Here is a 142,986-nt window from a genome sequence, read left to right as displayed (position 1 = left end):
AAACCCAGAGGGACAAAGGGTTCCCGCCTTATGCAAAAGATATATAAAGGGGTGGAAGAGAACAGAGAGGGAGAGAAGCCATCATGAAGAATCCCCTAGCTATCATCTGAGCTGGAACAAGAGCTGTACCAGGGGAAAGAATTGTGCCCAGGCCTGGAAGGTGTCCAGTCTGAGAAAAAGCTTACTGAAGCATCTCTGAGGGTGAGATTATCTGTATTCAGTTTGATTAGCATAGTCTGTGCTAATCCTAAACCCTAATGCTAATCTTTTAAGGAAGATACAAGGGGACCTTAACTCTACATTTCCTGGTTTTCCAATATTGGAGTTTTGGAAATTAAACTCTCACATTCTGGAATGGTACAAGGAGCACAAGGCACTGCAAATTTACATTAACAAAGATTTTTTCATGGCAATGAGTGTTAAAAGTTAACAAATCTAATATTAAGCGCCACCCCATATTGCATTACAGTAGTCCTCAGAGGCCTTAGAGATCAGGGCCACTACTCCAAAGAGGTTACAGTCTTAGGCCCCAATCCTGCAAACACTTAAGCACATATGTAATTTTACCATTTAACTAGTGAGTCTATGACACTACACAGGAAGAAAGTTATGTACTTTCTTAAGTGTTTGCTGGATCAGGGTCCAATTAATGTGTTAGTTAATGCTATGGTTGAATTCAGTGGGACTCCCTGAAGACTCAAGGGTCAACCTAGACTCACCCAACCACAGTATGAGGGCCAATGCTAGTAAAGTGCTTTGAATATGCTGAACATTCAAATAATAATTATTAAGCAAATCTCCCTACTATTTTGATAATAGTAGAATAATTTTAAAGGGTACAGTTACTTGTCATTGTTTAGGTTGTTGCTTTACTTTTTGCATTTCTCCTGAGACAAGGAAATATCAATGAAGGCTGTTTCTCTTTTGTTTATAGTTGATTTCCTTTTCCCATTGCTGCAATATACGAGTTGTCCTTATACATATATTGCAGTGGATTGCTTATTTGTCTCCATGGGAATTATTTCTTTAATTCATAGAAACATTTATACCAGTGATATTCAGACTATGGCTCAGGAGCCACAAATGGCTCTTTAATGTGTCTCCTGGCGCTCTTTACAGAACATGATATTAAAACACTATGTGATTTAATTATTAACCAATCAGGATGCTTTTATTATGTTATTAACCAATTATGTTATCAACTTGCACTAAGTTATTAACTCATCTACTGTGAGAATAATTTTATATATAAAGATTTCCCTTGTATTTAAATATGAATAATACTACAGTAAATGAAACAATAAAGTCACACTACTGTGGCTCTTTTGGGTAATGCTGATGGCTAATTTGGCTCCTGAACTACTGAGGTTTGAGTATCAGTGATTTATACTATTCTTGGGTTTTGCAGGAACTTAATTTTCATAGAGTCTAAACTCTGGGCCAAATTTGAGTTGACAGCATCCTATAAATACACACCCCTTCTCTTTTCTGAAGTGAGACTGACAGCCCACCCACTTCAACTTTGCTTAACACACCCCAAACTCCTGAGGAGACAGACAGGCAAAGCCACCGCCATTCACAGCTGGGGCTGAGCCCAGTACACAAACACGCACCTGGGGCCCCCAGCCCCACACGACTCCAAACCAGGTGCCCAGATGTACCTCTCCGTTTCCACGCTAGACGTTCAGAGCGACGCAAACAGGCTTTACGGGGAAACCGCAGCCCCCAGCGCGGGCAGGCGGCTCTGGGGCCCCACGCGTGCGGCTGGTGCCGCTGCTGCGGAGCGCTCGCCAGTTACCGCAGCCGCTCGGGCGAGTGAGCGCTGCAGGCAACGGGCCGAGCGCTGGAGCTTCGGTCCCGGCTCCGGCGGCTTGTACGTGCTTCGCTCGTGTAACGGGCGGCCTGGGGGGGAGGCATTGCCGGGGGGCGGGGCCGGTATTACTGGCGCCCCGCCCCCTTTCTGCCCTTGGCCCCGTTGTTTCGCTCGCGGGAAGGGCTGGCGACTGGTCGCGCCTAGGAGCCGGGCCACGGGGCGGTGACCCCACTGCCGCCCCCGCCTCAGAGCCCCGGGGGTGGGCGCGCGCCGGGCTCTTCCTCACCTGCCTCCGCCGCGGTGTCGGTACCAACCCACATCCCTTGCCGCCGACCATAGAGACGAAGGCAGAGCGGCCGCCTCCCACCACAGAGACCCCGGCGGAGGAATAGAGCGACCCCTCCCCCCAACCGCCCCGGGTGAGGCCCCGCGGCCCTGCGCTCCCTTCCCCCACCCTTGCCTCGTGGGGCTGGAACCCCTGTTCCGCGCGCGCCCGCCTCTCCCTCAGGCCCTTCCCCCGCCCGGCCCCTCAGAGGCACCCGCCCCGCACCGGTCTGCGGGGCTGGGTGAACTCCCGCCAGTGGCCCCCGGAAGGTGTCAAGGCCCCTGTCCCGCCCACCCCGCACCATCCGCACCGGCCCCGTGGCAGGGTTGCTCCTGGCTGCTGGGGTACCTGCGATGCGGGGCTGAGCTCCCCAGGGGCCACCATTAGGGAGATTGTAATGGAGCTGGCTGGGAGGCCTCGTCTTCCTTGTCCTCGTCTTGGTGCCCCCTAAAGCATGTCATTATGAAATAAACTGCCTCCAAGTTACCACCATTGCATCACTGCTGCCAATTCAACCAAAAAATAGTTTATTAAAATGATCATCATTTTCTGATCATAGCTAATTAAGGCTCCAATCTTGCGAAGATGTATACATGTGTTTAACTTTACTCATGTGAGTAGTCCCATTGGGTGGCCCATGGTAGCACTGGGGTTTACATTTCCACACCACCTCAGAGGAATCCATTATGTTCTGCAATTTATATAATTCTTTTGCCCCTTACTGAATTAGCTATACTTGACAACTATTCTGATTCATTGTACTGTGATTCACGTCTCAATATTGTTATCTTGGCTGGTTATCCTCATTTTATTTGCTTTAGAAACATTTAATAACTCAGAGGTATAAATTGAAGCAATACAGGTGTGGTCAGTGTCTGAATGCATAAGGCTTCTGTTTTTCTTGACTGCAGTCCCAGATATTATGCATGTTTCTATGTTTCCAGCACATGTGGAGAATATTTACCATATTAGCTATGCCTCTGGCAGAGTTCTGAGTGCTGCGGACCTCAACAGTGATTTTGCACTGAGTGTACAGTACATTTTGTTTACTAATTAAAAGTTATAAAATATCTTTTAGAACACTGCCCTCAAAATGAGAGCCTTTAAGGTGTTTAAAATTTTTAAGTGAAATGAAATTAGTGTTATTTGGCAGATGTTTTGAAAAAGTAAAAAATCATAGAACTAAGACACTTGCTTCCCAAACATCAGTGTTTGCTAAAGAGAGATGACTGTTTGCTGCTTTAGTTTTAATCAAAATCAAGGAAAGATCTTTTGTTTCTGGAACCATAGGGTAGTAAAGAATAAACAAACAAGTTCTGTGTGTGTACGAATGGATTAACTGACAGATTTAAAAACAAACAAACAAACCAGTATTTCCAACTTCTGGTACGGATAACACTTTTTAACATTTTAAGGTTGAAGAATTTTCAAAATCAAATTCAGGTTTACCACTGTTAATTATGACGCCTACTTTTTGCATCTTTCCCAGCCTGGTCAGTCAAACTAGTTCTTTCTGGTTCTCTTGCACAGTACTGCCATGTTTGGGTTCCCAAAACTGCAGAGGAATAATTCACATTCCAAAAAGCTGGTTTCATTTATATTTTTAAACTTGTAAATGCACTTGCATATGCTTCCACTTTTGTAAACCCTTCCACTTACCCATTCTCCCTCCCCCCCAAGACCATATATTTGGGAGCCTGTGCTACTTGCCAATATCCCTTTAAACAAGTTCATTTTCTCTGATCCAAATTCTGAACTTCTTATTTGGACAAAATTCTCATTGAATTCTGTAGGAACTGAGTAAACACACAAAGACCCACAAGGATTGGTTCAGGCAAGATGAAAACATAGTACAGTATGACCTACATAAGAATGGCCATACTGGGTCAGACCAAAGGTCCATCCAGCCCAGTATCCTATCTACCAACAGTGACCAATGCCAGGTGTCCCAGAGGGAGTGAACCTAACAGGTAATGATCAAGTGATCTCTCTCCTGCCATCTATCTCCACCCTCTGACAAACAGAGGCTAGGGACACCATTCCTTACCTATCCTGGCGAAGAGCCATTCATGGACTTAACCTACATGAATTTATCTAGTTCTCTTTTAAACCCTGTTATAGTCCTAGCCTTCACAACCTCCTCAGGCAAGGAGTTCCACAGGTTGACTGTGCACTGTGTGAAGAAGAACTTCCTTTTATTTGTTTTAAACCTGCTGCCCATTAATTTCATTTGGTGGCCCCTAGTTCTTATATTATGGGAACAAGTAAATAACCTAGTCTCCTTCTGAGCATGGGACCTAGATCAGCTGATCCATACTAGACAAAATCCAATTGCATCTTTTCTCACCTTAAAAATCAGTCTGTCCAGGATTAGACTTTCTCCATCCATACTAAGCCCCCCTGTGATAGTGTATGACAAGAATTAGAAGTTTGGATCTGAACAAGAACCTTGGATTCCAAACTTTGAGGAAATTTAGATCCTGGTCTCAACCTGCATATTGCAGTCTAGGCCCATCTCCATGGGTGAATTGTTACATGTGAATGCAAGCTAGCACCTATGTCTTTTTCCAACCATTCCAGTGAGTCAAGTTTTTCAAACAGTAAAATCATAATTAACAGTAGCTAGTGTTTGGACAAGATCAAGGAACACATGCTCCAACAATAAGAACCACTGATTTCAGCCATCACACCATTGTCTATAAACTTAGTAATAACCATTTCAAGGGAATGCAACTTTAAAAAAAACTTCCATTCTGCAGAGGGACATATAGTACATAGCACATGGAGTTATGTCATTGCATTGGGTTGGTGAACTCAGTTATTTTCCATAGTAGGAAGCAATTAGATTGGACAAAAAAAATATGATCACCTTCAACTTCCTTTGTGCATCATAAAAATCTTCCCTCGGGGGCATAAATTCACAATGGCACATTTCTTATTCAAGGAAAAGACACTGATGAAGCAACTTTGGTTCTTATATACCACTTTCTGACCTTACAGAAACATTGGAATTTTTGATCAGCGGTTTCGACCTGTATGGCAACAGCATGAATATCCTGGCCTACGCAGATGATCTGGTCCTGATCGCAGACAGCCCTGAGAGTCTTCAACAAATGCTCGACATCACCATCCAGGATGCCAACTGGATGGGACTCCACTTCAATGCTAGGAAGTGTGCATCCCTGCATATTGATGGTAGTAGAAGGGACTCAGTCCAGGCGACGCCTTTTCAGATCCAGGGTGAACCCAGGATCTTCCTCGAGGATGGGCAAGCATACCAACATCTCGGCACATCCACAGGTTTCCACATCCAGCAGACACCTGAGGATACCATCGCGGAGATCCTATGAGATGTGGCCAGGATCGACTCCTCCCTACTGGCACCATGGCAGAAGATCAACACCTTGAGCACCTTCCTGATCCCCCATATCTCATTCGTCTTGCGGGGATCTGCTGTGGCGAAGGTACCTCTGAATGAGGCAGACAACACCATCAGACAGCTAGTGAAGAAGTGGATGTTTCTTTCCCAGAGAGCCAGCAATGAACTGGTGTACATCTTGCACAGGCAGGGCAGCGTCAATGTCCCTCGTATGGGTGATCTGTGCGACGTTGCAGTGATCACTTATGCATTCCGCCTTCTGACATGCCCCGCCACCATGGTGAGGAACATCGCAGAAAGTGCTATATGGGATGCCATCAAGAAGCGAATCGCAAGGACCCCCTCCAATCAAAATGTTGCCACCTACCTGAGCAGCTTGCTGGAAGGTGAATTTGGAAGAGATGGGGGAGACTTTGCTTCACTCTGGACTCATGCCCACAACGCTACGTGACGACTGGAGAAATGTATCAGCTGCCGCTGGACGTGGTGCGAGGAACATCAGGAGCTGGAAGTCCTGGTGCTACAGGTGAAGAATGCAGAGCACGCAATCCTCACTCCGAAAGCTAGAACCATGCTGGAGAGGACCCTGACGCATGCCATCCACTGCTAATTTGTGGAAAACCTGAAACGGAAGCCAGATCAGGGCAAGGCATTCAAGGTGACATGCAAGTAGGACGCCAGCAACCACTTCCTCCCTGGGGGAAGCTTCACCCGATTTGCTGACTGAAGGTTCATCCACAGGGCCCAACTCAACTGCGTTCCGCTGAACGGAGCCATCTGCCATGGGAATTGGGACAAGCGATGCGGGAAGTGCAGCTATGCCAATGAGACTCTACCCCACATCCTGTGTTGCTGCAAGCCCCATTCCAGAGCCTGGCAGCTCCAACATAACACCATCCAAGATTGCCTAGTCAGAGCCATCCTGCCGCCCATGGGAAGGTGGCCGTGAACTCCGCCATCCCCGGAACCGACAGCCAACTGCGACTGAACATCGTCACCACTAACGAGGACCAGAAGAAGATCATCACAGTGCCCTTCGAGAACAGGACCCAGCCTTCCGTGATGCCCAAGCTCGAAAGGTAGAGAAATATACTTCTCTGGCCGAAACCTTTTACCTGGTTCAGACACGTGTTGATTGTCAGAGCCCTGGGCACATGGGACCCCAGTAACGAGTGAGTGTTGAGAGAATGCCGAGTCAGTCAGCGCTACGCTCGGCTGATGCAGCAACTCATGGTGTCGGATGCCATCAGGTGGTAGAGGGACATCTACATAGAATACATTACCCGACATCGGCAATATCAGGAGGGATGAGCTGGAGTGCAGATGAGAAGCACAGTGGGGGAAAGTAACTGAAATACTTTCCTCATGGATTGTATTTTCTAAATGGACAGCCTACCCTATCTTCTCAATTACTGAGGGACAATCCTCACTCACTGCTATATTTGCTTTCCACAACCAACTCTCTATAACTTTTCATGAGTGATGTACCCGAATACTTGTGTGCTAATACCTAAATTGTATTCTTAAATTTATTCACCTACATTTGGGTTATTGCTGATTATGTACTATATGTATCTTATGACTTTAAAAACAAACCTTGTATTTGTGGGTAATCTATACACTATACCCAGATGTACATACACTCTTTTCTTAACCTGTGCACTATATAATTTTTTAACATTAGCTTTAATAACATTTTTAAATCAGAGTGTGTGTCATATTAGTACAAAGGTTCTCAACCGGGGTATGTGTACCCCTGGGGGTACACAGAAGTCATCCAGGGAGTACATCAACTCATCTAGATATTTGCCTAGTTTTACAACAGGCTACATAAAAAGCACTAGCAAAGTCAGTACAAACTAAAATTTCATACAGACCATGACTTGTTTATACTGCTCTATATATTGTACACTGAAATGTAAGAACAATATTTATATTCAAATTAATTTTATAATTATATGGTGTAGTGGGGTGGCTCCCCCACTCCAGCGGAAAAGGGGTTAAAGTCAGCCCTAGGAGAAGGTTGTGGCTGAGAGCTGCTAAGCTGGGCTGATTTGGGGAAGCGGCTGCAGCTGGGCCACGCCCCAATCAGGCCACAACTGGCCTGTATAAAAGGCTGTGAGCCAGAGGCCCAAGAAGTTTCTCTCCGGGCTGGGAGAGAGCAAGGACTGGCTGCCTGCAGAAAGGGTACTGGAAGTGAAGCAGGGCTGGTGAGAGTCCAAGGCCCATAGAGGTACTGGGAGGCAGAGGAAGGCAGTAGGTCCGAACCCCCTTGCCTCTGATGAGTGGCTTTTACGCTGTAGTCTGCCCCAGGGAGTGGGGGCTTGGTGATGACTGGCAATAGCCCAGACTGAGGCAAGGTGGGGATAGAGGGTTGGGGTTTCCCCTGGGTGGGGAGACACTGAGACTGCAGGGGTATAGCCAGGGGGCAGCATCCCAAAGATAAGGGGCACCAGGGTCTGGGAGGGACACGGGGCCAGCGACAAGCGGGACATTGGCCTGCAGAGGGCGTCAGGGCTGGGAAAGAGCTAATTCCCTGAGACGACCAGTAGGAGGTGCCACAGGGTGAGTCCTGCACCGTTACATATGGTAAAAATGAGAAAATAAGCCATTTTTCAGTAATGGCGTGCTGTGACACATCTGTAATTTTGTCTGAGTTTGTAAGCAAGTAGTTTTTAAGTGAGGTGAAATTTGGGGGTACACAAGACAAACCAGACTCCTGAAAGGGTACAGTAGTCTGGAGAGGTTGAGAGCCACTGCATTAGTAAACTTTTATATTAGGGTTGCCTCTTTGCTAAGAGGTAGGAGGATTAGGGGCCTTGCCAGTTAGTTTCACATTGGAGGATAAATCAGTGATGCAGTCAGGTATTTTCTGACTGTGTTTTTGCTTATGTACAACATGTATGTGAGTCCAGTTTCCTTGAACAGTGTTGGTCACAAATTCCCCACAAGAAACTTTTTTTCTTGCACAAACTTCAGCTAAGTTCCTCTTGAGCCTCGGTCTTGGACTCTTCTGGAATCTCACAGTTTAAACACCGATGATGTTCCCTGTTCCTCAATCCCTGGGTTTTTCACCTGGTAAACCCCTTAGCCCCTTGCTGCTCACGTAGGACCATAGGGTCTGGAAAGTTAATCCTGGTGTTTGAGTACCCAGACAAAGTGTGCTTTACATGCAAAATCCCCTTAACCATTGTCTGGGTGTAGTGAGTTTCATCCTGAGTATTTATACATCAGTGACTCATAACATGCTCATATACACTCATGCACACACATAACATTAACACTTTTCACCATAACATTATCATTGGGCTACATCCTCAGTTTTTCACTCTGCTCTTATTCAAGCAAACTGCAATTTAAATCAATGGACCAAATCCTAGAGTAAGCCCTGAAGCCTACAAGAGAAGGGAGGTAATTGAGTGAGTTCTCTGATGGCATCCGCTGAAGAGCAAGGGGCGTTGACTGAATGAAGCAGTACCTCATTTAAATATCAACTATGTTCTCTGCTGTCATCTACTGGACAGCAAGGGGAATTGACTGAGAGGAGCAGCATCTCATTTACATATTAACTGCATATATTTATTAACTGCAGGTAGTTTGGAGACACTGGGGTATAACTTGACTAAGTTTTGTACTTGGAACCCTATTTTTTTAAGATTACACTGTTGGGAACCCACTGGGCAAAGCCTGGACAATGACTGGGTATGGGGTCATTCTGATGACAACTCATGTTTGTCAAGATGGGATAAGAGGCCCTGAACAACCCCAAAGAACAACCCCAAAGAACAAGGAATGAGAGAGTGAAAATTTCTGCTTTGTTGTGCAGAATACTTCTCTGGATGGCAGGGATTCTGATGGGTTCTTAAGATTATTGATCGCCCTTGTATTTAAGAGAGCTGAACTAAGAGTTGTAATTGCTTTATGTGAGCAAAGCCAGTGCTTAATTTGTGCCAGAGCTGAGCCCTGGCACCTATGGGCTTGGCAGTTCATAGCCCCAGCACCCCTGGGCTTGCCACGTCAGCTATGAAAGTGGGGGGAAATTGCTTGAGCCCTGGCAATTACAAATTAAGCATTGGGAAGAGCTCACCAGAGATTTCAATCATCTGGCCAGTGGAAGTTCTGGTTATCTAAGCAGCAGGCAGAGCGAAGCAGCAGTTGTATGGATTCACTACAAACTATAGCTTCCAACTGGATAGCAGTAGAGTAAGTATTGCATGACCTACAGTTGTGATAGAGGAATTCATAGCAACACTCTACGTCAGCCTAGTGACTCTGAGGCCACCATGTCCTAGCTGATCAACATAGCAAGACAGTTGGTAGAGCCCCCAGAGAGCTCCCTTTGAAACAGGGACCCTGATATTTCTGGACTCTTGGAATGGCAAACATCCGAAGAAGTGGGTTGTAGCCCACGAAAGCTTATGCTCTAATAAATTTGTTAGTCTCTAAGGTGCCACAAGTACTCCTGTTATTTTTGCGGATACAGACTAACACGGCTGCTACTCTGAAAACTGTGAGTGAGGAAGTTGGAGACCCAGAGAGTGGCAGGCAGAGCAAACTGCATCAGCCATTCAGGATCCAATTGTTTGGGACTGTGACTTATGCACCCTGAAGTAAATGATGGTGGAAAAGATGTTAAATTATAAATATTTGTCCCAGTTCAACCTGGCCTTTCCCTTTTCTTCCCCCCACCCCACCCTGTCTCCAATAAACTTTGTTTGTTTAAACCTCTGTGCTTGCAAGTGTGTACTGATTGGCCTAGCAAAGGTGCTCAGAGTAGTTATAGATTCTCAGATTTCTGGATGGGGACCTGAGCCAAAAACTTAAGAAACTAGAGAATCCCCTAAAATAAGCGCCTGGCCCTTGTAGCTGCCGACAGATCGTGCATCCTAAGGGATATGAAGCAAACAATCATAAGTGGTGGGATAGCAGTTCAGGAGTGAGAGGGTGAAGGGATATTTGATGAAGCGAAGGAGAGATTGATCGAACTGATGGATTTTAAGGAGATTTGAAGCAAGAGGTAGTTGGTAGAAAGGAACAAGGGAACTGCTTCAGGCTTTTAAGGGGCAGAATGGAACAAAGGCACAAAGCATGGCAGAAGGAAAAAGCAGATGAAAGCACTGGGAAGCAGGTAGGGGAGTGAAATGGGAATTAGGAGGAAATGAGAGGAGAGATGGACGTAGGCCCCGTCTACACTGGCAAGTTTTTGCGCAGTAAAGCAGCTTTGAGCGCTGTAACTCCCGAGGTGTACACACTGCCAAGCCACTTAGTGCGCAGAAACTGCGCAGATGCAGCACTCTAAAAAAACCACCCGGATGAGAGGCGTAGAGCTTTCTGCACCGGGGCTACAGCGCTGTGGTGCCAGTGTAGACACCATGGTGATTACAGCGCTGTGACTGGCCTCCGGGAGGTGTCCCACAATGCCTGTTCTCACCTCTCTGGCCATCGGTTTGAACTCTACTGCCCTGCCCTCAGGTGACCAACCATCAGCCCCACCCCATGCATTCCTTTGCAGATTTGAAAGTCCCCTTCCTGTTTGCTAGGTGATGCGTGCAGTGGTCTCAGTGCATCTTTCCAGGTGGCCATGCCTGCTCCATGCACCAGGTGTTCCCCTGCTTGGAGCAATGCCGAGCTGCTGGACCTCATCTGTATTTGGGGAGAGGAGGCAGTGCAGTCACAGCTGCGCTCCAGCTGTAGGAATTATGATACCTATGGACGGATTTCTAGATGCATGATAGAAAAGGGCCATGACCGGGACACATTTCAGTGCAGGGTCAAATTGAAGGAGCTACAAAACGCCTACTAAAAGGCGCGGGAGGCAAACTGCCGCTCCGCTGCTGCGCCCATGAGCTGCCAATTCTACAAAGAGCTGGACGCGATACTTGGTGGTGACCCCACCTCCACTGCGGAGTCCCCTGTGGATACTTCGTTGGCTTCGTTGCCAGTTGAGAGTGGCCTGAGCCAGGAGGAGGCAATCTTGGACGAAGAGGGGGAGGGGGACCCAGAGGCAGAGGATGACTCGGAGGCCAGAGATGCATGCAGTCAGGAGCTCTTTTCTACCCTGGAGGAGCCTAGGCAGTCTCAGCAGACGGATATTGGCGAAGCGCAAACAGGAGAGGAGGCCCCTGGTAAGTGGATCTGATTTTGGGAATTGCTGAAGTGAGTTGTTGCAGGCAGGAAGGTTGCAGAAAGCAGGCTTGTCTCCCACCTCATGCCTAGTTTGAGCGGCGGAACAGGCAGTTGATACACTCCCACACGTCACGTGAATCTCCCTCAGAGATCTCCAGGAAACTCTCATGGAGATACTGGGCAATCCACTCCTGCAGATTCCTCAGCAGAGCTGCTTTGTTTCTTGCCCCATTAACGGTAACTTTCCCACGCCACTGTGCCGTCAGGGGGGAAACCATCACTGCACACAGGTTAGCCACATAGGGGCCACGGCGAAAGCTGCAGGCTTGGAGAAGACCCTCCCTTGATTCCCTGCTCACCCTCAGCAGCGAGATATCTTCCAAAATGGTCACCTCCTGTGGAAAGTGTGGGGACAGGAATAATTATCAGCTCCCCCTCCCCCGTGCTGGCTCTCCCCAAGTGCCCAGGGGCCATGTGCCCAGTGTACAGCAGGGTCTGGGATGAGTGGTTTACCCTGCCCCTGTGGTTACTCACCATTTTGGGGGTCTTGTGGCTTATGTGTGCTTGCCTGGGATCAGCCAGTTAGTGTCAGGTATGTGGGTACTGGCAGTCTTTTAAAGCACTGAAACAGAGTTGTCTATGTTGCAAACAATATTGCTTCTGTAAAATGTTGCATTTAAACTTCACAGAGATGACCTTGGGAGGCCAGCCTCCCTTATTGGCAGCAGAACGGTTGCGAAGAATTAGAAAGCGTCCAAGAAGAACTAAGGACTTTATGCATGAGGTTATGATGCACTCCGCCACCAAGAAAAAGGAATTGAAGGAGTGGCGGGACAGCGAGACGGCACACCAGTAAGAAGCCACGGAGTGGCTCTTAACAGTTATGGAGCGCCAAGTGGACACACTCCAGGCGATACTAGCTCTTCAAACCAAGCAGCTCCACGCCCGCCCTCCCCTGCAGCCGCTGTTGCAAAACTCTTTCCGATGCGCCCCTCACATACACAGTGCCAACATACTCTTATCAACCTCCGGGCTCCACTCTCTACCTGCAGCATCCCACTCCTCCCTCCTCACAGTCCAGCAGTGTGGACTCCCAGTACCCACTCCACTCAACACCCATCCCTCTGAATTTGGCCCTGCTGAAGTACAGCACCCGCTGCATCGTACTCCAAAGGAGAAGGTTGGGTCTGATCCCTGGACATACACAAATCTATTGCTGTCCTGGGACCACTCCTCCTCTTGAGACCTTCCATTGCCCCCATTCCTTCCAGTTCCCCCTCCCTGATGATGAATTTTTTTCGTTTGACTCTCTCCTCTGGTTGTTGTTTTTCAATAAAATAATTGTTTGTTTGGAAGCAATCTTTATTCTATTAAGTGAAAGCAAAAAAGCACTGCAAAGCAACATACAGTTATGTTAAGACCCCTTCTTGCATCATGTGCACCAATTACCTCCTAGCATTACAAGCACTGCAATCCCGAGCATAGCAACAAATATTAGTGGCTTTCAGCTTCAAATTGCTGCCTCAAAGCATCCCTGATCCTTATGGCCCCATGCTTTGCCCCTCTAATAGCCCTGGTCTCCGGCTGTTCAAACAGCCTCCAGATGCTGAGCCTCTGTGGTCCAGCCCTGAGTGAAGCTTTCACCCTTCCCTTCACAAATATTATGGAGCATACAGCACGCAGCAATAAGCATAGGAATATTGTCATTGGCCATGTCCAGCTTCCCATACAGGCATCGCCAGCGGGCTTTTAAACGGCCAAATGCACACTCCAGAGTCATTCTGCACTTGCTCAGCCTGTTGTTGAACCGCTCCTTGCTGCTGTCAAGTTGCCCTGTGTATGGCTTCATGAGCCACAACATTTAGGGGTATGCGGGGTCTCCCAGGATCAAAATGGGCATTTCGACTACCGCTACGGTGGTCTTCTGGTCCAGGAAGAAAGTCCCTCCTTCCAGCTTCCTGAACAGGCCAGTGTTCTGAAAGATTTGTGCATCATGCACCTTTCCGGATAAGCCTGCGTTAATGTCTGGGAAACGCCAATGGTGATCCACAAGTGCCTGGAGAACCATTGAGAAATACCCCTTGCGATTAATGTACTCAGTGGTTAGGTGCTCTGGTGCTAGAATTGGAATATGCGTGCCATCTATCACTCCTCCACAGTTAGAGAAGCCCATTTGTGCAAATCCATCCACAATCTCACGCACGTTGCCCAGAGTCACGGTCTTTTGGAGCAGGATGCGATTAATGGCCCTGCACACTTGCATCAACATGAGTCCAATGGTCAACTTTCCCACTCCAAACTGGTTAGCGACCGATTGGTAGCAGTCTAAAGTAGCCAGCTTCCACAGTGCAATCTCCACGCGCTTCTCCAGTGACAGGGCAGCTCTCATTCTTGTGTCCTTGCGCCGCAGGTCTGGTGCGAGCTCATCACACAGTCCCATGAATGTGGCTTTCCTCATGCGAAACTTCTGCAGCCACTGCTCGTCATCCCTGACGTGCATCACGATGTGATCCCACCACTCAGTGCTTGTTTTCTGAGCCCAAAAGCGGCGTTCCATAGTGGTCAGCACCTCCGTGAATGCCACAAGTATTCTCGTGTCATAGCTACTACATGTGGCAAGATCAATGTCACACTCCCCTTGCTTTTGTACTTTAAGGAATAACTCCACTGCCACTTGTGACGTGTTGGTCAGTGTGAACAGTATTCTTGTCAACAGCTTGTGATCCATTCCCGCAGCCAGAAAGAGGCAGGGCAGGGTGCACAGTACACAAACTGTTGAAAGATGGCGCCAAATGCGGACAGAAGCACAGGGATTGCTGAGATGCGAAGCAATGCATCACGGGGCATTGGGACAGGACCCAGGATGCCCCGCAACCCCTTCCGCCTTCCCACAAGTCTTAGCGGCAAAAGAGAAAGAGGTGCTCTGTGGGATAGCTGCCCAGAGTGCACTGCTTTGAATAGTGCTGCAAGTGTGAACATGCTATTGCACAGGTGGCTGTCAGTGAGAACACACAACAGCAGTTTTCCTTCGGCACTTCTGAGTGGCGCTGTAACTGCCGGTGCTGTAACTTTGCAAATGTAGACGTGCCCTTAGACAAATTATATTGAATCCTGTCTGTAAGGCTGAGGAGTCTCAATTTTCTATTGTGGGTTGTTGGCCACTAGTGAGCAGGGTGGAATGGCCACTCTGCATCTACATTTTAGGAGTATCCCTGTAAGTTCCCCTTAGATGAACGTGTGCTCAGTAATGAAGGGCCCTTTGGAAAGTGCTCCTCAATGCTCTGCTGTGTCTGCCAAGCTGTTCATAGATGTGTGTGGGCCATCCTTGAAGTGCTCCTCCAGCCTTGGAGCCCCCTACTGGAATCTGAGCTACACAGCTTTGCACCAGGCACTGGACCCCTGCCCAGTGAGATCAGTTGAAATGCAGTAATCTCATTGGTCAGGAGCACTTCAGAGCAGGTGAGCCCATTAAGGGGGTGTCAATGCTAATGACCTCATCTCTCCAGTATGTTCTGTCAGAACCAGTCCCTGCCACCTCAGTGTCAGTTTCCCCAGCTCTGCCAGGGCTTTCCCAGCCAGGCTCTGTTGGTGTCAGAGCTGGGCCCAAGTGAAAGGATTCAGATCCTGATCTGGATTTCAACCTCTTCTCCCAAAGATTTGGGGGTGCTGGGGTCTAGGGGTTTGGTTCAGACCCATCCCAAGTTGATACAGTGGTAACAACAGAGCAGAGTCATGGGGATCGTCAGCAAAGCAGCTGATCTCCCAATAGGGAAGTGCAATGGATCTCTGGACTGTACTTAGCAGGGGTTAGTGGGGACAATTCCCTAGTTGGCCTGCGTTCACTCCCTCTGCCTGTGAGTATGAGGGAAAGAAAGAGGTTCCCAGGTCTCCCTGAGCACTCACTGAATAATGTGCCCATTATAAACACCAGAGATGGGGCTGAGGTGCTAAGTTCAGAACCAGATTTCACACGCCCCAGTGTCTTGGAGTGTTTATATCCTGGGTTTTGGTTTGATCTTCACTAGGGATGGGGGGCAGCTAGCTTTGAAATTCTGATCTCCTGGTTCAGATTCCAAACCTCCCCAAAGTTTGCAGTTGATAGGATTCAAAAAATTGGTTCAAGTCCCTCTCTACCTGCACACTTCAATACAGGCTGAAATTAGGCAGCCTGAGAGAAAATGTGGGTAATGACTAAGGGCTTCATCCAAAACCCAGTTAAGTCAATGGGAATCTTTCCATTAACTTCAATGGCCTCTGAAGCAGGCCCTAAAAGTACTAAATCTATTTAATGGGTTGGAGGGGGGAGACCCAAGGGATGAGGAAACATGATGAGCATCAATAAATCTATTATAGAACAGCGTAATGAGAGAATAAGAATTATTCACAGCCTTAGAAGGGGATAGAATAAGGAGCAATGGCCCAAAGCCAGGGAGGGAAACATTGAACCGAGACATTAAGGGAAATGTACTAGCATTAAATGCAATTGATTACTGTATTAAGCTAGCAAGGGGAGGTACCATCAGTGCAGAGATTAAAGAACAGGTGAGATAAGGTTTTAGCACAAATGACAAGCGGGAGGCACTAGAGGATGTGAGCTAGTCCCCATACAAAGTTATTAAACATTTTCTCTCCTTTCCCTATTATTTCTATTTTTATCTTCTTTTCACAAAGTCTGTTTCCTATCTGTCTCCTTTCTTGTCTTGTCTTTTCATTTGTCTCTTGATGCATTGCTCTTCTGGTCCTGATCCATTTGCCCTTTTTTAATAATTGCAAAGCATCTTCGTTAAATACTTGAATATTTTATTGTAAATAATAAAATGATCTGAGGGTTTGTTTGGTTTTTGCCCCATTAGTGTTTTGAGTCTAGGAAATTCAATCCTTTGAAGACTCTAGGTGGGACACAGATGAACAGGGACTCAAGTCGGATGGGAGTTTGGTAAGGGAATAGACAGATGCCAATGAAGTACTGGGGAGAAATATCAGTCGCAATGCAGCAATGCATACTCATTGGCTAGCTGCAGTCCTAGTTTTACGAGTTGGTAACAGTGGTAACACTGGGGTGTCACACTGGGAATGACACCACATTTCCATAATTTACTCTCTCTCATGCCCCTGTCATTGTGAGGTCAGGCTGGGATAGGAGAAGGCTCAGCAAATGTCAATATTTTTGCTATAATAAAGAAACTTTTTCCATAGGTCTCACGGTACATAAGAATCTTGAACCTATACATACAGAGAAAGAGAGAGAGTGCTACAGCAGGAGAATGGAGCCCACCAATAAAATTCATGGGACTCTCAGGGCAGCTCCAAAAGTCTGCCCTGCAGCCACAGCTGGCAGAGACGCTGACAGTGTGTGTGTGTGTTGTTTATCATGTCTTCTTTAATCTGTAAACCCGTTGGGGCAAGGGCGAGACTTGTCTGTGGGTTGTAAAGATATGTACAGCGCAACAGATGGAAATATAACCATAACCCTGTCCCATATCCCTCGCTTCCGCGCCATGGAAAGGAGATAAACACCTCCCAGCATTCCTCACTTCCAAACCTCTTTTTTGCTTCCACCTTATTTACATTTGTAACTATTTTGCTAAGATAATAAGGAGAATGTACTAAGTACAAAGTAATGCACATTGCAAAACATAATCCCAACTACACATATAAAATGATGGGGTCTAAATTAGCTGTTACCACTCAAGAAAGAGATCTTGGAGTCATTATGGATAGTTCTCTGAAAACATCCACTTAATGTGCAGCGGCAGTCAAAAAAGCGAACAGAATATTGGGCATCATTAAAAAAGGGATAGATAATAAGACAGAAAATATCATATTGCCTCTATATAAATTCATGGTACACTCACATCTTGAATACTGCATGCAGATGTGGTTGCCCGATTTCAAAAAAGAAATATTGGAATTGGAAAAGGTTCAGAAAAGGGCAACAAAAATGATTAGGGGTATGGAACGGCTTCTGTATGAGGAGAGATTAATAAAACTGGGACTTTTCAGCTTGGAAAAGAGATGACTAAGGAGGGATATGATAGAGGTCTATAAAATCATGACTGGTGTGGAGAAAGTAAATAAGGAAGTGTTATTTACTCCTTCTCATAACACAAGAACTAGGGGTCACCAAATGAAATTAATAGGCAGCAGGTTTAAAACAAACAAAAGGAAGTAATTCTTCACACAACGCAAAGTCATCCTGTGGAACTCCTTGCCAGAGGATATTGTGAAGGCCAAGATTATAACAGGGTTCAAAAAAGAACTAGATAAATTAATGGAGGATAGGTCCATCAATGACTCTTAGCCAGGATGGGCAGGGATGGTGTCCCTAGCCTCTGTTTGCCAGAAGCTGAGAATGAGCAAGAGGGAAAGGATCACTTGATGATTACCTGTTTTGTTCATTCCCCCTGGGGAACCTGGCATTGGCCATCGGAAGACAGGATACTGGGCTAGATGGACCTTTGATCTGACCCAGTATGGCCGTTCTTATGTTAATCAAGTGTCAGGCTTCAGCTGTTCTCTAGCAGAGATCAGGAAGGAATCCCACTAATTCACAATTGGCTAGAATTGACCAGATGAAATCAGGGAGGTGGTATGTACGCCCTTCAGAGCATCAAATCTTGGCCAGAGCTGAAGGCAGGACATCAGCCTAGGTACAGCAATGGTCTGAGGAAGGAAGAGTAAATCCTATGAGCTTAGATGCTTAGCTGCATGCTCAGAGTTAAACTGACCACCAAATTTGGGGTCAGGGAGGAATTTTTCTCCAAGTCAGGTTGGTGCAGACTTTGGAGGGATTTTGCCTTCATCTGCAGCATTGAGCAGGTTCATCTTCTAGGATCACACAACAGCTTCCTCTCATTGCAGAGGCCTCGAGCACTGGCAGCACCTCGACCCTGCTTGCTTTCTGACTGTGGCTAAGAACAGTTTAGTCGCCTGAAGACTCCAAATTTTGCAGAATAATTGGCCCCATTTTGGATTTTATACTGAGGATTTGGTGCAATAAAATTTGTTGGGAAATATTCTAGTGTGAGGTGTTTTTATATATAGTTATCATTACTGGGCAACACAGAGTCACTGCTTCAGAGACTAAAGCCACAGAGTCTGCAGCCAGAGATGAGATGGTATTCGCCAGCCAATGGCTGCTCCCAGAAGAGGCTGGTGAAACTAAGGGCACAAAGGGGGAAATGTTTTAATAAATGGGTGGAGCTGAGGCAGGCCTAGTGCTTGAATACTGGTGGCTGGGCCCCCTTACTACTTTTAGGGGCTACCTCACTTTTGTCTTATGACCCCTGCCTTCTCGCTACCATTTCAAATCAAAGCAAGTCACCTGATATTCATGGCCCCCCTAGGGATGCCAACTTTCTAATAGTACAAAACCAAACACCCTTGCCCAACCCCCTGCCATGCCCCTTCTCTGAGGCCCCGCCCCCACTCATTCCAGCCCCCCTCCCTCTGTCGCTCACTCTCCCTGATCCTCACTCACTTTCACTGGGCTGTGGTAGGGGTACAGGAAGGGGTGAGGGCTCCAGCTGGGGGTGTGGTCTCTGGGGTGGGTCCAGAAATGAGGGGCTCAGGGTGCGGGAGGGGGCTCTGGTCTTGGGCAGGGGTTTAGGGTGCAGGAGGGGATGAGGGCTCTGGCTGGGGGTGCAGCTCTGGGGTGGGGCTGGAGATGAGGGATTTGGGGTGTAGGCGGGGGCTCCGGGCTGGGGCCAAGAGATTTGGAGTGCGGGTGGGGGCTCAGGGCTGGGATAGGGGGTTGGGGTGTGGGAGGGAGTGTCGGATGTTGGCTCTGGGAGGGAGTTTGGGTGTGGGAGAGGGTTCCAACCTGGGGCGGGGGTTCGGGGTGCAGGGTCTGGGAAGGAGCTAGGGTGCGGGAGGGGGTTCCAACCTGGAGCAGGGGGTTCGGGGTGCGGTTCCGGCCAGGCGGTGCTTACCTCAGGTGGCTCCCGGTTGGCGGTGCAGCGGAGCTAAGGCAGGCTCCCTGCCTGCCCAGGCTCTGTGCTGCTGCTGGAAGTGGCCGGCATGTCTGGCCCCTAGGCAGAGGCGCAGCCAGGCGGCTCTGCGCAGTGCACACTGCCTGTACCTGCAGGGTCCGCCCCCGCAGTTCCCATTGGCAGCAGTTCCCAGCCAATGGGAGCTGCGGAGCCGGCGCTGGGGGCAGCATATGGAGCTTCCCTGATCGCACCTGCACCTAGGGGCCGCAGGGACATGCCAGTAGCTTCTAGGGAGCTGTGCAGAGCCAGGGCAGGTATGGAGCCTGCCTTAGCCCCACTGCGCCACCAACCGGACTTTTAATGGCCCAGTCAGCAGTGCTGATCTGGGCTGCCAGGGTCCCTTTTTGACCAGGCATTTTGGTCAAAAAACAGATGCCTGGCAACCCTGGGTCCCCCTATTTTTTCCCCATGATTTGAGCATGGTAGAGGCCAACACCATGGGGAAATGAGGGACACACAACCTTTTGAGCTCTCCTGAGAGGTGTCATGAAGGATTTGGTGTGAATCCCTCCAAGAGGCTACCAAACTGGCAGAGAGGAACCAGTCCACAAGACCTTGAGGTGCTGGCAGAGAAGGAGGAAGGAGACCACAGGGTCAGGCACAGGGACAGACCTGGGCAAAGTGGGGGCCAGTGAGACCACAGTCCAGCTCAGCTCCAGGCCAGGTCTATAAGGGTAAAGCAAGGATAGAGGGGGAGAGGTGCAGAGTGGGTCAGGCATGGGTCACTCACCAGGAACTGTCCAGGTTATGACAGGGGCCACTGTGGCAAATTCATAAAGTAAAGCCCTTAACAAACCCATCTGCCAAACAGAACTATTTCCAAGTGATGCACATGAAAGGGAATCTGGTGCCAGGACTCTGGGACATGGTTGTTGAGAGATCCATGGAGCATGCAAATTGGATCCATCCAGCTGGAATAAATGCTGCCCTTCCACTGTGGGAATTTATGGATCCTGCAAGGACAGGCTCCCTGAGTTCAAGTATTAGGGTATGTCTACATTGCAATTAAACACCTGTGACTGGCCTGTTCCAGCTGATTTGGGCTTGAGGGGGCTTGGACTCCAGGGCTGTTTAACTGAAGTGTAGACGTTCAGTCTCAGGCTGGAGCCTGGGCTCTAGGATCCTCACTCCTCGCAGGGTGACAAGAATAAAGTTCCCTAAAAAAGTTCAGGGCACCATGCTCCTCAGGAACTAGAAACTGTGTGAGCCCCATGTCACTTAGCAGGTGAGAGTGGTTGGCTATGGGGAGTCTTATACCACAGACAAAAGAACAGCTCCTAAACATGGAAGAAATATCATTGTCAAATGTGCTAATCCTTAAACTCTGCCAGCTTCTTTATTAATTATTGATTACCAGCTCCCAGTCCAGCAATGAGTCCGATTTCTGCTGAGTCCGTGGTGCTGAGGATGAAGGAGGGACATTATGAGGCTTATTTGATGGTGATAGGTGTTGTGACAATGGATGTATAATCAGGACATAGGAGGCTATGTGGTGATGCTGCCTTGTTTCATCTACTGGTGCTGGGACACAGCAAGAGGAAGAGAACGGGGGAGAAGGGATGAATTCTACTGTAAAGTAACCCTGTCTTTAAAAGGTGTGGTTTGAATTATGTTTCAGTGGGACAAGGTGGGTGGGAGGGTCAAATTAAAAAATAACAAGTGAGAGGTTGTATGCAAACTTAATGGGGAAAAAATTACCAGCAAGCAGACACTAGGCCAGCTAAATGTCAGCCCAAAGAGTGAAAGGTTTTGGTGCATGTGAAAACCAGGGGTTAGAATGCAAACTATAGGATAGTTAACCTCAACGTTTCTTTCTTAGTGTCAGGGTATTGCTCCTGTTCTGCTTCATCTGGAACCACACACCTTTATGTTACCATGAAGGTAGTTATAGCCTGTGATTATGTCCCTAAATCTTCTCTTTTCTAGATTACATCAGTTTAGTTCCCCCTATCTCATTCATATGTCTTATGACAAAACCTTTTGATATGGCAAAGATGCTTGCTCCTTTATTTTGCTATGAGAGCTGATCACCCAGAGGGATTCTTTTTTGCAACGGCATCCCTCTGATTTGGGACAGCATGTACTAACTGGCCCACAAAGTCAACCTATGCTTCCCAAGGCATTTTATTAATTCAGTAGATTATGATAGTCAACAGTTAATTATTTGCTGCCACCCTGTGGCTAAACTGGTTATTACCTCTTCATTGAGAAGTTTCTCAGCGTATGGCTACACTGCAGCAAAACACCCACAGCTGACCCTCCCATCTAGGGGTCCCAGAACCCAGACTCCAGCCTGAGCCTGATTGTCTACACTACAGTTTTACAGTCCCACAGCCTGACCCACAGGAGTCTGAGTCAGCTGACATGGGGGTGCTGTGAGTATTTTATTGCAGTGTAGACTTACCTTGAATGAGCATGATTCTCCATTGTTTTGCCCATTGTGCTGTCATTTACCCCTGGGCAAAGTGGGTATAAATTGCTTCCCTATCATAATTTGCCACTTCTTCTCCATCAGTGGGATCTTCATTGCCTCCTGCAGAGAGCAGACAGATTGCAGCTGAATTTTCTGTTGTCATTTTTGAGTTATAGAGCAAACTTTTTTTTTTACTTTTTAAATAAGCAACTCCCTATTTTTTTGGCATTTCATAATGCAAAACAACTTGGTTCCAAGTTTTATTATACATTATTTTACAGCAGCAAAAGTGTGCTAGGTGCTTTAAAGAATATGTAGAGATATCTGCCTTTAAGACCACACAATCAAGTCAGTGTGGAGGAGATGAATGGGATTAAGTAAAAAGGCTAATAAATGAGCAGCCACATTCAACACATGTCTTGAGAGTTCCATGGTTTCTTTCATTTTACATTTTATTTTATTATTTGTGTTAGTACTTCCTAGGTGCAAGGGAGGAAGACCCGGACAGAAAAGCCTCTTGAAAGATGGGTATATTCAGGAATGAAAAGGGGAAAAGCCTAGAGGGCATAACCGAAGAAGGGATTTAAGGTATGGGCAAGGGAATGGGAAAGAGAGTGGGAAAAGGACATGTGGGGAGGGGGAGGAGGTGGTAAGCCATGCAGTTTGGCTGAAGCAAAGGAGGAAAGGAGGGAGTTAAATGTGTAGACAGCAGAAAGGTTGGTGGGAGTGGCACCACTGGAGTTGCTTCCACTCACATGAGAGCTGAAATTGACTCTCAGTGAAAAATTTTGTGGTTTATTTGTAACTGTTGTGAGGCAAGCACAAGCCTGATCCCGCTTCCTCTTTTGCCATTCATGCCTCAGAAGGTGATAACTCTCCCAGCAAGCATGTACATAACCCTCTGTCCTTCCCATTCTCTGTCCAGCATGTGCAAACCTGCCAGGGCCAAAATGCACAGAGGGATTCAGGGCTGGTCTGCACTACAAAGCTAGGTTGGTTTAATTATATCGCTCAGGGCTGTGAAAACTTTCACACCCTGTGCGATGTAATTAAGATGACCTAGGCCCTGGTATAGATACTGCTAGGTTGATGGAAGCATTCTTTCTTTGACCCCTCTCTCAGAGAGGTGGATTTACTACAGTGATGGAAGAACCCCTTCATTGCTGTAGTGAATATCTACTCTGTACTACATAAAAACATAAGAACATAAAAATGGCCATACTGGGTCAGACCAAAGGTCCATCCAGCCCAGTATCCTGTCTGCCGACAGTGGCCAATGCCAGGTGCCCCAGAGGGAGTGAACCTAACAGGTAATGATCAAGTGATCTCTCTCCTGCCATCCATCTCCACCCTCTGACAAACAGAGGCTAGGGACACCATTCCTTACCCATCCTGGCTAATAGCCATTAATGGACTTAACCTCCATGAATTTATCTGGTTCTCTTTTAAACTCTGTTATAGTCCTAGCCTTCACAACCTTCTCAGGCAAGGTGTTCCACAGGTTGACCGTGTGCTGTGTGAAGAACTTCCTTTTATTTGTTTTAAACCTGCTGTCCATTAATTTCATTTGGTGGCCCCTAGTTTTTATATTATGGGAACAAGTAAATAGCTTTTCCTTATTCACTTTCTCCACACCACTATACCTCTATCATATCCCCCCTTAGTCTCCTCTTTTCCAAGCTGAAAAGTCCTAGCCTCTTTAATCTCTCCTTATATGGGACCTGTTCCAAACCCCTAATAATTTTAGTTGCTCTTCTCTGAACCTTTTCTAATGCCAGTATATCTTTTTTGAGATGAGGAGACCACATCTGTACGCAGTATTCAAGATGTGGGCGTACCATGGATTTATATAAGGGCAATAATATATTCTCCGTCTTATTCTCTTTCCCTTTTTTAATGATTCCTAACATCCTGTTTGCTTTTTTGACTGCCGCTGCACACTGCGTGGACGTCTTCAGAGAACTATCCACGATGACTCCAAGATCTCTTTCCTGATTTGTAGCTAAATTAGCCCCCATCATACTGTATGTATAGTTGGGGTTATTTTTTCCAATGTGCATTACTTTAAATTTATCCACATTAAATTTCAGTTGCTATTTTGTTGCCCAATCACTTAGTTTTGTGAGATCTTTTTGAAGTTCGTCACAGTCTGCTTTGGTCTTAACTATCTTGAGCAGTTTAGTATCGTCTGCAAACTTTGCCACCTCACTGTTTACCCCTTTCTCCAGATAATTTATGAATAAGTTGAATAGGATTGGTCCTAGGACTGACCCTTGGGGAACACCACTAGTTACCCCTCTCCATTCTGAAAATTTACCATTTATTCCTACCCTTTGTTCCCTGTCTTTTAACCAGTTCTCAATCCATGAAAGGATCTTCCCTCTTATCCCATGACAACTTAATTTATGTAAGAGCCTTTGGTGAGGGACCTTGTCAAAGGCTTTCTGGAAATCTAAGTACATTATGTCCACTGGATCCCCCTTGTCCACATGTTTGTTGACCCCTTCAAAGAACTCTAATAGATTAGTAAGACATGATTCCCTTTACAGAAACCATGTTGACTTTTGCCCAACAATTGATGTTCTTTGATGTGTCTGACAATTTTATTCTTTACTATTGTTTCAACTAATTTGCCTGGTACTGATGTTAGACTTACCGGTCTGTAATTGCCGGGATCATCTCTAGAGCCCTTTTTAAATATTGACGTTACATTAGCTATCTTCCAGTCATTGGGTTCAGAAGCTGATTTAAAGGACAGGTTATAAACCATAGTTAATAGTTCCACAATTTCACATTTGAGTTCTTTCAGAACTCTTGGGTGAATGCCATCTGGTCCCGGTGACTTGTTACTGTTAAGTTTATCAATTAATTCCAAAACCTCCTCTAATGACACTTCAATCTGTGACAATTCCTCAGATTTGTGCCCTACAAAGGACGGCTCAGGTTTGGGAATCTCCCTAACATCCTCAGCCGTGAAGACTGAAGCAAAGAATTCGTTTAGTTTCTCTGCAATGACTTTATCATCTTTAAGTGCTCCTTTTTCATCTTGATTGTCCAGGGGCCCCACTGGTTGTTTAACAGGCTTCCTGCTTCTGATGTACTTAAAAAACATTTTGTTATTACCTTTTGAGTTTTTGGCTAGCTGTTCTTCAAACTCCTTTTTGGCTTTTCTTATTACATTTTTACACTTAATTTGGCAGTGTTTATGCTCCTTTCTATTTACCTCACTGGGATTTGACTTCCACTTTTTAAAAGATGCCTTTTTATCTCTCACTGCTTCTTTTACATGGTTGTTAAGCCACGGTGGCTCTTTTTTAGTTCTTTTACTGTGTTTTTTAATTTGGGGTATAAATTGGGCCTTTATTATGGTGTCTTTGAAAAGTGTCCATGCAGCTTGCAGGGATTTCACTCTAGTCACTGTACCTTTTAATTTCTGTCTAACTAGCTTCCTCATTTTTGCATAGTTCCCCTTTCTGAAATTAAATGCCACAGTTTTGGGCTGCTGAGGTGTTCTTCCCATCACAGAAATATTAAATGTTACTATATTATAGTCACTATTTCCAAGCGGTCCTGTTATAGTTACCTCTTGGAGCAGATCCTGCGCTCCACTCAAGACTAAATCGAGAATTGCCTCTCCCCTTGTGGGTTCCTGCACCTGCTACTCCAAGAAGCAGTCATTTAATGTATCGAGACATTTTGTCTCTGCATTTCGTCCTGAGATGACATGTACCCAGTCAATAACTTTAGGAGCAGTAGCCGGTACACATACATCGAAGTGCAGATGGAGGAGGTGCCTTTGGGAGGCTCTTCACAAGGAGGAGGGCTGGGAAACTGCCTCTTCCCAAGTGACAACTGAGCTCCTGCTGTAGCTTTCCAGGTCCCCCTAGTGTTGGGGAAGGCAGGGGAGGGACTAAAGTAGTGCAGCTGTAGCATTTCTTATATAGATGTACTCTCAGTGCCAGAGCTGGGATTAGCACTCCAGACTCCCTTTCTCTTAGTTGCCTACCTAGGCCATTAAACCACATTACTGCTTATGTTATTGTGCTGCTCCAATTTATGCCCAGAGGGCACTCTGACAACTCAGCAGAGGAGTTTGCTCAACTGCAAGCAGACCCCGGTGGGCCCGTCTGCATTACACCCTGGTTCCCTGGCCTGCCGGGGATATTAGTTGGTGGCTCCTTCGTGGAGCCATGAGCACGGGCATGTACCTGGTGCAGTTCATTCCCCTCCCTGACACCTGCCCCTTCTGTGGCGTGAGGGAGACTCGGGTGTACATTTACATCGAGAGTGGCAGGTTGCAGCCCCTTTTCCGGTTCCTCCAGAATCTTCTCCTTAGGTTCTGGCTGCACTTTTCCCGACACCTCCTCATTTCCGCACACCCCATCCGTGACCCCAGGTGAGACCTCCTTATCAACATCCATCTAGCGCTGGCCAAGATGGCCGTCCACCATACCAGGAGGAGGATGCTGGATGGGGAGGTGCTCTGCGACTGTGGGGCCTATTTCTGCTCCTCCCTTAGTTTATGTCTCCAGGTAGAGTTCTTCTGGGCCGCGTCCACTGGCTCCCTGGACACCTTCGAGGAGCAGTGGGCGCTGTCCCGGATTCTCTGCTCAGTGTCCCCCTCTGGTTCCCTGTTTTTGACCCTGTGACCCTCACGCCTGTCCCTGTTTTCTCATTTGTTGTCCGAAGCACTGCGTCCAGTGCTCCTCCTCTAAGTCTGTGGGAGGGGCCTAAGTGCAAGCAGCCAGGTGAGAGTGAGTCCACACTAGCCAGCAGCAGCTTGGACAGCACTATCCCAGCCTCCGGACATGAAATTATCTGGCCTCCTCCTAAAAATTGAGGGACCCGTGGCATGGTTTTAATGTTGCCAACTCTCACAACGGTATTGCAATTGTCAGGATAATTGGTGTATTTTTTAAAGCTCCAACTTCTGGAGTCACAGAATCACACAAGAATCGCAGCTTTCATTTAAAAACAAGTTTCTAACCTTCATGGTTGCAGAGAGAAGCTTGAAAAACGTGAACTGAACACACCCTGAAGGCTCCAAAACCAGCAGGCAAAGAAAAAGAACTCAGCATGGATTATTGTTTTTAAATCTCATATTTTATAAGCCAATCTCAGAAGGCATTACGGTGCCTGGTGCTTGATCTGAGTGCTTGGCCTTGGCAATCCTGGCAGGTTTTCGTAGATCCTGAAAGCCAGACCTGGGTGGGTGGCTGGCTGGCTGGCTGTAGAGGGCCAGGGCAGCGATTGACGAACACAAAGTTTGTTTGTCTAAAAAATCAGTGTCCAGCTTTCAGTTCCTAGAGATCAGCTGCCTTTGGGAGGCTCTTCACAAGGAGGGGAGCTGGGAAACTGCCTCTCCCCAAGTGAGAGCTGAGCTCCTGCTGTAGCTTTCCAGATCCCCCTAGTGTGGGGGGTGCAGAGCAGGCACCAAAGGCGAGTCCTGCGTGCCTAAGGGAGGGTATCATAAGGGGGAGGGGAGGGCGCCGCCCCACAGCAAGCTTTGCCACTACCAACATGGCTCCTCTCCCTGGCCGCCACCCCCCTTTCCCTTCCTGGGCTGGCTGCTGCTGCCGCTGCTGTCGCCCTGTGATGAGAGCATCAGCCCTCACTGCCACGTCTCTCCTGGGGAGCAGCAGCCGCCGCCGCAGCTGAGGGGGGAAAGGGAGCAGGCGAGCGCGGGGAAAGGTGGCGAGAGGAGGAGTGTGGGGGGGCTGGGCTAGGTTCTCCCGCCCCCTCCCCATTGCCTCCCGGGGAGCTGCTGAACCCCAAGCCCCTGCAGCTTGGCCCTGCTGGGCAGGTGGCTGCACCCGCCCGTTTGGCCCTGGTGGGTGGTGGCAGGGTGGGTAGGTGCTAGGCGAGTCTCCCCGCGGGGTGGGGAGCCGGAGCCAGGCTGCCCGCCCGTGCCACCCGGGTAACACGGTGCCTGCTGCTGCCAGGGCTGGGGAGGGACCCCGGGCTCTACAGCAGCAGCTGCTGGTGTTGGGGGAGGGGGCTGGAGTGTGGCTCTTTGTTGCTGCTGTGTGAAGGGGACCCTCCTCCTGGCTGATGTCTGAGCTGCACCACTACCTCCTCCATCCGCACTTCGATGTGTGAGTACCGGCTACTGCTCCTTCTCCAGCCCCTGGGGCCCTCCCCCCAATACACTGTGAGCCCCATTTCTCTCACCCCCAGCCTCAGGCCCTGGCTCCCTTTTCCCGCCCCCTTTTCCGCCATGGCTCTGTCAAGGCAACTTTTGTTCCTTTAATCACGAATTGCTGGGAGTTTGAAATGCATTAAACTGAGAGTTGGGGGAGGGGAGGATTGGTTTTAGTGCATCTCTAGGGCTTCTGCGTGGGGCTTTCCTCCCCGTTAATGGGGTGCTTGTGGCTCTGGGAGAGTTTCTACAAACCCAAACTGGGAATGTGTGAAGATCCTGCACGCTTATCCCAGGGAGTTACTCTTTAGATGCCTCTGGGCTGCAGGGTGTGTGGGAAGAATTACTGCCCCAGAGGAAAGGCTGCTACTTCTGAGGGGGACCAGTAAGTCCAATGTTGCCCCTCTTTCTGGCCCAAGTACTCATTGTCTAAAAGAAACCTTGAAACACACAGTTGCAGCAGGGCTGATGAGATTTTTTTAAACTTTATTTCCAGCAGCTCTTCTGGAGATAGGCTTAAATTGCAAAATTGAGCTCCAGCTCTGGATTTTAGACACCCCAATGATAGGGGGGTGCTTGGAAAATAGATGAGATGTGCTGTTTGCACAGTTAGTGTTTGGATTTTAAACACCAAATGACAATGTTCATTTGGGCTCATGTTTGGGGTTGGTGTTTTTTAGAACACTGCCCAGCATTTTAAATGATCAAGGAAAATATGATAGATTGAGTAGGACATGGGATATATAGAACTGGTCAGAGCCACATATCATAAATGTTGAAACATAATTAATCTAAGCTCATAAAACTTGTGATAAGACCCCATTCTCCTGAAGGTGGGAAGTGTGCAATGCACTTCCCTCTACTCCTCTAAGAAAGCCATGTATTGATTATCCTCCATTATGTGGAGTGGCAGTTAAGATGACGACTCTGCTTATTATATGAGGCTGCATGCTAACTATTCTGGGGTCGCTTTAACAATGAATATTCAACCGAAACAAGGATAGCTTTGTTTTCAGTGTATGATAGCTCTTGTGCATGATTTTTGGATGTGAACAGCAGGCCCCTCATATCGCTCCCATTTGTGATGACTATACATGAATGAATGAGATGTCTGTACTCCAAAGTGGTGGATTGTGAAGTTCTGAGGCTAGGTCTACACTACAGCGGGGGTCCGACCTAAGATACGCAACTTCAGCTACGTGAATACCGTAGCTGAAGTTGCGTATTTTAGGTCGGCTTACCTAGCGGTGAGGACGCGGGAAAGTCGACCGCTGCCGCGCTGCCGCCGACTCCGCTGCCGCCTCCTGCCGAGGTGGATTTCCGGAGTCGACGGCAGAGCGATCAGGGATCGATTTTACCGCGTCTTCACTAGACGCGGTAAGCCGATCCCCGATAAACCGATTGCTACCCGCCGGATCGGCGGGTAGTGAAGACAAAGCCTAAGAGAGAAGACCTCATCTTAGTTGCCAACCCAGAGGACTGTGTACCTACTGCCATCAGGAATTTTTGGATAGGGAAATGGATGTACAGAGACGGGAAAGGGCGGGTCCAAGATCACACGGAGTGTCAGTGGCGGAACAGGAAATAGAAGCCAAGCCTCTTGATTCCCATTCTGGTCCCCCTAAAATTCTTGATGTTTATGTCCATTCGAGTTTCTTTGTTGGTGCCTCTTACTCCCCACTCTAGGAAGTTTCTTTAAGTGTTACTCTAAAACAGACCTTCACACAAAGCACCATACTATCTGGCCCTATCAATACCCAACGGGTAAAATCCTGACCCTACTGACGTCAATGGGGTTTTGCCATTGACTTTTTTGAACCCAGGATTTTACCCAGTACCTGTAGGCCCTGATCATATTGGGATTCTCTAAGATGTGGACATTTCTGCTCTGTGTCTTGTTCTCAAGCAGCTGTCAATTTTCATTTTGCAGCCCAAACCAGCATATAGGATGGAAGTGCTGCCCACTGACGAGAGCTGGGGACTAGGAGTCAGCACTGCTGGTTTTTATTCTTTGCTTTGACACTGACTCAGTCTGTACGCTTATGAAAACCAACTGGGTAGACCTTTTTAGTAGTGGCTAGCAACATTGGGTGCCTAATTTGAGGCACTTTGGGAGGGATCCACAAAGTACTTACGTGCCTAAGTCTACAAAACTGCTGATAAACTCTTAGGTGCCTAAACTTGCTCGGTGCCTAAGTTTTCTGGGAAAAAGTTCCCTAGGAGCCTATGTTTCTGTCTCTGGGCATGTGCATTGGTGCCTCTCTCTAGGTGTCCAGGCACCTATCTCCTGCCTAAACATAGACCTGTTTCATAGACCAGGAGAATACAACGACAGAGTCCTGTAGCACCTTATAGACTAACAGACGTATTGGAGCATAAGCTTTCATGGGTGAAAGCATGCCTCTGACGAAGTGGGTATTTACCCACGAAAGCTTATGCTCCAATACATCTGTTAATCTATAAGGTGCTACAGGACTCTTTGTCACTTTTTACAGATCCAGACTAACACGACTACCCCTCTCATACAGGAGAATACAGGCATTCAGCTGCCTAAGTTGCCTGTGGGGCCCAATCTAGCAGGCATGCTCAGAGGCCACCTGATGGATTGGGGCCTATTTAAAAACAGTCTGGAGAAGGAGGTGGTGGCACTGCCGTCCTCCTCCTAACTTTTAGCCCAGTGCTTAGAGCAGTGGTCCCCAACCTTTCAGTGTGGCGGGCAACGTCAAGAAGTGTCGCCGCCGAAATTCCGCTGCTTCTCGGTGGCATTTCGGTAGTGACGCCTCTTGATGACGCTGCTTCTCGGCGGCATTTCGGTGGCGACGCTTCTTGGCATTGCCGCTTCTCAGCGGCTGCTTGTCCGGTGGCTGCGCCCCTTGGCGGCGGGACGCTCCCTTGTCAGCAGGCGGGTGCACATAGATGCCCCAGCAGGCACCATGGCGCCCGCGGGCACCGCGTTGGGGACCACTGGCTTAGAGCACTTGCCTAGGATGTGGGAGACTCAGGTTCAATTCCCACCTCTCTGCTAGAGGGGGCGACAGGATTTGAACAGGGGTCTCATCATCTCAGGAGAGGTGCTCTGGGATATTCTGGTGTGGGGCTCCCTCAGTCTCTCCTTTTGAAGCTGTTCCACTGCAGATAAATAATGAAAGAGTGATTGGAGACACGGGGTCTTCCATCTCCCACATGGGTGCTCTAACCACTGGACTGCAGAGCCATTCTCTCACTGTCTGGGCCAATGACTGACTCTCCCAGCCAGAGGGAGAGGGGAGAATGACTCTGCAGTCCAGTGGTTAGGGCATCCATCTGGGAGGTGCCTATCTCAGAGAGGGGCAGGCTTACCACACCCCCCTATAATCAGCATCTCCAATTAGGTAGTTTAGGCAGCTCAGCACCTAGTGTCCTGGTTTTTGTGGATCCCATTGTGTGGTGCGTGTCTCTCCACATTCACTGTGTAGTGAGCCTGGGTGCTTAGCTTGGCTTTGTGGATCTGAGTGTTGTTCCTGTGATTTTCTTGGTGCTTAAAAGTTAGGCACCATGACACTCAGTGTTGCAATGCCTAAGTCCCTTCATGGATGCTAGCCGTGGGGCCTAATTTTTTCAGAAAGGCTGAGCCACCATAGTTCTCACTGACTTCAGCAGGCGTTGCCCCAGTGCTTTTGAAAACAAGGTCCAAATTGTCTTAAGTTGAGCACCCAAAATTGATAATTTTTCAAATTTGGGCCTTACCTTCTCTGTGTCTCAGTTTTCCCATCTGTAAAAAGGGGATAATATTTACCTTCCTACTTGAGCAGGGGTTTTGTGAGAGTAAATTAGTTCTTGTGAAGCATCTTGAGTTCTTTAGATGAATAGCATTTGCAAGCTATCACTTTTCTACTGATACTGATAGGATCTTGCTGTAGCTAAGGTTGCAAAGTAGTTTCAGTGTAGATAGGACCAGGGTTGGGCATTTGACCGGTCCAAAAATAATTTGCCAATTGACTGGTCAAATATTGTCAAATAATGTCAGATATAGACATATTTTATAGCACTAATTTATTAAAATAGTAACAACAGTACCAAAAACAAGTAAGACTTTATGGTCTCAAATAGGCTTAGCCTTAGATAGATACTTATGTGTAATTGCAAAAACCAAGTTACTTAACTGAGTTGTTTTAACTCAGAAAAATGCAAAACACAATGAAATGAAGTTATAAAAAATGAAGGAATAATTATTATTACCTTTTTTAGCAATGTTTGGTTAGCATTTAAATGTGAACGTTACTCAAGATTGAACAGTTACAAAAGAAAAAATTGTAATTAAATAAAACAAACACAGAACAACTATAAAAGAAAAAGTCATTTTTAAATCCACTTTTTCTAGGTAGGCAATAGGCATTCAAGTAGCTTAATGGCTGTGCTTCTTTCTCTTTGTGCTGGGGGAAAAGGTTTAATGACCATGAACCCTCTTCTCTCTTCCCCAGTCCCTTCTGAGTTAATTTCTGTATGATTGTCTAGTCAGTTTAGATTGTAATCTCTTGGGGCAGGGACTCTGTTTTATTTCATGTGCGTTGTAAATTGCCATGTACATTGATGGTCTGTTTACACATAAGGATAGAGATACATACAATATTGGTTCTAGAAGATTCTAGCCAATCAAGAGGCTCAATTTTTAATTAGTTTGCCCTTTTCCCCCAACAGGTGGGATTAGCATGTAGTAAAGTAAGTGATCAAGACTTTTAAGTAGGCTTGCTAACAGATGGCAATCAAAAAGATACGTTGGGCCTACATCAGGACATTCTTGCTGGAATATTTGATGGTGGTCAAATAATAAGTCAATTGACTGGTCAGTTGATCAGCTTTCTAGCCTGAACCGGGCGTTAGGAGGGAAATGTTTGCACTGGAGTAATGACATTGGTATACTGGTATAAATTAGTCTAATGCATTGTTTTCTTACTCCTGTGTTTTTTGTGGGAATTTTTTACCTTTTGGGCTGAAATTCTTGGAAGATTTTTTGTTTGTTTTTTAATAAAGTTTGAGTAAAATCCCATCCAGTGTTTTGGATTTAGGAGAAGGTAAAAACAAACCATTTTTGTGTGGGTGTGTAAAACTCAAAACAGCTGAACTTTGAATCTTCAAACTTGCCCTAAACACTGGACTCCAGAGTCATTCCCATGCATGCTCTCTCTGGCCCAATGACTGTTCCACTGTGGATAAATACTTAAATAGTCATTGGACTAGACAGAGAGAAAATGGGAATGAGTCTTTAGACCAGTGGTTAGGGCACCACGGTGGGAGACTCTGGCTCCAGTGTCCCTGCTCCACTTATTCTTTCATTATTTTTCCAGAGTACAGCAGCTTCAACTGGAGAGATTGAGGGAGCCTCAGATCAGACTATCTCGGATCCCAGTGGTTAGAGCACTCTCTTAGGATTTGAAGATGAGTTTCCCCATCTCTTCTCCCCTGCTGACAGAGAGGGGAGAATTGTACCTGGGTCTACCATATCCCTAGGCAAGTGCTGTAGTGATGGACTAAAAGTTATAAGGTGGTTTGCTGCTGCCGCCGCCTCCTCCCGGATTGCGCCCCCATCTAACTTAGTTGGCCAAATGCTTGTCTTCCCCTGATTTGTGAATTGCTCTGGGGCTCAGGTGGGAGACAGGTGTCCGGACACCTTGAAGGAGGCAGCAGTGTGCATGCCCAGAGGCAGGCAGTAACGTAGATACTGAGGGAAATGTTGCGCTGAAAAACTTAGATGCTGAGTGAGTTTATGCAGTGTTCAGCAGTTTTGTGGATCACAGTATAGCCAAAATTAGGATGTGGGCACCCAACCCCCAGACATAAGCACCTAAGTACCTTGTGGTCCCACGTTCTATGCCCAGAAATCAGGACAATCTGAAAACTAAGATCGCTCTGGCAGTATTAAATCAGCCAGCATTACTGTTGTGTATTTATGGCCTAAACTGAGTTTAGGCATCTAAATGCACACTAAGGGACCGAAATAAATGTAGCCTGGTATTCAAAGGAGCAGATACTATGAGAAGCTGGGGGAGCTCAGCTCTTCTGGAAATCAAGCCACTTTTACTCAAGTCCCTAAATGCAGATTAAGGTGCAAGAACCCAAATTTTAAAATTTTGGCAATTCCCAGCCCACTCCCTCTTTCCCTTGTTAAATGTGAACCTTAATGTTATGGAATTAGTGCAGACTATTAATATATGGGAGGGCTGAGTTAAGGTTGCAGGAACTATTTGAATGCTTGGAATCTGACTTTTTATTCCCTGATCTTGCAACCTTAATTCTGCAGTAATGGTTTTTTTTTTCCATTGTACTTGAATATATTTCTTTTCACAGGCCTAAGTCCTGCTGCCCTGTTCTGTTCTGTGACAAAGAGGCTGCAAAGCCAACTTAGCTGTCTCCAGAGAAATACCTCTGGACAGTAGCTCTGGGTCCCCCTTCCTGCACAGCCCCACGCATAGGGTGGGAGGGAGGAAGGGGCGGCTTGAAGGATAGCTGGAATGCTGTGTACTCTGGGCTGCAGAGCAACCCATTGAGAGCTGCCTTATGTTATAGCAGATTCAGCACCACTTATATTTTTGTAAAGTGTCTAGCACATTTGGGGCCCTACTGTAATATCTATAAAGATTAAATAATATGCCCCATCACCCCCAGTCAAGTAGAGGTTAATATTTTTTTTAAAGGGGATACCATTATATTTTTTAAAAAGTGATTAGAAAACTCTGTTCCTAGTACTCTAAACTTCTTTTACTTTTAGTAAGCTGAGTGTTGTTGTTTACATAGCACTATAAACTGTTTAGTGCTTAACAGAGACAGACAAGACAGGGATCAAATTCTGCTCTCAGTTACAGCAGAAGTTTGAGCCCCTCAAACCCAACCCATCTCCACAACTTTTGGGAGCTCCCTCATGGGCCATGTGTGTGGTGAGCCTGTGTCCCCACACGTCTCTGTATCTCTCCCTACTTTCTTCTAGCTCTTCACGAAGCACAGGTACCGTGGCCTTCTGGGCGTAGGGCTTCCAGAGCATGATTGGGGAACTGGTACAATTTCATGCTGACCTCCATGGTTCTGACTTGCTCAGAGAGCTCCCACAGGCGAAGGGGGGGGGGGTGATGATGCCACGTTGAGCAGCCTTCCCCCCGATTAGTCTCCTTGGAGAACTTACTCAACCCCCAGCACTGGCTTTTCTGAACAATATTCCCCACCACCAGATCTGTTGCTCTATGCTCCCCTCTTGGGGTGGGGGAGCATATTCCTTCCCCCTCCTCCCCCAACCATTTTACAGTGTGAAACTTTTTAACAGGTGCATTTTTTTAAATAGGTGAATCTTCAATCATTTGACTTGGCTAAATCATTCATTAGACATCACAATGCCGCGTGAAAGGTTTCCTGACATCTTTAGTGGGGCATGTGCATTCTACTAAGTCATTTCCAGCCCTGCTTGACTTTTTGGACTGAACATTTTGCAAGCGGAAGCAGAGACTTCTGGTGAGAAGTAGACAGTATGCATTATGCAACCTGGCTTGTAAAAGCCAGGCAGGCTGGCTGACTGGTACAGTACATGCTACTGCTGCATAACCCGTGTACCTGTGGGGGGCAGGTTCAGAATTGTTGATTTAAAACAAAAGTGTCAATGGATCTCATGGTCTGGGAATGTCTTTAAAGGAGCATGCAGGTAAACTCAGTAGGCCAAATCAGTCCCTGGGTATAACTAACCACTTCAGTGGAGTTACACTGAGAATGAGTCAGCTTGGCCTGTTGTATTTTTCTTGGATGAGATTCCCCCCTTCCCCCTCCCATATGCTTTTGTAGGGTCCTGAATGCTTGCTTCCACCAAAGTCAATGAGAGTTGAAGGCACTTGCACCTGGCCGGAGGCATTCATAACCTCCCAGGACAAGATGATTAGTTATCGTGTCTTTCGTAGTTAAATATTTGCTATCTAGATCCCACAGAAAATATATATATAATACATATACATACACACACCTCTACCTCGATATAACGCTGTCCTCGGGAGCCAAAAAATCTTACCGTGTTATAGGTGAAACCACGTTATATTGAACTTGCTTTGATCCGCCGGAGTGTGCAGCCCCGCCCCCCCGGAGCACTGCTTTACCGCGTTATATCCGAATTCGTGTTATATCGGGTCGTGTTATATCAAGGTAGCGGTGTATAAGCAATGTATATCTGAGCAATGGCATGTGTGACTGTGTATATACAGGCTCCCATACACAAATTAAATGTTCAGAACAGCTTTTAAAAATACCTGTCACAATTTCACTGTCTCCATAAGTGTAAATGGACAGTCGCTAGAAGTTGCCATTGCATTGATACTCTCCAGCATGAATTCTAGCCTAATGACATGGAATAGGACTCGGGCAATTCATCTCTCATTTCATTGCACAAGAAAGCAGGGACATTCAAAGTTGCTGCAAGGTAAATTCTGATTTTTTAGATATATTACAGGTAAATTTAACATCAAACACAGATGCACACACTAGAATTTGAAACAGCTTTGAAAATCTCCATCTTTCTGATTGGTAAAAATCCTAGTGATTTCTGCTTTGTAATATGTGTTGTACTGATTGAATTACCTTTTATATTAAAAATTGTAGTTGGTAAACAGGCACGGACAGGAGAAATGCTGCTTTTGTTTAAGAAAATCTTGTAAAAACAATTAGCAGTTACAGTAAAAGCTTTTTTACCCAGTATGTTGGGGAATGGGGAGTACCAGTAAGTGAAGAATGTCAGTTAACTAACAGGGAAGGAGTTTGGATGCGGGAGGGGGCTCGGGGCCGGGGATTGGGGACGGGTTTCAGGGTGCTGATCTGGGGGGGCTCTGGTTCACCTCGGGCGGCTCCCCACAAGCGGCAATCTGTCCCTGCTGTTCCTTGGTGGAGGCATGGCAGGTGGCTCTGTGCGCTGCCCCCACCCCGCCCTGAGCGCTGGCTCTGCAGCTCCCATTGGCTGGGAACTGCGGCCAATGGAAGCTGCAGGGGCTGCCTGTGGGTGGAGGCAGCGCGCAGAGCCGCCTGCTGCACCTCCGCCTAGGAGCAGCCGGGACAGGTTGTCGCTTGCGGGAAGCCGCCCAAGGTGAGCGCCCCCCAGATCTGGCACCCCAAAACCCATCCCACGCCTCAACTCCCTTCCCCAAGCCCCCTCCCGCACCCAAATTCCCTCCCAGAGCCCGCGCCACAGCCCCACACCCCCTTCCGCATGCCAAACCCCTCGTGGCCATTCCTCTGCCTAGGAGCAGCAGGGACATGTCGCTGCTTCCAGGGAGCCAGGTAGGGAGCCTGCTGGCCCCCACCAACCGGACTATAAACCAGACTTTCTGTGAAGATTAGAAATGCTGGTTTATGGAGCTTTCCGGTTGGTACAGGGCCAGATAACACAGCTTTTACTGTATATAGTGCTGTACAAACATTAACTACCCCCCTGCAAGGCAAAGAATAATCCCTGTTTTACAGATGAGGAAATTCAGGCCCAGAGAGGTGAAGTGATTTGGTCAAGGTGTCACAGCAAGTCAGTGGAAGAGCTAGAACATCGGAAGTTCCTGGCTCCCAGTCCTGTATGTGGGCCACTAGGCCATGTGTCTTTTGTGTGAGAGGCTGGGTGAGAATATATGGGGCTTCTCAGAGTTTGTAGTAAACCCTGATTTTTTCAGTAGTTAACTTGACCATAAAAAAATTGCCACTGGCTGAAATTAGCACACAGGATCCTAGGTCAGAATCTTTTTTTGTCATACAAGTGGCTTTAAAAATAACATTTTTTCCCCTCCACTCACATAACTCACAATATTTAAATCCTCAGTGCTCCTAGCTGAAATTTCCCTCTGCATTGTCATGCAGTGGGCTGTCAACTAGAGGGCTGCATGTCTGCTCTTCAATGGTGGCTGCGTTTCAGTGGTACTGTATGTATGTACAGTTGCTTGTCTTCATTCCACAGAATTTAGCAATTCAAGAATTGTGTGTTTATATACACATACAGTGGCAATAAATTGTCTCATGTGCACTCTGCCTGCTAATCCATCTTCCCTGGGATTTATTCTAACAGTCCAACTTCTGAGCTGCTTCAGAAATGCCATTTATAAAACTGTTTTGTTTTTTTTAACTTCCTCCAAAATTATTCTACCTTGAGGCCTAGGGTGGGTGATATTCAACCCTGGACCAGTGGCACATTTGAGGTCTAAGATCTCATAACTCATCAGGTATAGAAGCAGTTGTTTTATACCAGTGAGATGAACAGGGAGTTACTCATTCCTATTAGTGTATAAGGCTTTTGTTTCTAGCCCTGGTAGGATGTGAGATATCAGACCTTATAACTGTGTCATTATTATGTATAGAAATGCTATTTTGGGTATCAAGCTTAAACTGTTTCCAGCTCTCGGATGACAAAGCCAAGTGGCTTTTGGGTAACGTTCTTAGTTTGGTAATTCTTGCCAGCTTCTTTATTTTAAATCTCACATGCTGGATGAGACTTGAGCACTGCTGTCCCCTTCCCTTTATGATTGAGAAACATAGGAATAGTAAGACCAAAATAGACCAATGATCCAACTAGTCAGAACTCTTGTTCTAGAACAGACCAGCTCTGCAGTTCTTTCTCCTTGTCTTACCAGAACAAACCAATGCTGTCTGTAGTCCAGTATCCTGCCTTTGACAGATACTACTGTCATATTACAAAGGAGGCTGAAGAACCCACTGTGCCGCTGGGTAATTGTGTAACCCTATACTCTTGGTGAGAAATTTCTTCCTGACAGTTGGCTGTTGATCAGTTTACGCCCTGAGGCATGAAGACTGATGGCTCCTGTAATTTTTTCCATCCTTGCTAGCATAACTACAAATGTCCTCATTCATACAATTATTTAATCCTTCATTACAATTTTACTAAGCTGTTTGCTTCAACAGCATCCTGCAGCAGTGAGTGCCACGGGATAATTATATGGTGCTGAAGTATTTTCTCTTACTGCTTTTAAAGTTTTGCTTTGTTTTTCTGTTAAGGGAAGGGTTCAGTAAGAGTGGCTGACTGCCTCCTCCCACGCACATTTTCCCCTGTACCTTAAAGATGGCCAGGTCCCATCCCCACCTCTGAAAGTCTCTTCTTCACACCCCTCCATTAAGGCGGTCTGAGGGAATGGCTGAGGGGTATAAAAATGAGGTGTGTATAGATGTGTCCCAAACTTGCAGTGAGTATGCCCCAAAAATGTAGCTAAATTGAGCCCCATGCACTTTGCTGTGGGTGTTTTTTTCAGGTGAGACTTTCACACCCAAGCTCCTGTCTCCTGCATGGACATTGAGTGCCATGGAAGTTTTAAAGAGCAGGTGTTTGTCCCATTGTCTTTGACCAATACTTTCCACACCAGTGCCCTTCTTGCCGGCCGTTTTCCTCCTCAGAGATGGATGCATTTCAGTGGTACTGTGTGTATATATATACAGCAAATGAGGCTTTGTCTGTCTTTCATTATTAATTTCTGCACTTTTCCCAGTTTTGGGTCTCACACTGATGGCTCCTTTCCATTTGCCAATATTGTGCTTTATGGTGGAACCCTGCATTAGTCGGCTTGTTACTTCTGAATTTAAATTCTGAAGGAGAAAGGAATTCTCAGTCACTGATTAAAAATGAATCCAATAGTACTGATGATGAGTCCCCTGGCCCTGGATCTTGGAACAGATTTGAAGCCTTAACTCTGAATTTGCTGGATCAGTGGCTCTAGAGTCAGATCTTGACTATGCTTTATAATTTTTCTCTCTCTCTGGTGGTTTAATACTCTCTTTATCTGTTGCTTCCGAGTGTTCCATGCAGCGCGGGAACATGGAAAATGTGCTGACTTCAGAGGTCTGCTAACCGGTTATGTCTCCCTGAATGGGGGAGGGGTACAGGGTTCTGCTTCCAGGTGGCAGGTGTGTTCATTTATTACCAGTGGGTGTTGAAAAGTTGTGTTTATTGGTGGGGGCTGTGCAAGCCAAATATTTAGTTTGCAGTCTGACAACCTGTCAGTTATTTCTGCATGAAAATGGGTTTGGAAAAATGTAAGTACAACCTCCGTTTTAGCTCGTGTGATGCTAGTACGATGCTGTAGTACAAGTACCATCTCAGTTTTAGCTACAGCAATGTGACAAAGCAAGCAGTGTTATTAATGGTTAGAGCACGGGACTGGGAGTCAGGACTCTTACCTTCTGTTCCTAGCTCTACGTTATGCTGGGCATGTCACCTGCCTTCTCTCTGTCTAAACTTCTCCATCTGTAAAATGGGGACAAAGATTCTCTGGTTTCAGAGGGTGTGCAGAGGGTTTAAAACAAGTCACAAATTGGCCCTAATGTCAGGGCATGCTGCAGAAGTTTGTTGAAGAGAGAAAAGCATTTTTTTTTTCTTTCAAGGTGTATGTAATGTAACTTCATTGATCCTTTAGGCATGGGATTAAGCTTGTTAGATGAATGGAAGTCTGGGATTAGATTGATCGGGGAAAGGAGTTGATTAGGGCAGCTATAGCCAAGGTTCTTAGCATTATTTGTTTGATTTTGGGGGGGAAAAAATTAAATAGGGGAGGAAAAAGAAGAGAGAGAAAGGAATGGAAGGATTGTATATTTTTACAGTAAAAGTCATACCTCGACTTTTATTTGTTATACTCCCAAAAGCCAGAGGATTTTGTCCTGCTCTCCTCTAGCCTTCCTCTGGGTAGGAAGCTACCTTTGTGGCTCTGTCTGGAATGCCTGGTTTGCATAGGGCAAACAAACCATTGGTTTGAATACACTGAGCTTCTCTCATCTGTACAGCTGCTCGTGTCCACTTGCAGCAGCTGTCCCAAGTGTTCTGCAGGTGGTGGCTGTACCATTCAGTTGCAGCACCTGGGATGAAGTCTGTCATTCAGACTTGGCTGAACTGATGTAGTCTTAAAAGGTCTCTTGCCACGAGAATTGCAACGGCACTTGTTCAGCCTGTCCTCTGAACCCCAACCCTGTGAATGCAGTGCCCCATGTTTGGAAATTACACAGAAGCCCCTGCTCCCAGAAGCAGGGCAAGACAATATGGGGTAGGTACTGGGAGGGTCCTAGAGTGCACTGGTCCTGGTGTGGTTATAAGATGTGCTATGCCATAGGAATAAATGAGGGGACCTGCCACATCATGTAGTTACCCCAAGCGAGGGAACTGTCACAGGGACATCAGAAGTCCCCCTGGTCTTTCTCCTCTTCCTTCCTCAGTTGTCTCCAGTCTTCTCTCTGCTCATTCCTTTTCCTTGCTGCTTACCTCCCTTCCCCCACCTTCCAGCACTAATGGATTTGGACACTGGCAGCGGTTCTAGTTCTGGTGACTAGCATCCGGGTACTGGAAATGCTGATAGCGTTCTGTCAGCTGTTGCTGATAGCTCCTTTTATGGTTACTGCTGGTAACACTCTTCTTAGTGATTCCACTGGGACAGCTTCTTGTGCTTTCCTGTGGGAGGCAGGGCGAAGGGGCATCAGGTCGGCAATGCACAGTTTCATAGGCATGGCAGCACCCTGGTCGTTGTCTCTGCTTAGCCAGAAAGCAGGGGCATGCAAGTGGAGAATCACACTCACCTGTGAGTTGTGTATGTACTGTAATGTACACATGCGCACAAGGAGATGGGATGAAGACAGGAATGTCTATTTAGGGGCTTAGAGGAAGGATACATTTTCTGTGCATGTGATCATGGTGCAGGAGGATAACAGGTGGCCTGTGCAGGACAATATGGTGTCAAATCCAGGTACCTAACAGTCTCAACAGAGAGGGCTGATATCTGCCATTTTTGTTCACTTCTTATGACTGAGACTATATACATGAAGCATCCCTGACATGCAGCCACCTGTGGGGTAGAAGGTGGCCAGTCAGAGCACAGCAACAACAGAAATCAGGGGATCTTCACATCTTTTCAGAACTTCAAGTTCCGGTCTCCCTTCTCACCAGCTAGCATAAACTGCACGATATTCAATGTATCTACCTTGGAAGGACAAAGAGTTGGTTTGACTCCTACTAGGGTTTAAACCTGTGGCTGTAGGGAGTGCATGGATTTCAGGAATGAGGTCTAGACAATCCCAAAGCCATTCTTTTTAGTAATTGTTTTTGAAGCAACATTACAAGATAATTAAAAATTCTCAATATTCTTATTTGAGAGAGTACATAAGCATATTAGACAACTTTTTTATTTAGTTGTGCTTTTTAAAATGCAGTTCTACTCTGAAAAGTGACTGTGAAAATGGCATCTTGGGATGTTATATTTGTCTCTTGATGACTCCAGATCAAATTACTCTGTTTACAAGTAAAAGGTATTTTTTTTTCCAGCTGCCAGCCCTGCAAACTCAAACTAGGATCTGAGAGCTAAGCTGGGTGCTTTTCAGCTTGCACATCATCACCAGCAACAAAGCCTGTGAATAACAAATACTGCCTTCAGTGCAACCCCATTTTGCCTTGGGTTTCAGAGCTACAATTGATAGAAGGTTTTGGCTGTGCATTTGGAACAATTCTGAGAAACAATTCTGCTGGTGGTGCACAAGCCAGAATAGACTCCAGCTCACTCTCCAGTAGTTGTGCTGGCACTGCAGAGGTAACGAGTAAAGAGAAGAACATACTTATTTTTGTCTCAAATGAGCAGCTTGATACACGTAGGGGTCAGGTGTGTTGGAATAAGAGATTATGGGCACTGTTACGCAGTCGCTTTTCAGAGTTGAACCATACCTTAAATGAAATAATTAAAAATCTTAAATATTATGTTTTTCTTAAAGGAACACTGGCTTTAAGGCCCAAAATGTAGTTTTCAGTCCAAATTCATTCCTGATGTAGCTGCATTGACTTCCCCAGAGTTAAATCAGGGGTGAATCTGGCCCATTTGTGTTTATTAAACAAGTGAGTGGTGTGCAAGTTTTGCTCTTATTTACACCAGGGTACTTTGAGACTGACTCCACTGAAGTCAATAGAGTTATATCCACATAAATCTTGAATAACAGAGATCAGAGTTTAGCCCTGTATGTGTGTATAGGGATAAGAAAGGCAGATTTTAAAAAACCTATTGTGAGTAGAATATGTTTTTAATTTAATTGAAAAGGGTTTTTATATACACTCTTATTTAACAATGGAAACCCTCCAGCATCTGTGCTAAGGCCTAAAACCAGAAGGTGAAAGTGGCCACTCTGCTTTCAGTGTGCAAGCTGATAAGTAAACAAACTCCATAAATTGCTAGACACAAATTAGATTTGTTAAATTCTTTGCATGAATTATTGAATGTGCAATGGATAACACAGGGAAAGAATTTTTGTAAGTGCCCCTTTAATGCCTATAGTTAAATTACTGGCCCCTGGATATTATGCCCCATAAAGCATTCCTTTAGGGACAATTAGATTAATAGTTTTCCCAGTTTATAAAATAATCTCGTTTTGCTTAAAATGCCTTTTAAAGTTATTCCTTTAATGTTTTAGAGTCTTCCATCCTTCCCTCTCTCATAGTTTATAAGAAGTCTCAGGAAGCTTCAAGTGAGTTCTACAGTATATATTGCCCCTTCTGTAGGATATATGCTGGTTTGTTATTGTACAGATGCTCATGACTGAAAGTGGCCAGTGGGAAGTCCCCTACATGGCCAATACGTCAATTGCACAGAACTCCTTTAATTAGTGATTTGCCTTACCTAACCTGTCATAAGCAGGGGGGAGGGATAGCTCTGTGGTTTGAGCATTGGCCTGCTAAACCCAGGGTTGTGAGTTCAATCCTTGAGGGGCCGTTTAGGGATCTGGGGCAAAAATCTGTCTGGGGATTGGTCCTGCTTTGAGCAGGGGGGTTGGACTAGATGACCTCCTGAGGTCCCTTCCAACCCTGATATTCTATGATTCTAAGCACAAATGCTCCACTGAGAGCTTAGTCCATGGCAAGTTTGAGGTCTAATAATCATTAGTGACTTAAGAAAAGACAACATCATTTTCTTTTTAAGGTGACTTCAAAGGACTTTTTTTACAGTTCAACTTGTACCCTCTTTTCCTTCATTACAATAGATTTTTTTAAAAAGCCTGTGGTTTCTTTTCTGCTTGTATTTTACCTTAAAATTTCTTCCACTCTAGACAAAACTTGAAACTCTACTTTACAAACATAAACAGGTTAAAATAGGGGGGAGGTCTTTAGTCCATTCTCTCCCCCCCTCCCCATTTTTGCAGGCCACCTTTACAGAGGCACATGCAAAATAGTCATCTCAAAAACAGCTCAACCGATCTTGTTGAAACTTTATGAAAATTGGCCTTCAGCTGGAGAGTATGCATAAGACATTTTAGTACAAAATGGAAGTTCTTTGAGGACATGTTTAGGGTGGAATGGCTCTTCAGTAAGCTATGTCCATGATGGCAGTGATATGACTTGCTCAACATACTTCTTGGCATCTCTGCCAGCTATGACTACTTAGGATTTTAAAGGAGGTGATAATTGGCTTATAATTAGAGATAGGAGCCATCTGCAAATTTTAAAGCCAGATCCAAATTTTCCTAGAAGTTTGGGGTGTTCGGATGCAGGGCTTTGATTCAGGCTCAGTTCTTGCTCTAACTTATTGGAAGGTACACTTTTTTGGAAACTTACAAACAGGTCAGTGTGCTTTTAGTCTGGGTTTCACCTTCGAGATCATGATCCTGGAAAGTTGGCCAACGTGCAGTGACTTGCAGGACTGAGGCTCCAATTTACAGCTGTCACTCACATTTTGTCTATCTGTTAACCATCAAATCCCACTAAAATCCTGTAAGGATAAGTCATAGATATATTTTTAAAACAATAATCATGGAATTGGTGACTGCTGCGCCAGAAGATCCAGCTTTGTACTATAAATCTGAGCTGCACAGTCTCTATGGATTGATTTAAAAAAAAAAAAAAAAGTAAACACATGCTAGTTTTCAGTTTAAAGAAATTAATAAGTTCACATGCATTAAAAAGCTTGCTTTTATAAAGGGTGGAGAGTGATTGTAAGACATTCACATCTCTCTGGGGTTAATACCATTGAACTTTTGTTTCCTACCTTACAATACACTTGAGATATATACACACACACATATATCTTCTACCTTAGGATCCTGTCTGTTCTGGAAATCAAACCATTTTAGTTAGAACCATGTTTAAACATGACTCTTGCTAGCAATGCAGTAATATGGTTTTCTTTGCCAGTGTAGAGTGAGATGCTGTTTTGCTAACACTAGCTGTAGACTAGTCAATAGCTGACACTGTTTGAAGTCCAGTGTACACAGAGCCTCATTATCCAACAACTTCAAAAACTGTTTTCCAACTGTAAATTGTTTTAGAAAATTATGGAGAGCAGCACATCTTTCACAGTTTCTTACATTGAAGCAAAGAGAGGTTCATTTCATTCTTGCTGTTACACTAGAGCACATACTTCTTCTTTGCTTAGTGACTAGAGATCATCTGTCCAGCTTCTCAGCCAACAGAAGGTTATACTGTTCATTGGCAGTTCATTTACACAATCACTTCTTAAAGGCATAGTTCTAATATGTCTTAATGTTTACCTGTAAGCACTGTTCCATCCTATTTATTCAGGCAGACAAGGGACCTAAGATTGTTTTAAAGGGTCATTGGCCCCAGAGTATTGGTAGGAGTCCCAGGTGTCACGCCAGAAGTTTCTGTACAGATAAATGTGGATGGGTTGACCTGGTCTCAACTGTGAGGTGGATCACTGGACGTTTACAGCTTAATTAATACCACTGTTCCCCCTCCCCCCCCCTTTCTCCCCTGCAGAGCTGGGAAGGCTTTGGGGTTGTTGTCTGGGTCTCAGGGCAGAGCCTGCTGGAGGCACTGGAAGTGGATCGGTTCCTGGTCATGCCCGGTGGAAGGAGGGGACCCAGTCGGCAGCAGCTAAGCCGTTCAGCTTTGCCTTCTCTCCAGACTTTGGTTGGCGGGAGCTGTGGCAACGGCACTGGTCTGAGAAACAGGTGAGGACAAAACAGTATGGCCAGCAAGACACACTATGATACAGTGAGGAAGTGTTTTCTAGTGGTTAGAGCAAAAGCCTGGAAACCAGGAAGCCTGTGTTCTGTTCTAAGCTCTGTGAAGCAGTCTTACCTAATGGCTGAAGCAGCAGATTGGCAGACCAGAACCTTGAGTTCTTTTCAGTGGCACTGGGAGGGAGTAGCTCTAGTGGTTAGAGCACAAGCTGGGACCCAGGACTCCTGCATTCTATTCTTGGCTCTCCGAAGGAGTGTGGTCTGGTGGTTAGAAGGGAATTCCTAGATTGTCTCCCTGCTGTGCCACTGACTGACCCATTTCCTCTTTGTTTTACATTTTAATATCTGTCCCAATGGGAGAATTGTGGCCCTTTCACAAGCATAGCATTCCTCCTGTGTCACTGGAAAGGACAGAGTGATAGAGACTAGGAAGGCACAATTCTCATCTGTTTCCCCAGCAGCAAGATTGGGGGCCGTGAATCCTAGAACTGTGCAATCCTAGCCCGTTCCGCTCTGTTCTCTGCAGTGCTACTGGGGAATCACTGTAATGTGTCCGAGCATAGGCGTGATTCCCCCTCTGCTGCGGGTTGGGAGGAAAGCTAGAACAGAAATGTGTGTAAGGGGAGATGCGCTGCCACTAGGGTATGAGGTTGGGAAGTAACTTCTCTTCTTTATGCCTTAGTCCTCCTCTGTGAAATGGTTATAATAATTCTGACCTCCTGGAGAAATTGAGAGGCATCTATGGAAGAGGCCAGGGAAGGGTGTCGACTGTGTTAAGATGAGTAGGGAGCATCTACTTGCCCTGTGCTAGATGTGTGAATGATGCAAACTCTGGTCAGCAGGGTTCTGCTTTCCTTAATCCCATGCCCCCACAGCATTCAGTAATGACCCTGAAACCTTAGGGAGGCAGCTTGAGGCAGCACAGGATGCTGACCGTACAATTAATGGTGTCTGTCTGTTTCAGGAATGGTAGTGCGATCAGCCTCTCAGCTCCTCCCATAACGGCCCTGATCACCCCAGAGCCTGTGCGTCACTGCCGGATCCCTGACCTGCCACTGGACGGGAGCCTTCTCTTTGAATTCCTCTTCTTCATCTACCTGCTAGTGGCCCTCTTTATTCAGTACATCAATATCTACAAGACTGTCTGGTGGTATCCCTACAATCACCCTGCCTCCTGCACCTCTCTGGTGAGTTCCCCATTGTGACGTTCCCTGGTGTTCTCTGGACTGGTGATCTGCTAGGTCACTCCAATCCTTGACTCTGGGAGCCAGCCTTACCCTGCTCTGCTGTGAGAACCCCCACTGCCTGGTTGTTCACGCACAGCCTCTAGCACAGGGGTAGGCAACCTATGGCATGCGTGCCGAAGGCGGCACGCGAGCTGATTTTCAGTGGCACTCACACTGCCTGGGTCCTGGCCACCAGTCCGGGGGGCTCTGCATTTTAATTTAATTTTAAATGAAGCTTCTTAAACATTTTAAAAACCTTATTTACTTTACATACAACAATAGTTTAGTTATGTATTATAGACTTATAGAAAGAGACCTTCTAAAAACGTTAAAATGTATGACTGGCACGCAAAACCTTAAATTAGAGTGAATAAATGAAGACTCGGCACACCACTTCTGAAAGGTTGCCAACCCCTACCTAGCATGTAAGCTGCTCCCAGCTACATGAGTGAGCACTTTTGGCCAGCCGCTGCTTGGATTGTGCAACCGAATGACACTAGCCAATATCTCCGGTCCCAGACACAACCCTAGGAACCTCCGTATTGCATTGTCCAGTTATGCCTGCTGGACGCTGCAAGCTTATATGAGTTCATCAATTTAACAAAGCAATTCATATGTAGCAGGCTTGTTATCCCAAGGGGAGTCTCTGGCATGCTTCAAACCAAAAGCACTGCTTCAGGTAGAATAAACAAACAAACTTATTAACTACAAAAGATAGATTTTAAGTGATTATAAGTCAAAGCACAAGAAGTTAGATTTGGTCATATGAAATAAAAGCAAAACACCTTCTAAGCTGATTTTAACACTTTCAGTGCCCTTACAAATTTAGATGCTTTTCACCACAGGCTGGCTGGTTGCCCTTCAGCCAGGCTCTCCCCTTTGATCAGCACTTCAGTCGCTTGGTGGTGGTGTCTGCAGATGGGGGTGGAAGAGAGAGAGCATGGCAAACGTCTCTCCCTTTTATCGTGTTGTTTCTTCCCTCTTGGCTTTGTGCCCCCTCCCCCCCCCGAGTCAGGTGAGCATTACCTCATCGCAGTTCCAAACTGACCAAGGGAAGGGGAGTGACTCCACTCAAGAGTCCAACAGATCTTTTGTTGCTGCCTAGGCCAGTGTCCTTTGTTTCTGTCAGGCTGGGCTGGGTTTGTCCCATACATGGCCTGATGAGGTGTGAACTGCCCCTTTGCTCCTGGAGAGTTTTTGCCTGGGCTTGTTTTAAGTCATGAGGACACATTTTCAGCCTTATAACTATATACATGAAATTACAACCTATGACATTACTACAACAACAATGCTCAGTGCATCATGAGCCTTCTGAAGACACCCGACATAACAAACTTTGCATTGGATACCACACAATTATATTATAAGGATGAACATGGGGGTGCAGGGTGTTCCCCCGAGGTACAGAGTGTCACACCTATCCGCAGAGAGCCTGTGTCTCCCCATTACACAGCTTCTTGTGGCTTCTTCAATCCAGAGATCGCCGAGCATTTGACATAAGTGAGCGAAATAAGCCCCACAATCCGCCAATCCGGTAGGGTTATAGAGGTGAAGGGACTTAGTCCTTTGATTGACCTGCAAGGTCCCTTAGCGGAAATTGTAGATGAAAATGTTGATCTGATATTTACCAGTTCTAGTTTGCACCTTGGTTTTGGAATGGAGCAAAGGGTCTGTTAGACTCCTAGCTCGTAGGGTGGCTACTCCTGTAGTCAAAACCAACTGAGACCAACAGAAACCACTTGAAGAAGATAGCTGGAATTTCCATGAGAGTCACAGAGCAAATCAGCAGCAGAGTTAGGAATAGATACAGGAGACGGATACACTGATATACAACAGCTGTGGATCTCCACTGACTTCAGCTCTCCCAAGTTTAATGTAGGCCTTAAGCACCAACATTGCCCTATTGAGTCAGACTGGGTTGGCCCAGCAAGGTGAGCATCCTGCCTTTGGGTAGTAGCTTATACCTGAGGCTTCCAAGGAGGACAAACCTCCTCAGAATGCACCTAGTCAGTTAAGCAATACTCCACACGGGGTGGGTGGTAATCCTTCTTTGAAGCATGAGATTTTGATTTGACTTCTCAGTATTCTCAGTATAAACATTATTGGCAATGAAATTATTTCGCTGTTTGTTTGAAATTCAGCTACAGTACAGGCCTGATCACTCTTCTCTGTGAAAAAAGAATGTTTTGTCTTAGACCTTCTCTGTGAAATCTACCTTAGTTATGTCATCTCTGCCCCTATCAGAAGCCAAACGTTCTCATTCACTCAAGGAACTTCCAGGTACCAGACACCAAGTTCAGTGGCACCCAGGCTTAGCCCATTGAACAACTGTATTGGCAGTTTCCAAGCAGCCCAAAAGCTGTATCTAATTTGATACTACTGCAGCTGCTGTTAACTTTAATACAGAGCTGTGGCCTGTGGAGATGACAGTTCTCAAATCAAGCTGGAGTATTGCCTGCTGGAACTTTGTAGTCTCCACAGCCCATATTGCTGCCTAAAGAACAAGGCAGGCTGCCTTGCAGAATTCTGGGAACGGCATTTTGGAAACCCTGTTTCTGGTTGGTAATCTTACCTTTCCAAGAGAATTTGTGCGCAGTTCTCCTCAAGATGCTACTGACTATAGATCTATCTTTGGCTCAGGGTTTCCTTTCTAAGCTATAGTTGTTAAGGGAGGCAGGACCTGTGTATAGTGAATGTCTTGCTTCCTCACTCCCCAGGGGACTTCAGTGTAATGAATTTGTTAGCTTCTCTTCCCCCACAACTGGCAGACTTGGTGCTTGCTCATCAGAGCTCTTAGTTCTCCCCCTCCAGCCAGCCGAGCAGCCCTACCCCCGCCAGGTAGGTTTCACTGGTGCCTTCTCCTGGTGTAAACCTTTTCCTTTTCCTCCTTTAGAATTTTCACCTCATTGATTACCACCTGGCGGTGTTCATCACGGTGATGCTGGCACGGAGGCTGGTGTGGGCCCTCATCTCCGAGGTAACAGTCTGCAGTTGCTTCCTCTACCACATCTAGATACTGGTCGTAGAGAGGTCTTTAGTGAGCTGAGTGAATTCATGTGTGGGGAGGAACACTACGGGTGTGAAGGGCTGAGCACGCTGCTTCGATGGTGCCCATGGAACTCCCCCTTTACTTCTGGGCTGTGCTCTGCTCCCTGGCTCCCACCTGCCCTGTAGCATTCAGGAGCATCCTGGCCTTTTTGTTCTCTCTTTGAGAACTGGGAGGAGGTGAAATGGTCTCACTTCCTCTGTGGGAGTCATCTGGCTGCAGGCATTTGGGAGGAGCAGCGAAGGGGATTGCAATAGTTGAGTCAGGAGGCAGTGAAGGAGAGAATAGGTTGTTCAACCAAGGCTAAATTCTGATGATGTTCTAGAGGGGAAAATAGGAGATTTCCAAACAAGGGAAATGTCAGAGATTCGAGGGAGTTCAAGGTCATGGCTAACTCTGAGTCGGGTATAAAATAAAGGCTGAGAAGTTAGTGAAATAGGAAGCGTGCGTAGCTGGTAGACCTGCTCTTCTTCAGCTCTGGTTGCTTTTCATAGGCCTCCCAGGAGCACAACATTCTTTGATTTCACTGAGAATTGTGTCTGTGTATTTGAGGGCAGAAGTGGTCCAAGTTTGGGCTAGGAAAGATCACTTGGGCCGCCAACAGTTTTGCAAGTGAAAAGACAAGTGCTGGAAGCTCTAGCCACTGGGATAGTTAAAGCTGGGACAGACAGAGCACTGGAGAACGTATACTAGGGAGCAATCCTGCCCTGCTCAGCAGGTGACTGGATTAAGTGGGACCTCAAAAGCTCTTCTCCGTCTCTGAGTTCTATCATTTCCACTTAGAATATCGTCCTCAGTAATACCTCCCCTAGACCGTTCTTGGATTTCTATGATGATGGGGCCTTGAAACCCCTTGCTGAGGCATCTCTTATATTGCCTGCTCAATTGCTGACTCCTAAGAAATTTTTCTTAATATAATCTGCCCTGACTTCTTTGGAGACCACAAATAATTCCCTTATTGCAACCTTATCTTCTCCTTGCAAGACTGCAGCCTGTAAATTTGCTGGAGTTGGGGGAGAGAATGTTCAAAACTCAACATGTGTCTCATCATCATGGAGCAATAAAGGGCTAACAAAATACTTGTTTCCTACTTTGCGGTTCAACTTTAAAAGGCCCTATTCTAGGAATAACGTAGCACAGGGGTCGTAAACCTTCAGCACGTAGCCCATCAAGGTAATCCGCTGGCGGGCCACGAGACATTTTGTTTACGTTGACCGTCAGCAGGCACGGCCCCCTGCAGCGCCCAGTGGCCGTGGTTCGCCGTTCCTGGCCAATGGGAGCTGTGGGAAACTGCGGGCTGCAGGAACGTGCTGGCCTGTCACTTAAAGTGGGTTCAGGCTGAGCTCTAAATAGTCACTAATATTTTGGATTGTCCCAAAGAATGAGATATAAGAGCTACCTCCCAACACCCCATACCATCAGTGATGTGAGGAGATCTCTGTTCCTGAGGAAGAGGGCAGCAGTCACTCCACCTCCTGCTGGAATCCTGCTGACCCTCTTTCTTCCCCTCAAGTGCCTGCCACATAGTCATACCATGGCACTAGGTAATTCTTTTTTCTGGGTTTTGAATATGCAGGCCTCTCAGGTGGGCGCAACGTCAGTGATTCACTACCTGGCACTGATTATGGCGCGCCTGGTGCTGCTCACGCTGTGCGGTTGGGTGCTCTGCTGGACTCTGGTCAATCTCTTCCGCAGCCATTCTGTGCTCAACCTCCTCTTCTTGGGCTACCCGTGAGTATTGCCCTTATCTTGGGGAAAGGATGGGGCCATGAGCCCTGGTGGAGGTGGGCGATGCGTGGCCGCAGCCATGTTAGGAATGTTGCATGGAGAAGAGCTGCTGACCTGTGACCCACGTTGGAGGGGTGTGTGGATAGAGGAGCTCCTGGCTTCTGAGCCCCAATTGAGTAGGAGTGGGGGAGGGAGGGGTCTGAAGGAGAGGGGAGCCATTAGCCCTGGAGCCATAGAGAGAAGTGGTGGATGTACTGTTAGTAGTAAGTGGGTTTATTGAACCTCTGAAGCCTGTGGGTGGGCTCACAGGTCTCCTAGCCAAGAATTTTAGAGAGAACTCTGTGCCACGCAGAGGCTCCGTACCTTACAAGTTGAAGGGAGGAGACCATTGGGCTCTGAGTACCAGACAGCACTGGCTTCCATGGGGTTTCTCCCTGGAGCATGCTTGTGTCTGCTCAGTGATGGCATTTGGTCTCACGTGTGGACAGCAGCCGTCTCACCCTCCTTTCCCACAGGTTCGGTGTCTACGTTCCCCTGTGCTGCTTCCACCAAGACAGCAGAGCGCAGCCCCTCCCAACGGACTGCAGCTACCTGGTGCAGGATCAGATGGTGGATGACGGGACCTCAGGCGTTGGCAGCCTGGTCAAACCCAAAGACTTCCTCTCACTCCTGCGGGAGTCCCTGAAAGAACAGTTCAATAACCCTACGGCCATCCCAACCCACAGTTGCCCCCTCTCCCCGGACCTCATCCGCAATGAGGTGGAGTGCCTGAAAGCGGACTTCAACCGCAGGATCAAGGAGGTTCTCTTCAACTCCCTCTTCAGTGCCTACTACGTGGCCTTCCTGCCGCTGTGCTTCGTGAAGGTAGCTGTTGTCCAGCTCCGGCGCTCTCTCCCCTATTTCCCCCCGTCGCTGCTGCCACCTCAGTTTTGCACGAAATCGTTGACGTGCCAGATTACTGGTTAATCCCCTTTTCTCTGTCTCCCCTTTGGCAGCCTGGATGGTGGAGTGTGGCTGCATCTGGAATGCACTAGTACCGCTCCTGGTTGGCGGATAGGTATTGCCATACATGTGATGCACCCGTGGTCCCCTCCCCGTTTACTAACCCCCATTCTTCCCCAGACCGACAGATAACTGTGGTCATGCCACAAGTGGGCACCAGCTGCCATGTTCACCTCCCAAGTTTTGCCAAAGGTTGGGGTGTGCGTGTTCGGATCTGGGGTTTGGTTCGGCCTGTCGTAGAACAGGGCCAGCAGGGAAGTCTGGACCTGAGCCAAAGACCTGAGGTGTTGGTGCCGGGGCTGTGTTTTGGTTCTCTAAATTGTGCCAGGTTCAGTGTCTATTAACTAAGAAATCAGAGACTTCCACAGCCAACCCAGTTTCTGTTGTCCATTGTTGTGTGACAGGAGCTTGTTAAGATTGTCTGATCATTAATCTGCTGCAATGAAGGGAAAGGGCTTCACAGTCCATGGCGCGACCCTGGTCCATGTACACTCCATGGCTCAGCTACCCTTCTGGTATCAGCTGCTGGGAGAGGAGATGCACAGGTACATCACAGGCTGCATCATCCCCTGCCCATTCTCCTCTAGGCCCAGGAGAAGGAACTCTGAGGTGTCTCCTAGGTGGTAACCCTCCGAACTCACTGGCCTGGCAGTGCATGCCTGTGAAGTCTGGAGCTGGTCTGCTGGTTGCACACAGCACCCCCCTGTGCTCTCTGCTGGGACATGCCAGTGGTGCTAACTTCCCATCCGGTCTCTTGCAGAGCACCCAATACTACGACATGCGCTGGTCCTGCGAGCACCTCATCATGGTGTGGATCAACGCCTTCGTTATGCTCACCACGCAGCTGCTGCCCCCCAAGTACTGCGACCTGCTGCACAGATCGGCCGCCCACCTGGGCAAGTGGCAGAAGCTAGAACACGGCTCATACAGCAATGCCCCACAGCACATGTAAGTGCAGGCTGGGAGGGGTCAGTGCGCTCTCCCCATTAAACAAGGGCATTCTAAGATGTGGCTGTTCTTTGCCTGCTGGGTTTACAGTGAGGAAGCTTCTCCGTTCCTCCTAGTATTAGATGGAAAGGTCATGGCTGTTCTGCTCTGTCCGTGCTGCCAGGGCCAGCACTGCCCACCCCTGAGCACTGTCAGCTTCCTCATGGCAGTGTCCTAGCAGCGCTGGCTCTTGTTCCCTTGGGAGACTCTCTCACGCGCTTGCCACCACCTGGAGCAGTTAGTTCACACCGGGTGGTGGGATGTTTTCCGAACAGCCCCACTGACACTAATACAGAGTGCTCTTGGTTCTTGTGGTGGGAGCCATTTGGGCCTTGTGGTAATGGGTAAGGTTAAGATTTTGTCACGTTTTAGAAAAAGTCACAGACAGGTTGTGGGCAGTACATCCATGGAAGCCCATGACCTGTCTGACTTTTAGTAAAAATAATGTGGGGGGAGGGCTGACAGGGGATGACTGAATTCTGGGGAGGAGGATGAGAGCCCAAGACCTGCTGTGGGGAGGTCCAGCACCCGCTCGCTCGGGGATCCAGGGTCCCCTCGCTGCCTGTGACGGCTTGGAGCTGTGGGACCGGTGACTGGGAGCTGGTGGGGGTCCCCTAAAGGCTGGGAGCTCCGGCCCTGCTGCCCCGGGGCTGAGGTGGAAAATGTCATGGAGGTCTCTGGAAGTCACAGAATCCATGACCTCCGTGACATCTTATCCTTATTAATGGGGCTCTGCTTGGTCTTATTCCTGACTTCATATTAGACTCCCTCTGTGATCTTGTCACCACTCCATGTCTCTGTTTCCCTGATAGGAATAATGATACATCCCTGCTTTTGGCAGGTGCACTGAAATTCTCTCATGAGACATGAGCTCTTGAGCTGATCTAGGCAACACACACTCACCTCTCCTCCTCCTCCCCCCCCCCCCCCACCCGCTGCCTCCTTTAGGCTAATGGCAGGTCTCTTTCTTTTTCTCCTCAGCTGGTCAGAAAGTACGATCTGGCCACAGGGCGTGCTGGTGCGACACAGTCGATGCCTGTACAAGGCAGTAGGGCCTTACAATGTAGCAGTGCCTTCAGACGTCTCCCACGCCCGCTTTTATGCAAGTATCTCTTCTCCTGATGTGTTATTCTGGGAGTGGGAGGCGGGGTTGAGCACCGCTGCAGCAGCGCAGGTTGAGATGAGTCTGAATTGAAAGTCAGGCAGAAGGAATAAACTGGATTCTTTAATCCAGCAAAGCCAGGGCCTGGTCCCACCCTTTTCTTAATTTCCTGCTCTTTCCCTCGGGGCCCTCTAAAGTTTTCTAGTGTGCACTGCAAACTGGCACTAGATACAGAGCTCCACTTCTGCCATAAACACATACTTTATAGATTTGTTGCACTCTTGGTGCTAAACCTCTTACTGAAACAACTGCAGGTTAGTGACTAGCAAAGAATAAGATTTAAGGTGGTTGGACTGCTTTTAGTTTGAGTCCCCAGAAGGCCTGGCTTTCTTTCCTAATTATAGGTCCCCTTTATTTTCTTTTCTCTCGGTTCAAGTAGTTTTGTTTTAAACATATGTGCCCCCTGTAGTTTTGCAAACGTTTAATTCTAGATGTGGCCTGGTGCCAGCTGCTGCTGCCCTGACAGCCGAAAATGGCAAAAGAATTGAAATTCAAAGTTGCTCTGGTACTTTGAGGGCCTGGCAGTTCAGCAGAGTGGGAGGGAGAGATGGAGCCAGTATTGTCTGTTGCAGTGTGCACCTAGGTTAACATGCACCTGTTTGGGGCCCGTGTTTAACACACGGGTGAATCTCAGTTCAGCTCCTAGGGGTGAAGTGGCTGTGTCCCAAATGGGCACTCTTGTTGGCAGTCACAGCAAAAAGGCCAACGATTGAATGAGCCACAGAGAGCGAACTCTCCTGTCAGTCAGGGTTGGAAGGGGAAGGGATTTCAGCCCTGGGTAATCTCCTTCTGCTGGTTCTGGGCAGAGGGGCTTTCTACTCACAGCGCTCAGCTAACTTGAAAGCACTTTCAAGTCCACAGCAGCAGCATATGCCATTAGCCATTCTCCAGCACAGTAACGCATTACAAAGCAGGGAATCCACATTGCGAGAGCATTTTTCTTGGCTAGCAGCTGATCTGGACATTACAGAGTATTTACCCCAATGCCCCAGGCCCTACAACCGCTACAAAAATACTCTGTCAGCTTCTTTACCAGAGCAAACCACAAATATGCAGATTTTTCCCCCCCCTGCAGTTCCTCTTTCACCGTCCATTACGGCTGCTCAACCTGCTTATCCTCATCGAAGGCAGCGTCGTCTGCTACCAGCTGTACTCCCTGCTGCGCTCGGAGAAGTGGAACCACACCCTCTCCATGGCCCTCATCCTCTTCTGCAACTACTACGTCTTATTTAAGCTCCTTCGGGACCGGATAGTATTGGGCAGGGCCTACTCTTACCCCCTCAACAGCTACGGACTCAAGGCACATTAACCTGCCAAACGCACCAAGGGGTGGGGGGGGGGAGGGAGGGAACCTCAGAAAAACTATTTTCGTACAGTTCTATTTTTTTCTTGCGCTGTTTATAAATATTTAAGATATTTTATATTTTGTATACTATTGTTTTGTGGGGTGGGAAGGGGGCAAGTGGCAATTAAATGTCGCTTTATAAACAAGGTGTTATTTTATATATATATATCTATAAAATCAGTGTGTATATACCGTATATCTATATCCATACATACAGTTATGTGAAGCAACAGGCTTGTGCGTGTGGTCACTGTGTCTGCTTTGCTCACACAATCGCACTGCCACTGTCTCTTAAGCCCTCTCTTGGGGAGCAGGGGGAGAGGGCAGGAGGAGTCTGTTACCAGGTAGAGAACTTGTCTCCTACCGTGGGAGTGTGAACAAACCCAATGGTGGAGACTAATCAACAAAGGGAACTAAAACTAGGGGATTTCCAGAGGATTTCCTCTGACTGCTTAGTACCAAGAGCCTTGTGCCCAGACACATGCTGCTCTGGGACATGCATGTCCCTCTGGTGACAGAGAGGAAAAGCATTTTGCTGCTCTAGCAGGTCAGTGCCAGGGCTAAATCCACAAAGGAACTTAGATTCAGCATTGCACTACCTAACAGGTGCTCGGGTGCCTGCCTAGTAGACTCCACAGCCCTGCGTTAGGTACCCAAGAATGGGATTCATGAGAGGCAGCAAGCTGAAACGGGAGCCTTCACAAAGGGACATGAGCATCTAGTTCTAGTTTGGAGGGAAGCACCTCCCTCTCATCATGACCCTTCTCCTTTAGTTAGGTGTCTGGCTCATCACAAAAAACAGTGATAGTGGTACCGTATTAGCCCTGGGGTAAGAGCACTCAGCTGGGATGCGGGAGACCCAGGTTCAGGATCTCCCTGTGCCTGATGGGGAGCAGGGATTTGAACTCGCATCTCTCATAAGTGCTCTGACCCCTGAGTTCTGGGATATTATGCTGTAGATCTCTTGTCACGCTCCCTACCACTTTGTACAAATAATGGAATGGTCACTAAGGCCAGAGAATGAGTGACTCTAGTGCTTAGCAAGTAGGCTTGGCAGCATTGGATTTTTCTTTTTACAATTTCACTGGATAATAACAATATTTGTTTTTAAGCATTTTTATCTATTTACATTTTCAGAGTTGTGCAAAATTAGGGGGGTGTCAGACAATTATTTAATAAGAGTTGCTGTTGATTCAGAAAGTTGAAGCTTTAGCTGTTCACACAAATTGTCAACACCACCTATCAAAATAGAGTAAATAGCCTTCAATCAAACTCCTAAAGTCAAGAGATTTTTCTTACTTTGCCTATCTATAAATTAGTTATTACTGGAAGTATTTTTTCCATCAGTCTGTGTGTGTGTGTTGGTGAAATCGACATTTACCAATAAAAGTCTAATCCTCCCAAGCCTATCAGTACGTTAGAGCACTCCTCTAGGACACGGGAGGCCCAAGTTCAAGACCCTGTTCCTGACCACCTACCATTTCAGGCCCCGCAATCAAGCCAAGTGGGGTAATGCCTGGTTTGAGGATCTTCCTGGGGCTCTGGGGCCTGGCTTGAGGAAGCTGTGCACATGCTCAGCCACAGATTTTTAGATGCCAGGGGAATCTGGCCACCTACAAGATTAGGAGGTAGCTGAGTGAGGGTTTTGAGGATCTACATTTTGGATTTTATGTACCTAAAGTGGCAGTTAAGCATCTAAATCAGTTTGTGGATCTAGCCCTCACTCAGAAATGCTGTTAACTAACATAGGGCTCGCTGGGAGACACCCTGCCCATTGATTTTCTTCCAGAGGCTAAGGGGATGTGAGCCCTTCCACCTGGAGGGGTTTGATTCTTCTCTTCAGAGCAGAAGAGGAGTTCCCCTGGTTTAGAGAATGGGCCAAACTCAAACCAGGTCTTGAACTCCAATGGTACTGGAGTGGACTTGAAGCAGTTTAGGTTCCCCCCCACCCCACCGACAGCTTATAACACCCCAGTGATGGGAACCTTCTAAAGGCATATCAGGACATACTTTACATAAATTTGAATCAGAGCAAATCTGTTTCCAGCACCCCCTGGCCCTCTTCACAGCAACCTTTTGAGGTCACCACTGCAAATAGAGACCCTCAGTCACCTACAAAGAGCAGACTTAGCAGAGAAAGAGAGAACTTGTTTATTTGAGTGAAAATACATCATCCATAACCATCCCAATGCAGGACATTCTGGTAAAGTCTCCCAGTGCCTTTAGGCAATACACATACACTTGTAGCCCCTCCACAGAAGTGTGCCAAACTAGAATTAAGGTTACAGTTGGAAAAGTATTTGTTTATCAGTGATATGGCAGTTGCTCTTCTCAGGAAGATACCAGAGCCTAGTTCTCATTACTGTAACAACCTAGCTAAGCAAAGAGGAACTGAAAAACATTCAGAGAGACCCAACAGTTTCACTATCTCTAACTGCCAACGATGCTAGCAATTAGCAGTGGCTGCTGATGTTTCCCAGCAGGAACTGAAGGTAGATGAGACAGTAGGGTCCAGTGTGGTGCTTTTCCATTTGAATGTCATGAAACCATCCTCAGGGTAAGGTCAGGTCCATTTAGAAAATGAAAATGGATTGAGAGGGGTTTAAAAAAAAAAAAAAAAAACTTCCCTTTTTTCCTGCAGTGAAAGCTCCACCTTTCCTAATCAGGGAAATGGGGGCATGGGTCTTGTCCTACACTGGCCCAGCAGCAGCTTCTGCAACAACTCTATATTTAAAACCTTCTGGAAGTGAGGGTGTAGCAGGAAGAATATAGTGAATGAATCGAGAAGTTTCCCTGTTAAGTGCATCTGTGTTAGGTGTGTTACTGAAGAGGATACGTAAGGAGCCTCATCTCTTTAGTCTCTCACCTGGAAGCCCTACCACCTACTCAGGTTTAGTGCTAGGCCTTTTCTTGCTCTGATAAAGTGACTAAGCTGAATGCACTAGTGCAGGAAAGAGCAGGCAGAAGCCTCAAGCAATCCCAGGGGGTAGAGGTAGGTGCCTATGAGAGCTTAAAGGTAGGAGGTTTTCCTCGAGGCTGTGATCTTTAGCTGGGCCTGGCCTTAGGGCCTAGCTCCTTCATGGAAACAAGAACAGTGACTGGCTGTGGTAAACAGGGTTCACTTTGTGTGCTTTTTGGACATATGAGAGGGTGGATTAGTAAAAATCCCTCCTAGACAGGGACAGCTGCCCTCTCCTTGGTCCACAGTTTAGTTCCCCTTTCAGTGCTTAGACAGCTCCTCTAGCAAATGTGTTAGCAGGAGGTGCTGGCTGTTAGGTCATAAGGGCTGGGTCGTTATATCCCTTCTCTTATCTACTGCTGTGCTGCAGTTAAACATGCTCGTTGGTCTTCTGCAGTTCTGTGCATCCCACCCTCAGGCTCTACGAAGGGCTCAGTTCATAACATTTCCCAGGGAAAACCCACACTAACAATAAATGCCAAGTTATGCTGCCAGCAGAGACAGGGAAGCAGGAGAAATCTAAAAGCAGCTTTAAAAGACTTCATTTTCCTATGTTCCTGCAGAGTTTAGTTTCTCTATTATCACATACACTCCAAGAGAAACTGGTCCTGTGACGACATTTTATATGCACCACCTACTTGGCTCCAGGAGCAGTCAGGTCATTTAAATTATCCTGAGTGGAAAAAACTCTCCTGCTGCAGCAGGGATACTGCCGCCCCTGCCCAAACAAAACAGAAAACACAACACCCAGGAAAGTGCAGTGTTTCATTCCCCTTTTCTATAGTGTAACTAGGGCAAAAGGATTTACTCAAGGCTGCATTGGCCAGGGATGTTCTCCCACCTCCCATGGAAGGCTGGGGGAACTGTACACCCATAGCTGATTTTTACTAGTGCAGCCCACGTATAGGAGGTCGTCCTGAGAGCATTCCTGTTTGGTCCTATCCATGTAACACCTCGAACCGAACCTAACTACAAAAATAAATGTGTTTCTGCACCCATCCATTAGCCCCACATCCATACGTAGACTGGTATCCTCTTACAGCCCCTGCACCTGAGGGCAGCATTGACCCTGGATGGGAACAAATATCATCCTAGAACAAACTCTACTATTCCACTATGTAAACAGCCCGGCTGCTGCCACCACCCCTCGCTGAGATCAATGTTAAAAGCAGTAACTCCGTTCCCCAGTAACGCTCAGTCGGATCAGACCAGAAAAATCACAGCATCTCCTTTCTGGGACTCCCGTCATGCGAGGATGTCGTAATAAATGGCTGGCTTCCTGGTCGTGTCACGGAATTCCTCCAGCTTCAGGCCAACCCGGAAAAGAACCGCCTCATCCCACCACTTTGCCATGACCTGCAAGTGGAAAAGACAGTCACCGTCACCCGCAGGGCTTTAGGGCACCTCTTGGTAAGAAAGCTCCGAGGGACGGCTTCGCCAGCAGGAATAGCAGAGACACAATGAATGATCTTGTAACCCTCTCAGCAATGGGGTCAGGATCCTGCTGAAGCCACCCTCTGGAATCTAGCTAGCACCCAGCTGGATGGCACCTGGGAATCACAGGGCCCAACACTGAAAGGCTACCCCCACCAGGGACACGTGGGGAGCAAAACAGGGGCATTGAAATCCAGCAAGGTGGGAGAGCTTTCTGGAGGGACAGGCTGGAACAGACAGGGACCGCTGCCCTCTCCTGGGGGATGACTGGCTTCCTACGAAACTGGGTGGTTCCTGGAGCAAAGTAGGCTTGTGGCTGCCGGGCTGGCCCTCCATGCTGCAGAGGTCTACTGGAGGTAAAAATTACAGGGCCCCATCCAGCTCCCTCCCAAAGACTGTCCCTTCCCTAGCCCCAGTTTCTGTGCACCATGTAGTCTTCCTAGCTGCCCCCATGCTTTTGGCCTCCCTCGGGATGCAGGAATTCCCACACCCCCACGTGTGTGAGGCTCTGAAGCCCCTGAGGACCTTTTACATGGATGGCTCAGGAGGTGGGGAAAGAGGAGCTGTAGTCACAGACATCCAGCCAGCCAAAGCAACGGGCTACCATTGACTGCGATGAGGCTGAAGCCTCCAGCAGTTTTAGTTATAAGCTGGGGACGCATTGGTTGGAAGTAACGGAAGAGGAGAAGGACCTCAGAGTCCTCATAGACTCATAGACTTTAAGGTCAGAAGGAACCATTATGATCATCTAGTCTGACCTCCCGCATGATGCAGGCCACAAAAGCTGACCCACCCACTCCTGGAATAATTCTCTCCCTTGACTCAGCTGCTGAAGTCCCCAAATCATGATTTAAAGACTTCAAGTCCTGGTTGATCGCAGGATGACTATGAGTCGGCAATGTGACGTGGCCGTGAAAAAAGCTAATGCGGTCTTGGGCTGCATTAGGCGAGGTATTTCTAGTAGGGATAAGGAGGTGCTGGTTCCGTTATACAAGGCACTGGTGAGACCTCATTTGGAGTACTGTGTGCAGTTCTGGTCTCCCATGTTTAAAATGGATGAACTCAAACTGGAACGGGTACAGAGAAGGGCCACTAGGATGATCCGAGGAATGGAAAACCTGTCATATGAAAGGAGACTCGAGGAGCTCGGTTTGTTTACCCTAATCAAAAGGAGGCTGAGGGGGGATATGATTGCTCTCTTTAAATATATCAGAGGGATAAATACCAGGGAGGGAGAGGAATTATTTCAGCTCAGTACTAATGTGGACACGAGAACAAATGGATATAAACTGGCTGTCGGGAAGTTTAGGCTTGAAATTAGACGAAGGTTTCTAACCATCAGAGGGGTGAAGTTCTGGAACAGCCTTCCGAGGGAAACAGTGGGGGCGAAAGACCTCTCTGGCTTTAAGATTAGGCTTGATAAGTTTATGGAGGGGATGGTTTGATGGGATAACGTGATTTTAGTCAATAGGTCAATAACGTGCCATTGCTGGTAATTAGTAACAATGGTCAATGATGGGATATTAAAAGTTACTACAGAGAACATTTTCCGGAGGGTCTGGCTGGAGAATCTTGCCCACATGCTCGGGGTTCAGCTGATCGCCATATTTGGGGTCAGGAAGGAATTTTCCTCCAGGGTAGATTGGCAGAGGCCCTGGAGGTTTTTCGCCTTCCTCCGCAGCATGGGGCAGGGGTCGCTTGCTGGAGGATTCTCTGCGACTTGAAGTCTTTAAATCATAATTTGGGGACTTCAACAGCTGAGTCAAGGGAGAGAATTATTCCAGGAGTGGGTGGGTCAGCTTTTGTGGCCTGCATCATGCAGGAGGTCAGACTAGATGATCATAATGGTCCCTTCTGACCTTAAAGTCTATGAGTTTCTTGTTTTGAGCAGCATGAGTTGGAAAGATGCCAGATGATCTGTCTACAGACCCCCATGCTAATGCCAAGGGACACTGTTCCCACTGCTTTCAGGAGCGTTCCAGTGCATGACAGTCAGCTCTCTGGGGCAGGGACCATCTTTCTGTTCGGTGTTTGTACAGCGCCCCGCACAATGGGGTCCTGGTTCCTGATAGGGGCGCCGAGGTGCTACTCCAGTACAAATAATAGCACAGCATAACTCCAGTTATCCAAATTCCCTTGATCCCAAAATCCCTACTTACCTGAGTGTGCAGGGTGTCTTCCAGCTAGCCCTATGTTAGTTAACAGCATTTCTGCTTCTCCCAACACCTGGTTACCTGCAAGTTTTGGACGTCCCCCAGGCCATTGAGAGGAACAGGCGTGTGCTGTAAATAATATGCAGAGCTGCTCCCGGCTCTGCTGAGGCAAATCCCTACCGTGTGGAATGGGGAGGCATACCCTGTACAGCTTCATGCCGAGACTAAAGGTTTCTGTTTGCACACAACCATCTCTGCTCCCTCCTGTCCCCGTCTTTTCCCCCTCTCTCCACCCAAGACGACAGAAATAGAATCCACAGCAGGTCTCTTGGGAGCATGGCCACAAATCCATCTATCAAAGGTACTTATGCGGCCCCCATCACTGTAGTACTTGAGCACCTCACATTCTGTAATGTATTTATCCTCCTGACACCCCTGGGAGCTAGGGTGGCGCTATTAACACCATCACCACAGATGGGGACATGAGGTATCGAGAGGTTAAGGGACCTTGCCAAGGTCACACGGGAAGTCTGTGGCACAGCGGGGAATTAAACCCTGGTCTCCCAAGCCCTAGGCTAGAGCCCTAATCAGTGGACCATCCTTCCTTGTCAAGTTTTAGAAGGGCACCCCTATATATCCCCCAGACACCTGTCGCTCCTTTCAGTGGGGAAGGTGCTAGAACAGTCGTCCCCAAACTCTTGGGTGAGAGGAACGTTTGGGGGCCACGTGGTGGGGCCCAGGCCAGCCTCCAAGGTGGTGGTGAAGGAGCGCCACCCAGCCGCAGCTCTGGCCCCAGCCGCAGCTCTGGCCTTATTCTCTCTCTGTCCCCAGGCCAGCTCCACCTCTAGTCCCAGTTCCTCCCCCATCCCTGCCTTCAGCCCAAGCTCCTCTGCTGAGCGGACTGTGCAGTAATGGAGGGGAGCGTGGACAGATCCATTACTGGTAAGAGGGGGTCACGACAGGATAAGTTGGGGCACCCCACTGCGCTAGAGCCAAGTAAAGGGAGCAACGAAGGTGGGAACAAGAGAGCAAAGGGAGAGGAAGCAACAGGAATGGAAGAGGGACAGACCCCAAGAGAACAATTGAGGAGGACATGGGGGTAGTGAAGGGGATCCAGTGTTTTCCGCTGGCCCCTGGACTCACATTCTCCTGATGACCCAGAAAACATAGTTCTGTATTAGCTCTGTGGACAAGGAAGAGCAGAAGCTTACACTTTTTAGCACCAAATTCCACCCACTTCATAAGCTGGCTATGGAGACCCAGCACTAGACACCCTTCTACCCGCAGAGCAGTGTGGTCTGGGCAGTTCTCCTACTAGCATTAGCAAGGGGGTAAGTGTTTACCTGAAAGCTGATGGGAAGCCCAGTGGCAGTGTACCCGACTGGCACCACCAGACCCGGGATGCCTGTGAAGTTTCCAAGCTGCATGTATCTGCAAGAGAGTGGGGAAAAGTCACCTGCACTCTCACTGTTGGACTGTAGTGAAGTCATTTCTACGTAGAGAGGCAGAAACTGGACCAGCTGTGATCTCTCTTGCTCGACAGCCAGTGATCAGGTGGCAGAGGCTGGGACAGAACAGCTGTGAGCATCCCCAGGGTTCTCCATACAGCCTGACCATAAACACATTTTACTGCCGCACAGTTCTCACCTCATGCTCTGAAGTGTTGTTAGAACGTCGTTGTTCCCCGTCAAGAGGTCAGAGTCCTGGATTCTTGGGGCAGTGCAAGCGGTGGCTGCAGGAGAGAAACAGGCAAACAATCACCATCTCCTGCAGGGGCAATTCAGCCCCCTTATGCCTCCTTTAAGGCACCCGTTTGCTCTAACTCCTCCCTGGAGTCAAGCCAAGTTCTTTTTGGTTTGTGCATCATCATCAGGAAGAACAACTTTGCAACTAGAAAAGGAGTTTCTTGATGATGCACAGCAGAGAATAGATTCCCACTCCCTCCCTTTTAGCCCTGCAGAGCCAGCACAGCTCAGTTAACAGGAGTGTTACAATTCCTATTTTAGTCAGCAAAATGAGCAGTTCTGACTGTGAAACATACAGGGAACAGGCCTGGGGAACACAGAGGAGCAATTTTAAAGTCACATTTCCTTAGAGCTGGGGCAGAGCAAAGTAAGGACGTTTGACTCACAGCAGTTATAAAAGGTATAATTTTGCAAGTTCAAATGGATTAAACATTAACCCTGGAAGCCAAGTGCATCATACATATGTGCACATTTATGCCAAGAGTCTCACTCCAAGCCACAGTAAATCCCATGCTCAGCCCACAGAGCAGATACCTGGGGTGAGGATACAGTTCACGCTGGTGAAGATCTCTCGCAAAAAGCTCATGCTCCGAGTCCTCTGCCGATTTGCCTGCAAAGAGAAGGAGATGGTATCAGTGCAAAGGTGGGATGTACCAAGGCATCAATTTACAGAACGTAGAGTCCTCTAGCGGTGCCTATCCCCCTGTCACTGAGGGTCACAGCCTCCTTCCCTGATAAAGAGCCAGCACCACCACAGACTCACTGATCAGACTCAATGCAAGAGCATGAGACCAAATGACTCCTCCCCATCTGGGCCCCTCCAAGCTTGCATCGGTTCTTAGGCAGAGAGCAGCACTGCTGGGTAACATCTCTCCATGGCTCTCTACCCGGGTGCAGAGAGCTTCCAAGCGGGCTGTCTCCTCCCCACAACCTCGCCAGGCTGGGAGAAGCCTTCTTCTTTGCCTGCTTCCTCCCCCTCTTCCACAGCACGCTCCTCACCTTAATATAATCCAGGGCTGTGAACTGGGAAGCCAGAGCAAGGTTGAGCCGCGTCTCCAGATTCTGAAACACAAAGGAACTTTGGGTGAGGGCTGCGCACTCCCGTGCGGGGCAAAGTCTGAGAAAGCCCCAGATCCCATACACCATGAGCCTATCCACTCATGTGTAGCAGTGACTGACACAGATGGCTTGACACAAGGCTGATGCGAACAATCCATGCATCTGCCACTTACCATTTGCTGGAAGTGGGTGTTGAAGTCGGGCTGCAGGAAATCCCTCATCTCGCTGAGAATGCAGATCACATGCGCCACCCGCACCTCCTCCATCTCCGGCAGGGGCACGTCCACCACAGAGGCACCTAAAGCCTGCAGGTGCTCTACAGCTGAGCACGAAGCAGGAGGAGCAAAAGGAATAGTGCGTTCCTTGTGTTCAGAAGGCTACAATGAGATGGCTGAGATTTAATCTTACAAAAGGCAGGCGTTCCCACAACCACATGACAACAGGCTCTTTGCTCGTATGATCACACAGCGCATGGGCAATAACACACCTGGCCGCATCTAGTTATAGAAAAAACTGCAGGGCTTTTGTCCACTAGATCACAGCTACCCATATGACAGAGCAGACTCAGGGGTGAGTACTCACGGGTCTGCTCTCAACTCTGCCACTGGCTTACTACATCGTGGGTAAGTCGCTTGCAGCTCAGTTACCCAGTCTGTAAAAAGGGCATAATAATGCTTCCCTGACTTTGCAAAGTGCTTCCAGATCTGCTGGGATGAACAATGCTAGACTAGTGTGAGGTCGCTATCAATGTTATCAATTATAGTCTGAGGCTCTCATCCAACGAACATTCAGAATGCACAATATGAAATGGAAGTCAAAGACAAAATCAACACGATGCTGCGGATTGGGGGGCACCAAGTGGTTGCATGTCTATCGGTTACAGAAATGGAATGAGGAGTCTGGACTCATGAACTCTGTCCCTGACTGCCGCAGACTTGCTACAGGACCATGACAATTCACTCAACCCATCTGAGCCTCGATTTTGCCATCTGTAAAATGAGAATAAGGCAACTTACCCACCTCACTGGCGTGCACATATTCAAATATGAATTGGTGAATATTATTTAAAATAACATCTGACCAGCTTTCCAACCTGTAGTAGCATAGGTGGAGTTTGAGTCCTTCATGCATTCAGACCACATCACAGTGTGCATTTTAATTAATACACTCACAATCTGCCCCCAATGTCTGACAGCGAAAGACATCACGAGGCTACACAAAAGGGAGCAGGCTTAAAACTGCAGTGGGAAACATAGCTCTGAATTTCCTGATTTCTGGGTAGCTAAAACTCCACCTTGATGTTGCATTTAATTAAGCAAAAACTCTCTGGTATTTTTAAGGAGTTTGTCATCTTGGCATCCAAGTGCTGAATGCTGATTGTGAGGCAGAGGGGGGCCCTGAGGACTGCAAGGGGGAAATCAATTAAAAATTCACAGGGAGACACTGCAATAATATTTATATATACAGTAGTAATAGGAGTTGGGAAGAGACAGGATAAATGCACTCAGAACAACAACAAAAACTCTGGAGGAGATGGGTCTCTCCTCCTAGTACTGACAAGGTCCATCCTTGCTTAATTGACAAGTTCTGACAAGACTACCCCTCTCCCCCCAAGACAGTATCCCTGCAGCACAGCTGATCTGGCTGTAGTCAAGGAAGCCCCAAATAGTGGGTTGACGGGAGCAGGACTCATGCCCACATCTCCCACCCAACAGAGCACTAACACTAGGCTAGCAGACAAGGCAAACCTAGAAAGGCTTTCCGAAGACAAGTTTGTAAGTTTATATTGTAAATATGATGGCGCACAGGCTGGGTTATCCAACAGCAAAGGAACAACAAGCCTAGAAAGCCAGATTCAAAGGTGGGGGAGTGGGCAAGGCTTCCATTTGAACTAAACAAGCCCGAACCTACTTAGCTTTAAAACTCCAGCAAGATCAGGGTTATTCAGGGCACCATGGCCACTGTGGTCACGCAGCCAGCCAGCGGGAGCTAGGTTAGCCAAGGTTACAATTCCAGAACTCAAACATGAGCTACGCAAATGAAAGCACCACTCAGGTGAGAGCCAAGAGAACAAAATACAGTTGGAGTTCTGGTCAGCTGCCCCCAATAGACTCAACACACTTCTCCTCCAAACTAACAAGGCTGCAGGCGGCCACCAGCTGGAGCCTTTCCAGCCTTTACCGCAGCTTTTTATGGGGCCATGGGGGAGCAGCTATCAGAAATGGAGAAACTCTTGCTCTACCTTTTTGGCAGACTGCCAAAATTTCTGCATCACAAGCCTGAAAGACAAGACAGAAAAATAAATTAATTAACTGAAGGCCTTTATCAATTGTCATCCCCTCTTCCCCCAGGCTGAACCCAACACCAGCCTCCCCACCATCCTGAGCACCAAATTAAGGCTACACGCTCCTCTCCTCCTTGAAACACAGTCTTGGGCGTAAATCCAACACATCCCACACCATGGCTATTTTTAGGGCCCCAGCTCCAAGACCACACAGCCCTGCCTTTGCTGCTCTGGAGGGGGGGGGAAATAGAGCCATGGCACAGCAAACACAGCACATGAACCCTCCCTTGCAGCATCAAGCCCAGTAGCATACAGCCCCCGTCTGTCGGCTTGGGTGGAAGGAATGCAACCCCAGCCCAGTCTTCAAGAGACAGGCAGTGGGCACAGGGTAGAGCTGGCTGGAAAACGGAATTTCCGTCCTGTGAGAAATCCTGATATTTCAAGACTTGTTTTTGTCCCAAATTGGGGTGAAAAGTTGAAATACTGAAGTTTTTCACAGAATGAAGCGTTCTCACAAAATGTCAATTCAGAAGCGGTCAACGCAAACCGAAATACTTCCTTTCCTAATGTTGATATTTCCATTTCTGCCATGGTATTTTAAGCTAAACTGTTTAAAATAAACAAAATGCTGCAGTGCAAAATGCTGCTTCAGCAAAGTTTCATCCTAATCAAGGTTTTCTTCTGGAAAATTTCCCTCAAAAAAGATTTTCGTTGTGAAGTTTCCGACCAGGTTGTAGTGCTAAGGGCAGCGAGGAGAAAGACCTCTGCAATCAATCCTCAGCTGGCAGGCTAGAGGAGGGGACGGCTGAATTGAAGGAACTGACAGCTGACAGTGCACCATAAAGAAGAGAAGAGACAACAGGCACCTTAAAAAAAGTCCAGTTCACTCCCAATTTTAAGCCCTTGAGGTCAGGAGTGAGGATTTCAGATAGGGATGGTTTTGGCTGCTGTAGTCCTGCAAGGGACAAACAAAAAGATCCCCGTCAGGCAGGGACCTACCCACAGCGAGATATCAAACAAGTCATTAGCATGGGGTAACCAAGGGGAGGCAGGCAGGGAGAGGGGGGATAATGGAGAGACAGAGGCTCACTCACCATATGGGTACCGTGGATCTGGCTCAGCTAGGATGCTGTATGCAATGGCTGCATCTGTCACTGACGTACAAATGGGGCCTGTCCAGATTAAATGAAATGGTTACAAACATGACAAGGAGTGAGCAGGACACACCCACTCCCAGTGACACGCACTCTCACGCAGGGGCTTACAACCGCTGTGTCTCTTCACACATGTGCAAGCACAGGAAAGTCACAGCGGCGGCGCGAGAACCCTCTTACCAAGGCTGGCGGTGGAGTAGGAGAGTGGAAGGCAGCCGTGACCACTGATGAGCCCAAATGTACCTTCAAGCAAGACACAGAGACAGAGATCAGATGGAGGAACAAACTGTATTAAGTGGAGACAGAGCAGTGCTCGGCAGACCCAGTCTTCCTAAAGATCCTTGTTTGGGATCTGGGTTTTGGTTCAGGCCCATCTCTAGTATTAACCTACAAGGGGATGAGGCTAAATACCCTCAATCCTCATCCTCTTGTGTGCCTGGAGTGAGACGGCATCAATCCCACACAGCTAGTGGCTCTAGACTGGGTCTCTTCATCAAGCCAATCAGGTTCAGAACCCTTTAGAGAGGAGATTCTAAAGAAGGCAAGGAGTGGGGAGAGGGGGAAATAAGAGCATCTTTGGCTTAGGATTTGGTTCAGCTAGAAGCTAGCATTGATTACAGCACAGACATTCAAGAGATGGAAGAAACCTACAGTATGAAGTTCCATCCCGCCACTCCCAGAGGGCCCATGGCAGGGCTGCTTTCCTAAGTCTGGCCTCCAGTCCAATTTAAAAACTTAGGGAAGAATTTACTTTAGGGGAGGCACCAGTAGCAAATGTGCTCAGGGGGAAGTAGGACTAACATTTTGGAAACCAAGCTCTAGATCCTTGGGGAGCCTTTACAGAGCAGAAGTGACTAACCCCCACCTTTACACTAGGAACCAAGTCCTTCTGCAAAGAAGCACATGCTTAAATTTGAGCACATACGCAGTCCCACTGAGGTCAACAGGACTACTCATGCATGTGCTTAACTTTAAGTATGTGCATAGGGGTCAGTAGGATTGAGGCCAATAACACTGCCTTCCTACTAGCAGTATTCCCTCCCCACTTCTGAGAAGGTCGGCCATAAGCTACTACACATGCCCCCCGAGAAAGGTCTACAAGTTCACTTGGGTTTACTAATCCAGTGGTAACTGGCGCCCTAACCTGAGATACAGGGCTGGGGTGACCGCCTTATTCAAAACTACAGAATTCCTAGGTTGGGGAAGATTTATTTACAGGCTGTAAATCAATCCTGGGGATTTGCAGAAGATCTCCAACAGAGGTAACATGGATTTACAACTGGGTGATTCTCTGCCCCCTTAGTCCTCTCCTCCCTGGCGGAATACAGGAAAGAAGGGGCAAATTCAACACTTGCTGGAGGGAGACCACTTTCATGGAGTGCATTCCAAACCCTTAGCAGCAATGTCATGTCAGAGATGCCTCTGGACCCTGAACCCAGAGCTAGTGGGGCTCATGCTGTGGCTTCCTTCCTTTCTAACCCCTCCCCCTCCAAAAAAACAAATCCCCACTCTCCAGCTCAGAATGACATCTACTTATCCCTGCTCCTGCAGCCAGGGCAAGTCGCTGTGCCGGGGCTAGACGACAAGAGGGGCTGGAGTACAGAATGACCCAATTGTCATCTGGAGTCAGGGACGTACCAACTAACCCAGTAAATGTCTCCATGTTTGGCTGCAAATGATTATTTTCATTTTAATTAAAATCCGTAAGATGCATTGACACACAAGCTCTAAGTCCCCTAACAACAATTTAAAGTCACAAATCAAATACAACAGATCTCACAAGTCGAATCCTTGTCACAGTTAGTTACAGCCACACGCTGAACGGGCACTATAATCCCAACCCCGCAGAGGGCTGGGGAACAGTTTCATGCTCAGGAGGGTATTGGCCTTTGTGTGGGGTCCACCAGCCCCCAGGAAATGCAGGATCCCCAGCCAGGTAAAGGGGCAATACCTTTCAGCCCCACGACGCCACAGAAAGAAGCAGGAATCCTCACAGAGCCGCCTCCGTCAGTGCCAAGAGCCAATGGGCAAAGACCTACAGAGAAATGTGTATTTGCATGGGACCATAAAGACTGTATACAGCCCTTCCCACACCATTTTCCCAGCATCTTTAACAGGAAAGAGCTGGCATATGCTACATCAGAAGCGCCCATCTCTACAAAGGGCAATACCCACGGACTTCCAAATCCCCTTACAGAGGCCCAACCACAACCAGCTTTTACACCAGACAAAACACTGCATGGAAAGCCTATTTACTCCAGCTGGCTTATTCATGATCCCAGGCCCCTCCCCTCGGACTCGGTCATCTTCTGTTCTCTGCCCTGCTCCCAAAACACCCCGGGTGCATCTATCGCTGGTCTCTTTCCACCCACCCACAAAACTTCTGCCACACCCCAGAATCTTCCCCAAATTCTGCAAATTCTGCAAAATCTTCAGCAAATTCTGAAGTGGCCTTTTCCCCTGGGTGGGTTCAGTTCATCTCACCTGCCGCCACAGCAGCGGCCGATCCACTGGAGCTGCCACCAGTGAAATGCTGGGGGTTGTATGGGTTCCTAGCAGTGCCATGGAATCTGAAGGAGATAAAATGAGAGTGTAGACTTTTCAAAAGGTTGGACACACCTTAGGGCAGGGGAGGAACCAAAATAATGTCTCAGAAATAACCTAACTTTCCCCCCTGCAAGCAGGGGCGGGCAAACTTTTTGGCCTGAGGGCCGCATCGTGTTTTGGAAATTGTATGAAGGGCCGGTTAGGGGAGGGGGGCATGGCCCGTCCCCCACCCCCTATCTGCCCCCACACACACTTCTTGCCCCCTGACGGCCCACCCCCGGGACTCCTGTCCCATCCACCCCCCCCGCTCCCTGTCCCCTGACCGCCCCCAGAACCCCTGCCCCGACTGCCCTCGCCGCCCCATCCAACCGCCCCCCTCCTTCCTGACTGCCCCCCCCGGACCCATGCCCCCATTCAACCCCCCTGTTCCCCACCCTCTGACCGCCCCACCCCCTATCCACACCCCCGCCTCCTGACCACCACTCCAAACTCCCCTGCCCTTTACCCAACCCCCCCCGCTCCCTGCCCCCTTACCGCGCTGCCTGGAGCACCGGTGGCTGGTGGCGCTACAGCCGCGCCGCACAGCACAGAGACCGGGTCAGGCTGGGCTCTGCAGCTGCGCTGCCCCAGGAGCTCGCAGCCCCGCCGCCCAGAGTGTTGCACTGGCGGCGGAGCGAGCTGAGGCTGCAGGGGAGGGGGAACAGTGGGGGAGGGTCCGGGGGCTAACCTTCCGGGCCAGGAGCTCAGGGGCCGGGCAGGACGGTCCTGCGGGCCGTAGTTCACCCACCTGTCCCCCAGGCACTGTGCTACTCTCTAGGCATCCTGTGCCTCGATTTAGACCCCCACCCCTCAGACACTCAAACCTTCACATGGCTAAGATGCTCTCCTTGCCACTGTGCAGGTGAGATGTGAGAATGTTCAACAGCTGAGTTTCATGACTGAGGGTTTTTTAAATTTACCTGAATGACAAAAAGGGGGGGGAGCGGGGCGTATGTGACTTGTTTACCTGTTGGGGTTACAGCCAGTGGTTCCAGTCCCTAGTTCATGCATGTTTGAGACCCCGATAATGATTGCTCCAGCCTCCCGCAGCTTCCTAGTCACTGTAGCATCTTCAGTCTCTGGCTCTGTCCCAAGGTATGCTGTTCCCGCTCGGAAGTGATAAGGCACCTTAGTAAGAAACAGAAGAGTGCATTAGGTGTACTGAACACGTCAGATCCAGCAACTTCTTCTCCACAACAGCAGAACAGGATTCTCTGAGGAATCAGTGCCCATCTGGCCCAGATGCTCAAGGCATTGTGGTGAAATTAGAGCTGGGCAAGTACAATGGCTGCTTTTAGCCTCACTGCTCAGGCGGGGTACTGCCTTCCTTGTGCTGCGGTTCTCTCTGGAGGCTACTTGGAATCAGAAAACCTAAAAATCAAACAGTTAATATTTCCAATGGAAACATACTTGTTTTCTGGCAAAACATTTTGCTTCAGTGAACTAGCATTTTCCAACGAACTCGAGTCCGAATTCCACTCCCCCGACGTCAATGGTAAGACTCCAATTGCCAGAGTCTGGCCAACGCTGAGAACTTTTGGATATCCCATCCTCCAACTCTATGACTAAGTTTACTGACTTTCTGCTTTGTCAGAATAAGAAGTATCTCTTTTCCTCTTCCAGCCCCCTCCTGGGTTTCATGGGTTAAATGCTGTTAGAAGTTACGATTCGAATACCAGATATGGAATATGCTTTTTATATGCTCATATTTCAGGGTTGGTTTTACTGGTTTAGTCTAGCTACTGTAACTGCAGATTCTACTCTTATTCCTATAAATGTCTACACCTTTTTTCAAATATCTTACCGAGATGTTTGCCTTAACCACAACCTGCAGCAGTGAGTTACTTTAAAAAAAAAAAAAAAAAAATATGTGATTAACCTGTGTAACACATTTCCTTTTATATATTTTAAAATGAGCTGCTTTTAAGTGCCTTTGAGTGTCCCTCAGCTGGAGGATACACAACAAGTGCTTATAATCTCACACACCCTGAACTGGCCATGCAACACTCCAACCATGAAGGGAACTCACAACTTTAATCTCTTCTTTCAAGCAGACTGGGATTCCATCCAGAAGAGAAAGGGGGCATTTATTCCTGTAACGAGTAGTGGAGGCTTCAGCCATCTGGAAAGAGAGAAAGATTTTATCTTAGCTGGACAATGGAATAGGTCTGAGAAGACATACATGATCAATATTGCAAACTAAATACAACCCAGAGAGATCTCCCCATGATGGGCCCGAGCCCTTTTACCATGGGCGAGAGGAGAGAAGCTACTGATCGATGATGTCTAGGTCCGGAGGTCATGGAGCAAAAGGAGCCACAGGGTGGGGAGAATAGTATGGACACCACAGAGAAACACATCCTGGTTTAAGCAACATTCAGTAGGAACTGCAACTCCTGTAATATTAGTCTCCCTCAGGAGTAAGTGAAATCGAGTCATTTATGGCCCTCTGAGAGGGGAGGGAATGAGGAAAACAGGGGAGAAGGGTGAAATATGCACACTTCATTCCAGCAATCATATCCCAGGATCTGAGAACATCTATGCAGCAGATCAGAGCAAGAGCCTCTTAGTCGCTCATATCCTCTTCTGCAGGGAAAGTGTGCCCATTCAGGTGATCACTGGCTGCTATCACTCTAGGGAGAAGGAAGCCTACTCCCACCAAAGGCACACATACCTTCTGTATCTGCGCCCGGTCCCACTGCACGATTGCTCGGAGAGGGGGGTTGGATTTCTCACAGTCCTCCAGCGAGGAGATAATATTCTTAGCAACCTGGAAGGGTGTCAACTCCCCAGTCCTATAAAACAGAGGAGGAGAGTTTAGAGATTGGGATCCTGTTACAATTCCCACCACAGGTGCTGACTTTCTGTGTTCCCGGGTGGTGCTCGACCCCCACTCTGCCCCAGGCCCCACTGCCACTTCACCCCTTCCGCCAATCCCCCATCCCGCCCTACTTCTTCCTACCCTGTTCCGCCCCCTCCAAACAGCTGATTGCAGCGGGCAAGAGGCACTGGGAGGGAGGTACAGGAGCTGATTGGTGGGGCCACCGGCAGGCGGGAGGTGCTGTGGGAGAGGGGAAGGAGCTGATCCACAGGGCTGCCGGTGGGTGCTGAGCACCCACTTTTTTTTTTTGGAGCACTCACAGAGTCAGTGCCTGTGATTCCTGGGATGGTTCTCTGCTTCCCAGGCACAGTTCTGAAGGAAACCATCCTCTGGCAGGAAGGTGTCATACCATCACCCTTTGAGCTGAGAACTTGATAGGAATCAATCAATCAGGAGCGGATCAGTGACACTCCCTAGACAGCTAGTGCTACTGAGCAACATGAAATGCTTCCTTCCCCATGAGAGCTTGTCTCCACAGCACTCCCAGCCCCAGAGAGCAAGATAGGAGCTGGAAACCCAGTCTGAAGCCTGGGAACACCAAGATCAGCCGGAGTGTTGTAGATGACAGAGCTACGGGCAGAACTATTGCATTTTCTTGGCAAAGGGTCCAAGGCTGTGAAACTCGCTTTGGCCAGAGAGCGGGCTGAACTCAGAGCACAACGCGGAAGTCAACTTTTTGTGCAGGTCTCCCACTGACGGTGAGGGCTGCAAACAGCCTCACAACATCGCCTTCATAATCAACCCCCCAAAATGAGCCTTCAGAAAGTCAACATACGCTAGGTTGCAGTAACACTTCCAGTAATTCTAGCTCCTAGATACCAGGTTGATGTGTACACTTGAGATGCACAGAGAGGTTGCATGAGGTTAGGGCATGCATGCACAGCACAAACACCCCGCCCCCCACTAGCCTTGGGGTGGGCCCCACCTTTCCGTTTGTTCTGACGGCATAATTTGTCTTAGCATGAGAGATGGGCCTGAGGCATACAGCTCCTAGAAGTTTGGCCTGAACAAAATCCTCTCCCAATCTCTGGTCACTGCTTCCTAGAATTGTTTTGACCTTTTTGTTCCAGTGACCTCTGGTCTGTTCACACTCCCTGGGTGGAACGGTGTCAAACTGGGAGGGCAAGCAGCAGGGAGACTCAGTGGAGGTTCTTCAGGATCCTCAAAGGCTCTGCATTGTGGTGACCTTCCATCCACCCACTCAACAACAACAAGTGACAAGGAATCTTCCCCTGCTTTCCTATTTCACTGAGAAGACTATGGATAAGCCCAAGAGCTAGGGACTCGGACGTAGCTCCCCCACCTAGCAGCACTTTGCGAGAGTCTGCAATTACTGGAAAAGTGTAAAAACCAATTAGGAAGAGGATTTATTCAGCAGATTAGAGTGAAGGACTAGAAGTGACGGGATGAAGTTAAGAGGAGGTACATGTAGTAGTCCAAATTTTGGGGGAGAAATTCCTAACACAGATCCGTTAGATACAGGGAACCACATCAAGCGACCGAGGGGAAAAGGGAAGACAAGATGCCCTAATATTGTAGGTCTTTCCACCAATCATTTAATCTCACCTACCGGTAGCAGTTCAGATAGTCCTGGATCCCTTTGAAACTGAATCCAGTGTTGGCTCGATGAGACCTGCAAAGAGAGAAATAAAAAAAGTGACGGTCAGCCGCCAAAGAACCTTCCTTGAGACTCACAATGCCAACAAGGGTGTGATGAGGTGCTGACTAGGAAAGCTTCACCTAGTACTTCAGATTCCAGTGTAACAACCAGAAAACCTTCTTTGCCAAAATCCAACTGAAATTCAACTAACTGCTTTGGGCCCCTTTGGAAATCCCAGCTGAGGTCTTTAGCTGTTAAGAAATCCCTCACTATAGAATGATACAATATTCAAAAGTGCCTAAGGAGTCTGAGTCATGGAATTAAGGGTTTCAAATCATTTAGGTACATTTGAATATTTTGCCTCAAGTCTTTTTAAATACAAAACCTAAATACACTGACAGACACACATTAGAACTACCAGCAACTGAAATCCAGAGTTTGTAAGAAGGTTTAAGGAATAACTTGCCACAGAAAAGCTATTACTTGCATAGCACAAACAGTATGCTAGGCACATTAGAGACTATACAAAACCCATGTTCCTTCCCCAAAAAGCTTGCACTCAAAACACATCACAAAGAATAATTCAACATGTCAATAAGCCTAACAAGAATCTAATCTATAGCTTTCTGTATTTTCTGGTGTGGAATATGTTAGAATATCGAGACAGACATGTAGAAATCAGTTAAAACAGGTTAATTGGTAAGACAGACAAATCTGCATTTGACCTGTGTATGTTCTAAGCAAACATAAAACTTTCCTAAGTACGTGGGTGATTAAGGCCTTGCCTTTAAACATGTTAGCTAGTAACTTTGAACTACGTGCTGTTAAAAAAAAAAAAAAAAAAAAAAAAGTATCAGAACCTAATGTTGACCAGTTTCAAAAACATGTTTCACTGGTCATAGTCAACACAGCTAACATACTCGGTGGGGGATAGGGCAGCAGCCCAGGGTAGAGCCTAGGATTGACTATGAGCAGCTAACATGTTTTTAAAGTTCACAGAATCATAGACTATCAGGGTTGGAAGGGACCTCAGGAGGTCATGTACCCCAACCCCCTGCTCAAAGCAGGACCAATTCCCAACTAAATCATCCCAGCCAGGGCTTTGTCAAGCCTGACCTTAAAAACCTCTAAGGAAGGAGATTCCACCACCTCCCTAGGTAACCCATTCCAATGCTTCACCACCCTCCTAGAGAAAAAGTTTTTCCTAATAGCCAACCTAAACCTCCCCCACTGCAACCTGAGACCATTACTCCTTGTTCTGTCATCTGGTACCACTGAGAACAGTCTAGATCCATCTTCTTTGGAACCCCCTTTTAGGTAGTTGAAAGCAGCTATCAAATCCCCGCTCATTCTTCTCTTCTGCAGACTAAACAATCCCAGTTCCCCCAGCCTCGTCTCATAAGTCATGTGCTCCAGACCCCTAATCATTTTTGTTGCCCTCCGTGGGACTCTTTCCAATTTTTCCACATCCTTCTTGTAGTGTGGGGCCCAAAACGGGACACAGTACTCCAGATGAGGCCTCACCATTGTTGAATAGAGGGGAATGATCATGTCCCTCGATCTGCTGGCAATGCCCCTACTTATACAGCCCAAAATGCCGTTAGCCTTCTTGGCAACAAGGGCACACTGTTGACTCATATCCAGCTTCTCGTCCATTGTAACCCCTAGGTCCTTTTCTGCAGAACTGCTTCCTAGCCATTCAGTCCCTAGTCTGTAGCAGTGCATGGGATTCTTCTGTCCTAAGTGCAGTACTCTGCACTTGCCCTTGTTTAACCTCATCAGATTTCTTTTGGCCCAATGCTCTAATTTGTCCCGATCCCTCTGTATCCTATCCCTACCCTCCAGCGTATCTACCACTCCTCCCAGTTTAGTGTCATCTGCAAACTCGCTGAGGGTGCAGTCCACACCATCCTCCAGATCATTAATGAAGATATTGAACAAAACTCGCCCCAGGACCGACCCTTGGGGCACTCCGCTTGATACCGGCTGCCAATTAGACATGGAGCCATTGATCACTACCCGTTGAGCTCGACGATCTATCCAACTTTCTATCCACCTTATAGTCCATTCATCCAGCCCATACTTCTTTAACTTGCTGGTAAGAATACTGTGGGAGACCGTATCAAAAGCTTTGCTAAAGTCAAGTAATAACACATCCACTGCTTTCCCCTCATCCACAGAGCCAGTTATCTTGTCGTAGAAGGCAATTAGGTTAGTCAGGCATGACTTGCCCTTGGTGAATCCATGCTGACTGTTCCGGATCACTTTCCTCTCCTCTAAGTGCTCCAGAATTGATTCCTTGAGGACCTGCTCCATGATTTTTCCAGGGACTGAGGTGAGGCTGACTGGCCTGTAGTTCCCCAGATCCTCCTCCTTCCCTTTTTTAAAAGATGGGAACTACATTAGCCTTTTTCCAGTCATCCGGGACCTCCCCTGATCGCCATGAGTTTTCAAAGATAATGGCCAATGGCTCTGCAATCACATCCGCCAACTCCTTTAGCACCCTCGGATGCAGCGCATCCGGCCCCATGGACTTGTGCTCATCCAGCTTTTCTAAATAGTCCTGAACCACCACTTTCTCCACAGAGGGCTGGTCACCTCCTCCCCATACTGTGCTGCCCAGTGCAGCAGTCTGGGAGCTGACCTTGTTCGTGAAGACAGAGGCAAAAAAAGCATTGAGTACATTAGCTTTCTCCACATCCTCTGTCACTAGGTTGCCTCCCTCATTCAGTAAGGTGCCCACACTTTCCTTGACTTTCTTCTTGTTGCTAACATACCTGAAGAAACCCTTCTTGTTACTCTTAACATCTCTTGCTAGCTGCAACTCCAAGTGTGATTTGGCCTTCCTGATTTCACTCCTGCATGCCTGAGTGATATTTTTATACTCCTCCCTGGTCATTTGTCCAAGCTTCCACTTCTTGTAAGCTTCTTTTTTGTGTTTAAGATCAGCAAGGATTTCACTGTTAAGTCAAGCTGGTTGCCTGCCATATTTACTATTCGTTCTACACATCGGGATGGTTTGTTCCTGCAACCTCAATAAGGATTCTTTAAAATACAGCCGGGTCTCCTGGACTCCTTTTCCCCTCACATTATTCTCCCAGGGGATCCTGCCCATCAGTTCCCTGAGGGAGTCAAAGTCTGCTTTTCTGAAGTCCAGCGTCCATATTCTGCTCCTCTCCTTTCTTCCTTGTGTCAGGATCCTGAACTTGACCATCTCATGGTCACTGCCTCCCAGGTTCCCATCCACTTTTGCTTCCCTTACTAATTCTTCCCTATTTGTGAGCAGCAGGTCAAGAAGAGCTCTGCCCCTAGTTGGTTCCTCCAGCACTTGCACCAGGAAATTGTCCCCTACACTTTCCAAAAACTTCCTGGATTGTCTGTGCACTGCTGTATTGCTCTCCCAGCAGATATCAGGGTGATTGAAGTCTCCCACGAGAACCAGGACCTGCGATCTAGTAACTTCTGTTAGTTGCCGGAAGAAAGCCTCGTCCACCTCATCCCCCTGGTCTGGTGGTCTATAGCAGACTCCCACCACGACATCACCCTTGTTGCTCACACTTCTAAACTTAATCCAGAGACTCAGGTTTTTCTGCAGTTTCATACCGGAGCTCTGAGCAATCATACTGCTCTCTTACATACAATGCAACTCCCCAACCTTTTCCCCTGCCTGTCCTTCCTGAACAGTTTATATCCATCCATGACAGTACTCCAGTCATGTGAGTTATCCCACCAAGTCTCTGTTTTTCCAATCACATCATAGTTCCTTGACTGTGCCAGGACTTCCAGTTCTCCCTGCTTGTTTCCCAGGCTTCTTGCATTTGTGTATAGGCACTTAAGCACTAAGTTGCTATAACTGGTGTAAAAACATTTAAGTACCTAGCACAAACAGTACATAATTCAAATGCATCTTAATTCAAAACAGATTTTCCCCACAGTCTAGACAAGGGTTAATGAAGTAAGGGGAGCTTTCGGTATCAGAAGGTGCAGAGATAGCATGGGGAGATATTGAGTAAGGACACAAACTGCAAAGGAAGAGAAAGGAAAGGATGCTGCACATTAGAATTCAGAAAGCATCCGGGGGGGGGGGGGGGGGGAGGAGAGGGGTGTGTGTGTGTGTGCGTGTGCGTGTGCGTGAGAAATCCTTATAAACTTGGGCCACTGTTTAAGACATACAGAATGTCACTTTGTTTTGGGAAACCTGATTTTGTCCAGACTACTGACAATGACATAATGACCCAGTACTGCATTAATACACACACATACAAACCCCCTACTCCTTGCACATCATGCTGACCTGGTCTCCATCAACTGCTTGAGAACCTCCAATGTGTTTTTAGTCTCAGGCTTTTCCTTTCTTCCCTCAGCAGCAACCTCTGGAATAAATGTGGGGTCTTCATGGATATCAAGATAGTGCATGAGAGTGAAGTTATTCATCCTGGAAGAGAGACGGAGAGTCACTGCTTGAGTTTGTAAGCCCGATCCTAATGTTTTAATTCACAAACATTTTGTTAAGAGGAAAATGCTTCTGGAGAGTTCTTTTGAACAATGTGCACTGTTTTGCAGAAGTACTAGAAAACAATTTTCTCTCTCTGTCACCATGTTCCTCTGCAGAGGTAGAGCAGAAGGATTACTAGGTTATTCATTATTTTTTGTACATTCCAAGGCCAGAAGGGACCACTGATCTGACCTCCTGTATAACACAGGCCATAAAAACTTCCCCAAAATAATTCCTAGAGCAGATCTTTTACGTATACTCTACAGAGGACAGCACACCACCATGGATCGATGCCCACACAATTCTCTTATTATTGAGAAGGAGAGTCCCAGGAAGAAACCAATGTCACTTAGAAATGAACATCCCCAGTGATCAGAGCCTGCTTCTGCACTCGTAGTGGAATACAGTGTGATGACAAAGCAGGTCTTCAATAGCTACGCCTTCCTGCAGCTGGAGACATCAACGAAAGTAGTCAAAGGAGACATCAGCTTTAACTAGCATTGCAAAGTTCTGCTCACCTGAGAAGAGTAAAATTTTTCCTTCTAGATTGAATAAAATATTTTTCCTTCCAGTGATCACTGTACTAAGACTGAGACAGATTTTGTGCCTGTAAATATTCATGACAATTTGGCAAAGGCAGGTTAAAGCCGAAGAACAAGTCATGAATGACCACTCAGCCATTTTGTCATCAAATGGGTTGCAGACAGCCATGCTCTCGCACCATCTTGTGATGTCCACATGGTGTACACCAGATATTCTGTAGTTCTATACAACTCTCTTCCTCTTTTACAGCTTATTTCCAAATGCTGGGATCCCAGCTACCCCAGTCTGTTTGTTTTGCAATTCCTCCTACTTCCTAAAATATGTGAAGTCCTTATCCGTCAACCTGCAGACACCCAAATTGTAACACAAGGAAAAATCCTGGCCCCATTAAAGTCAATGGGAGTGGTGTTCAGTCAAGCCAGGATTTCATTCCCAAGACAAAAAATGAGGGTTTAAAAAAAAAAAAAAAAAAAAAAAAAGTACAAGCAACTTTAAGTGATGTAATTTTTTAATATACACCTCTACCCCGATATAACGCTCCTCGGGAGCCAAAAAATCTTACTGCGTTTAGGTGAAACTGCGTTATATTGAACTTGCTTTGATCCGCTGGAGTGCGCAGCCCCGCCCCCTCTGGAGCGCTGCTTTACCGCATTATATCCAAATTCATGTTATATCAGGGTAGAAGTGTATATACCATGGCCTACATCCTCAAGCATCAGGATTCCCCATTTCCCATGTTGATAATACACAGTAGTGAAAATGAGATCTGTATCAAGATCAGCATCAAAAGGAGATGTGTGGCTAAAACTCAAGACATTTTAGCGATCTGGCAGATGTAGGGAGCCCTTCTGCAAATTGGTGCTCCATTTTTTATGCCTGGGAATAAACAGAACAAGAGGAACTACAATCAAAACCAAAGCCTCTGCAAGGCAAAGAAAAGGTAACCGCATATAGCTGAAGATAGATCACTACCAGGTTAAGAAGGTTCTTTATATTATACTTCTTTAGAATTTATCAAAGCCCCTTGTCCTATGCATTTTGTACTTTTTCATTTGGCAGATAAGAAACAAGCGGGAAGTGGGGATCTTATCATCCTGGCTCTGCTTTGTTTACTTCTTTGTTAATCAAAGTTGTCTAACTCTAGAAATAGAGTCTCTCACTCAAGAATCCTGATAGTCTGTGAAGCTGCTCCTGTCTCAAAAATGCCAAAGCATCAGTCAAGCTCCAAGCAATGATACTTCCTGCTATCTATAGTCTAGTACAGGATTCCTTTTTTAGGATACGAAGAGGCTTTTTTTTCCCCCACCAGCTAAGCCCAAACATTCCATGTCCTCCTTTGTTAGGTACTTCTGTGATGTGAATTCAAATAAGGATTAAATCCGCAGGTGACACTGAAATTGGAGTGGGAGCAAAACATGCAAGGAGAGCAGACCCAAACTGCAGAGTGACCTGGACAGATTATTAGAACATGGAGAACTGCAGGCAGAGATTTGGTCCTAGAAAGCCCTGCACTCCCAGAGAGAAAATAAGCAGCACAGATACAAAACGAGGACATGTACTCATATTCAAGCAATTGCACTAATCCTATAAAAGAAAGTTTATTTTCGTCATAACACCATCCTAATGTGACTTTCGTGCAATCAAGTACTGTAGATGCCACAGGGAAGGTGTGAGGACTGGGAATCAGGAGGCAAATTAGGAGCTGCAGCGGCACAGGAACCAGCAAACATAGCTGTAAACAGGGGAGTTTGAGTGTGAGTTCTCAAGGGGAGCTTGAGGGAAAGACTAAGAGAGCCAGGCTAGTGAAGGGAGTGTGGGGAGTCTGGCAGTGTTTTGGTGCTCATTGGGGGTTTGTGTTGTTGTGGGTGGTGGTGTTTTGGTTTGGTTTGTGTTTCCTGAACTAACAGGACTTAGGTGAGAAGGCTATGACAGATACAGAGGCAGCAGTGGTAGTGACCCAAGCAGTGGAAGACACAATGAAGATGACTGGATGTGGAAGCTGCGGCATGTACATGATCCTGGAGGGGGTACCTGAAAAGAGTTTTGTCTGCATGAAGTGCTGCCTGATAGAGCTGATGGAAGAAATGATCTGAGGATTGGAGATGCAGGTGGAAACTCTGGTTGAGTTTAGAAGGGGGTTCGAGCAGATGATGGAGCAAAGGCATGAGGAGGCTGAAGGGAAAAGCTCAGACTTGCAGATGGAAGCAGGACCAAAGAACTCTGAGGGGAGACTGCTGGGTGAGGAAAGTGGAAACATGTGACTAAGAGAACCAGGCAGAGGAAAAGACGGGCTAGTGAAGGAGAAAGAGAGCTCAGGAACAGGTTTGCAGAGTTGGAAAATGAAGAAGGGGCACAGCAGGCAGTCGCTGAAGGTGAGAGGGCAAGGAAGAAGAGAAGAGCAGTTAGTCCTATAGGAAGAAGGAAAGAGTCAATGGAGATAACACCAAATATGAGCCCCAGGAGGATACGGGATAGGTTGCGGAGGATTGCAAGGGACAATAGGAATCGAGAGGACTTGCAGCCAGAGGGAACAGGGGATGGACTGGAGAATCGCACCATCACCAGGAAAGGGCAGGTCTACATGATTGAGGACTCCTTACTGAGAAGGATAGACAGGGCTGTAACTAGAGCTGATCCAGAGAACAGAAGGGTGTGCTGTCTGCCGGGTGCTAAGATACGGGATGTGGACCTGAGGCTGAAGAGGATCCTAACGGGAGTGGGAAAGAATCCACTGATTGTCCTTCATGTGGGAACAAATGATACGGCTAAATTCTCGCTGGAATGTATCAAGGGAGACCATGCCAGACTGGAGAAGACGCTTAAGGAAATCGAGGCTCAGGTGATCTTCAGTGGAATTCTGCCTGTTCCTAGAGAAGGGCAACAAAGGTGTGACAAGATTATGATGATCAACAGATGGCTCAGGCAGTGGTGCTATAAGGAGGGCTTTGGGATGTATGGCCATTGGGAAGCATTCATAGACAGACAACTGTTCTCTTGGGATGGACTTCACCTGAGTAGGGAGGGAAATAGACTTCTAGGATGGAGGCTGGCACAACCTATTAAGAGAGCTTTAAACTAGGAATTTGGGGGAGATGGTTGGGAGATGTCCAGGTAATCTCCACGCCGGATTTTAACACTGAGAGGGAAGAAAATGAAGTAAGAAAGGATACAGCCGTGGGTAGGAGAATGGACATAAGGAGGAAGGGTAGTGTAGATACCATTCTAATAGATGATACTGGCGGTAGAATGTCTGTGCCTAATTGGGTAAAGAATGTGAGAGATGCCAAACAGCAAAAATTAAGATGTTTGTACATTAATGCGAGGAATCTAGGTAACAAAATGGAGGAACTAGAGCTATTGAAACCAGAAACATGGTGGAACAGAAGTCATGACTGGAGTACAGGTATTGAAGGCTATGTGCTGTTTAGGAAAGGCAGAAATAAAGGCAAAGGTGGTGGAGTAGCATTGTATATCGATGATGAGGTAGACTGTAAAGATATAAGAAGTGATGGAATGGATAAGACAGAGTCTGTCTGGGCAAAAATCACATTGGGGAAGAAAACTACTAGAGCCTCCCTGGGATAGTGTTTGGGGTGTGCTACAGACTGCTGGGATCCAATTTGGATATGGATAGAGACCTCTTTAATGTTTTTAATGAAGTAAATACTAATGGAAATTGTGTGATCATGGGAGACTAACTTCCCAGATATAGACTGGAGGACAAATGCTAGTAATAATAATAGGGCTCAGATTTTCCTGGATGCGATAGCTGATGGATTCCTTCACCAAGTAGTTACTAAACCAACAAGAGGGGATGCCATTTTAGATTTGGTTTTGGTGAGTAGTGAGGACCTCATAGAAGAAATGGTTGTAGGGGACAACATTGGTTCGAGTGATCATGTTTAGCCTAACCAAAAGAAGGCCATGGGGAGATATGATTGCTCTCTATAAATATATCAGGGAGGGAGAGGAATTATTTAAGTTCAGTACCAATGTGGACACAAGAACAAATGGATATAAACTGGTTTCAGAGTAGCAGCCGTGTTAGTCTGTATCCGCAAAAATAACAGGAGTACTTGTGGCACCTTATGCTCTTATAAATTTGTTAGTCTCTAAGGTGCCACAAGTACTCCTGTTATTTTTGTGGATATAAACTGGCCATCAGGAAGTTTAGACTTGAAATTAGATGAAGGTTTCTAACCATCAGAGGAGTGAAGTTCTGGAATAGCCTTCCAAGGGGAGCAGTGGAGGCAAAAGACATATCTGGTGTCAAGATTAAGCTTGATAAGTTTATGGAAGGAATGGTATGAAGGGATAGCCTAATTTTGGCAATTAATTTATCTTTGACTATTAGCAGTAAATATGCCCAATGGCCTGTGATGGGACACTAGATAGGGTGGGATCTGAGTTACTACAGAGAATTCTTTCCTGGGTGTCTGGCTGGTGAGTCTTGCCCACATGCTAAGGGTTTAGCTGATAGCCATATTTGGGGTTAGGAAGGAATTTTCCTCCAGGGCAGATTGCAGAGGCCCTGGGGGTTTTTTGCCTTCCTCTGCAGCATGGGGCACGGGCCACTTGCTGGAGGATTCTCTGCAGCTTGAAGTCTTTAAACCACAAATTGAGGACTTCAGTAGCTCAGACATAGGTCAGGGGTTTGCTACAGGAGTGGGGGGTGAAATTCTGTGGCCTGCGTTGTGCAGGAGGTCAGACTAGAAGATCATAATCGTCCCTTCTGACCTTAAAGTCTATGAGCAATATCTATGAGGGTCCTGATTTTAAGGAGTGATCCACTGTACAAGAGCGTGACAGTTTCTGTCCTTGTTAATTTGCATTTCTTTTGGAGGTATTCAGTAGCTATAGAACGCACTGTAGATCCTACCTAAAACCAGGCATTTTTCAAGTGTTCTTAGCACTACAGGGAAGAACTTTAAAATGTATTGGGATCTGCAAGATATTGCCCACCAAATTATAAGCAATACTTGTGGGCTGCATTGCGAGCTTGAATTATTAGTGCCTCTTCAGATCAAAGTGCACACAATTAAGGGCATGTTCATGACTGCATACGCTGAAAAGGCAACTGGGAGGTCTGGAATAAACTAAACCAAAACCTTTGATCTGAACACTTCAAAGAGAATTCTCAATTTGGCTCTGACTCTCATGTGACCCGTGACGCATTGTACCTCAAAGTAGCACCCTGTAACCTCCATATTCATCATTTGTAAATGGTTATGATATTTCATAAAAAAGCATGTATAGGAAAGGTCATGATCTGCTGAAACTCATTATTCTGTCAAAATATGTATATCATCATTGCATACGGAGTTCTAAGACTTTGCTATATGGTTGTTATTGAAATATGTTGTGAGTCTGGGAGTCACCCACTGTTTGTTCTCCAGTGGCACCAAAGGAGGTGACCCACACCTAGGCAGGTGTTAAATGACCATCACCACCCATTGACCAGCAGGAGATTTACAATTTAATAAGAGACAGTTGCGCAAGCACTACACAATGGTGATTGCTCAACTCTGACTCAGCAAGGTCCACTAAGACATGTTTGGGCTAGTATTTTCCCAGGGACATGAACTGAGAGTATAACAAGGGCAGCGGCCTCATGAGACCCTTCTCCTTCCCCACCTACTTTGAAGACAACAAGAATGTTTGGAAGAAAAGACTTTGAACTGGAGAGATTGGTCCCAGGCTGAGAAGAGAATTCAGCCTGTGTATTAGGAACTATGACCTGCCAGCAACATCCAGTGGGGTGAGAAAAGCTGTTCGATTCAAATCTTACTAAGACTGATAAAGTTTAGTATTTAGAATGTGTTTACATTTATCTCTTGCATAGGCATAAAGGTCAGAGATAGTTAGATTTTAAGTGATTATAAATGATATCTTTCTGTAGTCAATAAACTTATTTTAATGTTTAATCTTAACCAGTGAGTTTATCTGGAATGCTTAGGGAATCTGCTCAGATTACAAAGATTGGTGCATGTCCATTTCCTTTGATGAAGTGTCAAACTAATTAACGAGCTTGCATTGTTCAAGAGAAGCTCTTGAGCAGCGTAAGAAGGTACAATTCTCGTGTCTCCCTCTGTATAGTTCATGAGTGGCTGAGAGCGCATACATGCAATTTAGCTGGGTGTGTGCCTGTATGCTGTCAACTGTGATCGCAGCATCTGGAGGGGTTTGCTGCTTGTCACTGGCAAAGCATCATGAGAGACAGCCCAGGCTGGAGAGTTAAGGGGGCACAGCAGTCCCACGGTTTCAGGTTGTACCCTGGAAATCTTTCACAGCCCCTTATTGCTCTCCTGCCCCTACTACAGGTGAACAAAAACGTCGGATCGGTATGCCCCTGAACTTTGAGAAAGAGGAGATTGCTCTTTAGTAAGAACATATAAGATGGCAGAGAGGCAACCCAAAGGAAGTTTCCAAGCACAAGGTTGGCTGTGAAAAGAAAGGGTTAAATCTTCCCTGATAGAAAATCTGAATGTCATCAAATTAGAAAAAAATTAAAGAAAAACGCCAGCAAACACCAGGGCCTCTGCTCAATAGTTCTGCCCACTCTCTTCAGGGCCCTAGGAAAATCCCAAATTACACAGACTCCCCCTTTAAAGAGGTCATTGCAGATACCCCAGATTTGTAGTGCTCAGAGTGCAGATATGGAACATACTCTTACCTCAGTAAAAGCGGCATTACACAAAACTGCCCAAAAGCCTAGAAGAGAAGAGAACAGAGGATGAAAAACAGGTAGAATTAGTTGACAGCTAATTTTACCTTAGCTCCTCTCTTGCGCAACTGGGAGCGCTAGCTGTGGGGAGCTCTATACTATAAGGAAATTATAATACAAACCAAAGATATGAGAATTCCATTCATGCAATCCTTAAAGGGAAACTGTCAAACCATAGATTTGGTCCACGTTTACAGAATCCTGAACATTCCTGATATATGTTCCTTCCATTCACTAGCCAAAATACATCAATACCCATCCTTCAGAGAGAGACAATCCCAAAAGCCACGTGCTCACAGACTGGAAACAAAAAAGTCAAGTCAGCCACAAGAAATCTGTAAGTTCCATCCACAATCCTTGTAGCTTTCTGCAAAACACAAACTCTGAATAAAAGAGTTATGAAGTTTCTATCTTATTTAATCCATTGCAAGGAGCTTTCACAATGCCATTAATACTCTGTTGCCCTGATACACCAGTGAACCTGCTCCCCTTCCTCAACCTAGTCATCTCAGTAAAGCATTAGAAATGTAAATGTTCCACACTGGGAACGAAGGCATTCAAACTCTATCTTTATGCCTTTGCTAATGTGGCAATATTAACGATTCCAGAGATCAGTCATGTTCTGCCCTGATTTAACAGTACAAGATTGTGCTTAAAAATTAATTATTGACAGAATTCAGGGTAGGGAAAAATATGCTGAAATTTTCTGCAGGCGTCTCTTATTCCTGCATTTAGGTAAAAAGGTAGAAAAGATCAATAGACTAAATTATTAATTTGTATTTATAATAGCTCCTTATTTCTGAGATATCAACATGTTTTACAAATGTAAACAAAGATTAAACCCCTAAGACACCCCTGTGAGGTTTGGAAATATTTCCATTTCACATATGGGGAAACTAAAGCACAGAGAGGCAATGTGACTAGCCCAAGGGCACACAGCAAGTCAGTGGCAGAACTGGGAAGAGAATCCTGGCTCCCCATCCTGTGCTTTAGCCATAAAGACAGCTCCATTAAGAAAAATTCCCTGTAGCTAGTTCCCCTTCCCTGCAGTTGTCAAGCTCAGGAACAAGCCACACAATTAAACGTGCGGGGAAGGGAGATGTAATTTATGTAGCTCTGGCAATAGCTCTTTGTACATAGCTTTAAGAAGAAAGCTGCTACCCCAATATGTTGTAAAGGTAAAACATTTTACAAAAACCTATTCTGGAGCTGAAGCAAATGTGTGTTCTGTCTGGTCACATATCAAGATCACCTTAAACTGAGGGTCAGTCACTTATCCCTATCAGCACACTGCTGTGCACAAATCGCATGGTTGTGCCAGGATCAGAGAAGAGATCAGGAGCAGCCAGGCAGGTAGGAATAAATCAATGAACCAAGAAGAGCTTAAAAATTCTCAGGAAACTGGTGAGGCAAGATTTCACTGTTTGGATGGTGGATTCTCTGTCATCTGCTGACAGTAAAGTCATAAGCAGCTGGAATGTCATGATTTTTTCCATGTGGAAAGGGTTTTTATACTTGGCCTCAGCTGCAGGATTTCCCCAAGGAGTTCAGAACGTATTGTAAACAAATATTTACCTGTCATGGGGCCTCAGAGAATGCCTGTCTCCACACTGAGCTTTTTTCTCTCTCTTTTTTTTTTTTTAAAAGCACCCCAGCATTGTAGTAGTACAGATCAGCCACCGGTGTTTTAAATAACCATGTCCTCTAAACCTGCTCAGAACAGGGAAATGACCATTTTAAAGGGGTGAAGTTTGTTTTATTCCAAAATGTTTTCACTGACAAACCTTAGGTAACTAGACTGGTCAACTTCCCAGTGCAAATTGGTACTGTTCACTGCTTTGTTTACCTACCAGCATCTGCGCTGGTAAAGCTTGATCAGAGTACTTCTCAGACAGTCAACCCGTTAAACTGGCCATTCTTGTTACAGGAGCCTAGGTCTGTGCGATCTCCAAAGAATCACAGTGCATGAGCTGCAGAAATGGACAAATCCTGATTACTTTACTCATGCGAATAGCCCCCCTGGCTTCAACATGATTACTTGTGTGAGTGAAGCTAGCTGGATTTGGGCCCACTCAACAGAGATCCCCGTTTTCTTCTTCCAAGCAGCAATTATGAATAGTGAGGGGAAAATACTGGATTTTTAAATTGTAAAACACACCTCTGTGTCCTCCCACTGACTAACTTTGGGACTAAAATGTAGAAGTTGTTTTAAAAAGAAGTGACATGCAAGAGTTTACACAAATTTAAGGAATGGCTTTCCCACAAGGCGATTTTTATTCTTATTCCAATGAAAACTAACAAACAAATAAATAAAATTTTCCCTGCAGTGCTGGAAACCCAATTTTTTTGCTAGGCATTTCACAGACGGCTGGTGCTATATAATCAATCAACAATAGGACATGAAAATCAAAGTGCAACTGTCAAATGCAGAAAGTAAATTATTAAATGCTTTGGGGGCATCGACCATCTTTTGAGAGAGAGAGAGCACAGCACCAAAATCAATGGAGGACTGATCCCAGACTAGGGCTTCTAGATGTACTGTAATGCAAATCATAAATGATATTTACAACACTCTTACAGTTTTAATGGTTTAGCCATGTTGTTGGTAACTTAGAGAAAGGATTTAGGTAAGTTTGATGTATTCAAATCAGCAAGGTCTGATGAAAATCATCCTAGGGTACTTACTGAACTAGCTGAAGCAATCATGAAACTGTTAGCAATTATCTTTGAGAACTCAAAGAGGACAGGTGAGGTCCCTGAAAACTGGAGAAGGTTAAATACAGTACCTATCTTTAAGAAAGGGGAACACAAAGGACGCAGGGAATTATAGACTGGTAAGCCTAACTTCAATAGCTGTGAAGATATTGGAATAAATTATTAAACAGTTAGTTTGTAAGCACTTAGAGGATAACAGGGTTATAAGGAATAACTAGCATCAATTTGTCAAAACAAATCATGCCAAAGCAATTTAATTTCCTTCTTTGAAAGGGTTACTGGCCAAGTGGATATGGGGACCCAGTAGATGTGATATATCTTCATTTTAGTGAGGCTTTTGATACAATCCCACATCACATTCTTATAAGCAAACTGGGGAAACATTGTCTAGATTAAGTTACTATAAAGTGGGTGCACAACTGGTTGGAAGATTTTACTCAAAAGAGTAGTTATCAATTGTTATCAGTCCCAGTACCATTTAATATTTTCATTAATGATTTGGATAATGGAATGGAGAGTATGTTTATAAAATCTGCAGAGGACACCAAGGTGGGTGGGGTTGCTAGCACTTTGGAGGACAGGGTTAGAAACAACCTTGACAAATTGGAGAATTGGTCTGAAATCAACAAGATAAAATTCAATGAAGATAAATACAAAAGACTAAAGAAGGAAAAATCAAATGCACAACAAAAGGGGGCTAGATGGTAACAGTGCTTGAAAAAAATCTGTGGGTTAGAATGGATGACAAACTGAGTATGAGTCAACAATGTGATGAAGTTGCAAAAAGGACTAATATCATTCTGGGGTGCATTAAGGAATGTTGTATATTAGACACAGAAGGTAACTGTCCTGTTCTACATGGAGGCCTCAGCTGGAGTAACGTTTCCAATTCTGGGCACCACACTTTAGGAAAGATGAGGATTAATTGGAGACAGTATAGAGGAAAGCAACAAAAGTAATAAAAGCTTTAAAAAACCTGACCTATGAGGAAAGGTTTAAAAAAACAACAACAACAACAACAAAAAAACTAGGCATGTTAAGTCTTGAGAAAAGAAAACTGAGGGGGACCCGATAATCTTCAAATATGTTAAGGGCTGTCATAAAGAGGACGGAGATCAATTATTGTGTCCACTGAAAATAGGACAAGAAGTAATTGGCTTAATCTTCAGTAATGGAAATGTAGGTCAGATATTAGGAAAAGCTTTCTAACTGTAAGGATACTGTAGTTAAGGACTGGAACAGGCTTCCAAGGGAGGTTGTGGAATCCACATCATTGGAGGTTTTTAAGAACAGGTTGGACAAACACCTGTCAGGGATGGTCTAGGTTTAATTAGTCCTGCTTCAGTGCAGGAGGCTGGACCTGAAGTCCACTTGAGGTCCCTGTCAGGTGTACATTTCTATGACTGTATTTAATTCCAATGAGTTTCATGCCAACAGCATCCTTTATCCCCTCTAGCCGTGGCATTAGAGAAGTGGTGTTAAGTGGTCTGAGCACAGCACTGGAAGTTAAGAATTTATTGATTTCTAATCCCAAATCTATCACAAACTAAGAACTAAACATTTAGGCTGTGTCTACAAGAGGCAAAAAAGATGTATTTTTAGCATGTCTAAACTAACGTCTGGCCTACGCTAGGAGACCTATATTGGTATAACTATATTGTTCAGGGGTGTGAAAAAGCCACACCCCGGAGCAACATATTTATACTGGCCTAACCCTCCCCCCCCTAAAGATAGCACTATGTCAACTGGAGAGCTTTTCCTGCCACCATAGCTACCACTGGGGGAGATGGATTAACTACATTGAGGGAAGAGCTTTCTCCCATCCTGCGTAGGAGCATCTTCACTCCAGACCTACAGCCATCCGCTGCAGTATTTTATGTGTTGACCTGCCCGACACTGTAGTTCTACAGCTGCCTTGGCCTCACTAGGATTTTGACGGAGGTTAGCTTAATAAAGGTTTAAAAAATTGTCTTCACCCTCATGAAGACAAAGCTTTAACGTCTCTTTACTTGGACTCCTCCCCTCTCTTTATCAAATGGGGTTAATTCAGATCTGCCTCCCTGGAGAAGGGGAAACTGTCAGCAATAACAGCTGTAAAGCAGCTGGCAAATGACATAGGTGCCAAATCCCATTATTACTGGGGCGGGCTCCCCGCTGCACCTCTTGGGCTGGGGCTCCCGGCGCAGGGCAGGTACTCACCGTGTTAGCCACATGGACAAAGAGGCGCAGCGGGAAGCCGGACAGCGGGGGACCCCACTGGGGAGAGACAGAGAGAGAGAAGTGCTGCGGGCGGGGAGGTTGGCGCAGGGCGGGGATGGGTGGATGGAGCCTCCCCGTCCCATCGCCCCCGGGGGTGACACCCCAACCCCACCGCCGAGACGGGAGGCAAAGCCCCCTTTACTCGACCCCACTCCCATGCCGGGGAGCAGCCCACGGCCCGGCCCGATACTCACTGCGTCCCGCGGGGGCTGGTGACCGCTGTCCCCGGCCCGGCCCGGCTCTCGGCGGTGGAAGGCGGTGCGGGGGGTCCCGGTGCTGCGCCGCACGAAGCCCAGATACAAGAGCAGGAGCGCGACCGCCAGCGAGAGCAGCAGCGGCGCCATGATGATCCGGAGCAGCCTCCAGGGGCAGCGGGCGGCTCAGCGCAGCGCCCGGGGGCAGGACGAGGCAGGGGGAGGCGACGCAAGGCGTGTGCACGGGAGGAGGAGGAGACGTGCTGTGCAGGGGGCTTTGCAGCGCAGGGAGGGGATGAAGAGCCAAGCGGGAGGAGTTGCGCGGGGGGAAGGGGCTGAAGGGGGAGCGAATGCAGTGGGGGCGTAACACTGGGCGGGGGGATTGTAGGGGGAGGGAGGGAGGGAGGGAAGGGGTCTGCAGCTGGGAGGTTGCACAGTGCGCGTGCACAGGGAAGGGGTGAGGAAATGCAAAGGGCGGGTTGTACAGAGGGGTGCACACGGAATAGCTAAGGAAATGCAGCGGGGGTGAGGGTTGCACACAGGGGATATAAGAGGGAAGTGTCCGCAGCAAGGTTGCACATAGGCGGTTGAAGGGGGCGTGACCACAGGAGGGTTGGGTGTATATTGCCCAGGGACGGGGAAAATGCAGCGTGACGTTGCTCATAGTAGGTTGAAGGGGACGCGCGGTGATGGATTGCACTCGCGGGTTGCAGGGGAAGTGAACGCACTTTGTAGGGGTAAATGAGAAAAAAAATCCCCCAATTTCACAGGCAGCACTTAGTGCACAGTCGATGTCACTGTTTCCCCTGTATAGTCAATAATGCCCCAACTTTTTTACGATATACTTGTGTGCAAAACTTTGCATAGCCCTAATCCTTCGATTAATCACCTGATTACCATTATGGTTTGAAGACCAATTGATCTCAATGGAACAATTCACATGTATAAAGTTAAGTAGGTGCACAGCTGTTAGCAGGCTCATGGCCCAATCACTTTTCTCCATTATGTGTTTTTCCCATAGTAACGAGGGAGAGAAAAAAAAAGCTATAAAAACAGAAAAAAATAAGAGTAAATACAGTTGTCACAAAGATTAATGTTTTAAACATTTTTTCCTGTGACTTTTTTAATGACGGTTACTAGTTGATAAGTTTCGGGATGCTCTGATGGAAAGTGCTAGGGAAATGCAGTGTGTTATAAAGCGAGTTTTCATCTCTTTATTTCAGACATCAGACAAGAAGCCAGGAGTGGGTGAGAAAGTACAGAACCCTGTGGCTTTGCGAATTCCCCTCCTAAACACCTTGAGTTGAAGCTCTTACGCGGTTTTGCACAAAGGTGGTGAGAGCCGTCTGAACCAAACTGTAAAACCCTGTATGATGGAAACCACTTCAAGCCAGGGGGTGCAGTAACACCCCGAGTTCCAGCACCTGTGGTTTTGCACACCTGCAAAGCTAGATTGCATGGAAATAGCATCCCAGGCGCTGTGCCAAGAAAAATGCTACAGCAGTCCAGCCATTCATCCAATCAACAGCTGTGAGCTGTGTCTACCCAATGAGGGAAGTCGTCTTGTGAAACCAGCCAATCCAAGACTGCAGGGAGGATCTGCATAAAGACTGTGCTTCAATCAGCCAATGACATAATTACTCTGACTTGCCTCCTTCCGGGACAATTCTGCTAGGTCAGAGGGGGTTTCCTGTAACTGCTGCTGGCAGCTAATGGGGTAGCACCCTAAGGGAGGAGTATTTGTAGATCGCGATGTCTCACTTCTTCCAGGCCCTGTGCAATAAACCCACAGCAAGGACGGGCGGGGCAGGCGTTAAAGAGAAGGACTTGCACCAATGGGGTCTGACAGGTTAGTGGGGATGGCTTGAGCTGTCAGAAGAAGTTACTTGTTTGTAGGGTAAAGTAAGTGAAGGGTTTGCTGATCTCGAGGGTGTCAGTGCCCTGGGCACATGGTGTGTGAACTGGGGTGAGACTGCAGGCAGTTCTTCTCCCTACAGCAGTGAGAGGTGGCTTAGACCTGGGGCAGGGTCTGCTGTCAGTAAATAAACTCCACTAGAGTTAATGCAGTTCTCTAGCTAACCTAGTCAGGCAGTGCTGTAATTAAGAGCAGAATTTGGTTCTGTGGAGTTATTCTGGGATTACACTGGTGTAAACTAGAATTCGGTTTACTCTACCCATTTTTATGGTTAAGATTTTTTTTTTTAAATCAAATAAACCTCTTTTTTATCTTTTCCCACAGAAACTGTCCAGCTCTCTGGAGCTTGGAGAAGGTAGCTGTACACAAAAAAAAGTTTGAAATGTTACATAGTAAATTTAAAAAGGGGGACGCTCCTTCATTTTGGCAGGGTGATAGGCTCTAAAAATAACAGTCACATGGTTTTGTCTTCTAAAACAATATCCTAGAAAGCAAGAACTATTTTTCTACCATCAGCATTTCCAAAATGAAGATTATTGTAATGTTAGGAAATTGCAGAAATGAAATAAATCCACATTTAACATTCCAGTGTCTGTCACTCTCCCTGGAAAAAAAAAAAAAATCTGCCACAATGCTATGTTTATTTTTTTCTTGGTCCCAATCAACTGCAATCAGTTAACACTTATACTAAAGTCTTACAATAATATAGAGACTTTCTGGAGGGAGGCTGGCTTGGGTATGAGACTTTATATTTGCTCCTATTCTCTGTTCCCTACTGTAGAGAATGGTTCCCTAACCCACTTGCTACATCTCTAACCCTCCCAGGTTGTAGTTCATCAATCTGCTTCTTGACTTTCTAGTTAGAGCTCAGGCGTTGGAAGTTCCTGGACTCCACTCCTGACTCTTCTACAACACTTCCTGTGAACAAGTCCCTTCATTTATTGGTGCCTAGGTTTCCTTGTCTGTGAAATGAGGATAATTCTCACCTACCTCAAAGTAGGCTCGGAAGCTTGTTCAACAGGTGTAAGGTGCTTTCTGCTCCTTTGATGGCAGGTGCTAGTGAAGGGAAAGTATTATTTATTATAATCCACTGCAGAGCAATTCTCCAGTCGGCTTGTTTGCACACTCTACATCAGAGTTGGGAGCTATATTTCAATCCACTCTCTGGGTCTTTCATGGAGACAGTGGGAGAGGTTTCACGCTTTATAGCAAGGAATTAAGGTGTGGGTCACAGTATCGAAGCCAAGGTATTGAAGAAAAGAATACAGGAGTCTTTAATTTTTGTTTTTATGTTGTGAAGATAAACATACATTGCTTTGCAGTGGTGGCTACAATACAATACTTGCCTTTACTGTGCCCTACCCTGTTTTAAATATAGAAAATCCGGCAAATAGCTTGTTTAGAAATGATTACCACACCATAGTAAATGCTGAGACGAAGACTTTCAAGAGTGGGAGCCTGACGTTAGACACTTAAATCCATATTTGAGCGCCTAAATAAATGGCCTGTGTTGAAAATGAGGCTGCATTTTAAAGTGTCTGACTATATATTTGATTTCCACAGAGGCGCCAAAATCCACATTTAGGCACTTAAATACACCTCTATCTTGATATAACACTGTCCTCGGGAGCCAAAAAATCTTACCACGTTATAGGTGAAACTGCATTATATTGAACTTGCTTTGATGCACTGGAGTGCACAGCCCCGCCCCTCTGGAGCACTGCTTTACCGCGTTATATCCGAATTCGTGTTATATCGGGTCGCGTTATATCGGGGGAGAGGTGTACATGGCCTGACTTTAGGCGCCCACTTTTGAAAATCTTGGCCTAGATGTCTCAAGCTGGGTAACAAATCAGTTGACGTTCCTGAAAATTGTGTTCTAAGTGACTTTGGCCTATGTTATGTGTGGAGTTTCTGGCAGAGTTTAGAATGGAGCCCAGCTCTTCTTCCCCCCCTCCCCCCAGTCCTGTGCTTTAACCACAAAATCATCCTCCACCCCCAATTTAGGCAGGCAGAAAGACAGTTCAATACAATCACCTTATCAAGAGTCTGTAATATTAATGTCTTCAGTGAGTATGAACAGAGCTACATGTAGCACAATTTATGACTACAGAGGAGGATGCTAAAGAAATCTGGGAGTGTGGGGATTTATTTATTTCTATTTTGGTTACAACTCATCTAGCAAGAAGTATCCATACAGAAAGCTCCAGGTGCTTTTTACAATGCATAAAACTCACAATAACAAAGCATCAGTAATAGTAAACTTACTAGACCAGAGGTTCTCAACCCCACCCCCAACATGCTATAAAAACTCCATGCCCACCGGTGCCATAATAACTGGTTTTCTGCATATAAAAGCCAGTCAGCCTTAGGGGGTAGCAAGCAGGGCAATTGCCTGGGGCCCCATGCCACAGGGGCCCCCATGAAGCTACATAGCTCAGGCTTCAGCCCCGGGTGGAAGGGCTTAGGAACCTGGGCTTCAGCCCCATGCAGTGGGGATTCAGGTTTCTGCCTTGGGTCCCAGCAAGTCTAATGCTGGCCCTACTCGGAGGCCCCCCTGAAACCTGCTCGAGGCCCCCTAGGGGCCCCTGGGCCCCTGGTTGAGAACTACTGTACTAGACTACCCTATTCCTCAATTTGTTGCCAATAATTCCATCCCCAAACACCAGCGAGAAAAGATGAGCTTTGTCGTAGGTTAACAAAGCTGCACCCTGGCAGACCGGGGTGCAGGGGGTGTAAGTTCCAAAGTTGAGAACCCATCATGGAAAATTCGACTCAAGAATTTCCCTCCTGTTTAATTTGAGGAGATGCACCAGTTCAGGCATCTCCTCCACTGATCTCAGTTGCAGGAGTTTGATGATCTACCAAGCAGGCAGGTCCCAAATCATTTAGGGATTTATTAGTGAAAACCAGTGCCTTAAACTCCACCTGAAAACGTATTTGCAGCCAGTGCCACCGGTGAAGTACCAATGCTATGTGCTCTGGGTTGGCAGACGGGCAGGCTGGCAGGCATATTCTGTACAGTCTCTGGATGTAATGCCATGTAAATTGCATTACAGTAGGATGTAGCTTTACACAATATTTACTTTTATTTCTAGGTATCCAACTCCGTTCCTACCAAATGGAAGGAGTAAAGTGGCTAGTACAGTGCTACGACATTCAGCACGGCTGCATCCTGGGTGACGAGATGGGTCTCGGAAAGACTTGTCAGGTGCATTTTTTCATTACTATGTAGAAAAACAACTTGGCCAAAATTTCTGTTTTCCCAGTCATTCCTACAAGAGGGAGAAAAATACTAAGGATCAAATTCTGAAGTGCATATTGCAAGGATTAAAGCCTAAGTCTTGATTCCTTTAGTGCAATGGTCCCCAACCTTTTCCGTGGGGCGGGCGCCCGGACGACTAGCCTCCGAGGACTGTAGCTGCCGGACAAGCAGCCGCCTAAATGCCGCTGTGAAGCGGCAACGTCAAGAGGCGTCGCCGCTGAAATTCGTGAAGCGGCAACGTCAAGAGGTGTCGCCGTCGAAATGCCGCCGTGAAGCAGCGTCATCAAGAGGCGTCGCCGCCGAAATGCCGCCGAAATTCAGCAGCATTTCGGCGGCAGCACTTCTTGACGTTGCTGCTTCTCGGCGGCATTTTGGCGGCTGCTTTTCTGGCGGCCAGTAGGTCCCCCGGCACCGCGTTGGGGACCCCTGCTTTAGTGGTTACTCAGGCAAAACTCCCTTTGACCTCAGTAAAGGTTTTGCCTGAGTAACACTCAGTAAGGACTTTATTTATTTTATTTTTATTTTAAGGCAAAATGATCTTCTGTCAGGAGACATTGCGTTGAACATTGTGGATAAATGTAATGGTGGCCATACATGAGACACCCCTGTTAAGTAGTAAAAACAACATACTGTCAGTATAATGGTGATGTCACTTTGATGCAAGTCTGGGTAGATTGTTTTATGAAGTTCAGTTCTAGGGTCAGAGATGGATAAAACTTTTAGATTTTTCATATTGATTTTTTGTGACAACTTTTTTCAAAATAAGTCTTGCAAGTTTTGGAGAATGAGTCTGACGTGCATTTTCATCTGACAATATTCCGTGCATCTTAAATAACAAGTGAATTGTTTTAAACATTGACATAGAGTAGATACTCTTCTGTCCTTGTGAGAGAGAAGATTCTTGTGGGAGGGGATTATTGGGTCTGAGTTGCGGCGTTCAGACCTAATAGTCTGGAGTTCTTTAGATTTTGGATTATTTATTTATTTATTTATGGTCCTGTTTTGCTGTAGAGAACCTGCAGGGGCCAGCTGGGAGGCTGTGGGTGTGTTTAGATACAGGGCTATGGTTTGAGTCTATTTCTAGTTATTGGAAAATAATCTCCTCTTTGTCTGTCCATGTGTGTTCTAGACTATTGCTCTGCTTGTTTATTTGACTGGAAAGTTAAACAAAAGGCCATTTCTGATTCTTTGTCCTCTATCTGTGTTGAGCAACTGGAAGGAGGAGCTGGAGAGGTAAGCCTCAGCAATTATATCATCATCTTATTTCTGTTATTTGCAGATAGGGTTGCCAATTTTGGTTGGATGTGTTCCTGGAGGTTTCACCACATGACATAATTTTTAATTCCTGGATTCTCCAGGACAATCCTGGAGGCTGGCAACCATAGTTGCAAAGGTCCTCTTAAAATATGCTCAGTCACCCACGTGTGGGGTTTTTGTTTTGTTTTGTTTTTATGGAAATGCAGCCATTGAAACTTCCAAGTTGGATGACTGGATGTTTTTCTTAAAGAAAAGCAATTTAAAACTCTGATTTTAATCATGATTTAAATCAGCAAGCAGGGAACCTTGATTTAAATCAACTATTTTATTCTTGTTTTGTGTTTGTTCTTTTTACTTATTTCCCTAAAGAGAGCTTCATTCCCACCGGTTGGCAAACATTAAAATATATTGACTTTCAACTAAATATTGTTTCTGTACTATATTTGGTACTCCTTTTTGCTAACTAGGAGGATACCTTATATCTATACACATTTATTTAAGCAATTATATGGTTTACCATATATTTATTCAGATTCTTAATATTTACATTTTTATTATGTGAGAACATGGTGAATGATACAGTTCTTATTTACTAGATGCTAATTAATTTCTTTCTTGTGATTTGTGTCAAGCTCTGTATGGATGGAAATTGGAATTCAATTAAAAATCTACAAAAACAGCATAGTTTATTTGTTTTAATTAGCTAGATAAAAATACCTTAAATGTGCTGGATACATAAGGAAAAAAATAAATGTATCAAAACACATTTTGCAATTAATACTGATTATTAAAAAAAGGAAATATTATTCACCGGCTGTGGCTAAGTGCTACAGTTATACAAATAATAATAATCAGTAGTTAGGGAATTTAAGTGATTCTTTCTGGTCTCCATATTCTTCAAGATTTTTGAACTAGTAGGTCTCACCCTCTCACACCTCATTTTGATTCATAGATTGGAAGATGAAAACCAGCTTTCCTGCTTTTTCAACTCCCAATCAGTTTTTTAACTTTAAATGAACTAGTCATTGAAATAAATTAATTGCATAAACTGAAATGAAGAAAATATTCTCTCTGTACTTACAGAAGAGACTACAGCTGTCAAAAGCACTTCAACAATTTCTGGTTCCAGGTGCTTAGCCAGTGACTTCTGCCATTTCAGGGGTTTGACTTAAAACTTCAGGAGCGAATATGTACTACTTAATATTTTTTATGTAATTTAAATGATTTTAGTAGATCATAGTAAGTTTGGACCTTAACATATATTGCCATAATTTCAAATTTAACTTTAAATAGGTTTATTCTTTAAAAAATGTATTTAAGTAAAAAAATCCATGTTTTTTTTTCAAAATTATTGATGTTTATCCACGCTGTCTCTTTCTAAAAAAATATGCTCTAGTTCAAACAGGAATTATTTCAGAGAAGCCCTACAGCCTGCATTATGCAAGTCAGCCTAGATTATTGTAGTCGTCCTTTCTGGCTTTAGAATTTATCAGTCTGTGAAACCTATGGCACAAAACAGCACCCTTCACAATGAGCAGATCCTATTCCTTACACCACTATTATGCATTGGATTGTCCCCTATATAAACGTTACCAATGATGATGATGATGATGGGTGATCTATGGCCCAACTCCAGTGTGCACTTTCCTGCTCTTATTGTTTTGGGCTGTAATCTCCATGCTTAACATCCCTTAGGCAGAACCTCATTGAAGGTGATGAGAGTTTTTCTTGAGTGAAGGATAAGGCCCAAACTATTAAGTCTGCACACAAAAGCATGCACTTCTATGGATGCACAAATTGGGCATGACAAACACCCTTACCACTGCTCACATAACACAGACTTTTCATGTGCATTTGATGTACTGAATGTGCAGGGCCCAAGGTCTGACCCTGAGGGAGGGTCAGAGGATTAGGATCAGAAGGGGAGGAGAGGACTTCAGAGGGTTTGCAGGAGCTTAACGATTTCTCAGGAGAGTGAATAGATGCAGTTTAGACAGAATTTCTTTACCTAGGGGACGGCTGGGGAAATATGGATCAATGCGCTTAAATTAATAATATAGACAAGTAGTGACGATCTGCCCGAGAGGGGAGCTAAGCAAACGGTTTTGGTGGGAAGTCAGAGAGAATTCCATTATCATGACTCCCCTAACTCTGCTTTCACAGTATTTCTTACCTCCTTCTCTCTCCAGTTTACAAGGACTATGGGGATAGTGGTGCCCTGTGCAGAGCTGGGTACCACTGGATCTTCTGGATAGGGGAGTTTTGGGCTCATCCCCGAACTACTTGCTGAGGGAAAAATTCCCATTGACTTCAGTGAAAGTAAAGAGCTATGGACTGGGTGCTATGAACTTGACTTCAGTGGGATATGGGGTGGGGGGCGGGGGTGCATTGCAGGATTGTTCTCTGCAGGTAATCTGGGGATAGAGCCAGCCTCCTGCTGACACCCATGGGAACTTATTGCTTTAAAGGAGCTCTACGTTGCAGATGGAATGGGGGGACTTTTGGATCTTAGCACTAGGTTTGATCTCGAGGTGCAGGTTGGAGGCTGAATCATGGCTGAGGCTCAGGTTTGGCAAAACCAAAATCTTGCTGCCTTTTTATCAGATTTTTCAGCTCAGTATGGTGGAAATCCCATGAGACTGGTAGCTATCACAAGGTTTCCCATCTTGAGCATCATTAGCCGTGAGAGAGTAGCCATTCTCATAAGATTTTTGGACTCCTCCAATCAGAACCACAAAATAGGATCCAGCCTGGCTCCAAACCCATCTGGGTAGATTTAGAGTCAGAGACTTGAATCCAAACCCCATCCTCCAAAACCTCAAGGTGTTTGGATCTGAGTTTGCAGTTTTGGCCTTTCTCTGGTTTATACACTGTTTGATAGTCTGGGTTCAAAACAGACTACATCCTTTATTTACATGAAAGCCTGGCCTAGTTCACTACTTTGTTTTTTTATAATTAAAACAGATTTGCTCCAGGTCTTTCCTATGTGGCATATGCAGGAGACAAGGAGGAAAGGGCCAAGCTGCAATGGGACCTGAAAGCGCATTCTCATTTCCACGTGCTGTTAACTACATATGAGGTACTTGTCAGCAGGCAAGAGCATTACTTGTGTGCGGGACACAGCTTCATTTCTATCCGGAGCCTCTGAACAATCGCATTTAGTGGAGGTTTCTGCTTGTATTTACCCTCCCCTTCATCCCATTCAATGGTTGCTGTAGGATCCTATTCCACATTCCTTACTCAGATAGAAACCCGTTCCCAGGCCTTTCTCCAGTGAAACTCCCATTGAAGGTAATAGGAGTCTGAGCTGAATAAGGAGTGCTGAACAGAGCCCATGATTAGGACCCAGTCTTGCTCTTACTGGTGCCAATGGGAGCAGGATTGGAGCCAGCCGGAACAGGATTGGGCCCTTAGTCGCTGCTTTGGCCTCTCCTGCAATTATTAAAACAGTGTTCTGTTGCTTAATTATTCTTGAGGGGAAAATAAAAATCTTCTCCATTATAAATCGCTCCTCACGGGAGTGATTTAGCACCATTCATTCAATCCATTTTTAAAAATAAACAAACACATCTACATCAATCTAGTAGTGGTAAAAGGTCTCCCTCTTAGCTCCCCATTAGCTTCCTCCATCTGATTTCTCTGACCTTCCTTCATTGCTTCTGCCCCTTTCCTTCCCCTGTTTTGGGGTCTCTCACTTTCTCTTCCCCCTTAGATCGTATCTGTTTGTCCCATGCTGTCCCCTCTGACCCTGCCTGCCTTTCCACTCTCACTCCTCCTTGATCCTGTCTGTGCTATGAGAATACTTATCCTGAGGGCACTAAAGGGAGGGGGACTTTCACATTGGAGGAAGCTTGAGAAAGTCCTACCTAGCCATGCATAAATTCACTTGACTAGTATTTCTCTTTGCTTGCTGTTGCCAGTGATGAGGTCTGTGCTTTTAATAAAGGCTTTCTTCTTGACACAGCCCAGCTTCTCCTCCTTTTTGAAGGTAGACAGCATTTGTGCTTGTGACGTTAGCAAGTAGTTATGATGCCACAAATTCATCATTATCATTTATTTTAATGCAGGGTCAATGAAGAGGGTAAATGGGACATGGAGGGGACATAGATAACGTCACTAGTTCTCAAATGTGGGAAGAAACATTACGTGAGAAAGCATGACAGAGGTGAAAAGACTTGGCTGAGAGAGCTGAACATTTTCCCCAGCTTGAGAGTCTCTTTTAATATTTCTTGGTTGAGCTTTTCTGCTTGTGTTTTGTATTGTATGTCCAATGAGACCTAAAACTAAGGTCCTGGCAACTTGTGGTCATTATAGATCCCAGGGCTCTTTCCATAAGAGCAGTTTGGGTGTCTAGGCCAAATCGCAACTCCATTAATTACGTTCCATCCTCTAAATTCTTCCCGAAGTTTCAATTTTCTTTCACTTTCTCTCCTATTCTGTTGTGTAGTCTTGTTATGTGCTGTTAAGTAGCTGCCATATTCCACTCAAGAAGCAGCTGTAGTTCAAGGGTTGGTGAAGTGATCCTTGTCTGTGAACTGTTTATATATCAGTTTGTTATATTAGTAAATAACTTCAGGATATCTCCTGTTCAGAGGTGCTATATAACTGTAAGGCATTGTGTGTAACACTGATTTTGTTTGATTACAGATTTGCCTGAAAGATGGAGCATTTCTAAAATTGTGAGTTTATTTTTATTTTATTAGGGTTTATACAATAGGTCTGTCAACAGTTTGTCTAGGCACATTGATATGAGGTCACATGTCTGTTGTTCCACATGAGCCATTGACACTCTTCTTTGATTATTAGAATTTTTCTTCTAGCAACTTTTAGTGAAGGATCTTTTCACGTTCAGGCACATTGTACATGAGCAAATCCCCCCCACCCAGCCTCTCAAAGAACAATTTTCAAGCAGATGAAATAGGAAATGTTGTGCACTGGTCACACATAACTGGCGTAAAAGGAGTGAGTGGATTTTTGCTCCCAGGTTATCTCCCAGGGAGTAAGCAATAGCACCAATAGAAGATAGTACATAGTGTAACATTCTGGTAAAAGTGGCTTCATTGGTTTAGATCAGTGGTTCTGAACTTATTTATCATTGTGGGCCGCATATGTGGCCCACAATGTGTTACCTGGGTCGCAGGTTGAGAACTACAGTTCCCCTCCAGCCCCCCTCCAGCCCTCTATGCCTAGTGTCCCCAGCCTAGAGACCCCTCCACAGAGTGGAGCCAGGAGCGGAGCCCCAGGTGCCGGGGTGGGCAGCAGGGACCCTGGACCCTACTGTGTGGGGCCGGGGCGGCAGCCCTGACCCCAGACCCTGCTGTGCAGGCTAGGCAATCTTTAGCACACAGCTGGGCTGCAGCTGTGTGCTAATTGGGCCGCATGAACTGCTGGTTTAGATTATAGGTACAAACTTTGACGAAAGTGAATTGTATTATCATATGGTGGACACATGAGAGGATCATAACTAAACTGTATCACATCACATTGCCAGTCCAACATTGCTCTTTGAGTAGTTATCTCACTTTCTGGTGAGATCTGTATTTTATTAGTATAACCAATCAGTGGCAGATATTTCTGTCATGATCACAGAAGATTTTACATAAGGCTGTACTTGTACTGGGAAGGGATTTGGATATCTTATAACAATAATGCTGATGCCTTATAATACAAACACTTCGTTATGAATTCTGGAGGCAATCCAATCTGATGAATGCTTCAGGGACTCAGTAGGAGTCAAAAAACCACTGCCTCACCTCATCCCTTCAGCCTCAATTCACAACTAGTCAGGTGTACGATGGGGCTCCTCTGAAGCACCAAGTATTAGCCACTGCTAGAGACAAGATACAGGGTTTGATCAACACATCATGGTAGAATCCATGTCTTGAGCTGGTAATTAACACACTGTGAAACATTTTGTGTATATTGTAAAAAAATAAAACCACGGAGAATGCATTCAGTCCTCTTAGTTCCAAATTACGTTCTGCTTAATTCCCTATAGTTTTGTGTAATTTACACCATCAGCGCAGTATGTAGAGTAAAGAATGTCAGGGGGGTTAAGTGATTTGCCTGTTATCACATAAACGTCAGCCTCAGGACCAGTCTCTTGGTTCTGAGGCCAGTGCTTAACCCACGAGGCCTCAGTGCCTCCAAGAAATGTCACTCAAATTCTTTGAGCCTGAACTGTTCCATCTGAAAAATATGGCTAATAATAATAATACTTTACACATTTTCATCTGTAGATCTCAGAGCACTTTACAGAGGTGGGTAGGAATGCAGTGCACCCTGCCTTAGGAGTGTGCTTTACAAGCTTAGCAAAACAAATGATATACTGTATATCCTCAGCTTGTGATTTTCAATGGCTCACTTGGCCAAGTGGAAAGCCACCTTCCTCCATAACAAGGCTGTGACGTATTTCTCAGTCAGGTCTGTTTCCCTGCGAAATGGCCGACTTCTACCCCAGCTGTTCAAAAATAGCTCACAGGAATATTTGTTTATAATGGAAACAAGTGTAATTTTTTTTTTTACTCTGTCAAAAGCAGCTGAACTGTTTCCCCATGTCCCCACCCTCATTTTATCCCCAAAAGTTAGTCTTTGGGCAGACACACAGCCCTGGGAAGTTTCAGGCTTGAAAGATGACTGTTGCAGAGAGTTATGAGTGATGGAAAATGAGAGGGGAGAATGAAAAAGGTTTTACAACTTGAAATATAGATTGCTACAAGGCATCTATGACACCAAGAAACGCACACAAGTGGCAAACGTTAGGTGAAGCTCTGATTTCCCCCCTCGATATTCAGGGGATTTTAGATCCTGGGTCTTGGTTGAGGGCCATCTCCAGTACAGATGTAGAGAGACACAGCTGATATTGACCTTTTCACATTGGCGAGAATTATTTGAATTTTAAATGAAAACAATATTTTCTATTAATTTATTTTACAGTTTTAACTGGGCTGCTCTGGTTGTGGATGAAGCCCAGAGACTGAAAAACCAGAATTCACTGCTGCACAAGACCCTTTCAGAGGTAAAAAAGAGCCCAACAGCCTTTTAGCAATTAAAGGACTTTTCTCCCCTTTAAAGGATACAAGTTCATTATTTATGTCATCACTATCCCTCATCACATTTGTTCATCTGTGGGCCTGATCCAGTTCCTCTCAAAGGCAGTAGATAGGCTCCCATTGTCTTCAGTGGCAGATGGATATGGCCCTATGTTGGACAGGGACTCCTTAGTCTGGAACTTGTCTCACATTCTGGCTCACGTTTGGGCTTCAGAAGTTTGAGGAATGTGAGAAAAGGATTAATGTAAAGAAGCTGTAAATGACGTGGCGCTAAATCACAACCGGGTGACAATCTGCATCGGGAGTCTGTATTTCTGATATAAATTATTAAAAACAACAAAGTGAGGTAGCTGTGAATTTGGAAGTCTTGTCCAGTGGTGAGTGCAGGGGGCCATGAGTCATGACTCCTCCGGTTTATTTCTGTGGTCTTCCTATGTGACTTGGTTAAGTCACTTCTCTTCATTGAAATCAGTGGAGTTGTTCTCGACTTACCCAGGTGTCCCAGATCCAAATCTGCCCTAGTAGGAGCACATTCAAGGGCAGAATATGCCCAGGAAATATTTTCTATTATTTCTGAGTTGTTTTATTTCTAGTTCCAGAATGGTCGTTGTTAATGCTAAAAGATAACTCCAACCCCAGTCCCACTTTCATTCTGCTCACCTAGGTCCCATTTTTGAACTTGGTGGGAATTTAATGTAGTATTAAACTTGCCATAGTGGTAGCCGTGTTCCCCAGTCTAAGTACAGGGAATGCTGCAAATAGCACAGTGCAGATAAATATCAACATTATTAGAGCTGGCCTGAAAACAGGAGAGCAGAGTGTGGATTTTGTGTAATTTCATTTTGGTGTTTTGATTTTTGTAGAAATTTTCCAACCAGCTCTAGTTATTTAACACAGTGCACATGGTTTGCGCATATCGTGCGGCAGAGATCAAGATTTTAATGGCACCATCGTTGGACTTCATTCTTCCCTTGCTCGTACATGTTTTGTGCTCTGGTGTAACTCCATTAACTTCAGAGGAGTTGCACCTGATTTACACCAGAGTGTTTGAGAGGAGAGTCAGGCCCTGTAAGTTTGTTTATTACTCCAGATCTTGAGTTTGCTGGTTTCCACTGAAGTTGTGGAGTTCTACAGGTGCCTCTCTGCTAACTGTCAGATTTTGGTTGTGTGAGAGAGTAGTGAAGGGATTTGTGTGGCAAGTGACTTTTCATTCCAATTGCATGTTGCAGTTCCCTTTACTTTGCCTTTGCTTATTTCAGTTTTCAGTGGGCTTCAGTCTCCTCCTCACCGGTACTCCTGTTCAGAACAATCTCCAGGAGCTGTACTCCCTACTCAGTTTTATTGAGCCTGACCTCTTTCCTAAAGAGCAAGTGGAAGAGTTTGTTCAGTGTTACCATGGGATTGAAAAGGAGAGCAAGTCAGGCAAGTAATGAGTCATAAAACATACTTGAGGGACAGTGCTGTCAGCTGGTTAGAGCAGGGGATTGGTTGTTGGGAGTTTGGGGTTTGCTTTCTCTGAAACTGATTAGCTATGAAAAAATGTCGCCTACATCAGCATGTAGGTGCCTTCATATGTGTTTAGGTACCTACCTTTAGGCAGCCAAGTTTGCTTCAGTTTCCCCTTCTATAAAATAGGGGGAAATACTTACATCTCACAAGATGGTGTGAGGTTTTATTAATGTTTGTATAAAAAAAAACATGTGCTGAAGACATTCCTTTACACTTAATTCACTTACTGCAGCATTTTTTTCCAAACAGCCAAAGAATTGCACAGTCTTCTGCAGCCCTTCTTGCTTAGGAGGGTGAAGGCTGAGGTCGCAGCAGAGCTGCCTAAGAAGGTGGAAGTGGTTCTGTATCATGGGATGTCAGCCCTGCAGAGAAAATACTACAAGGCTATTTTGATGAAAGATCTAGGTAAGTAGGGCATGTGGGGGGTTGGACCTAATCAGTTTATTTAAAAGCAAAATTAGTTCCCTTTTGTAAATCCATGCACTCTTGTGGGGAAATAGGAGATGCATTAGCATTCAGAACATGCTCTGAATGATTGTGCTGAGTTCAGTATTCTGAATGATCATTTGATAAGCAAGTATTATTAAAATTGGGGATCAGTCTGAGCCTCAAAATTTAGAGCCTGATGCAAACTTTCCTAGGGTTCATGGCTGTTTGATTTGGGGCTTTTGGTTTGGTCCACTGGCATTTGGATCTGCACTTTCCCAAAGTGTGGAAGCAAGTCAATCTCAGGATTCCAGTTTGGGCCAACCTCTAATTAAAATGCAATTAAAGATCTTCAGAAATATCTTTAGTATCACCAGTTAAACCATCCTTCAGTCACATGTGTTAACACCCACCCAAACACCCTCGTAGATTCTTCACCTTCATACCAAACTCCCTTGTATGTCTAATGTATAACCAATCAAAATGAACACACCATTTCTGCTGAATTACACTCAGCTGTTCATTCCTTATTCTGACCTCGTACTCTTTCCTGTGTGAATGCTACATTATAGTGTAAGGGACCAAGGCGTAAGAGGTCTGGCCTAGCGGTTACAGCTGGGATGAGGTCTGCCCACCAGGGGCGGTAATCGCCACGCCGGAGATGGAGGGATCTCAAGAGCCAGGTTCCATAAGCAAGAGTCAGGGTCAGAGTCAGGCTGGAGTCGGAGGCCAGAGATCAGAGGCGGTACCAGGTTAGAATCGAGAGGCGGGAATCTGGGTCAGAGTCAGGCTGGAGTCAAAGACTGGAGACCAGGAGATCAAACAAAGTCTGGCATTTCAGCAGGGCAAAGTCCATGTGGTTGCCCAGACAACTTCCCGGGGCAACCCTGGGGTTAAATAGGGTGCTGGAACAATCAGAGGGCCGCAGGGCACCATCACTCTAGGTCTCTTGGGCAGCACTTCCTGCGGTGCCTACTCTCCATAGTGCTCCATGGCTATGCCTCTGTATGGCCTCCCAGTGGCACTGTGGGAATATCAGCTGTCCCAGGCTCTGCAGACCTGGGTCCTAGTCCCTGGGTCCTTATATCTACAAACTACCAGCATGCACATGTCTACATGTCTATTATGTAGCACTGGAGAGCCCTTGCTTATACTAATGACCTTGCAGAGACTCTGCTCATCTGGTGCTACTGCTCAGTGCACCAGAGAGCTGAGGCCACAGTGCCAAGGGAGCAAATGCTGATGCGGAGTGCAGAGGGAATGTGCGTGCCCAAGGCCACCCCGGCAACAGACATGCACAATCTTCTTCCCCTTCCACTCTCAGCCTCCTCCTACACATCCTCTTGTAACCTCTGCACAGCCTCCCCAAAGCCCTGCTGAGCATCACTTCTCCCTACAGGCCCACTCACTCTTCTGGCCCTCATTCTCATAGTCTCCCTATGATTCTGCTGTCGAGAGTCGAGGCAGCAGCACTAAGCTTCTTATGGACAGCTCAACCTCTCAGAGCCTTGCCTATTGCCCCTCCTCCGACCAGCCTGTCTCACTGGCCCTTCACAGACTCCGAGCAGAGCTGGGAAGTAAGGTTGGCAGCGCCAGAGAACACAGGTGGTGGCTGAGCAGATCTCGACGCTGCCGCCAGCTTTTCCTCCAGTACCCGCATACGTTATACCAAGTAACTGGATTTGTTAATTTGGAAAATGTTAAATCCCTGAGCTGTGTGAAGTGGCAGGGACTGTCGCTCTCTAACTAGGGTCTCAGGGAAAAATTTCCAACAAGGTATCACTTTTCAGTGTTTCCTCTGCCAAAGTGGGTAAATATTTGACCAAGAAAATATGCGAGAAAACTCAGACGATGCATAAAGAGGAAGTGTGTTAAATTTGGAACCTAAATTCGAACAGTAAAGTGTACCACTGTGAGATTTCCCTTCTCTGTTATAAACCCTGTAGAGCTATGCTCGGTGTCCAGATAATTCCAGGCACTATATTTACAGTGTATCCCCAGAGTTCTTGTTGAATGGGTTTGTCGTTTCATTTTTGTGTTTCAGATGCATTTGAAAATGAAGCAGGAAGGAAGGTTAAACTTCAGAATGTCTTAATTCAGCTTCGAAAGTGTGTAGCCCATCCATACCTGTTCAGTGGTGAGAAAGAACTCTTCTCTGTTTGAAAGTAACCAAAAATCATCATAGGATATGAGCCAATTTTCTTCAAACATGGCTTGTTTTGTAGATTTCATTGACATTTAAAAATTGAGTCAAGCCTGAAGACTGTATGTAAAGTTGTATGATAAATTCCAATCCATATTAACTGACTAATAGTGATATATAAAGGGGACTCTGTTTCAAGGATAAGCCTATGTCAAGGCTGAGCTTTCAGCCTTAACTGCACTTGTTTTCTCTTGAGTGCTTGATTTCTCAGCCTAAGCAATGCATTCACACTAGTTTGTTGGCATGGAATCATTACTATAGTGTTCCTACTAGATAAAGCACTGTCAGTTTCGAATCCGGAACCCAGGTTATTACCTAGTTCTGTTTAGCCACAGCTGTGAAAATTATGAATTACCATACATGACACTGGGGTAACTTGGGATGACCCTGGAGGCTCTCGCTATCGTTGGTCTACTAGTAGTACTGCTTCTGAGACTTTCTTCCCTTCCAGGTGTCGAACCAGAGCCCTTTGAAATTGGAGACCACCTCATAGAAGCCAGTGGGAAGCTGTGCTTGTTAGACAAACTCCTTTCTTTCTTGTATGCCGGGTATGTGGTGTCACTGAGCTTTACTTGTGGGGGTCTAGATAAGCCTGGCTGGGAAAAGCAAACTAATTTATCCATAACTTTTACCCACATACACCAAGAAACGAACAGTGTAGTAGTCCAGTTAACTGATGCTGAATGACTGACAGCTCTACAGGAGTAATTACAATGTTGCAGCTACATTAGGGATGACCCAGGAACCTTAAAAGGTTTGAAGCTTCCTTTTAAAGAGCCCAGAATACTGGCTGCTTCTCTGTATTTATTCAAACCTCTTCTGCCTTCCAAATTTGGGCTGGAAATCCTGGAAGAACCAGTTGTCTTACATGATGTCTGATGCTTCTGGTTTGGCCACAGATTCCAAGAGAACAGACTTTCATGCTGTGCTTCAGTTCCTCTGGGCCGAGGAAACACAAATATGCAGTCAAAATGAAAAATAGTCATACGTGGAGAAAAAACAAACAAACCTAAGGATTGGGACAAATCAAAGCCTGGAACACACACACACACTCACACACCAAAGATGGGGGATTTGAGATCTGGACCCAGATTCTGGAACTTAACTTTGATGGTTTCAGAATCTGGAATTGAACTCTTAGATACTCGGACCATCTCCCGGGAGAGAGCTAACCAAACCAGGACACACTTCAGATCAACTTTTGGTGCAGGATGTGGAACAGCTCCTCCTCCATGATGCAGAGTGATACCAAACAAGAGAACCTTAACTAGCATGCAGCTCCCCTCGGACGGGTTCCTCAGGAAGTCCTTAAGCAGACATTTTAAAGCAAAAATGAAACTTTTAAAGTAGCTGGGATGATTTTGCTTCTCTGCTGTACAGCAGTGTTGGGGACAGAGACTGTGTACGCGTGTGTGTGTGTACATGCATGTGTGTGTATGCGTGTTTGTCCCTGGGTCCTGTGCCACAAAAACTCTCAGGACCCCTGGGTCTGCTGCACCTAAAAAATGATGCTAGTCAGTATCAGCTGGCTTGAACAGTGTTATAAATAAATAAATAAATATATCCTATCTCCTAGAACTGGAAGGGACCGGTCATCGAGTCCAGCCCCCTGCCTTCACTAGCAGGACCAAGTACTGATTTTTGCCCCAGATCCCTAAGTGACCCCCTCAAGGATTGAACTCACAACCCTGGTTTTAGCAGGCCAATGCTCAAACCACTGAGCTATCCCTCCCTGTCACAGTATAAGGCATACAGCACAGGTCTGGAAGTCAGGAGACCTGAGCTCTAACTCCAGCTCTGCCACTAACTCACTCTGTGATCTTGGAGACTAACAAGTTTATTTGGGCATTTGTCTCTAAGGTGCCACAAGAACTTCTCATTGTTTTTGCTGGTACAGACTAACACGGCTACACCTCTGAAATCTATGATCTTGGCAAGTCATTTTATATTTGAGGAAACTGAAATTGTACAATGTTTCGATTAAATATACTCCTGTATATTAAACTAAGCTAACCTTATCTATCTCTCTGTGAAACGCTACAAAAGGTACATTGAACTTAGGATTTCACTTTATTTCTGCAGTGGTCATCGGGTCTTGCTGTTTTCTCAGATGACTCGGATGCTGGATATTCTGCAAGACTACATGGACTATAGAGGTGAAATACTTGTACTCTTGGAGCAGCTGTCTTGTCATATTTGTCTTTTGTCAGCTACAGTGATGCTGTACCTGACTGATCCTTGCATGACAGAGAAGGGACCATAATACTGGGGACTTATTTCTAGTAGGCAGAAGGAGTTTTCTTGCTGTTTCTGACTGCTTGTGTGACGTTGGGCAAGTCTCTTCAGTTCTCTCTGCCTCAGTATTGCCATCTGTGAAAGTAGGATAATAAAGATGTTATGAGGTTCAATGAGATCAGAGAGCTTTGAAATCCTTGAATGAAAGACAAGCGAAGGCCAAACCCTCTCTCTCACTCCCCTATCCTCTTTGCTATATGATTAGGGTAAGAATCTGCTTTCTAATACCTTAAACTACATGAATGCAGGTTTAGTGGTCATAGGATATATTCAGTCCTTGTGTCAGTGAGTGCAACACTATTAATTTCAGTGGAGTTACAGCTAATTACCCAAGGGCCTGAACTTGGTTTATAATGCCCTGACATTTCATGGTGATACAATGTTATTTGCTTTACATTGTGCCATGATGCAAAAGTCATCCTGTAATGGTGCTGGCTCCAAAGAGCCCTGTGCTTCAGGACTCTTCCATATGTTCTGATCTTAGCTGCAGAGCTATAAACTCCAGTGAAACCAATAGATGTATTCCCGATTTACATCTCTGTGAATTAAATAAAAATCAGGCCAAGTAGCCTACACCAGAAAATGAACTTATTGCTGAAAACTGTTGTTAGCAATATGTCCCCTTGGAAATCGTGTAAGTGCAAGGGTAGGCAGGATCCCATCATTTCTGGCAGTTACCAGACGTGTTCTTGAGACATGAGATATTTTCTTTCATTTCAATCCATGAGGCTTTATGCCAATTATTTCTCATGAGAGAGGCTTTTATTTAGTGTTTATTGCCATAGACAACTAATAACGTAGTCTAAAGCCGAACATGAGGCCAAATCCTGTAGTCCTGACTCAGAAAAGCTGGCATTGAAGTCAATGAGAAAGGACTGTATGCTTTGGCCCATAATGCGAGGCCAGTTGCCAAAGTGGCCTGACCTAAAACAGGCCATTGTACCAACGCTCTTCTGCTTTGGCTCGGAATTTTTCTACTCTGCTTGCATACAGCAAACTAAAACACAAGAATTTCTGCTGCACATTCAGTTCTGGTAGCCCCTGCACTCAGTGAGTCTGGAGGAACTGCATTGCAGTCAGTCTAATTACTTGGATTTACATCAACTGGGGCAGAATCTGGCCCTCCATTTCTGTAGTGCTGGTGGAGCATGAGGGAGCAACAAAGCTACAAACCCCCCTGCCCCGTGAGAGTAGACTAGCAAGGAGCAAAAATAGGAGAATGTAGCTGAAGGAGAGAAAGCCAAAGAGAGTCTGTGGAGAATGGGGAGAGCCTGGAGAATCTGAGGCGTGGGGTGTTGGTGGAGGAAGACTAACCACGGAAAGCAGCTTGTAGAGCAGGGGGCAGAAAAGGATGGTTGGGAAAGGAGAAACCAGCCTGGAGAGGGATAGGGTCAGAATAGTGGTTTCTTGACCAGATACTGTTTTTGTCTCTTTGGAAAGGCTACAGCTATGAGCGGCTGGATGGATCTGTCAGAGGGGAAGAGAGGCACCTGGCCATTAAGAATTTTGGTCAGCAGCCCATTTTTATTTTCCTGCTGAGCACCAGGGCAGGTAAGGCAACTGTGGGAGAGCCAAAACTAGAACTATAAACAACCCATTCCACAATCTCCTGGCCTTTTGCTGTCTTCAGGGATTGACCGGACTTTGGGAAGGTCTGAATTCTTTAGAGAACCCCAGTTTTAATATTCAAATAGGATTTCATAAGGGAAAGAAAACAAAGCTTTTAAATAACCTCAGTTAAAAACAATTTAGTCAGTGGTAGAATCTGTATGGAGATTTATTTTAATTATAGTTTTAGATGATGTGTTTGAATATCAGCAACTCTTTTATGTTCAGGCTCAGACCCAAGTTCAGGATCCTGAGGCCAACACACAATTTACAGCGCAGCCCATTGAGTGGCTTATTTAAACTAAGCTCAAAATGATGGGGTCTAAATTAGCTGTTACCAACCAAGAAAGAGATCTTGGAGTCATTGTGGATAGTTCTCTGAAAACATCCACTCAGTGTGCAGCGGCAGTCAAAAATGTTGGGAATCATTCAGAAAGGGATAGATAATAAGACAGAAAATATCATAATGCCACTATCTAAATCCATGAAACGCCCACACCTTGAACACTGCGTGCAGTTCTGTTCACCCCATCTTAAAAGAGACATATTAGAAATGGAAAAGTAAAAGAGAAGGGCAACAAAAATAATTCAAGGTATGGAACAGCTTTCATAGGAGGAGTGATTTAAAAGATGGACTGTTCAGCTTGGAAAAGAGACGACTGAGAGGGAATAGGATAGAGGTCTATAAAGTTATGAATGGTGTGCAGAAAGTGAACAAGCAAGTGTTACTTGCTCCTTCACGTAACACAAGAACTAGGGGTCACCCAATGAAATTAATAGGCAGCAAGTTTAAAATAAACAAAATGAAATTCTTCCTCACACAACCCACAGTCAACCTGTGGAACTCATTGCCATGGGATGTTGTGAAGGCCAAAATATAACTTTATTCAAAAAAGAATTAGATAAATTCCTGGAGGATAGGTCCATCAATGGCTATTAGCTAAGATGGGCAGGGACGCAACCCCATGCTCTTGAGTGTCCCTAGGCTCTGCCTGCCAGAAGCTGGGACTGGACAACAGGGGATGGATCACTTGAGGATTGCCTGTTCTGTTCATTCCCTCTGAAGCACCAGGCATTGGCCACTATCAGAAGATCGGATATTGCGCTAGATGGACCTCTGGTCTGACCCAGCATAGCCGTTCTTATGCTTTATAATGCCTGTCCCTGTGGCAGCTTCGCCTTAGGAATGACACTGACATTAATTTGTGCAAATACTGGACTTGTGTCAGTAACAGTCTTCGTTTAAGTAAAATATCGGAATCTTCCCATCCCCACCACCATAAAGGCTGTACAATGCATTCTGGGGCCACCCTCTCATCTCCTCCCCCTCTCACCTCCTTGATTGGATCCGTCATATGCCCACTGCCCAGCTCCAAACCCACCCTCTATCCCAGCTCTCCTCTCCCTCCCACCGTGCGTGTAAGCTTTTCTCACTCTGCCTCCCCCATGCCCGGACTCTCCTGGTCAACACTAGACAGGTTGTTCAGACCCAGTAGTCAGTGAAGACCAACGATTGTATCTAGCCCAACATGAAGACGGTGGGTTCATCTTCACCCCTCCTCAGATACCGGTACAGAATTTCAGGGGTATGGCTGTTTCAGAGTTTGCAGGGAGGGTAGGGATACTAGGAAGAAAGGTGCGTCTCCTGGATAGGGGCAAATGCTCCTCAGCATGTACCTCCTTTTTAGTGGCAGTATATATTCCGATTTAACTTGTCTTTTCAGTCCATAAGAGCTAGCACTTCAGAAACTAGTGATGGGCAAATCTCTGACGTTTTAGTTTGGATAAGAACCCAGACTGTCCACCATCCTCGGGCTTGTATTATTGTACTTCACGTTTCCAGTTTCTGTGGCAGAGACACTGGTCTCTGCCAGAACTTAGGGAGATCCTTTGTATTGACACGAGGCAGCCCAGTGGTGTTAGTTGGGCTGCCATCTAGAGAGCACCATCTGTGTCCAGCAGCCTCAGCAAACAATCCCCTTTAGATTGATTACACCTGAATCTGGATTGCTTTTTAGTGCACTAGACAACACGTCTGTTATGAGGCCTGGTGGAAAGCTGGAAGCATAGAAGTGCAAGAAAATGCAATTCAGAAGGTTAACCAAACTTTTCTGAGCCTCATAAACAATTCAGTGTTGGTTTGAGAGATGGAGCAAAGTTGGGTTTATTTTTATTTTGTGTAGCCTAAACACCATTTCTCCCTTTATTTCATGTTGCTAATGTGTGTTACTGACCATCCCCTTTGTTTAAAACTCATTTTTAGGTGGCGTCGGCATGAATCTAACTGCAGCGGATACAGTTATTTTTGTTGACAGTGATTTTAACCCACAAAATGACTTGCAAGCCACAGCGAGAGCTCACAGGATTGGCCAGAACAAGTGAGAAATAGGAACAGAACTGTTTCTTGTGGTGCATTTTGCATTTGATTGCTCACTCTCTCATTAAATGCCACCCTAATGCTTCCCTTAATCCCCACTCCCCACCTCCAAGTTCTGCCAGCAGAGGAGACCTAAGTGGAGCGGTTCGGATAATGCGGGGGCAAAGGAAGAGGAGCCATGGGTCCTCGGCATAGTTCCACCTCTTCCCTTCCTTGATCCCATGCAGTTCTGGCCTCCCCAAGTCTCCGGAATCTGGAACTCTGTAGTTATGGAGGGGGATCAGAATGGGAGGTTGGCTGCTCTCTGCAGTGTCCCCTTCCCCTTTTGGCCATGGTGGTCGGGTCAGCATCACTTTCTGCAGCTCTACGTGTGCTTTCTCTTCGCCAACTGGGCACCTCGCTGGGTCAGGACTGACTGCAGGATTTGGTCCCTAATTCAGGGAAACTCTTCTAATGCAATGTAAATGATTAAATTGACTCTCTTAAATTTTGCAAGGCCTGTAAAAATTATCCGCTTGATTGGACGGGACACTGTAGAAGAAATAATCTACCGTCGAGCTGCGTCGAAGCTCCAGTTTACAAACACCGTTATCGAAGGGGGGCAGTTTGCTCTCGGAGTACCCAAGTGCCAGGAAGCAGCAGACATGCAGGTAAGATGATCACTGAGCATGACTTTAACAGCATCATCCCTTAGAAACGTAAGAGGGCCCCATTCTGTGTGTGTATTCGAGATGGGCCTGATCCAAACACCATTGTCTTTGGGGAAGATTGGAGAAGAACATGGCAACTGAATGCCTCTCTTTTATGGAGCAAGCCAAAATCCCAGATCTAAACACCACTGAAATTTGGGGACAATCAGATGCTAATTTTGAGGGGTTTTCTTTCCTTGTTTTTGACTATAATAGCTATTTACATGAAAATTGCATCGTTGCTTCTAGGAGTTCATTTGTTTTGCCTCCTTCTCTCGCACAGACAGAACTATACCATCAGCGCTATGGTAGATTTTTGTTACTAACCCGCAACTTGTCCTAGGCTTGCAAAACTTTCAGACGAAATTTACACTGAGCTCTAGGCAAATTGGAATCCCAGGGGGGATTTGTGATTAGGAACCAAAAGCTGAGTATTGCTTTGAGATTTGGGACTTAAGAGCCATAGCTAGGGCCATACCAAATTCATGGCCATGAAAAATGCATCACAGACCTTGAAATCTGGTCTCCCCCTGTGAAATCTGGTCTTTTGTGTACTTTTACCCTATACTATACAGATTTCACAGGGGGAGACCAGGGTTTCTCAAATTGGGGGTCTTGATCCAAAAGGGAGTTGCGGGGGGGTCGCAAAGTTATTTTAGGGGCGTTGCAGTATTGCCACCCTTACTTTGGTGCTGCCTTCAGATCCACCCAGCAGCAGCACAAAAGTAAGGGTAGCAGTACCACAAACCCTCCTACAGCATCCTTGTGACCCCTCCTCCCCCACAACTCCTTTTTGGGTCAGGACCCCTACAGTTACAACACAGTGAAATTTCAGATTTAAATCGCTGAAATCATGAAATTTATGATTTTTTAAATCCTAGGACTGTGAAATTGACCAAAGTGGATGTGAATTTGGTAGAGTATAAGGCCAGAAGGGACAACGAGATCACCTAGTCAAACTCCAAACTAAGTGAAATGTAGGGGGACGTGAACCCCATGTAAAGTGAAACAGTGAAAAACTATGGCACAGCCCCTCTCCTTCCCTCTTCCCCACAAACTTGTCTGAGCAATGATGGCTTCCAGTTTGAGAAATTGGACTGAGCCTGTGTGTGGTGATATGCCATGCTGGCACTTTTCACCCCATTGATTTCTGCAGACATTTAAGCATTCGTCTAAAAAGAAAAAAAAGTTTCTGGCCTTTCTGATTGTGAAGTAAACCTCTTGAATGTGACCCAATGCAGAGCTGTCTGCCTGAGTCTGCATGTAGTCTGAGTAGCCGTCTGTGCAGCTACTAGTGATCCATGGCTGTCAAGATGGATATTGCTGAGCATGATTTGTTATATGGGTCTAATTAGGTGGTGCATGACTGGTAAGGGCAGAGTGAGAATAACAGCTGTCAAAGCATGAGTGTTTTGCTGGGTGACATAAAGTGTCTGATTTCCCTCTCCACAAACTATTTTCATTTCAACCTAGAGACACAGTAGGCTAGGAGCAGCATGAAATATTATGGTGATGTTAAACGTCATCCTTTTGTTCGTTAAAGCTGAGTGAAATCCTGAAGTTTGGTTTGGATAAGCTGCTCTCTTCAGAGGGGAGCACCATCCAGGATGTGGAGCTGGAAAATATCCTTGGAGAGACAAAAGAAGGAATGTGGGTAATGGATGTTGTGCTACCAAGTGAAGAAGAAAGCGGAGTGCAAGATACAGAAAGTAAGTTCGAGGGTCCTAAATGCACACAAAACACACTCAAGTCTGGATGCTATTAGAGGAGATTTCAAGGGGTTATACTGTGCTTTTCGGGTAACTTTGGAAGGAAGAAAAATGGGTTTGTGGTTAGAGTAGGGGACTTGAAATCAGGAGAAATGAGTTTTATACCTGGCTCTGCCACAGATTTGATTTCTGACTGTTGAACACTCCCTTCCTCCTTTTGTGCCTCAATTTCCCCATCTGTAAAATGGGGATAATAATAACTGATTTGCCTTTAAGGGGGTTGCGAGGCTAAATTCATTAATGTCTGTGAAATGCTTTGATATCCTTGGATGTAAGACTCTAGGGAAGGGTCAAGTTTGTATTATAATTGACTTTATTCACAGAAAAACATATATTTTAAGATGGAGTTACAAATAAGTAACTTAAGGGTAAAAAACATCATAGGGATGTTGTAATTATCCCAAAACCAAGTGTTACAAACCCTGGAATTTCAGAGGTAAGGTTACACTTTAAAAAATCCAAGCATTAGGGAAAGAAATGCACAGTTAGAGCACCCAATTAACCTTAACTCTGTCCTGTGGCGACGGCGTGCAATAACCATACGATTAGGATTAAGACATGTTAGTGTGTGCAGTCCCAGACTGGATTACACTGACTTTTAAAGATCCTTTTTTCACATATTTTCCCCTTGTAGTGTCACTCTATGCACTGTGTTTGATCCATAATCTCTGCTTTAAGTGCAAAATGGAACTCATCCTTAACTATGGAGTTGTGACTGGGGCTTCCATAATATTACAGAAATGGGATCCTATAAAATGGGCCTTCTGTCCCATCCAGTGGCGGCTGGTAATAAGTCACCATTTGCCAATGGTTACCACGCAGTGGTATTTCCTATTGCAGACAGAGAGAAGAACTGTGGTATCTCAGATCCCAATGTGTGGTAGCTGTTGAAGAAATTTCTGACCTTAGGAGCCAGGATTCCATCTGTATTGGATAGCACCGAACAAATTCCACTTGATTCTTCAGACTTGCCATGCAAGTGAGGATTAATGCCTTGACAGAAATTTGGATTAGTTGTCTCAATGAGATGCTTATGTTTTTCCTCACAAAACTATCCCAACAGCTATCCCTGTTAGAACGCGCAATGGTGTTACAAAAAGGGTGTGAGTTCAAATTACTTACTTACTGTAACTTTAATTATTACTTGTTACTTATTGTAATTTTAGCAGATACCACTGGCCCTTTGGGAGACCTTTATATGTTTTAATTTTTTTTAAGATCATATGTACCTCTATGAAGGCAAAGATTATTCGAAAGACCCGAGCAGAGAAGACAGAAGAGCATTTGACCAGCTTTTGGATCTTCAGAAAGTCCTTGAAGAGACCAATCAAGAAGGAAGAGCCCTCCGAAATAAAGCAAATGTAAAATGAAAGAAATGACTCATATGATGCAGTCAATGAGTCATTGAAAATGAGGCAGATTTTAATCTCCAGTTTGTGGAGGAAAAACTTAAAGACTCAATTACAAATGTGCTGAAATTAACAGTAGACTCTGAGGATTGGATGACTCAGGGGGATTGGGAACGGATCAGAGACGAGCATTAAGAGGTTCAAATGCAGGTCATAGCAGCACAGGTCACTGTCATTAGCTGATGGTTTGGTGGCCTACTTGAAATGAGTTGGGGAGTGTGAGTCAATGCAGACAAAGCCCTGGAGGAATAGACTGTAGGGAACAGATACGGGACATTGGATAAGATGGGATCTGATAGGAATTGGAGATGAGAAATGTCTGTTTATTTGCAAGTCGCCTTCCTTTTCCAGGTACTTGTCACGGGTCTTCAGGAGGTGTCTACCAGGAGGAAGCATGCACTGAGCCCAGAAGAGCTGGAGGCCAGGAGGAGGAAACGACAGGAGGCAGCAGCAAAGAGAGCACGGCTCATGGAAGAAAAGAAACAGAAGCAAACAGAAGCTGAACACAAGAAAAAGTAGGATTGTGCTTTGCCTGCTACTAAGCAGTGTGGTGTCTGTTACAGTTAGTGGGGAAACTGGCTATGTCAGACTGATAAAAACAAGTCAGGAAGCTGCAGATTCTGATTACTCTTGCAATAACGGGGCATTTGGGACATGGGAAGGGGTGGAGGGGGAGACGTTGGCTGCAGGTCATGTCTAAAAGGAGCCACAGCTGTACATTATTTTTTCAAGTGTGTGCTTAAATTGCAGGATGTAGAGGTGTTGATGTAGAAATGGCTTTTGACACAATGGTAGCATCGATTTTTGCTAACTTTCATAGAGATGGGCCTGAATCCTACACGAAGTGGAAACATGTTTGCTAAGGATGTGTACAAAAGAATAGCACAAGCATATGGGGACAAAATCAGAAAGACTAAGGTACAAAATGAGTTACACTTAGCAAGGGACATAAAAGGCAATAATAAGAGGCTCTATAACTACATTGGGAGCAAGAGAAAGACGAAGACCACTCAGCCTAACTTCAGTACCTGGAAGGATACCGAAACGAATTATTAAACAACTCAATTGTAAGGTCTTAGAGGATAATAGGGTTATAAGGAATAACCAGCATGGATTTGTCCAGAACAAATCATTCCAAACCAACTTTTATTTCCTTCTTTGAGAGGGATACTGGCCTAGTGGATGAGGGGAATCTGTAGATTATGGTAAGGGGTTTGATACAGTCCCACATGACATTCTTATAAGCAAACTAGGGAAATTTTGTCTAGATGAAATTACTATAAGGTACGTTTAGGACTGATTGAAAGACCGTACTCAAAGGGTAGTTATCTATGGCTTGCTGTCAAACTCGGAGGGTGTATCTAGCAGGGACCCACAGGAGTCTGTTCTGAGTCCAGAACATTAATGACTTGGGTAATGGAGTGGAGAGTACGCTTATAAAATTTGAAGAAGACACCAAGCTGGAAGGGTTTGCAAGCACATTGGAGGAAAGGATTAGAATTCAAAATGACCGTGACAAATTGAAGAACTGGTTTGAAATCAACAGGATAAAATTCAGTAAAGACAAGTGTAAAGTACTACACTTAGGAAGAAAAAAAAAATCAAATGCACAACTACAAAATGGGAAATAACTGGCTAGGTGGTGGTACTGTTGAAAAAGATCTGGAGGATCTAGTGGATCACAAATTGAATATTAGTCCATTCATATGCAGTTGCAAAAAAGGCTAATATTGTGGGGTGTATTAACAGGAGTGTTGTATATCAGATACAGAAGCTAATTGTCCCACTCTACTCAGCACTGGTGAGGCCTCAGCTGGAGTAGTGTGTCCAATTCTGGGTGCTACACTTCAGGAATGATGTGGACAAATTGGAGAGAGTCCAGACGAGAGTAATAAAAATGATTAAATGTTTAGGAAAACCTGACCTATGAGGAAAGGTTAAAAAAACAGGATATGTTTAGTCTTGAAAATAGAAGACGGAGGAGGCACCTGATAAGTCTTCACATACGTTAAGGGTTTTTATTAAGAGGATGGTGATCAGCTATTCTCCATGTCCAGTGAAGGTAGGACAAGAAGTAATGGGCTTAATCTACAGAAAGAGAGATTTAGGTTAGATATTAGGAAAAACTTTGTAAGGATAAAAAGAGCAGGAGTACTTGTGGCACCTTAGAGACTAACAAATTTATTTGAGCAAAAGCTTAGTTAAGCTCTGGAACAGGCTTCAAAGAGAGGTTGTGGAATCCCCATCACTGGAGGTTTTTAAGAACATTTTGGACAAACACCTGTCAGGGATGGTCTAGGTTTACTTAGTCCTGCCTCAGCACAGGGGGATGGAGCAGAGGACCCCTCAAAGTCCCTTCCAGCCCTACATTTCTATGAACAAGAACCCCATCGCTGACCCTGCTCAGATTTTGGGCAGCTCACATTCAGATCCAGATTTGACACTTGGCCCTTTACCTGTACAATGGAATTTGGATTTGAACTTTGTGGTTGAGCCTATGTTTAAATTTCATCTCATTAGTTCTAGTTGTACCCCTTTGTGCCACCCTGGGCAACTCTTCCCCTTCCTCTGTAGTCATATCCTTCATGTTTCTATAAATGGTTATCACAAAGCTCCTTTCCCCTTCTTAACACTACAAACCCACCTGTCATAATAGTATTTGAAACAAGGCAGGGCTTCTCCCCAGCTTCTAAAGGATCTACTGCGACAGCCACAGTCTCTCTGGGCAGTTTTTTTGTCCAAACATATGCAAAACCAGTTCCTCCCGTCACCCTTTGCATCTCAGGCTTCTCACTGCCTCCCTTCCCAGGAGATTCGGGCAGTCCTGCTGCTTCCAGCAGCTGCTGAGCCCTCTCTCACTGGAACTCCCCCTGACCCTGTATAGCCCCAAGTGCAGCCATAGACACTTCATTGGCCCAGCTGAGAACGCCGGCTCTGGCACAGGGGAGTTGGATTTTAGTCACCCTGTGAAGCACCTCCCCCACTTTTCAGAAAACAACTGCCTCTTTCACAGGCACGTCTTCCCCCTCTCCCCCCCACCAGCCTGTAAGGCCCCATCTGGATGGCTCTCACCCCTAAAAATACAAACATTTCCATACAGATTCATACACATCAGTATTCCCAAGTCCCCACAGTCTTTAACACTAGCCGTACAATTTACATCTTCACCAGGCACGCTGTCATGAGCCTCATCTCACTTCTACGACCTCTGCCTGTCAGTTTTTCAGTCTGTAGTTGCACTGGTTCTCCCTTCGGTTGGGTGACTTTAAAGAGTAACTCAGCTCTCCCTTGGAGTTCCTTTTGCATGCCCTGGATTTATGTTTCAAATCCCACTTGCTCCTCCTGCAGGAGCTCAGTCTGGCACTCCAGCTCTTGCTGGTCTTTCAGCAACTCCTTCTCTCTCTGGGCTTGCTGTCGGGCCTCTTCCAAGGCAGCAAGCTCCACCAAGCGCTTTTCTGCCCAGGAGAGCGGTCCTCTCCTCTCAGTGCTGTAACTGTGGCTTTAGTAGCTGTAAGTGGTGATTCCATTTTTTTCCTGCAGCCTCTGTGCCTGTGCCCTTCTCTCACTTTTCCTCTGAGGCCCTGTCTGGGTTCCTGATACAGTGTTTTGTCTCTACCATGAGCTTCTGCTTCCCGGTACCCACCTCTGCCTGTGGAATTATTTCCCTCCCCCTGCAGAGCTCTTCCCCTATTCTTCTCAAGTTCACTCTTCCCAGTGAGTGTCAGAGATATGTCCCATTTCCCCACACCTGAAACTTTCTGGCTGCCTCCTAGCAAACCTCCCATTGATTACACCGTCACTTGGGGCACCCAAATCTTTGGCATCCAGGTTTCCCACAGTTTCCGTTTTAGTGGGGCAGTACCTTCTAATGTGCCTCAGCCCCCCACAACCCCTGGGAACCCTCCTGTCCTGGCCCCTTTTTGAGCCGCAGTAACAAGGCAGGATTCCACCCAGAGTCTCCTGGGTTTGTTCTGTGCTCTGCGCAGCTGAAGACAGTCTTAAAAGCACAATTCACATAAGGACAGTAGCTTTTTTTTTTTTTTATGCTGCACTTGCCCATAGGCAGAACATTCCCTCTGTTGGCCCTCACAGCCCTCAAACCCCTCTTTCCTGCTTTGTACCTGCGCCCACCAATCCCTTCCCTGCAGAATCTCTAGGAGAGTTGCTGCTGCTCCTCGAACCTGGTTAGTCACTTCTGTAGCTCCAGTTGCACCTCCTGCTGCCTCTCTCATCTGGCTGCCTGCGGAAACTGGAACGGGAACTCCTGCCACTGCTGTCATCCTCCATGCACCAGCAGAGCTTCCATAAGCAAAGCAAGCTGCCACATAATCTTGCTCCATTAATTCCGGGTCACCCCTACAAAGTGGGGCCAGTCAATGATAGGGGCTTGCCCTCTTTTGTTTCCTTTTGCACCAATGATATTCCTTACTCTCCTCTTGTATCAGGAGCTGACCAAAGTGCCTACATGAATCAAGGCAGGGCTTCTCCACAGCCTCTGAAGCACCCACTGCCAGACCCACAGTCTCTCTGAGGCAGGTTTATTGTCCAAATTTAAACAAAACCAACTCCTCTTTACATCTCAGGCTTCTTCTCGCTGCCTTTCCTCCCAGGGGACTCTGGCAGCCCTGCTGCTGCTTCCTAGCCCTGTCTCAGCCAGTTCTCCTCTCTCACTGGCACTTCCTCTGACCCTTTTTAGCCTCAGGTGCAGCCATAGACCCTTCATTGGCCCAGCTGGGAGCACTCCCAGGGACCAGCCACCCTCTGGCAGTGTGGTTTCCGAACTTGGGGGGGAAATTGTGGTTCTGGATCTGGAGCTGAGCTTTGTCTCTCGAAACCCCATCTCTAGCTATTCATGACAAGGATTTAACGCAGCAGACGTTTGGCTTCCCAGTTTTCATTTGGCCTGTTCTTCTTTTGCCTCGTTCGTTTCAGGATGGCCTGGTGGGAGGCAAATCACTACAGATCCCCCTGTCTGCCCTCAGAGGAGAGCGACTCAGAGGATGCCTTTGAGGAGGGGGAGGACAGGCTGGTTGTGGAGTTAGATGACACAGACCCAGAGCTGAACTCCATCAAGTATGTGATGGGTGACGTTACCCACCCCAGAGCCGAAGAGGAGGATGCGATCATCGTCCATTGCATAGGTAGGACTGGCAAGAGCAAAAAGCCTTCCTTGGGATAGGGCTGAATTGTGCCTTGTAGCCCAACGGCTGAGCAGTAGTAACAGCGGAGTGGCCCTGGCGGGAGGCGTTCTGCCTGCATGGTGCAGGTGCAGTTAGAATGCCACAAGGAAGGATAGGGGGGGTAGCATGCTCCCTAGCATGCAGCCCCTCTCTTCAGAAGGTGAAGCGTGAACTCTCTCCATCCAGTGGGCCCAGTAAGTGGGCAGACCCTGGCCCTGTGCGTGTGCAGACTCAGTGAGGCCATTCGGCCTGGAGTCCCATTCAGAAGGTTTACTTCCCATCCAGATGAGCTGGAAATATAACTTAATCAAAAGGTGACATTTTGCAGAACACATTGAAATCTGCAAAGACACCCCCACCCTCCCCCCACCCTAAATCTGTGCTGAAGTGCGGAATTTCTGCAGGGTGTGTTAACTCTAATAAGGTCCGTTGCCTATGGAGGAAGATGTGTGTAAGCTCACCCGGATGGCCGAGCAGTGGTGGGGCAGGCCCTGTGGGACAGCAGCAGAAAGTAGTGTCCGGTTTGCACCGTAGACAACAGAAAGTGGGCATCTGCTTGGTCTAGCTGGGCAAGGGCATCGGCAGAGTGGAGCAATGGGGCGAGAGTGTTTTAGCTGAACTCAGCATCTGGGCATTCAGTGTCTTAGCTGCTGGGGAATAGGGGACAATCATGGTGCTTCAATGTTGCTTTGTGCAGAAAGAGCTGAGGCCCTTTGGGAAGTGAAAACACAAAGAGGCGATGGTCCTAGAAGGACTGCCTGGCACTACGCGGTATGTTGTGCTGTATGTCTAGGGACAAAGCTGCCACAACACTTGGCTGCATGGGATGCCCATGAAGGAATTAACTTGTACAGGGCTCCAGCTCTCCTGGTCTGCTATTGTCATGCCCCCAGGTCATGGTTAGGCTAAGGCAGTGTCTCTGACATGATGTCCTGCTGGAGGGGACAGTGGGGGCTAGAACAAGGATTCCCCCACCTGTGTGGTTTGCAGTCAGCTCCTCTGAACTAATCTCTTACTCCGAGCAAAGTTATTTTTCTAATTCTCCTTTGTACTCGGAAAAGCTATGGGCCAGCCCTGCTGGGCCTTGGATGGAGGAGAGGGAGGGAGCCTCGTGCTAGGAACAGTTGCAGTCCCTGGATTCCATCCTGCCTCCTATGTGAATTCCGAGGGGGACATTTAACCTCAACCCCGGGAGGGGCGGGGGAGGCAGACACATGCACCTGGAAGGAGGACACGTTCCTCCTGTGCTACGTGTAGCTTGGGGGTGGGGCAGTGGACTGTGCCTCCTGAGACAAAATCCCCTGTTGGAGCTTCTCCTCTGTGGGTGTTAAAGCCACAAGGCGATGGCTGATTGGCTAGATTGTGGCATTTATTTCAAACTCGGCCAACACGCTCTGTTTAAAAATAAAAACACACAGGGGGTGGGGGGAATCCTCCTCTGCCTTCTGGAGGTGCAGGCAGCATCTGAGGGGAAGTAATGGATGACTGCAGTACCAGGTTACCAGGCTGCAAATAGGATTTGATGACTGATTGCACATGGGGTGGGGAGGAATTTCCCCTGGGATGGCGTGGCAAGGATCGTGTGGGAGGTTTACTTTCCTGAAGTGCTGAGCAGGGATCCTCTCTTAGGATCATGTGATCTGTTTCCGGCACAGAATGAGGGAGCTGGGACACTGAGGGATTTTGTTTCATCTCATCTTCCATGTCTGTTTCTAATAAGTCCTATGATGTGCAGTGAGAACATGTCTATTCCCTGCAGAAGGCATTATTAGCACAGATACACTTGGAAGCTCATCTCTTTGGACACGGATCTCAATTAAAAAAAAATAATCTAACTTGTAATTTTGCTTTAGATGATTCTGGCCGGTGGGGAAGGGGAGGATTATTTACAGCTCTGGAGGTTCGTTCTGATCAGCCCAGGAAAATATACGAGCTGGCAGGAAGGATGAAAGGTAAAAGAGAAAAATATAATCTTAGTGCTTGAAGCTGATGGTCTCTCCTTTTAGTCTGGCACTTCCTATGTGTGGTGTGGAAGTGACAATAGAGGAAGACATTTTGACCCTGACCTCTGCTCTGGAGTGAGAAGATTCTTCATAGAACTCAGTTGTTTTGATCTTTTCCTGGGGAAAAAGATCTTGTTCTTTAGGCACAGTATTTCTTCTCTCTACAAGGCAGTGCTAAACCTGCAGTTCAAATGTCAAAATGATTTTAAGAGGAGGAGGTGGGTTGGAGCAACTTCAATGTGTGTCTAGCCAGGCCATGAGCTCTCTCCAGTACCCCTTGTTCTCCTATGTGCACATACACACTAGTGATCTTAAACCATTACGGAGCTAGTGAAGAACAGATTAGACCTCACTGTAGACTGGAATTTTATTCTCTCAGTCTGTCTTTCCCCTCATGTCTTTTAATCACTTTCTTTCTCCGTTTTCTCACCTCCCCCCTTTGAAGAAAATGTCTGTGTGGTGCACAGTGTCGAGAACTAGAAAGGATGGTGTAGAAGCCTATAACAATTAGCATTGCATTGACTCACCCTTGTTCTTCATGGGATTGAATGTTTTCTTATGTTTTTGGACAGATGTGGCATTGGGAAGAACCCTCTTATTCCCCATTGACGATAAAGAATCCAGAAATAAAGGCCAGGACTTGGTAACTATAAGAAGCCCCTTTGATGTTCTCTCTACTGAAGTACTGAAACAACATGAAGTGAATGTTACATGTTACACAAAATAACAGTGACCCTAATACAGCGCAGGACTGGCTTGAAATAAGTGTTAACAAAGACAAGGGAAAGCTTTTTTCCAGCCTATAAAGTGTATGTTTAATGTTATTTTCTAGCAGCCATCGCCACGACTGCCAGTGTACAGACATCCCATGTTTTTCTTTCTAGTTGGCCCTGATTGTAGCACAGCACCGGGATCGGTCCAACAACTTGTCTGGCATTAAGCTGTCCGCTTTGGAAGCCGGCTTAAAGAAGATCTATTTAGCAGCCAAGAAAAGGAATGGTAAGTGTGCATCTGTCCATCTGTGTGCCTCTGAAATGGGAAGAATGATGTACCCCAGAGCTGTGCATGAAATTCCACTTAAAGATTCTGGCAGGGTCATGGATTGGGATGATCTAATTCTAATGGGTCTCTTCCATCTCTTCTGTGATTGTCTTCTGAAACAGAAGGGGGGACACATTTACCCACTACAACTAGAACGTTATGACACAGGCATTTCTTCTGCCTTTGAGTGGAGCTTAAATGGCACATCCATTTATTTTTTTTAATGCCTCAGGCCCTAAAGAGCTTTTCTGCTCTCTCTTCCAGCAAGCGTCCATCTTCCACGTATTGGACATGCAACTAAGGGATTTAACTGGTATGGTACTGAGCGGCTCATCCGAAAATATTTGGCAACGAGAGGAATCCCCACGTTTATGTATCCTTTGAAGTATGGTTATTTTATTTTGTTCAAATCAAAATGACCTGTCATATCTGCAAATACCAAAATGTTCACTGTAAGATCTAGATCCACTGTGGGCTACGGATATCATACTAGGACAGTCTAACTCAAACCTGTGTTGAACAGATGTCTAAATCTCACTCTCATTTAAGTACACATTACATAGAGGATACTAAGCATGCTAGATGATGATATTTGTTTGTATGATGAGGTGTGTGTGTGTGTGTGGACTATACGCTGGTCCTCTGGTGACAGCCATTGGGCTTCTTGTAACATCCCAGGTTTGTAGTGATGTGACTAAAGTTATAGAAACAATTTATCAAACTGACCCAGACACAAACACAATGAGCAGATTAGGAAAAGCACATTCTAAAGAAGTGTGTGTGTAAGAGAGAGACAGGATTTACTCAGCACTGGGACACCCCTTTGTGGCTGCATCTGGGGACTAGCTCTGCCTGGTCTGATGCCCCTTTCCTTCAGTCGCTTGTGCCGTGGTCCCCTCTGCTCTCTAGCAATTGCAGTGCTTCCTCTTCATGGCTTGGCCCTCCGGCCTGGTCACTATACAGGTTTCCTGGGGTAACAAGTCTCACTAGACCAGCTGTCCAGGTGCCATTCCAGGCTGTTTTCCCATGACTGTGCTGCTTTCTCAGTGGCTGGGAGGAGAACCCAGACCCATCCGCTACTCCGGTTTCCAGCCCAGGGACTCTACAGTCAGCAGCCAAGTCTGCACCATCTCAGCTCTTGCTGCCGTTTCCCTGGGCATCTTCCTACTCTGCCCTCTGCAGGCTTCCTTCTCCACCACCCCTCTGTGTGAGCCCCTGCCCTCAGAGTCCGGATCCCAAGGCTTTTGCTCCCCAGGTTTCCTCTTCCTCTCCTCACTAGGCCTGGAGAGTGACTGCAGCCGCCTTCTGCTCTTACTTCCTGGCTTTATACAAGCCCCTGCCTACTCCTGCCCAGATGGACTCCATCTTTAATAAATGCTTGTCAGTCAAGCCAAAGTCTCCCCCCAGGTACAGCCTCCCAGGTTAATTAGCCCCTTCTGAGCCACCTTCGCCCCTTCAGGGGCGGTGTGGAGTGAACACCCATCACAGTGTGGGGTGTGTGTGTGTGTGAGAGAGAGAGAATACACGTATGTAACAAAATAGCATAGCACTTACACAGAAAGTGAACAGCTTATGTGGAAAAAAAGTCACTTTAAGGGTTTTATGGCCATATAACTTTACTTTATATCAAAATGTAAAAGGTACTGCTTTGCTTACCACGCTGTCATTGCACTGAAGTAGCTCACCAATGCATGCAATTATGTGTCGTACCATCACAGATCACGCAAGATGGAACGATCAGCGAGTCAGTAAACATCAACTAAAGAATTGTCTTTGAGGGAGTTGGGGGGGAAGGACCACTAGCTCCAGGATAGTTCACTTTATAAAATATTGGCCAGGTGAAAAGAAAAGGGACACTTACCAATTTCAAATTAATATATTTTAAACCAATGTCCTTATCTACGTTGCTACTGACAACTTTTGATTATTAAAACTGGGAAAGAATCCTACAAATCCAATTTGATTTTCATTGTGTATGCTGTTTGTTCAGTTTCTCTCTGTCTTGATGTGCAAAGCAGAATAGAATTCAGCTGAGTCTTCCATAGGTGAGTAAGTTCTGCAGGGCTGGCAGAAGTAAGAAGTGTTAAAACTATATTTTTGTCACTTCTTGGGGAAAATGCAGCTGCTGTATAATGCCATGTTCAGCAATGCTGTGAGAGAGAGAGAAAATTAAGAACAAAGGTGTAGAGTACAGTGAGTATTCTACCTCCTTCCCTCTTTAAGTTGATGCCATTATTACATATTTGGTTTGAAATTTTAGAGTATTTCCTTGACACTTCTCCTTAGATACTACTTCCCTAGGAATAAAGCCTCTTCCTCTTCTTCACAACCATCTACAACTTCAATGACAACCTCAAACCCTTGAAGTTCCAATGATTTAACTCAGAAGTGTACTGATCTCTAAAAGCCCATGATCTCTTCAGCATCACATCTACAGCCAGCCTGTATTTATGTCACTTCTCTGAAGCAGATCCAAAGTCACTGTTGGTTTTCAGATTTCTGTACCTCTATAGTTCAGAGTGGTTTTTATATTAGTTATGGAACTGAGCTGCATTCAAACTTCTTCAAACTTCAGGAAATACATGCATCTGGGGTGTTTGTTTGGGCCCATGTCTAGTTTTTAAGATGGAAAATTAAACCTTCACTAAAGACCAATCTTAAGCCCTTATTTTAAACCACCATCTTAAATTATTCTCAGGGTTTGCAGTACAGTTTTGTTTGACTTTTGCTTCAAAACCTTATCTCTTGTTTACAACACTGATTTTTCTGCTGGTTGTTTGGTGGCTGCTTGAGACAGTTTGGGTGGGTGGGGCTCTAGCTATCCCTAACAAATATGTAGACACACACATTATGTATGTGTGTGTGTGTGTGTGTGTGTGTGTGTGTGTGTGTGTGTATATATATATATATATATATATATATATATATATATATATATATATACAGAGAGAGAGAGAGAGAGAGAGAGGATTGTCTCAAGCAACCGCCAAAGGGTCAGCAAAAAAATTCATTCATGTAAACGAGAGATAAAGTCTAATGATAAAACTTCTTTCTTTGGTGAGGGAGGTGTCTGCAGCAAAAACTCAACAGAACACACCCTTAATGTAAACAGCCCCAACTCCAAAGAAACCCATTTTAATGATGTTTCTTCAAACAGAAAATTCTAAGTTCTAAGTTAGAACTAGTTGCACAGTCACATGTTTGCAACCAAGCAGTATCCATCTAACCAATATCCTTTGCCAGGACACACAAGTCGGACAGAATCTGAGGTGGTCTTTATAAGAGACACCTTTCTTCCTCCCACTACTGCTCTTTATTATAGAATGCTTGGATTGTTGCTGCTATCAGGCAAAGCTGGTTTCCTTATGCTGTTCTAAAGGTTTTGTGATCCTTTGGTCCAATTACAGAAAAAAAAGTGAATGCAAAATGTTATTTTCTTACTGGCTTTGCTTTGTATGGCACAGTAAAACCTTTGTGACAATAATGTTTTTGGCACCATGTAACGCACTTGCTGGGTATCGCCGGTCAGCAGTAGTGTCCCTAACAAATGATTCAGTCAGAGAGGCTGTGAATAACAAACAGGCATCACTGGTGATCTGTTCGGCTTCTCAAAGAAAGTGCACTGCAGCCCACGGAAAGCGTGTGCTTAAATATGTTACTGCATATATACGCTCTGCTGAATGTAACACTGTAATAGCACCATGTGGTGACTCTCAATAATGTTACTGAGCCTGATTCTGGCACCCTTCTTCCCATTGACGAGTACTTTCCTTCACAAGCAGCCTTACTGAGATTTTACATATGTGCATACACACACACACACACACACACACACGTTCTGATCACTCAACTCCCGTTAAAACCAATGGGAGTTAAAGGAGCTCAGCTCCTTGCAGGATCAGGCCTTTAGGAACCAACCCTATCAGCTCTTATGTGAACAGCCCTTACTTATGTGGGTAAGAGTTTGCACGATCAGGGCCTTACTTTGTAAAGCTCTTGGAGATGAAAGATGCCATTTAAATGTATGTTACCTTCTTTTCATTGATATGAACAACTGGCATTCTCTGAACTGGCCAGCTGGTGGCACTGTTAACTATCTCAAGCAACACATGTTGCTGTTAGGCTGGTTTCAAAGAGCACGGAAATGTTCTGCACCAGCATAGAAAAATGTTCTGTTTTGCCCGAATTAAAATATAAATCTTGTTTTTCATTTTTCTTTACCAATTTTACTCAACATTTAAAGTGAAATTGCAATTCAAAGGCACAAGACTTTGTTCCTCCACCCCTCTTTCCCCCTTACTTTTGTCGTCATCTTTTAATTGGTTGAATTTCCAATTGTTTCTCCTTTCAACATGTGCCAATGTTCTTCACAGCCTCACAAACACCTACAGCCAAATCCCTCCCAGCTGTAAGTCTTCTGGCTTCGGTGCAGCTGCACTGAGGATAAATTTGCTCTGTCAGGTATGTTGCTAGAGTGCTCCAAAATAGATTTAAGTTTATTTACCAATATTGAGTTAGCCACTGGTGGCCAGACATGGGACTCAACTTCAGACTCATGAGGCCAAATGCTGAAGTACTTACTTGGGGCCTCATATGCTCTTCTCTGCTTCTGTGAGCAAAGGGGAGCATGCACCCATGGGTCTGATGGGAGGAAAGCTACCTCCATACCATGGTTCTACCTCCCCCAAACCTCCAGGAGCTCCTTCATGAGATCTCGACAAGGATCCAGATATGCGGTTTGGAAATAAGAGGGGCAGCCATTGCTTGTACTATATTCCAGACCTCTGGGGCAAAGCAGGCCAGCTTCTGATCTCAGTTCCTCTTCCACTCGGTAGACCTCTTACCCTTTGGAGGTAGCACCTGCCTTAACTTTGCTCCTTCAAACTTTACAGGAGAAATGGTTACGTAGCTTGTTTTTTAAATATTATTTCTTAGATCCGCATTAGAGATGGACCAAAACCAGGCATTTATCTAAAACATATACCTCCCACCTCCAAATTTTAGGAAGTTAGGAAAAATGGAAATCAGATCCCAACTAAACCCAGGTTTGGTTTTGCAAAACCCAGCCAATGAGCTTGTGCAAACCCAGAGCCCCCACTCCTCATCGCATAGAATTCTTTATTAGATTATTTAACTCTATAAAGGGCTGGGGGAGATATTTTGTGTGTAAGTTGTTATGTGTTGTGCTGCTCGTACTAGTACATGCTGCTCCATTTTCCCCCTTTTCAAATAGCAGTCAAGCCATAAGGGAAGGAATTCCCCGTATTCATATCCCTCCAGCCCCATCTTCCTCAAAACAAGACCTCCTGCAGTGTGAAAGCTAAACCAAGGTTCTTCTTCGTGTGCTTGTTCATGTCAATTCCAGTCAGGTGTGTGTGTGCGTGCACAGCAGCCGGAAGATTTTTCCCCTAGCAGCATCCGTTGGGTTGGCCTGGGCGCCCCCTGGAGTCGCGCCTTCATGGCGCTCAATATAGAGCTCTGCTGACCTGCCACCCCCTCAGTTCTTTCTTACTAGCTGTGACGGTTAGCTGGAACGTCCCGTAGCTCTTGCCTTGGCAAGCACCGTTAGCAGTGTCTGTTGTACATAGTTCTCATGAGTTAGTAGTAACTTTAGTGTAGATATAGTTAGTGTTAGGTTTTCTTGGGGGGAGTACCTCCCCCAAAGCGCCCGGAGTCGTGGTATGCCATGGTCCCCGGCTTTAAGACTTGCGAGGCCTGTGGCAAGCGTATGCTTAAAAGTGACCCGCACACCTCATGTTAAGGTGCCTAGGGGAGAGTCACCAGAAAGACGGGCGCAAGATCTGTCGTGGGTTTCACCCTAGGACTTTGAAGGACAGAGATCAGCGTCTCACAGTCCTTCTTATGGAGGCTGCACTCCAGCCCCAGATCAGGGACCCTGTGCTGAGCACCACCTCCTCGGTGCGGAGCACCCCAGCGCTGTCGGCACAGGAACCGAGGAAAGACTCTTCTTAAGAATCCTGACACCACCATGGCTCCACTCATGGGCTCACAATCGCCCGTGCCACAAAAGAAAGGAGGCTGGAAAGGGGCCGCTGTCCCCTGGCCAAGACCAAGGAACTGGCCACTGTGAGACCCCACTTGGGCCACACCACCTCGGCCCCTTCGCCTGCTAGGGTCGCGTCGAGTCCAGACCCTCCCCGTTCGCCGGTCCCATGGAGCTAACAGCTACAGCTCCCATCGACTCCTGAGGCATTCGTGGCATCCCAGGACTTATTGCACCGTACGGCGCTGTCTTCCCCTCCGAGGCACCATCAAGGGGAAAGCCAGCGATGATGTCACAGCTCTAACCATCCCCGGACCTCTCCCCGGCACCAATGGCCCAGGGGCGGGAGCCATGTCGGTTCCCTAGCCCACTCCACGAATTATTGGTCCCTTACAGTGCAGCTCCTCCATGGTCCTCCTCAGAGATCTCGGAGTCGGACTCCGTGCGCTCAGGTAGGAGCAGGAGATCGAGGTTACGGTGGGATCGTCATGCTTACCCGGCACCATGGCCCGCTCAATAGCAACACCCAATGCAGTGGCCCTTCTGGACACCCTGGGCCTTCCACCAAAGCCAAGGGCAAAGTCAGGGGCCCCAGTCTAGAGTGGCATCAGTAGCTTCGACTACCTTTATACCACCTCTGGCTCCAAGAGTAACAGGAGTGGCTTCAGCACCTCCCGTTACTGGGTTACCACCACCCAATGCACCGACGTCAGCTTCTGCGGTACCGCCACCACCGTTCACATTGTCGACACCGACAGCTCCAGTACCGGTAGGGTGACCAGATCAGAGATATAAAATATCAGGACGCGGGGGGGGGGCGGGCCCAAAAAAAAAAAAGTTTTAAAGGGGCCGGGGGCATTAGCCCCCTCCCCGCGGAGCCTCCCACCCCCCGGCCCGCCCTGGGTACATGCGGCGCGCGTCCCCCGCGCCTAGTCTCCCTCCCACTGGGAAGGAGCTGCTGGAGCGCAGCCGAGCGGGAGAGGCGCGGGGCTCCCTGCTGGCAGCGGGACGCGCGCCGCATGTGCCCTGGGCAGGGTGGGAGGCGCGTCCCACCGGGAAGGAGCTGCAGCCACGAGCGGGAGGGAGAGGCGTGGGGCTCCCCGGCAGCAGCGGGGATTTGGCCCACGCCGCCCACCTGGCCCCTGCCCGCTCCACGTTGCCCCCGCCCAGACCCACCGTGCTGCCCCGCGGGCTGCCGGGCTGGAGCAGCCTCCACGCTGCGCTCCCGGTCCCAGGCCCCCATGTGCAGCGGCCCAGGGGCCGGGCAGGAGCCCTCTGGCACGGCGGGGGGCTCCGAGCTGAGCCCTCCTGTCTCCCTCCCTCCCTTGCCAGCCCCCCTTTGCCCGCCCACCCGGTGCCCGAGCTGACTCACCAGCTCCAGGCACCGCCACCCCCCCCTTCCCGGCTTGCGCTGCCATGCAGCTGCAAACCTGGGAGGGAGGAGGAATGCCGCATGGTTGGGGAAGAGGCGGGGCCAGGGCGGGGATTTGGGGAGGGAGCCAATGGGGGAAGGAAGGGGTGGAGCCGAGGTGGGGGGGGGCGAGAGTCCCTCCGGGAGGGCAAAATTTCTTGTTTGTCCAGTGTCCCAACCAAACATTGGTCGGGACGCGGGACAAACAAGCAAATATCGGGACAGTCCCGATAAAATCGGGACATCTGGTCACCCTAAGTACCGGTGGTCCTGACGTCGGTACCGACTCTCCTTCTGTAGTCCCAGCACCGAGAGTGACAGCACTGTCGGGGTCAACTTCAGCATCCCGGGAACCCCAGGCGCCATGGGACCCCCTGGGCATGGAGGGAAGGGAACAGCCAATTCTTCCGGGGTTTTCATCCTCTTCCTCGCCAGATGAGGCAGTGGCGGGCACTGCTGTAGCCCCAGCCCTAGAGGACAGCAGAGTTCTGCAGCAGCTGCAGCAGTGGGCTGCTCAGGGCCTGGGCATCCAGGCAGAGGAGGTTGTGGAGGACGCCGATCCCATGGTGGATATCCTCGCCCCCTCCGGGCCTGCTCTCGTTGCCCTGCCCCTCATAAAAACCATCTCTGACACCACAAAGACTTTGTGGCAGACCCCCAGCCTCATTTCCCTCTACGGCTAAGCGCAATGAGAAATGCTATTTTGTGCCATCCAGGGGCTACGAGCACTTATAAACCCACCCTCCACCAGATTCCCTGGTAGTGGACGCTGCTAATCAGCGTGAGCACCAGAGCTACCAGGAACCCTCCTCAAAGAATTGGGAGGCGAAAAGACTCTACCTCTTTGGGAGAAAGGTCTACTCAACTGGCGACTTGCAGCTCCGTATTTCTACCCAGCAGGGCACTGATAGCAGGTAGTGCTATATTATGTGCAGAGCGATGGCTAAGTTTATGGAGCTGCTCCCGCAGGACTTGTCTACCAAAGTTTCAGCTCTGGTGGAGGTAGGGTGACCAGACGTCCCGATTTTATCGGGACTGTCCCGATATTTGCTTGTTTGTCCCGCGTCCCGATCAATGTTAGGTCGGGACACTGGACAAACAAGCAAAGGCTCCGGAGCCCGGAAAGGCTCGAGCCCCCCCCCCCCCCCCGCCCCGACTCCGCCCCCTCCATCCCCCATTGGCTCCCTCCCCAAATCCCCGCCTCTTCCCCAAGCAAGCCATTCCTCCTCCCTCCGCAAGCGCTGAAGGGAGGCTCGGGAGACATAGGGGAGCGCGGGGCCGGGGTGAGTGTGAATCCAGCCTGGCCCCGAGTGCAGGCAGGACTCGGGCAGGGCGGTAACTGGAGGGAGAGTAGGGGGGCGGCCCTAGGGTGACCAGATGTCCCGATTTTATAGGGACAGTCCTGATTTTTGGGTCTTTTTCTTATATAGGATCCTATTACCCCTCACCCCCGTCCCGATTTTTCACACTTGCTGTCTGGTCACTCTAGGCGGCCCGCGGGGCCAGGCAGCGGCTGTTCTCCCCACCTGGGCAGCGGGAGTCGGGAGCAGCCGCTGCTGCAGCTCCCACTGCCGCGGGGGGAGGAAGCGGCCAAGCATGTGGCGCTTGGCGGCTGCGTCTCTGGCGCCCGGGCCCGAACTCGAACCCCCCGGGCCTGCTGTGGGGACCCAGCGCGCACGCTGCGCCCAGCCCCTGGCCAGTCGCGTCTGGGCTGCTGCCCAGCTGGTGCAATCCCACGGGCGGCGGCATCGGCAGCCCCGTTCGTTCCCCTGTGGGACCCGAGTGGGATGGGGGGGCTGGGGCCTGCTGCCCCCACTCCGGGGCCGCCCGTGGGATTGCACCACCTGGGCAGCCAGCCCAGACGCGACTGGCCAGGGGCTGGGCATGCGCAGCCTGCGCGCTGGGTCCCCACAGCAGGCCTGGGCTCGGGGGGTTCGCGGGCACCAGAGCCGCAGTCGCAAAGCGCCACGTGCTTGGCCGCTTCCTCCCCCCGCGGCAGTGGGAGCTGCAGCAGCGGCTGCTCCCGAGTCCTGCTGCCCAGGTGGGGAGAACAGCCGCCGCCTGGCCCTGCGGGCCGCCCCACTAATCTTCCTCCAGGTACCGACCGAGTCCTGTGCTCGGGGCCAGGCCGGACTCACTCACCCCGGCCCCGCGCTCCCCTTGTGTCTCCCGGGCCTCCCTCCAGCGCTTGCGGAGGGAGGAGGAATGGTGGTGGTGGGGGGGGGGGGGGAGGCGGTGTTGTTGTTTTTTTTTGCTCTGCCGCCGTTTTTTTTCCCCTCTGCCCCACCCCGCCCGCGTCCCAATATTTGACCTGGGTGATCTGATCACCCTAGGTGGAGGAGGGGAAGCTTATCTCCCGGGCCTCACTGCAGGCCGCTCTGGACTGGGCGGATGCGGCCACTTGGGTTTTGGCCACGGGGGTTGCCATGAGAAGGAGCTCCTGGCTACAGGTCTCCGGTCTGCCGTATGAAGTCCAGCAGACTATCCAGGACCTCCCCTTTGAAGGTTTGGCTCTCTTTTCCGAAAAGACAGCTAAAAGACTGCATAGCCTAAAGGACTAGAGAGCCACCGTCAAGTCACTGAGCCACTGCACTCCTGCCAACCAGCGGAAGCACTTCAAACCGCAACCTCTGTCACTGATCTACCAATCACAGAACTGGCAGGACAGTTCCCGGAGGACGAACAGGAGCGGCAGGAAAAGACAGCAGCCATCCTCAGGCCAGGGCTCTGGCCAATCCAAGCCATCTTCAGCCAGAAACAAGCCTTTTGAAGGTGTGCACGTTTTTGAGGGCGGTGTACCAGTGCATGAACTGGATCCAACCCACCTTACCTTCTCGTCCCGACTATATCCCCTTTCTACCCTGTGTGGGCCCATATCACATTGGACCGATGGGTTCTCCACATGGTAGAAAGAGGATACACACTTCAATTCTTGGCCCTCCCACACTTCCACACCCCCCCCTTCCCCGTCCCTCTTCAGGGACCCTTCTCACGAGCAACTCCTCATACAGGAGGTGCACTCGCTCCTATCGCTGGGGGCAGTGGAAGAGGTTCCTCAGGAGCTGAAGGGCAAGGGCTTCTATTCCTGGTATTTCCTAATACCGAAAGCCAGAGGTGGGCTCAGGCCTATCCTAGACCTGTGAGAGCTCAACGGGTTCATGAAGAAACTCAAGTTCCACATGGTCACTTTAGCCTTCCCTGGATCCAGGGGACTGGTACGCCGCCCTCGACTTGAAGGGCACGTACTTTCATATAGCAATCACACTGTCCCACAGAAGGTACCTCAGGCTTGTGGTCAGCAACAACCACTACCAGTTTACAGTCCTCCCGTTCAGTCTGTCAGTGGCGCCTCAAGTATTTACCAAGTGCATGGCAGTCGTGGCCGCGTTCCTGCGCAGGCGGCAGGTTGTGGGACTTTTGTGTGGAGCATTCGATACACTTGCAGTACCTCCCTGGAGTACAGAACGAGTTCGCGGACTACCTCAGTAGGTCGTTCCACGGCCACAAGTAGTCCCTACACCCGGATGTCGCAAACTCTATTTTCCAACAGTGGGGCTGTCCCTGAATAGACCTGTTCACCACGCGACACAACAGGAAGTGCCAGCAGTTTTGCTCCTTCCTGAATCACAGCCCGGGCTCCATCACGGACGCGTTCCTCATCCCGTGGGGAGGCCGTCTCCTATACGTGTTCCTGCCCATCCCTCTCGTTCACAAGGTGCTCCTCAAGATACGGAGGGAAGAAGCTTCGGTGATATTGATAGCTCCAGCCTGGCCCCCCCAACACTGGTACACATCTCTCCTGGAAATGTCCGTGGAAGCCCCAATCACCTGCCGCTCTTCCTGGACTTGATAACTCAGGATCACGGCCGTCTCCAGCACCCGAACCTCGGGTTGTTGCACCTCACAGCGTGGAAGCTCCATGGCTGAATCCGATGGAGCTCTCCTGCTCGGACCTGGTTATGCAAGTCCTCTTGGCAGTAGGAAACCCTCCACCAGGGCTATCTACCTACCTGGCCAAGTGGAAGAGATTTTCAATCTGGTTGGCGCATCACTGTCCGTCTCTGATGCTCGCTTCTATACCACTTATACTGGACTACAACCGGTCCCAGGCTGGGACCTTAATCTGGTCCTTTCCAAACTGATGGGGCTGCCCTTCAAACCGCTGGCAACTTGCTCCCTGCTCTACCTCTCGTACAAGGTGGCATTTCTGGTAGCGATAACCTCAGCCAGGAGGGTGTCTGAGCTCAAAGCCCTAACATCAGAACCCCCCTACACCGTGTTCTATAAGGACAAGGTTCAGCTCAGGCCACATCCACCATTCCTCCCGGAGGTTGTCTCCCAATTTCACATCAACCAGGACATCTTCCTCCAGTGTTCTATCCTAAGCCGCATGCAAGCGGCAGGGAGCAGAGGCGTCACTCATTGGATGTCTGCAGAGCGTTAGCCTTTTATACTGAAAGAACAAAGCCGTTCTGGAAGTCCATTCAACTGTTTGTGGCCATGGCAGACAGGATGAAGGGTCTTCCAGTCTCCTCTCAACAAATGTTGTCGTGGATCACGTCCTGCATCTGGGCCCTGGTCTACACTACGAGTTTAGGTCGAATTTAGCAGCGTTAGATTGATTTAACCCTGCACCCGTCCACACGATGAAGCCATTTTTGTCGACTTAAAGGGGTCTTAAAATCGATTTCTGTACTCCTCCCCGACGAGGGATTAGCGCTGAAATCGACATCGCCGGGTCGAATTTGGGGGTAGTGTGGACGCAATTCGACGGTATTGGCCTCCGGGAGCTATCCCAGAGTGCTCCATTGTGACCGCTCTTGACAGCACTCTCAACTCAGATGCACTGTCCAGGTAGACAGGAAAAGCCCCGCGAACTTTTGAATTTTATTTCCTGTTTGGCCAGCATGGCAAGCTGATCAGCACAGGTGACCATGCAGAGCTCATCAGCAGAGGTGACCATGGAGTCCCAGAATCGCAAAAGAGCTCCAGCATGGACCGAATGGGAGGTACTGGATCTGATTGCTGTATAGGGAGATGAATCCGTGCTATCAGAACTCCGTTCCAAAAGACGAAATGCCAAAATATTTGAAAAAAATCTCCAAGGGCATGAAGGACAGAGGCTATAACAGGGACCCACAACAGTGCTGCGTGAAACTTAACGAGCTCAAGCAAGTCTACCAAAAAACCAAAGGCAAATGGCCGCTCCGGGTGAGACCCCAGACATGCCGCTTCTATCATGAGCTGCATGCAATTCTAAGGGTGCCCCTACAACTACCCCACCCCTGTATGTGGACTCCTGCAAGAGAGTCTCAAGCAACAGGGATGAGGATTTTGGGGACAAGGAAGATAGCGCACAGCAGGCAAGCGGAGAAACTGTTCTCCCCGACAGGCAGGACCTGTTTATCACCCTGGAGACATTACTCTCCCAACCCGGGCTCCCGGACCTTGAAGGTGGAGAAGACCTCTCTGGTGAGTGTACCTTTGTAAATATAATACATGGTTTAAAAGCAAGCGTGTTTAATGATTAATTTGCCCTGAAGATTTGGGATGCATTCACGGCCAGTAAAGCTACTGGAATGCAGTCAAGCAACATCCGTTCTTTATCTCTCTCTTATCCTCAGGAGAGTGAGAGCATTCATGGTCACCTAGTTGAAATAGGGGAATTTTATTAAGGGGACATTCAGAGGTGGCCGTTCCTGCTGGGCTGTGAGCCTGTGGCTGAAAAGAAATCATCCCCGCTGTTAGCCACGCAGTGGGGGGAGGGGTGAAGCAATCATCCCAGAGAATTGGGTATGGGGGGGGGGAGGGTTTAGCTGGGTTTGTGCTGCATGTTCACCCGAAAACCTTAGTCCCTCCTTTTAAATGGCCAACCCATTTTAAATGGTCAACCCAACTCTCCCTTTTTTTCCTCCCGCAGCTGCAAATGTTTCAACGCTACCTGAGCTCATGCAGTCCTCCACGTATTCTGCTGGGCTCTTTCAGTGCGGGAGGCAAACAATGTCAGAGTCCAGGAAAGCACAAAATGAACGTGAGGACAGGAGAGACGCGCAAGATGAGAGGTGGCGGGATCAAGAGGAGAGGTGGCGGCAGCATGATGAGAGGAGGCAGGAGGCAATGCTGAGGCTACTAGAGGATCAAACTGATATGCTCCGGCGTATGGTTGAGGTGCAGGAAAGGCAGC

General features: G+C 46.8%; 3 protein-coding genes across 4 annotated transcripts; 2 read left to right on the top strand and 1 right to left on the bottom strand.

The window, feature by feature from the left end:
- Positions 1–28,076: 28,076 nt before the first annotated feature.
- TMEM39A (transmembrane protein 39A) lies at positions 28,077–56,826 on the top strand. The gene is made up of 9 exons (XM_065413699.1): positions 28,077–28,142; positions 45,903–46,096; positions 47,073–47,295; positions 50,228–50,311; positions 51,957–52,111; positions 52,624–52,972; positions 53,871–54,058; positions 55,079–55,199; positions 56,335–56,826. Exons 2-9 carry the CDS (start codon positions 45,984–45,986, stop codon positions 56,566–56,568), a joined length of 1,467 nt encoding a protein of 488 aa, XP_065269771.1. The 5' UTR covers positions 28,077–28,142; positions 45,903–45,983; the 3' UTR covers positions 56,569–56,826.
- A 1,915-nt stretch (positions 56,827–58,741) lies between these two features.
- LOC135885282 (uncharacterized) lies at positions 58,742–93,539 on the bottom strand. The gene is made up of 20 exons (XM_065412930.1): positions 93,390–93,539; positions 93,136–93,192; positions 88,171–88,208; positions 80,754–80,894; positions 76,430–76,492; positions 74,653–74,773; positions 74,008–74,100; positions 72,946–73,106; positions 71,877–71,962; positions 71,344–71,427; positions 69,573–69,635; positions 69,333–69,410; positions 69,105–69,193; positions 68,197–68,233; positions 66,128–66,276; positions 65,895–65,957; positions 65,430–65,505; positions 64,798–64,882; positions 64,494–64,581; positions 58,742–60,919 (listed from the first exon to the last, which is right to left on the bottom strand). The coding sequence occupies exons 1-20, from the start codon at positions 93,537–93,539 to the stop codon at positions 60,809–60,811; spliced, it is 1,833 nt and encodes a 610-aa protein (XP_065269002.1). The 3' UTR covers positions 58,742–60,808.
- A 1,556-nt stretch (positions 93,540–95,095) lies between these two features.
- Positions 95,096–132,234, top strand: CHD1L (chromodomain helicase DNA binding protein 1 like). 2 transcript variants are annotated; one of them, XM_065409194.1, is made up of 23 exons: positions 95,096–95,238; positions 98,403–98,515; positions 99,699–99,802; positions 102,791–102,905; positions 104,474–104,505; positions 106,763–106,844; positions 108,138–108,300; positions 108,637–108,792; positions 110,858–110,950; positions 111,468–111,564; positions 113,099–113,172; positions 114,752–114,862; positions 117,183–117,297; positions 117,793–117,946; positions 119,529–119,694; positions 120,973–121,115; positions 121,515–121,678; positions 126,096–126,304; positions 128,197–128,295; positions 128,919–128,989; positions 129,231–129,345; positions 129,652–129,760; positions 131,674–132,234. In XM_065409194.1, the coding sequence occupies exons 1-23, from the start codon at positions 95,142–95,144 to the stop codon at positions 131,750–131,752; spliced, it is 2,661 nt and encodes an 886-aa protein (XP_065265266.1). In that variant the 5' UTR covers positions 95,096–95,141; the 3' UTR covers positions 131,753–132,234. The 2 variants fall into 2 exon arrangements, with proteins under 2 accessions (XP_065265266.1, XP_065265257.1); XM_065409185.1 differs by having other exon boundaries at positions 106,763–106,845; positions 108,130–108,300.
- Positions 132,235–142,986: the final 10,752 nt, after the last annotated feature.

The sequence above is a fragment of the Emys orbicularis genome, chromosome 1 (assembly GCF_028017835.1).
Source record: "Emys orbicularis isolate rEmyOrb1 chromosome 1, rEmyOrb1.hap1, whole genome shotgun sequence".
NCBI lineage: Eukaryota > Metazoa > Chordata > Testudines > Emydidae > Emys > Emys orbicularis.
This window is presented reverse-complemented; position numbering and strand designations above follow the sequence as displayed.

Bases quoted from the DNA above. Each gene is read 5' to 3' on its own strand.
- LOC135885282 (XM_065412930.1), bottom strand. From the start codon at position 93,539: ATGGCGCCGCTGCTGCTCTCGCTGGCGGTCGCGCTCCTGCTCTTGTAT. The intron at 80,895-88,170 runs GTAAGAGTATGT...TCTCTCTTCCAG, and splicing joins GTAATGCCGCTTTTACTGAG to GATGAATAACTTCACTCTCA. The intron at 69,194-69,332 runs GTGAGTGAGCCT...TGTCCCTTGCAG, and splicing joins AGATCCACGGTACCCATATG to GACTACAGCAGCCAAAACCA.
- CHD1L (XM_065409185.1), top strand. From the start codon at position 95,142: ATGTCTCACTTCTTCCAGGCCCTGTGCAATAAACCCACAGCAAGGACG. The intron at 95,239-98,402 runs GTTAGTGGGGAT...TTTTATTTCTAG, and splicing joins GCACCAATGGGGTCTGACAG to GTATCCAACTCCGTTCCTAC. The intron at 98,516-99,698 runs GTGCATTTTTTC...TGTGTGTTCTAG, and splicing joins GTCTCGGAAAGACTTGTCAG to ACTATTGCTCTGCTTGTTTA.
- TMEM39A (XM_065413699.1), top strand. From the start codon at position 45,984: ATGCCCGGTGGAAGGAGGGGACCCAGTCGGCAGCAGCTAAGCCGTTCA. The intron at 47,296-50,227 runs GTGAGTTCCCCA...TTCCTCCTTTAG, and splicing joins CTGCCTCCTGCACCTCTCTG to AATTTTCACCTCATTGATTA. The intron at 50,312-51,956 runs GTAACAGTCTGC...TTGAATATGCAG, and splicing joins TGTGGGCCCTCATCTCCGAG to GCCTCTCAGGTGGGCGCAAC.